Genomic DNA, 144,179 nt, shown 5'->3' on the forward strand with positions numbered 1-144,179 from the left:
CGATATGCTGTTAATTCTAAGAAGAGAAAGAGACTGCAGGGAGGATTGGGAAAAGGCGATACTGTAGAAAGTATGTGCACGTCCCCATGCTCTGCATACTACCACGCCAGATGAGATGATGACTTATCATAGTGCTGTAATCGAGTAGTAAGTGTGAGGTAAAAAGCACATAGCAAGAAATAGAAAGATGCCTAAGAGTAAAACCTGACAAACCGTAGATAGCACATGCAAAGATGTGTGCTGGAAGAGTCCAAGTAATGTTATCAGTTTTTATTAGGTATCATGCACCAGTCGGTATCCTATTCCATGCCCGTCCAGTTATTCGGGGCATCAATCCTTCCAGATACTGCTGTGGCTAGCGCAGGTCTTGCCGCATACCAATGCATGCCGCGAGAAATCCTAAGACCTGCTGCACAGCCTGAACCCTTGTGGTCAATGGTACTTATTTCCCGACTCCAGAGAATGCGGTTACACTCGCCAAGGAGAGGACCTCCTGGAGTGAGCAGACACATGGCGACAGACCACCTTCCTTTATTCCCGCGCCCGTGTCTCTATATACTGAGCAAGTACGATGGGAGGCCGGATGGCCCACCACGCAGGTGGCGCACATCTCTGCCTCCCGAGGTGCCACGTAGGCTGGGTGGTGGTGATCATCAGAACAGCGATTTCAGAGTACCTGGAGCCCAAAGCTACGCTGTTGGTATAACATGAACAGTCGAAACACTTCAGTAGCTCTAGAGGGATGCGTTTCGATCCCACATGACTGTCGCTTCCCGTCGAGGTCCTACCATGATTAGCTCCTCTTTCGACACCCATCCTGGGAGCAGTCCTGGGCTGTGGCCGGTGGAAACTCTACCTGCCTTCTACTTTCCGAGCGTGACGTCTGCTTCCTGTCGGCGGCACTTCTCGGCGGGGAAGGTCGCCTCATCCTGGCAGTGGCTCATACTGCAGAACTGGCTTTTCCTTCCTGCTGGATGCTGGTACGTTTGTATCTGCTCTGTCCTGTAGAGCACACACCGATGTGTGCATTATGGAGGAGGCACTAGTAGGTTGGGAGGCCTGGATGTGAGCCTTGGAACGCCAAAGTACGTCACTCCTCACTACCGTGTTCCCTTCCGCCGTCCTGAGCGCTGTCCTGGTTTGCTCCCGGATGATGGACCTGTCGTGGGTGGTCCACGCTGGAGGCTGTTGCCTTGGGAGTACGCATCCACTTTGAGAAACAGGGCAGGATGACTTGGTTTTCGCCACCGCGACGCTCAACATCAATCTCCACATCATTCCTAGCAGTCATGGGCTCCAATGCAGCCGGAGGAGGGGTGGCAGGGGGCACGAATACGTGCCCACCTACTTATGCCTCTTCCTCCTAGCTGTCTACTTGGCTACCGAGGACGTCGCTTTCTCCTGCTGAAGCATCAGGTTAGCTACCACCTGTCTGTCGCCGCCCCCTCGTCTGGTTCTCAGACCAGGCAGTCGGATGACCTGGAAGTACTGGGCCATATTTCTCTCGTAGAATTTAAACCATCTTTGGTTCTCTGGGCGTATGATGAGGGCCTGGTGAGAGGATTGCTTCCGCGCATTCCACAAGGTCCTGGGCACCAACATACGCGGTGATTTGAGGAGGTGGTTGAATATAATGGATGTTCCCTGACCCTGTCCGTACCCTCTCGGTGATACACCAGCAGGGCCGTAGCGCCGTGTTAGCGTCAGTAATGACAATTTCACCTTAGAGCTCACTCCTTTCTTACAGAATACAACTGCTAGATCCCTGAATTAGCCTTATTACACCCGACACAATATCATTTCCTAGACTACCATTCCACGATAACACATCCCAAGTTTTTGAAATGGTCCAGCTATTCCAGATTTTCAGACATTCGTTCCTCCTCTATTATTTCCCAATTGATATCACGCGTGGCTTGGCGATGGTTATTCCGTACCATATTTGATGCCATTCTCTTCAGTCTCCAAGGTAATGGAGTGCAGGCTCTCTGCGCAGTCTGCCGTTAAAACCAAGTCCTCCCGTAGGACAGTCTGCTATATTCCCAGCCATCTTAATACAGCTCTACCATTTGATACCTTTCAGTGAATAATTCTGGTAATCTATAAACAGTACGAATAAAACACCATGACATCATCCAACTCATACAAACATCTTGAACTGAGATCTCTGTCTACCTCGAAATACCACTATGGCCAAATTTCAACTCAAAGTTACACAGGCGAAGAAACATATCCAAACAAAAAGAAGGGATTGTGCAAGATTACCGAACGTTGGTATTCGGGTTTACACATCTGCAAGATGTTGATTCGAATTTTCGGCAAATCGCATTAGCGTGGCTCTAGTAGCGGCCCCATGATGTTGCACATCCGGTTTGTTTTAAATACGAGCCGTTGTGTGCGAGAGCGTAAGTTACCTATGAGATTGGATTGAGTGACTGTGATTGGGTCAGGAGTGCCTTTACGACGACACAGAGGCCAGCATCAACAGCTCACTGCGGTTGAACGAGGCCGTATAATAAGGCTACGTGAAGGTGGATTTTCCTTCGCCGCTATTGCAGAACGGCTTGGCAGGAATGTCTCCACTGTGCATGCGTGCTGGCAGCAGTGGTCACGAGAAGGTACGCTCGCAAGAAGACCTGGCTCTGGAAGTCCCCGTGGCACCACTGTGAGTGAGAACCGCCGTATTCAGCGTATGGCTGTGGCGCAGCGGACTGCGTCTGCAGCAGCCATTCGAGAGGCAGTTGGCACCACTGTGAAGCAACGAACTTTTCGAAATCGGTTATTTGGAGGACAGCTCCGAGGCAGACGCCCTGCGGCCTGCATTCCACTTATCCCAAACCACCGCCGTCTGCGACTTCAGTGGAGTCAAGCGAGAGCTCACCGGAGGATGGAGTGGAGGTCTGTTGTGTGAAAGTCGGTTCTGCCTTTATGCCAGTGATGGCTGTGTGTTGTTTAGAAGGAGGCCATGTGAGCGCCTGCATTCCACCTGCCTGCGGCGTAGACACACTGGACCTATACTAGGAGTTCTGGTCTGGGGAGCAATTTTCTACTACAACAGGATCACTCTCATGGTTATCCACGCACCGTGACTGCAGATGTGTATATCTGTCCGGTGATTCGACCTGTTGTGCTGCCATTCATGAACATCATTCCCGGGGGTGTCTTCCGACAGGGTAATGCACGCCTCCATGCCGCTGTTGTAACCGAATCTGCTCTACAGAGTGTCGACTTGTTGCCTTGGCCTGCTCGATCCCCCGATCTGTCACCAATCGAGAACGTATGGGACATCATTGGATGACAACTCCAGCGTCAACGACAACCGGCATTAACTGTCCCTCTATTGACCGACCATGTGCAACAGGCATAGAACACCTTCCCACTAGATGACATCCACCACCCGTACGACACGAAGCATGCATGACAGAATGCCTGTATTCAACAGTGAGGCGATTACACCGGTTATTAATGGACCAGCATGGCACATTTGCGATGGCATTTCTCGCGCGGACATTAACCTGTATTCTTGTAACTTTAATCAATTGAATATGTCATCTCGACAAATATATTACGGAAATTTCCATTTTCTACAGTCACTATTTCATGGTGTTTGGTGTGGTGTGGTTAAGTGTAAGAGAGGGCCTTGAGCCCTAACTTCGCCACCAATACAGGCATTATCTATCTATCTATCTATCTATCTATTCTTTCCGCACGTGTTTTATTATTATTATTATTATTACAGTATTATTGTAATCTTAAGTACCTTCAACGATCAGTCACGTGAACAGTGTTTATATACCTCCCCAAGTTATTTCGTCATGAACTGAATTTTACTGTGCATCTTCCTATGAAAGCTAACATGTATTCAAATATATGTCACGGTATTCTTAACTGAACTTCGGTGCCGCGTTGTATTCACTTTGATAATGTAGTCCATTTCTGTAGTTGTTAAAATCCCTGCTGAATGTTAAGAATATCTGGGAATTAACCAAAAACCAAACTTGTTTGTATTCCAGTAAACACAGGTGTATATGAATATGTTCTGTTCATAGATGCAACAGCTGTAGAGGTGTTACACATAAAATACGTAATGAATGAGAAATCAAATAAACATATCGGTTAATGTAAAAATCCATCAATAACAGCTGTACCATTCACAGAAGTTCAAAGTTCACTGCTGGAGTTACAATTTAAAACGAGTTTTTAAATGTTTATTGTGAATGGCAGTCCCGTATGTCATTTGAATTACCACCATGGAACACATGGAATTCATATCGGTTACGTTTCAAAGCGTCTACAATATTCTTCCCGTACATATCTGAACTAATTATACAATAGTATAAAACCCCAAACGTGAAATGTTAATTCGGAAGAAATAAAAATTAAAGTGTTATAGTGCACTTACACACTTGTTACGTAGACGGATAGAAAGCCGTATTTTAGATAGTAACGATTGTTGCCCTTTCTCGCCTTAGGTTTTCGAGGTAATTTCGCTATAGCGTCAGGCGACGTGAGTTGGTTTTAATGTCTTCGGTCGACTTAGCGTGAAATCATGAAAAATCGTATTTATCCCGTTATGGCAATCCACATCACATACGAGTGCTAAGCTATTGGCCCCAGTTAAGAATTGCTGGTAAATCTAAAACACTGAATGTAAGTTGAACATTGAAGCTTGAAATTTACTTCACCAAATGAAAACGAAAAATAATCCATGCAGTAAAGGGCAAGGTATTTCTGAGAAAAATATTTCTACGAGTTGGATCCTTGTATGAATTTTAATATATTGAACATCGTTTTTTGGAATGCCAGAATCTTGAAATGTTATGAAAATGGGCTTGTTAATTTACAGAACAGTCCTACATATACACTACAAGTTCACTCTGATTCTTTCATATTTATCAGATACATGTTTCGTTCTTCGTCGAGAACATCATCAGCTTAAAGCTCGAACATTGATGAAGTTGGAATCATTGTACATAAAACAAGACCCACAATGGTACAAGACTTACAACAACTTGATAGAGGAGAAGTAGCGTAATGCCGGCGAGGATATTTATTAAATTTAATATCATATATTACCAGTCCGACCTTACTTTGTGAATTAAAAAAGCCCCGCTTCAAGTATTATTCCATAATAGTTGGCATGTTGTCAGTCCTCAGGATTCATTCATTACATGATATAGGGCATGTTATATGAACTCTACTATTTTACTAAATGCCTGTACAAATTTTTTACTCACTTCATACTAAAAATTACATGATATATAACCTGTTCTTTGTTTAAATGAAACATTTCTAATCTTACAAAATGTTATTTTACCACGATAAAATCTGACGAATGTGTTTAATATTTCAATTTTTTTATATAGGCGTACTTTTAAACCATTTTTACTTTGTATTTAACTTACCTCTTTCTTCAGGCTAGCAACCCGTCGGAAGGACATTTGATTGCTTTCAAGTCTTTCAAAAAAATGCAAGAACGTAACCGGCCACATGGCCCAATACTTGGAAGGAAGATGATGATGATGATGATGATGATGATGATGATATATCTTACCTAAAATGAAATTTGATTCCAACTGTTTCAATGTTTGAGCTTTAAGCTGATGATGTTCTCTACAAAGAACGAAACGTACTTGTAACATATAAAATAAACATCGTGAAGTTGTATTTTATAGGTGGGACTTATCTGTAATTTAACATGCCTATTAAGTTTGACAATATGGAACAAGTATGAAGTTAATAACTTGTAATTTTGTTGTGGGAATCTAGAGAATTGGGAAATGGTAACAGATAAATGAAAGATAGGTATATTGGGCGTTTACTGAGGTACATTGCCAAAAAGAGTAATATTTTTATTCAGTCAACTACATTTCTTAGTGGCTGAATTTTTAACATCAAATCAAGTGGGGATAGTTCAAGAGATGGCTATAACTAATAAGGAAATTGTGTCGGTAAATCACCATAAATAGCATAGTTTTTGTTATGCTCGAACCCAACTCGATGCCCCACAATAATCGTCATGTCTACGTGCCTATTATTGAGTAGATTAGATGATGAAAATTTGAATAATATTGAATTCATATGGGCAAATAAGTAAACATAAACAATTATTATAAGTTAAAAGTGTTAATTATTTTAGGACCGTTGGTAGTAAAGGTTATTTTCTTTACGTCCCACGAACTACATTTACGGTTTCCGGAGTATTGGGCAGAATGATGTTCACTTAAGTAATAAGGTTGTTTATCAGCTGCTATGTTAATAATTTTCCTTGAATGTAAACTACAGTCAGGTATAGATATACACAGTTATTTTATTGTATATACATTTTATACAATGAATATACCATCAAGGTGGTGACCCGATGTGATTAAGGAAAGAAGAAAGAAAATATAGGCCTAAAGAACATGGATGCCGGAAAAGACCTCTCCAGATAAATCTGAAGTTGACAATGTCTTCTAGAAATTTAGATCTTAAAATACTATTAAAACCACCCCATGCTCTCTTTTTTATAAGAAATTTGGTATTTTTCATTTTTCCTTCGCAAACTATAAACTCTGTTACTTATACAACCATAATATTATCGCAAACAGGTTCTGTAATTGGTTTAAATTATTGTAATTTTTGTTCTCCACTTCCGCAATTAATGTCTCCAATATTTGTAATCATATTTGAATTACTTAAGCTTTCTGCAAGTAGCCATAATCCAAATCTATCATTGGTTGCTTTTGTTTTATTGCCTAATAACTCTGTAATAAAGTATTTATTTCCTGCGATAGAATTTCTGTTTTCTCCTTCCCTTTAATACAGATAAAGAACTGCAATATTTTTAGACATTTTTATTAACTTGTATTTGTTACAACTTTATAGCAAATCCAGGAAAAATAGAGGTAATTGAAATTGAGTAGTGGAAAGCAAAGCAACGTGCTGTTCGTACCTACATGGTAGCGACTAACCTTCTTTATAAATAGATTTCTGGGCTTTTTAGTCCTATTTCATTGTAAATGGGTACATTTCGGGTATTTTCCACTTTTCTATAACATTCACTCTTGGCAGTTTTACCAAAAGTGGGTAATTTTTGTGGGGACTGCCGACGGTAGAGTTTCGGAAAATGGCAAATACCCTGAACGTACCCATTTACTACTTTCCATTCATCGACTCAAACCAGAGTATTGTCTTCCCGATGACAGTACATTTGAGGTCCAGAAACCCTCAGAACAGCTGCTAATTAAGCATGAGACTAGGTATTACCAAGTGCACCATAAAACCACTAAGTGAGATTTCCAGCAATAATTATTTATTTTTTTTTTTTTGCTAGGGGCTTTACGTCGCACCGACACAGATAGGTCTTATGGCGACGAGCAATAATTATCATCATCATCAGTTTTCCACTGCAGTTGCCCGGGTGTGGTTTACGAGCACTCTCCACTTCTGTCTGTCCATGTACCACTCTTCTCTCAAGACGACATCCCAGCTGATTCCTCTTGTTCCTATGTCCTCTTTCACTTGGTCCAGCCACCTCTTCCTAGGTCTTCCTACCGGTCGTTTTCCGGCCACGACTGTGTGTAGCCATTGTTTTGCTGTCCTTCCATCGTCCATTCGTTTGACATGGCCAAACCATTTCAAACGGGCCCTTGTCAATTTTTCATTCAGGAATGGGTACACACCAGCTTACTCCCTTATTCTTTCATTCCTTACCCTGTCCCTTTTTGTCTTCTGAACCATAGTTCGTAGGAACTTCATTTCTGCGGCTTGTAGTTTGCTGTTCACTTGTTGGGTTGTTGTGCAGGTTTCTAGGCCATATGTTGTTATGGGGGTGAAGTATGATTGGAATAGAATCTGATTTGATCTTAAGGGAACTTGTTCGTTCCAGAGGAGGTTCCGAAATTGATGGTAAAACTGACCTGATTTTTGAATGCGGTTGTTAATCTCATGCTGTATTCTGTTATCACTTGAAATGATGCACCCAAGATATTTATATTGGTCTACTGTTTCCAGTTGTGTACCTTCCAGCATTATTTTTCCTTTCTTCTTCTGCCTGTTGACAGACATAGTAACAGTTTTCGATTTATTTATTGTTAATCCGTGTGCTTTCAAATGTTCATTCCAGGTGTTCAGCCTCTCTTGGAGTTCCTTCTCTGTATTTCCCCAAATTACTACATCATCTGCAAATGCAAATGCATTGATGTCCATATTGTTCTTCTGCTTAATTTCTTTCATGACTTCATCCATGACAGTGATAAAAAGTAATGGTGAAAGGGTACTGCCTCGTTGCACTCCTTTAGTGGTTTTTAACCAATCAGAATTACCGTTTCCTATCTGTACGCAACTGCAGAAGTCTTCGTAAAGCATTTTAACTTTCTGGATAAGCCCTTTGGGTACATTCTTCTTTCTTAAACATTCCCATATAGTCTTCCTTGGAACACTATCAAATGCTTTTTCGAGATCCAAAAACACTAGTGTTAAGTCTTTGCCCTTCTCCCAATGCTTTTCTAACAGTATTCTAAGTGCAAATATGAGATCGGTAGTTGATCGGTGTTCTCTGAATCCATATTGTTCTTCCTGTAGTTGTGCTTCTATTATTTTCCTTAGCCTTTTTTCAAGTATTTTCTCAAATATTTTCAAACCATGAGACAATAAAGTGATCCCTCTATAATTGCTACATTTCTTCCGGCTTCCTTTTTTGAAGAGAGGTATTATTATTCCCTTTTTCCAATCATCTGGGACTTTCCTATCCTTCCATATTGCATGAATTACTCTATGAAGCCACTGTATTCCTATTGAACCAGTTGCTTTGATCATATATGCACTGACTGCATCAAATCCTGTAGATCTCTCTTTGAGCATACTATTAAGGGCCGTCTCTACTTCCTTCCATGTTGGCGGACTCTCTTCGTCAGGCTCATCATTGCAGCTTAAACTGACCTGCGTGGTTACATCATTGGAGTCTTTCCCAGTACTGTTGTATAAATTATCAAAATAGGATTTCATGATCTTCCTTATTTCTGTTTCCTCCCTAACTACGTTACCATCTGGTTCCTCTATTGCTGTTATGTATTCATTGTCTCTTCTTATATTTCGTATTGTTCGGTAAAGTAGTTTAGAATTAGCTTTGCTGTCTTGCTCTAGTTTATCTGTGAAATCAGTCCAAGCTTTCTGTTTTTCTTCGGCCACAATTTTCTTTACTTGTAACTTCTGATCTCTGTATTTCTGCTGCAGTTCGTTTACTCTAGATTCATTCCTTTGACTTCCTTTTTGCATTTCTTTATCTCTGGCTTTCCTGGTTTCATTTTTCACTTTCACAGCAATCTTCACCCGATCGTTCCACCAAGGAGTTTCTTTTCCCTTCATTTTGCTATTAGTTTTACCACAAACTTCTAATGCAGCTCCGACAATGCTTTCTTTGAATCTAGTCCACTCGATGTTGCCTTCTTGTAATGCATCTGATGGTAATTTATTGGTTAATTTTTTTGTGTATTCAACTTGTTTCTCTGTCTTCTTTAGCTCCCATGTCTTAATTTTTGGTTTCCTGTATTTCTGAGGTCTATAAATTTCAATGTGCTTTATTGTTGCGAGGAGAAGTCTGTGGTCACTGTCCAGGCTTTCACTTGGTATAACTCTGACATCACATATGGCCTTTCCTGCTTCATTGTCAGATATAAAATGATCTATCAGAGTTTTAGTATCTCCATTCTAACTGTATCTTGTTAGTTTATGACTTAGCTGCTTCTGAAACCAACTGTTGTTTATTCTCAAGCCATTCCTTACACATAGATCTAGAAGACTTTCTCCTTCTGGGTTCCTGTCTCCATAACCATGTGGATCTAGTACATTTTCATATCCACGCCTGTCTGATCCAACTTGAGCATTTAGATCTCCCATTATTATGATATTTTCCTCTCATTCTATAGCTTCTTCTAAATCAGTTCGGAATTGTTCTTTTTCCTCTTCGTTACAGCCAGTCTGTGGGGCATACACCTGGACTACTGTCAGCACACTCTTGTTAAGAGAGATGTTCAACTTAATAATTCTTTCATTAACATATATTACCTCACTGATGACATCAATGTCCTCTCTTAATATAAAACCTACACCATTTTTGGCTTCTGTTTTATTTCCATTCCAATGTAGTTTGTATCCTTTTCTTAGCTTTTTTTGTTCCTCTTCCCTTCCACTTTGCCTCACTCAGGCCAAGAATACAGAGGTTCCTCCTTCCCATCATATCTATCAGCTCCTCGCTTCTGCCAGTCAGGGTCAGGATATTTAATGTTCCAATTCTGTGTTTAGGACTCTTTCTTTTGGGCTTCTTCTCAGAACATCGTACTTGAACATCAGCCTTACGGTCATCATACGTTGCAGATGTTTGAGAAGACGTGTCTATCCGGTATTTTCTTTGCGTTCCGAGGCTCGTTTTGTAGTTGAAAGCAATCGATATAACCCTTCAGTTGACTTGCTAAGCCTACATTATATATATACGTAAGTAAACAAAAACAGTGCGCAGAAGATCAGAAAGTAAATTACACAAGTCAATAAGGTTTGGGTAACTGGGAGTGGAAATGGTAGATTTTATTACGCATAAAATGCGGATTACATTGCTAAATACAGAAAGATTCTATCACGCCAGGAAGAAAAGTTATTGTAGTTTATGCTTTACTGCTGAACGCATAAATATTAGTTTTAAGGGGATGTGATTAGACCCATTTATCATATTTTAAGTGGATGATTGCTGCTGTAATTATAGAAAATTCTGCCTTTCAACATTTTCATTGACTAGTACCTCTGTTCAAAGCGTGGCGATAGGATCTAGCTTTTGCGTACAAATTTTAAATTATCGGGTTTTGCTGTGTTTTATGCTTGAACAAAGAAGAATCACAAAGTGGATATATTAATTCGCAGTTTTTTTCTGTTTTGTATGGAGAGAATTCACAATTCATGAACAAAGGAGACTTACTACAAAACTGATGAAATCTGTATAACGCCTGTATTTCGACTGTCCTCTCGGTATCCAACATAAAGCTTTCGCACCACTTGCAACTTGCGACAGGTGCTATGTAAAACCGACTCGCATGGATAAAATGAGAAAAACAACATTTGCCTTTAGGAATTACCGTGATATGGCTTGAACAGACAAATCATATATATGATTGTTGTTTCTACAAAATCAAAGTAACATGTTTATCTTTATTTTTAACGGAGAACCTCATACCTGAATTTGCGATCAGCTATCAGACCACAACCTCATGGCAATGAATTACCAATGCCATTAGCTCCTTCAAATTTGGAAGAACGTTCGGAACCAGAGGATAACGATTCAGACAACCGTGTAATGGCATCAACGTCAAGCGATTCATTTTACAGTCCTGGGGGAGAAAGAAACCCATATTTCCCTGCAATAAATGAACTAAATGACTTAGTACGTGACGTACACATGTCAAAGTAAAATGCTGAGCTCCTGGCTTTATGACTTCAAAAGTGGAATTTACTGGAAAGAGCAGTAAGTTACCTTTTCTTGAAATAGGAATAAAGACCTATTACCATATTTTAGGAAGGATGCTTCGCTCTACGCCTGTGACGTCAACGGATTGATATCAAAATGTACAATACGTTTTATTTATGGTTTCTTCGAAAATTATTTTGAAGTCTGTGCTACTTCACAGTGGTAAAGAACTGTAATCGGTTCCTGTGGCCATGCAGTTGGTACGAAAGAAATACATGGAAGTGTGTTACTGATTCTAGAAGCCATTGAATACAAAGAACGTACCTGGCGTATTCAAGCTGATTTTAAAGTTATTGGAATTCTCTTAGGATTACAGAGTGGATTCACAAAATTCTGTTGTTTCCTGTGCATGTGTGACATTGTAGCTACTGGAAAACACTACGTAGCGATAGAGTGGCCCTAGAGAAAGGAATTAGAACCTATGCCGGTGACTTGTCTTGATTGTTCTGAAAGCCCGAACTTTAATATATTACAGCGTGAAGAAAGTGCAACGGATATTATATGAAAACTGGCATTTTCAAGTCTGAACCGTAAGCCGTAAATGCATTCAATATCAGATGGGGAATGCACGACTGTAACAAGTGGATCATTTCAGGAATGGATATGTATTGTTTCAGCTTGGTTGAATAGTAAATGAAATTGAATCAAGATGCTGCAGGGCTAATGCATTGAGCACGCTGTTGCGGTCAACGGTATTCTGCAAGAAAGAAGTGTGCTCACGAACGTAAATATTGTTTTATCAGCCTGGTTTCAGACCGACTTCGCTGTATGGGAGTGAAAGATTGGTTAATTAAGGATATCATATTCATAATTTAGAAATGACTGACTTGAAATTAGTGAAAATTATTCCTCGTACAAGCAGGTAGGAACAATGGTAGGAGGGTATTCGGTACAAGTATATAAAGGCTAAATTAAGAATAAACTCAGTAAGTGAAGCTGTCGGCGTTAAATGGTTTTCGGTGGTGGAGGTATGTGAGATGACTGAAGAAGGATAAGTTTCCTAGGAAAATAATTGACTCGGCCGTGGAGGGAAAGAGAAGTAGAAGAAGAACACGATAGCGGTACTTGGATTTAATTTTTAATGATTTGTAAGAAGTGTGGTACTAAATGAAGCGAAAGAGCTATTTGCAAACATAAGATTGTTGAAGAGTTAAGTAAATTCGCTAGCGCTTGAAGACTGAACGCTGAAAGACGTAAGAGTATATCGATGGCCTAGATTGAATACCTCGTATCTCTCAAAGTTCTTCCTATCCATTATTTCCCTTAAGTCTGGCCACGCCTTCCTGCCACATTTTGGGTATGCAGTCTATCAGAATAATGTTCGTTGGGTTTATTTTCCTATGCTTACGAGTAAAGGAAAATGAACCCTATAAAAATTATACTCTTAGGAGTTAGTAAATACGTCATGCAAACATACTTTCCTATAGTACGGTACGGTAAGGTTCATTTTCCTTTACACATCGGCCTAGGAAAAAGAACACAACGAACATTGTTCTGATGGACTGCATATCCATGTGTGGCTGTGAGACGTAACCAGTCTTAAGGGAAATAATGGATAGGAAGAACTTTGTGAGATACGAGGTATTCCATCTAGGCCATCGATATAATGGAAATATATGTACGTATGTATGTTCTGTATGTATAGTCCCCGTATAACTTTGTGGATGTATGTATGTATGTATGTATGTATGTATGTATGTATGTATGTATGTATGTATGTATGTACGTATGTATGTATGTATGTATGTATGTATGTATGTATGTATGTATGTATGTATGTATGTATAGTCCCCGTATAACTTTGTGGACATGATCAGTGACGTCAAGTTTGAGCGAGTATTTTATCCACCTCCATAATTGCTTTGGATACGCGGTAGTGCCCTCTGATGGGAGTCAAACACGGCTACCACCTGATGTTACTTTTACAAAGAACCTGCCTGTGTACCATTTTGCAAGTGCAAACCCACATTCTCTTCTCTGACTGTGAAAAATAATTCATGTGCTTTTATATTTATCGGGGTTAATTTAGTGGATATAAACAGAAGATTCGACATGATTTCATAATCAACTAATCACGGTTTGATTGCATAGTAAGTCATTAGGGGATGAGTTAACTCTCCGTTCTCCGGAGAGCTAGGTTGAATATTCTCCTCGATAGACTGACTTCTACAATTGAACTCAGTGTGAGGACACAACTTAGACTTGTATATCAGTTACAGGTTGGAGAAAAGAATACTAAAGCAATTGCTCCTCCTTCGACGAAATGGCATTTCATCGAAGGATACTGGTGCTTCACAAGGATTTGGAACTGAACGTGCTGAACACCATATGGTTTTGAATATGGAGGTGGTGCCTAACGTCGATGAGAAATCTCCGGGAAGAGCAGTGACGCGCAATAAGGCGACCTCGAGGACGGAACAAAGTGCTAACTTTAAGTACTATTCTAAACTAGTTAATACCTCACCCTTTCTTTAATCTCTGTAGCGGCAGTAAATGTAATTAATTTATCGGATCTGTGGAATTCATTCCACTTGAAAAATTTCAGTAGGTTGATCACGGAGTTTTAATTTATATGTCCATGTGGATGACATGGTAGTCGTGTTATATGAGCGACGCTTTCATCGTAATCCTTTCTCTTAAGTCAACGTTGTGATAACTAAAGATCATGAGTAATAATGAGAACGCCTTACGATTAGTAAATTCATTTAAACCAACTGATGAGTTATATTTTTTTCGGATTTAATACAGTGTGATTTCGAGTCATCTAATGAGACGTAATGTGTCTAGAAGTTACCTAGACTCATTTGTGTCTAGTTTTGGAAGGGCAGGATATAGAGGAGTAATAATGACTGTTTAATTAAACATAAATTTATTTGTTGGTTGTAATAATAATCATGTCATTAACGAAGAATGGAGTGTTTGCATATACCTAGTTTTTATGGTGCTCAGATTGTAAATTTGTTCTGTGTTGGTGGACAACCCAGTTTGGTCATCGAGCCTTGAGTGTTGTACGGAATAAATTGTGTTGAATATATTTTACTCACCCCATTATTTAAGATAGGAGTAGTATAATGCCTGCCCAGATTTTCGAACATATATTGAACCCATAATTCTACGATGAGAAAAATATTTTTTATTTTCTCAATATTTATTTCAAATCAACAAGCTACTTTTATTTTTGAGGGCAGCCATGTTGCGCTCCTAAGAGCCTCGATGTCGCGTGGGAAGGATCTCACCCGCGGCAGGCTCGTGAAATACCGTGACACCTCGGTGGACTTCGAGTGCCCGATAATTCTTTAAATTCACGGAATTCTGCGTAACGAGGGATTTTGGCAATACAGTAAATAAAGAAATAAATAATATAAATTATTCTTAAACCCTACGTGAAGACAGAGCCCCCAGGGTAAATTATAAATGCAGTTAAGCCTAAGTACAAGTCAGCGTCAGATCAGTGAACTAGCTCCACGTGCCAAGGTCAAGGGATGAAGAAAACGCGCGAAACGTCCGGGCAGAGATAATTTATTTCACCTGTTGTGAGTGTGGTAAAATTATGAGATTAACATCAAAAATAATTACAAGTCTGTCCGGAATTCTGGGACAAGTCTCATAAAAATCGGTATATTGGACGCGAAATTAGCAGATTACGCAATCAAGCTTAGTAGTGTGTGTAGCGTCCCTCCTAAGACTATAAGAGGACCCCCCCCCATTGCATATTTTTCAGTGTCGATCTGGTTTTTGAAGCGGCGGTAGCTTACGCCCGTCGTCAGCAGAAAATTGTACCAGATTGATCTACAAACGACTTAGTACATGTTCGTGGCTGAGGTCCACCCAGTCGGTTAGAAAGGGAAGGTGACAGAAAATTTCTGAACTATTGCCGACAAATTGTGAAAGTATAAGCGTCTGTTAAAGTACACAGCAAATGTTACTGTATCACCTTATGTGCGCTTGAAAGTGGTAAGAGAATTGGGAAGCTAGTCAGAGTAGTTTTGATTTCGTTATCTGTTGAACACCTGGTGTGTTTGTGGGTGACAGAGAGAGACAACTCTGGGACGAAAGCAGACACTAGCAGTTGACTGCAGAACGAGGGAGGTTCGTGGTACACATTATAACGAGGAAAGTGCGTGATTTGTGTTGTAATTTAATATCGTGTGAAAAAGGCAGTGTTTGTAAGAGTGATATGTTGGAAATGATGATGTTATTTGTGCAAATGTACGGCTAAAGGCACGAGGTCATCTGGCGACAATGTAGCCAGAATACTGAGGATGGCGCCATTTTGCAGGTCTGTCTATATTTGTATTATGTTGTAGTTAGATTTTTTTGATCTGTCCCAACAATTTTTCAAGATGATTGTCGGGTTGATATTTGTAATTATCAGGCGAAAAGTGTTATAATTTTGGTCAGCGTGTGAAAGTTTTAGTTTGAAAATTTCACGTCAAGAAATTGTAAAAATGCGACGTTTAAATCTGGTGGTAATGTTCTATGAGATATTGTCCAAAGCGAGAAAATTTAGGAAAGCTATGATTGTAAAATAGTCGTGAAGAGTGTCTTAATTTCAAATATCAGTTGAATTCAGAAATGTTTGTCGATAATAATAATAATAATAATAATAATAATAATAATAATAATAATAATAACAATAATAATAATGTCTACCGCGGGATAAAGAAATTTGTCTGTTAAAAGTGCATTTAACCTGTATATTTTACAAGGGTCACAGGCACTTAGAATATTTCAGTGAAATTCGATAGAGTTATATTTATTCATGGGAAGTAAAAATTTTGGGACATCGTGTATATCAGTGATACGGAAAGTCGCGGTGTATTCTTGGATTCTCGAGGTCCGAAAGTCGTAGTAATAGTAAAATAAAGAGGTGTATTTCATAATGGTTGTTGTTTTCACTAGAGGATTGAAAAATGAAAGGGATCTTGGAAATATAAGAAAAATGGGTTGAGAGCGAAGAATTTATATATGTGGAGATGAGAGGGATAGGAATATTGAAGATGAAATGAAGCCTGGATTTTAAGTGATACCGCTGGGATAAGGCGAGGAGAATGAGTTTGAGACAGGCTATGTTTGCCGAGGAAGTATTTGTGAAACAGGCTGTATTGTGACAGGCTGTAGAGTATTCCGCTACCAATCCGAAATTTGAGACGACTACTGTGTGAGGCATCGTAGATTTCTAGTAAGATCCCAAGTGAAAACGACTCTAGTAAAAGGTTAAAAATCTTGGTAGTAAAAGTCAAGTGACTAGTTACGTAAAGCCCGTATGAATATTAAGATAATGCGACCTCAAGGATAAAAGAGCATTTCGAATACATGGTTGGTGTTGTATTGAATTTCGTTTCACTGGATATGTCATTGATATAAATATTTGGAATTGACGGTAGGCGATTTGAGAGTTTCTAAATGCGGTAGTGATGATAATTATTTTGAATACATCCACTAAATGGTAGACGTGTGTTGGGAGTTATCATTGCTTCCATAAAAACTTCATTGCACAGGCTGAGATTGTGTTTGAGTTGGAGAATTGTTCGTCACGTATATTTATTTTCGAGTTCACGTATTGTAACCAGATGGAGACTTACTGCATTTTTCGACTTGCATTCGTTTAATAGTAAGAGACGCGGTCCCATGTGTATTGAAATGTCAGAGTTGGTTTGAAATTGTTAGTTCGCCTGATATGGTAGGGGATACGTAGTACGATCCATTTTGACGCCCGTCAATAGATTTAGGACGTCACATGTTATCCTTGGAGTTACTGATGATGAGATGTCCTAGTTCACGCCCGACGATAGAATTTGGAAGGTATCGTGTACATAGAGATTAGTGTTAGGATGTACAGATTTTAAGTGAGCCCGACGATAGGTCTGGGATGTCAGCTGTACATACTCAAGTCTCAGATTAGATGTTTCTTTTGTTTTGCGAAGTGACTTGGGCGAAGGTAGCCTCTACAGTAAAATATGAAATATGAAGAGGGTTAGATCGACAATAATGAGGCCAACTAGTGCGTAGCTCCAACAGCTGAAGGGTGTTCCTTGAGATAACGGGGCCGCTATCGGTGAATGAGGGTTGCCCAAATATTGGATATCGACCTGATGGAGATTAAATATTTTTACTGTAATTCTCCATGCGTGTTGAGTTTTTATGACTTCGATATATTATTTTATTTTACGGACTTAATTGTTTTGTCGTTCTGACGTCCGTTTCGTTTTGATAGTGTGCATTTGACACTCAGTGTATTAGCGTGAGACTTGAGTTGCGAATGCGGTTTCGATTCGTCAGCCAGTAATATTATTTTATTTTCAATCTTTGTCGTACTTTCATTTTATTCGTAGTTGAATTCGATTAAGTAATCATTTTATAGGTAGTGTGTTGGGACAGACAATAAATAGACGGATCTGTAAAGGTAGTCATTGTTTTTTTAAAGGAAAGAATTCTTTAAAGTTGTAATATTTTTTCAATGTGGACTGGTAATTTCATTAAGTGTAACATAACCATTTCTAACCTGAAAATCGGTTTGGTAATAATACTTTTCAAGTGATTTACCACTTTTTAATTAACTTCAGTGTTTGGCATTTCTTCTAAATGCGTGATGAATAAGTGTTTCCTGCATTTCGCAGTTTTGTTCCATTAGAACGACGTAACGTAAGATCCTCTCGGATCATGTAGTTGTTGGTTCCTTCCGAACAGCTGTTTGGGTGATACACATTTAGCATCGGGATTACCTTATCACTTAAGGGTGTCATGAATGACGAATATATGGTGGAATTTTATTTCAATTGTGAATGATGCTGTTAACTTGTAGTGAACACCATGCTTTCCCATAATATTTCGCAACCTATCCAAAGCAACTGATAGTCAATTTGGTTCGATTAAGGGTCCATTCGGCGGGTGTTCCGTATCCGTAAAGGGTATTCGACTGGTGGATAACCTTAATTGAGAGGAAATCAGGCGTTCTACTTGTTGAAAGTCAAATTTTCCACGGATCGTGTGGATTAATTCTCAGTTCTCGTTTGGAGTAATAGGTGCCCGGTTTTCAGGTCTTTCCTTTCTCAGTTTTTCAGTTTCGCTGTCCACTAATGTACTAATTTCACCGAAGCAACTCTTCGATATTCTGAGAAATAAATCAACGCTATGCAATGTGACTGCGTTTGAAACATTCAATAATAAATAATTTATAATTTTTTTCTCTCAAGGATTTATATTAAAATAACAATGTTGTCGTGTCATTTCGATTTTAATAAAAGTTAGTAAGCACATATTTGCTCCTCATTTCACGTAGTTAGGCCCTCTTCTGAACCCCATCGTTTGGTTAAGATCGTGACCGAATTTATTCCCGCAACGACCAATGATTTAAGAGTTCTATATTGTTCTACTGTAGCAGCCGTGGCCGACCAACGATGGAATGGTAAGTTCAAGGGTTCAATATGTCCATATTTCTGGCATAGAGCGTAGAAATTAGACTCATGTGATGGTATCATGTATGATGAACTTTCCAATTGATATCTGCGGTTTTTATTTAATATGGGTTTTTCCGTCAGGGTTTCTAATGGAATTAGATCTTTAAAGTGACTAAAGTAAAGCTCCAGTCACATTTAATTATATTGGAACAATATCGTCGGTTATGGTTTTCGTCACATGAGACATTTATATTCGAGCGTATTTCCGTTTATTCCCTCTCACTTAAAATAAGAATGAAATAACAATAATGACTGATTAGGATATATTTTTTAAATAACGTGTACCATATTTTCTGTTTTGTGTTTAATATTTTGTACATTGTGTAGTTAGTATTTCTTTTGCAGCGCTACATTGATTATAAGTGAATTTTGATTTTTTGTGTTTTAGTAATTTTCTGCAACAGGGTCACTCTTCCAATTGTTTCCTATTAGATAGGCACCCGTGACTTCTGGAGCTAGTAAACGGATTGTGTTGTACGCTATACACAGGCAGTGGCACAACCGGCTAACATCAGCCAGTCGCATCTTGCATGAGAGTCGCTTTCTCCCACATCACATCCAACTTCACCAGGAGGTGTTGGGTCAATTTTTATGAATGTATACGGAGGCAATTATCAAATTGTGGGGTGTTAGTTTCGAAAGTATTGTTTTCGAACTAATCACGGCTTCACAATAATGGTACCGTGAAATGCCACAACATGCATGGCAGGTACGATGGGGAGGGGGGGGGGGTAAATGTTTGGTGTGGAATTTTGGGTAAACACCTGATTGGTCGACATTTCTTTGAGGACGATTTGACATGAGACCGATACTTAAATTTTCTCCGCTATAAATTAGAGAACATCCCTCTGGAACAGCGTGTAACCGTGTGGGTTCTGCATGACTGAGCTACGCCGCACAATTCAGCAGTCGTGCGCAACCATCACAGTACTTCTGTCAATGGACAGGAAGCGGAGGACCTGTCCCCGGCGCGCCAGATCACCAGATTTAACACTTTTTCTCCTTCTTAATCTGTTCACCCTCCATGGTCGGTTTTTCCCTCGGACTCAGCGAGGGATCGCACCACTACCGCCTCAAGGGCAGTGTGCTGGAGATTCAGACTCTGGGTCGGAGGATACAACTAGGGAGGATGACCAGTACCTTGCTCGGGTGGCCTCACCTTATATGCTGAATAGGGGCCTTGCGGGGGGATGGGAAGACTGGAAGGGATAGACAAGCAAGTGGGAAGGAAGCGGCCGTGACCTTAAGTTAGGTATCATCCCGGCATTTTCCTGGAGGAGAAGTGTGGAAACCAAGGAAGAACACTTCCCGGATGACTGAGGTGGGAATCGATTCCACCTCTACCCAGTTGACCTCCCGAGGCTGAGTGGACCCCGTTCCGGCCCTCGTACCACTTTTCAAATCTCGTGGCAGAGCCGGGAATCCGGGGGTGGCAGTTAACCACAGAAACCACTACACCACAGAGGCGGACCTCATCATCAAAGGGCCCTTTCCAGTGCCATATAAACATCCAGTCGCCGAAAATATGCCCCCCCCCCACCGAAGTACGGCGAGAAGCACTATGTCGGCAGACTTGAAGATAGTTTTTCGTGGCTACTCATGTTCACTTCAGGAAAATACTTCGACTGTGCCTTAATCAAGGCCACGGTCGATTCTTTCTCGCCCCGATAATTTTCCTGTCCCACTTTTGCTATAAAACCTATCTGTGTAGGTTCTGAGAAAAAACTGTAAAAAATAATAATGTGAAATAAAGTTAACAGCAGCGCACCTCCGGAGATTTGAACTAGCTCGCACTTTACTCGGCCGATTTTAAACTCACTGCTGGTTCCAACGGAGCTAACAAGAAACGTACGTATTTATCGCAAGGTTTCGCTTATCCGTTACGTTTGGCGTAGACCTAGTGCACTCTTCCGCGAGTACAATGATTTATTCGCTCTTGCGAATGGCAACTGAGTTCATTTAGAAGTGCTACTACTTCCATATCCATGGTGTATGGCCTTGAGGGTTCTACGGGGTGTTCTCACGCTAGTTGCTTTACGTCGCACCGACACAGATAGGTCTTATGGCGATGATGGGACTGTAAAGAGGCAGGAGTTGGAAGGAAGCGGCCGTGGCCTTACTTAAGGTACAGCCCCAGCATTTGCCTGGTGTGAAAATGGGAACCCACGGAATAAAGACGTGGAGGTACGTTCACTCGCGAAATGAGAGGAGAAACGTATCGTAAAATGATGGTGTTAGCCTTAGCCATGAATGTCCTTATATTGCTGATCTGGAAGAAAACGAAAAGCGATGACTCACGATGCCCCTAGCCCCTAAAACATATCAGCAATAATATTACACTGACTGACTATTTCTGTTATAGCTGTTATAGCTGTTGTAGCTAGACTCCGCTTCTTTAGATGACATTACTCCTTTAATTATAAACTTTGCTTACACTACGGATAATAACGTACGATTAATTATATGTTATGTATCACACCCATTGCTAAAATGATCTGTTTGTGGGATGGAAATATATTTTGTCAGTAAATTACGTCATTCAACGCCGATCAAAAGTAACATATTTGAGGAATATTGGACGACAAAAAATATTAAGTGGTCCCTTAGGGCAGGTATGTAAATACTGATCGTAATGAATAAAACAGGTAAGTGCAGTTAGTGAGGATAATTGTATTATTCTATCGGAAATCAATCTTAAATCAATTCTGGTCTTCCAAATATCAACGAAGTACTGGAAAAAATTAAAACGGCTATTAATCAAACTACTCTTATTTACATATAAGGCAGGGCATTTCAGGGAAATAACAAAATGTTAAATATTATAGACACCTCCATTGCCATTCTGGCATATGAAATTTTAACACTTTTTATGAATTAAGACATAGATGGTAATAGTATTAGCGGAGAAATGTGTGTAATTCTTTTTATATCTTCCTGAAACCTGCCAGTCCTGCTGCAATAAAAAATGATTTAAAGCAGAAGTTAAAATCTTCTTTTCTGTCAATGAAATGATGTGTTTCGTTAAGTAAAATTCTGCCGTTTTAGTGTACGTATAGTAACAGGCCAATAAACAAACGATGAATAACATAATTGAAATTATTTTGGGGGAAATCCGAGGCAGAAGGAACAATGCGACAATATCTACAATTTTACAGATAATTACATCTATGATAAAGTATTCACAGTATGAAAACATCGTCTTATGAAAGTCAAGTCGTTACATTTTAATGACAGTTGGTGGTAGATAAGGTTAGTCATATGTTTCACATATACTTCACATAATGATGTTTCATTGACTAAGTGCCGTGCTGAAATATTGGGAAATAAAATGGGAAAAATACCAGACCTCAATATTCTGACTGAATTATGACCCTTCTTGTTTCTGAAACAGGAATAAGCTAACGCCCTCTACGGTGAGAGCTATATAAGTCTTTAGTTGAGGGAATGCAAAACAATCTCATCCCTTACTGAAAAAGTTACCTGAACCTACTGTATTTAATCAAATTTTGAACACGGTTCAGTGAAAAGTTCGCATCCATAGCAGACCTGACTGACCGAGTCCTTAGACTACCGACTTGAATGTTAAACATTGAGACCGTGGAATACATAAGTCCGCAGCATGGAGATTAGCTGGAAAGTCTGCGCGTACAAGCTTATACAAGGTCTACATAATAACTATGCATCGAAAAGGCTTTCCTAGTAAAGTTTAATCAAAGGATCAGGAAGAGGATCAATATGCAGCATGAAGGGCAATTCTCGGCGTGCTAATCCCTGAATCTGAATATCCCCTAGGGCATGAAGCGGCGATGAGGGAAGCACGGTTTGCTTATATTACAACGCGTCATTCATAGGGCTTTAAATTAAGATAAAGACAATAAATAATAAAAATAATGATCCGTAACATTCATACGCACCTGAATCCTGAATAAATTGTTGAAATTCACTCATTGCTCTCATTTTTATCATCGTTTCTAAAGATACACTAAATTCTGTCTTTTGGAAGCAACTGAGAGCAAAATTCAAGCCTACTTCTATGTGAATCAATTGGAAATTACATAGACACGCATACATACATACATACATACATACATACATACATACATACATACATACATACATACATACATACATACATACATACATACATACATACATACATACATACATTGTCATTATGGACCAATTACGCATTTCAGTGTTTAGTCTGTAAGTTTCTGTGAAATTACTAAACGTCACCGCAATCCTCTCTTAGTAACTAGTTCTATCACCTCGTACAGTTTCATAGATCTTATTTTTAAATCATAAAATACCGAGTGTAACTATCGTCGTCCTGGTATCCGTCTACTTCTACCCACTATGACCAAGTCCATTACCCTCCTAGGTAATATATCCTCAGCCATTCGCCTTACATGACCCCACAACAGAAGCCATTTATTCTTACAGCTCCAACAATCGAGTTCATTCATAACTTAGCCGTTATCTCCTCATTCGTAGTACCCTCCTGATATTGTCTCCTCCCCTGTTTGTACCAGCGATCATTCTCGCTATTTCCATGTCTGATACTTCTAGCTTATGAATAAGATATTCCTAGTCCACTATTCCTTCACACGCATAAAGTAAATTTGGTATAGAAACAAACAAGTGTAAAAATAGTTTCGTCGAAGAGCTGACTTCTTTCTTAGAGAATACTGTTCTGTATACAACTTACTATGCAACCATCCCGGGAAAATACACATCGTAAATAATCTACCATTTCAGTTTTGTATTCCCAACCTGGCATTCAGATATCTTCGGTTATGTAAATTCGACGATGCTCCTATCTCCCTACACTATCCGTTCTTATTGCCGGTGCTGTTGCTTTTGTCGTTCCTGTACATTCTGTCCTTGTACGTTCTCAGTATAGTCCATCAGTATTATTTTTTCCACATCTTTCGTTACCTTCAAATCACGTAAGATATAAGTTAACAACAATAAATATCTACATATTCAGTGCATTGGAAAGAAGAACAAATTTAAATTTATGTCAAGAATCCAGCTGAATTCCCTAAGGGATCACCTGTAAAAAATTCTGAATACTGAACATAGGAAATAGCATTTGATAGAACAGCGAGTGTGTCTCCTGCGAGACAACAAATTTTAGATGAATAGATCCTTTGTTAATGTTATTTCGTGAATTAAATTTAGGGAACGAATTCTTAGTATTTTCGTAAAAATATTTATTGTCTGCACTATTTTTTTAATAAATGTTTGCCATTACACCCTGTTAAGAAACAACGAAGTATGCTGTGGCTAAGCACTTCACTACTGAAAATTACTGCTTTATGACTATTTGTTTCTTCGTAAATTTCAACACGTATTGATTGATAACAATTAGATGCACATAGGTAGGCACAAGTTTATCATTTTTACCAAATGTTTCCATAACTTCGTAGATGATGGGCGATTTAAGTCCTAACTGCATTGCCTAGCAAGTACATATATAAGCAGACGTTTAAATAAACAATTTCATTTTCGAAACGACTGCCCACGGGGCGTCTACTTCAGAGGGTTCCCGGATTAGAATTCCCGGCAGGGTCACAGATGTTAAACCCACCTGTTAATTTACCTTATTCGGCGATTGGGTGTTTGAGTTAGTCCCAACACCCTCATCATCATACAAAACCAGCATGTTATTATTAAGACTTTATTTTCATAGCTATGACCATCTATTCTGCCAAAATATGTCTTATAACAACACGGTGTACATAAATTTTTTCAATATCTTACACAAATACTACACAGATTACATACACACTATAATACCAAATTCTATGTTGTTATAAAGATACATTAAAGACAAAAATACTTAGAGAAGAGAACCCATAATGAATAAAATGTCCTTAATTTTCAATAAAAATTAATTTAGCACGAAACTTAGAAACACACGGATTGAAATAATAAACGCCGGACTGAGTGGCTCAGACGGCTGAGGCGCTGGCCTTCTGAACCCAACTTGGCAGGTTCGATCCTGGTCCTCTCCGGTGGTATTTCATGGTGCTCAAATACGTTGGCCTCACATTGGTAGATTTACTGGCACGTAACAGAGCTCCTGCATCTCAGCGCCTCCGAAAAACCTAAAAGTAATTAATGGGAGGTAAAGCCAATAACATTATTGTTATTGAAGTAACAAAACCAGGAAAACAGCGTGGACGTATTTAAACTCAAGTTAATCCGTCCAAGTACTGCTGCTAAAATTCATTTTTGGGTACGTATTCAGAAAGGGTTTACCTGAGATCACTGGGCAAAGAATTATATGTTCTAATTGTACTAACAACAACATAATTATTGTAGAGGGTGGTTCTGAATCGTTGAGAGCATCTGGAAAGATTCCGATAGAGAAGAGGTGTTTTGTTGTTACTTATTACGATCTCCCTATATACTCTACGTTTCCCTACCTTGCTTGGCGCTGCTTGCTTCAATTCTACGCTCGCCGCATGATGTACTCTGCTCACCTACTGTCAACTCGACTGATTACATCAGCTGTGCTACACTTTGCCGTGCTTGTGTACTGTGCACCACGTGACTTTATTCTTTCTAGAACTCGTTAGTGTGTATAGCCTTCGCTTCGTTTCTGGAAACTTCCTTTCCTCTTTAAATTGCTCTCTCCGCCCATCCATCTTTGAGTCAGGCTTTCGTGGCGGAGTGGTGGATTTACACACGCTAACAACTGTGTGCTGTGCTATTATGTCAACTTCAGCTGGACATTATCTGCTACAACTCGGTGAGCAAGGCTTATAACATATTTGTTTACATTTGGACTTTACCTTCATTCTGGCATTTGCTTCTTATAAATACTTTACTCAGTCGAGTGGCAATGCTTCGCTTTAAAAACGTTCACATAGACTCTTTCTACTTATGAACTGCGCTGCGGACTATTTGCAAAAAGAAAGCTTCTTCAGTTCTCATTTATGATCTATTGCTACTGCTAAACTATTCAATTACCCGGTGAAGAAGATCCTTTCTCATCCTAGTCCCCTTTCCCTTCCTATGCGTCCTTTTTCTTTTCAGGGTTCTGGTTTCGATGCATATTGTATACTTTTGTAAATGTGGCACATCTTTTTTTATATTTTTCTTCCATTTCCAAATTTTTATCTGATTGTAAACTTATGGTTGTTAAAATATATTTATATATTATTTTGCACTGTTATTCTGGTCATCTTCTTTTGGGCCTACTTCCTTCTTTACTGCGCGATTTTCCTCATCATAGCCTACTTCTTATTATATTTTATTAAGCCCGTTTGATCACCTAACGTTATCTTATCAATTATGGTACATTTTATTTCATTGTGGTATATCAAACTATCAATATTATCCTGTCGTCGCCCCGACATACTTCTTGGAGTGGAAGCAAGGTGTTTTATACTACATTACCAACCACCACAGAAACACGTAATACTAAATGCAACCCTCCACAGAGACTTAGCGTCAGGAAAGGCAATTAGCTGCAAAAACGGGCCGAGTTCACATGTGCAACACAGACCGCATCCACAACTCCATCAAGCTTTTGGAATGTATAAATAAATAGATAGATATATTGCATTAGGTATAGATGATGAAGATCTTAAAATGTAATGGGAAACTAAATTTGACATGGAACACAAAACAAAAGGACATGAGGTTGAGTTTCACAAATCTCAATATCTCCATTCACTGGCATTCAAAGAATGGTCACCTCAGGGACTTTACTTCAGTGATAGTTCAAGTGGCCTTCAGCAAACAATATGAAAAATTATCCATCTTGGATTTTCTTAGCAATGTGCTTGGTTATTCGGTAATAACATACTTTCATCAGTTAACTCCAGGATCTGAGGTTTTGACCATACATATCGGTCTAGGAAGCCAAGAATAACGTCCGAGAGTATTCGTCGTGCTGACCATGCGACACCGCATGATCTGCAGGCCTTCAGGCTGAGCAGTGGTCGCTTTGTAGGTCATGGCCCTTCGGGGATCTTGCGCCGTGGGATTTAGTTTGGTTGAGTCTACATAACAAGAATGGCTTCAATAGAGTTTAAACAGATGAATACAATTTTCTTTGTTTGTGTGTTTTGGTATTTGTTTGCTCTTTTATTTTTATTTTTTGATGATTGGTCTCTCTTATAATTTGCCTGGAAAACCAACATTTGTATTTATAATACATTTTCCTTATCTTTGGCGACAAGATACTTGTTTGACTGGTAGAACTGCGTAACGACTGAAGTGCATGAAGTTTTATGTGTGTCCTATTTTTAACTGAAAACAAGTGAGAAGAATTTACCGCAGGCTTGCTCTGTCTATCGGATTTTCTTTTCCTATTCAATATATTTCTGCAAACACATTCTCTTTCGCTCTTTCTTTCATTATTTTATTTCTCCTTATTGCTCTCTACTTAAGTAGGAAAGCTGTAGACGCATGAAAATAAAATTTAGATTCGTTTAACACGAAATGTTCCGGCCAGACATGGTTGCCGTTTAAATGTCATTCAGTTTTTCTTCTCCATTCTTCTTTCTTTTTTCTTGCTATTTCTTCTACGTCGCTCCGACCCAGCTAGCCTATTTATGTGGAGGGTGGCAGCACTAATATGGGGTCTTAGTTTTAAGGCGGAAACACACTACTGTCAATTCACGTGAACTCTCGCTGAGCTGAGTCAGCGTGGAGGGGAGGTTGATGATGTCACTGCGTGTGGCGTGAAGACACGAAACACACTGTCCTCACGTTCAGAGTTCACAGTATACTTCGTCCGACGGCAATCTAGGACAGTACATCCAGTTCATCGGATTTTGATGATCTTTTAATTGCCTGTCCTGTTCTGTTGCCATGAGTACTGTCTGTCGCAAATGGCAATGGGTACATGGAACTAAATTGCGGAGGGAAGAAAAGGATGAATACCACAAATTAGTAAAGGAGCTAAATGGGGATCCAGAAAGACTTCAGATGCAGATCCGCCTACCCCTTCCCCCCTCCACGTTCCCCAACGCCTCTTCCAAGTCGATACAAAACAAGAAATAGTGGTGTCAGACTGCTGAAACATTAAGACGCACCTGACTTGCATCCTAATGAGTGAGTACCCATATTAAGCATAGGTATTACGAGAGATTCTTATTTATCACATAAGCTACAAAGCCTTGTTTACATTTCGTTAAAGATAACTCACAATTCCTCACGTGATTTCATAACTCTGCAAGGGACATTGTACCTTCAAATTCGTCTTTAAGGTCAAGCTGATGATCTTTAAAATTTAGCAGCAGTTCAAAGCAATATCCGACCGTATAACTTCCACTTATGTCAACTAAAGCTCCATTTAGTTTACGACTTGTTGACAACACTAGCCGTAATACCTCACAGCACAACCACTCCTATTTTAAAATGATGTGTAAATACAACAGACATTGATCTTTCACTTCACAAGAGTGTTAGTTTGCTTGCGGATCGAATGTTCCCTCAGGTATTTTGAACTTCCGAGTACAGAAGGCCACATAAGTTTTTTATATATAAAATAACTTGTCGTGACTGACAAATTCGTCATCGCCGAGCCAACACTACTGGACATAAAGAAATTAAATTTTGGGGATGCATTCATATTAATATGTAGGTGTTCGCTAAGGGGTATTTTTGGATATTCCGTCGCTAAGGGGGGTGGAAAGGGGGTGAAGTTTTTAAAATGAGGATAGATATATCTCAAAAACTTAAAAGATTGCAGACGTAAAACTTGGTATTTGGAATCTCCTTTGAAAACAAAGAAAACTTTTTTTTTCAAAAAATCGCATTAAGGTGCGGGGGGGGGGGGGGGGGGGTGAAGAAAGTGGGAAAAATTGTTGAACACCTTTTATGAGGAGACTTATATCTCAAAACCTGAGGACGTTACAGACATGAAAATTGAAATTTGGAGTCTCCTTTGAAAATAAAGAAACATGTATTTTTGTGTTTTTGGATAATCCGATGAATAGGAGGTGGACAGGAGTGACAAACGGGGTGAATTATTAAAAAGACTGTATCCGAAAATTATCTCAGACATGTAACATATTACAGATTTGAAAACTGGTATTTGGAATTTCCTGTAAAGGTAAAGAAACATAAATATATTTTCCGGAAAATCCACTTAAGGGGAACTGAAAAAGGGAGTGAACCTTAAAAATTAACGTATCCACAGCATATCTCAAAACCTTTACATGTTGCAGACGTGAACATTGGTATTTGGAATCTCTTTTAAATATAAGGAAACACGTATTCTTTGATTTTCGGAAAAAACCCTTAACGGGGTTGGGGTGGGGGATGAAGGAATTGAAAAATTAGTTGAATTATTTGTATGCGAATGTACGTATATATATATATGTATATATTGTGACCTTTCACGAATCTCTCAGTTCAGGGTTCTTGATGTTAAAATTGCGCCTCGGCCGGTGTCACGCGGAGATACATGAGCCACCACTCAAGTGACGTGAAAGTTCACTGAGTTGGGTCACAGGATCGTATGTTGGATTTAAGTTGGTTCGACTGACGTGAGAAAACGATTGCTAATTACTATCCTAATCTAGGTTATCATCATGACGTTCCTTATACTATAAAAATCAGAACACCGAAAATATGACTTTCATTGAGGGATTTTCCGTTTAATGACTAGAAAATATTTTAAATAACAACCACAAGGTTAATAAAAATGAAAACAAAAATGGATATCAGAAGTGATTGAATGTTACGTTAATAAAAAAAAAGAAATACCTAACTTTCAACTCTTGTCAATATTTTCTTTTATACATCAATGGTAGTATTGCTTTAATTGGAAAATTGAAAGGAAAATCAATATCTCAATGCTGAAATCATAAAATTGAAATAAGTCTATCATTCTCCACATTTATCTTCAAACTGATGGTTAGAAATCGTTAATTCTTGTTGGCTCGGCACGCCTATTCTGTCTCAAATAAATGTCTCAACATCCCGTTATTATGCTTAAATCATAGCTTAATTTGTTGAAAATATATCTAACAACTTGAACGCACCGGTGACCCATGTTCATGATTATCATACCGGTCAAGAAAATGATCAAATAACATAAGACAACATCGTAATCCATCAATCAATAACACTGAGCAAATAAGAAATGAAATTGATCTCTTCTGAGCTCCACCGGCATCTGCGCCTAAATAATGGACATTTGAAAACATGATCATCACCAACTACAATGGTTTCAAAACTACGATGACTCTGCAGCTCTGGTGTCCTCCACGAAATCAACCCGTTAAACTACATCAGCTCTAAGCGTCAACTCAATGGTCTATAAAAGGAATTGAGCTAGCAAGAGGAATTAATTTACTCAACATATATAAATGAAGATCTCACACACCCCTTTGTGACATGGTTCTCAACTATGTAGTATTATTCATTCGTGAAGATCTTATGTCAATCCAATATTGTGCAAAACTATCTATTCTGTATTTAATTAATATAATTTATATGATCATACTGTCAGTGTTCTCGAAATACCTTGAAATATCATTGTAAATACCGCCTTATGCCCAAGTAATTACCCTTCATTATAGCAATATCGAATCCACACGCATGACTAATTCAATTCCTACCACAATAAATCTCATCAGGACCTCTACATCGCATCATTCTATAAATGCATGATCCCAATGACACATTCACGACAATTCATATAATATCAACCTTTTACATATTTCGACGATCCTATCATAATAAACATTTCATCACATCACATGTATGTCATGCACTAAGAATTCTCATTTCATTAGGAAAATATACTCAGGCACTTCATGTTACGAAGACTATTCATCTCATCACCACATTAACGCAATATTATCATAACAACATCACAATTATATTCCCGAACACTGTGCTCAACATAACAATATGATCGCTGATGACTCTAAATTACTCACATGATTATCGATTCCTTTTAATATATATTCGAACCATGAATTGGACTAAAATATCTTCATAATGACACTATCTTCACACGAATGTTATCCATGCCTAAATCTATCTGTATAACCTTGCTAGCGATCGCTTAGATTCACACGACATAGTGTACGATATATCACAATTCAGGATCATTTACGATACAATCTTACAACACTTTTATCCATCGTAAGGGAATGATTGACAAGAAGAACAAATTGACATAAAGAAAAACATACTACTCTAATTTAAAAAGCGGCTACTCAGCGGGATAATAAGACATTGACTTTGAGTACTCATCCTTCGTTGGCTTCGTGAAGAAGACACCTCTCACTCTCTAGTATTTATGCTTTAGCCATTGGTGTCCATCCCAGTTCTCGTCAGGTCTATCGAAACTCTATTGTAATTTAACTGGACATGCTGGGATTCATAAACATCTCATAATCGTATCCAATGGTCTCTGGCTTCATGTTACCTGAAACTTGTAATGATCTGTTAGCATACAGTTCCATGCATTAATATTATTTACAATATTCGTATACAACACTTGCCTCAATATTCTGAGAAAACAAGATACGTATCTTGTACAAAGGTTATTCTTATAACAATCTGTCAATATTTTGTTGTAATCTAGCTTTTCGTCTGATCTATTTCGCTACGTGTGCAACAACTCAAATTCTCTCTAAGTTTCCAACAGAACTGTAGTCTACTCTTATTCGAAAACAAAATCTAACACCAGATTACAATAATAACAGACGGTTATCTTTTAAAAGACTTCTCCATATTTCCTAACTTCCATATCCTTTTGACAATCAAACACCTGACTTCTTAATACGGAGCGCTCTTGTATGATCATTTACGTCGGCAAAGGAATTCGTTTAACAATCTGCCACATAATAGTTTGGTTATCAATCGACAATTTCATCACCAGTCTCTATCATCGAATCGTATCGGACGAGATAAGCAGGGTATGGCTATCATATACAGACTGAACTTAGCCCAATTAATTCATCTCATTCCATGGCCTCCGATACATTTCTATCATTGATATTCTCGCCATTTATTTATATTCAACAAACTTTATTTGAGGAAACTGCAATATTTGCTTGATTCTGTATTGTGTGCCACGACATCTTATTATTCACCGTAATTTAACGAGGTACCAAGGGGTTCAGGGCTTATCATTTTTGCCGCTACATTCAATCCGTTGCCTGTTGTTCATATAGTTGAGCGAGTTATTTGGGTTTCTGACACACCTGGGCGTATACTAATCGGACAAGCGATTTCATCGATGTTGATTTCACCATAAACTTCTAATGTCTTCACCAACTCCAATCTAACATTCATTGGAATGTTATAATATATATACCAAACAAATCTAAAGATGTTACAAACGTGAACACTGGTATTTGGAATCTCCTTTAAAAAGAAAGAAACACGCATTTAGTGGGGAATCAACTTGGTGGGGGGTGAATGAAAACGGATATGAGTTCCTTTTATGAGGATACATATATCTCAAAAAATGAAGATATTATAGTCGTAATAATTGGTATTTGGAAGCTCTTTTAAAGAAATGGGTAGTATTTTTTTTTTGGAAAATTCTCTTGAGTGGGGAGTGTGAAAGGAAGTATAAAAATTGAACTCTTTTTCTGGAGAAACTTATATCTCAAAACTGAAGGTTACAGACGTGGAAATTGGTATTCGGAATCTCATTTAAAAGTAAACATGCATTGTTTTGCTGGGAGAAAACCAACTTAACGGGCAGGGGTGGAGTGAGGAAAAGGAGTTGAATTATTTTTATGAGGATACTTATATCTCAAACCTGAAGATCTTACAGTCGTGATAATTGGCATTCGGAAGCTCCTTCATAAATAAACAAGTTTTTTTATATTTAGGAAAATTCACTTAATGGGGGAGGTTGAAAGGAAATGAAAGAAATAATTATATTTGTGGAGAAACGTATATCTCAAAAACTTAAGGTTACTCAAGTGAAAACTTGTATTGGAATCACCTTAAAAAATAAAGGAACACGCATTTTGGGAGGGGGGAATCAATTTAACGGGCTGAGGTGAAAAAGAAGTGGAATTATTTTTATGTGGATACTTATGTCTCAAAAACTGAAGATGTTGCAGACGTGAAAATTAGTATATGGAATCTCCTTTAGAAATGAAGGAACACGTATTTGTTTTTCCGGAAAATCCACGTAAGGGGTGTGGGGTTGAAAATAAGTAAATAAGGAGTTCAAATATGTTTATGTTGATATTTTATCTTAAAAACTGAAGCTGTTAAAGACGTGAAAGTTGGTATTTTGAATGTTCTTTCGAAATAAAGAAACACATATTTTAGGTTTTCGGAAAGTCCACTTAAGGAGTGAAAGGGTGGAAAGATGTGAAGAAGAAGAAGAAGTTGATTATTCTTATGAGTATACATTTAACTAAAAGACTGAAGGTGTTACAGACGTACAGGCACAAAAACTGGTATTTCGAATATCCTTTAAAAGTTAGGAAACACGTATTTTTTCGGAAAATCCAGTTAAGGGAGAAAATAATTGGAAAAGCGTGTGAATTTTTAAAATGAGTACGGTACCGGTATATCTACATTTTATGGCAGAAACTTAACATGTTAGAGACAAGAAACTTGGTATTTGGAAAAGTCCCTTAAAAATACAGGAACCTGTACCTTTTTGTTTTCGGAGAAGGCACTTAACAGCGTGTGAAAAGAAGAGAAAATTAGTTGAATTATTTTTATGAGAATACTCATATCTTCAAAACTGAAGATGTTATAGACGTACAAATTGGTATTTGGAATCTCTTTTACAAATAAAGGAACATGTATTTTTGTTTTCGGAAACTACACTTAGACGGGGGTGGGTTTGGGGGAAGGACTGATCAAGGGGAATGATTTTTTTTTTGTGGTGATACTTATGTATATCTCAAAAACTGAAGATGCAACAGATGTGGGAATAGATATTTGGAATCTCCTTTAAAAATAAAGAAACGTGCATTTATTTCTTCGTCTTGAGGGAAGACTGTTTCTCGCATGTACATTTCTATGTCGCATGGTCGTCTTAGCCCCTAAAAGTAATAACACAAACTTGGTATACAAAGAATTTCTGGGGTAAATGAAACTCAATTTTTAGGTGAGTTTTCATACTTTAGGTATTTTCAGACAATGTCTTAGTACAATGCCGAGGAACGATTACTTTGGTCAAATTACGAAATGCACGCGCGCGAAGCCGCGGGTAATTGCTAGCAGTATATAAAACGAAGCAAATCCATTTTAGTTTCAGACATGAATGTTTTTAAGACTGACTGAGTGATAATTTTAGATAGTTATTCATCAATAATATTAAACAAATTCAGTGCCTGTCTATGTTTCTAGATGTTATGTATTGCTATTTTTAAGATACCACAGTGTTACAGCTCTAACAGTCTAATATCACAATGTAATAATAGATAGGCCCCACAAGTAATTGTTTTAAGTCTGAGTCAGTCTGATGATGCCCATTAAACAAAGGGCGAAACATGTATCTTAGAACGCTGTAATACTATGTAAAAATCTAACTACATAAATAGTGGAAAATATTGAATAAGTGGTTTAATAAAAATTCCTGTAATATTATTGATATAAAGTCATTTTCAATACGAAACAATTATGAGAATAATACCTTGTAATAAGTTGTATTTTCCGAACTGCCGAGCTTGCGTGGAATGAGATTAGTAGATGAATAAGTTTGAGTGGTGTCTTTAAAAGTAGAATAGATCACAATACGAAGGTGAATTTGGAATTCAAGGGGACAAATTGGGGCAAATATTTGTCTATAGGAAGGGGATTTAGGGATTGTATAACTTACCAAGGGAAATGTTCAATAAATTTTCAATTTATTTGCAATCACTCAGAAAAGGCTAGGAAAACGACAGATAGGTAATCTGCCACCTGAGTGTCTGCCCTAAATGCGGATCAGTATGATTGATTGATTGATTGATTGATTGATTGATTGATTGATTGATTGATTGATTGATTGATTGATTGATTGATTGATTGATTGATTGATTGATTGTACTTCAGTCTGAACAACGGTGAATTCAACATCTTACACAACCTCATCAAGGATGAAATTGCATTTGCAACTGATGCGGAGGGATCGTACACATGAGACTTTTCAGATACGAGAAAATTTCAAAAATTAGTTCAACTCACCTGAAGGCTCCGTGCCATGGCAATTACCAATCGTTCGTTGTGGAAGAAGAAATTAAATAGAATAGGATTGTGCGACAGTGAATACATCAAACAATACACATTTATTCACCGATCCCTAATTCAACAGGATAATTTGTATTTGTTATTTGTGTAGTATTTAAATTATTATTATTATTATTATTATTATTATTATTATTATTATTATTATTATTATTATTATTATTATTATTACTATCATTATTGTTATTACTGCGATAATAATCATAAGTACAAGTACAAGTGAGGACTCTTTTCTACGACTGAATGGCTATTAAAACCAGTACATTTTAGTGCTCACCTGTGATCTTTAATTCCTTCCCTACGTCCCAAGATTCGTGCTGCATTTGCCAGTTTCTATAGTTAATCGAACCTATATCACACAGATTTTCATGCACCCGCAACATTTCAATTATCATTTCTTCCATATCGCTAAAGGAAACTGCTTTTATTCACACCTCACGTCGCAAGATATGTGCTAGAGCAGAAAATTGTGCTCCGCGTGAAGAGCTCTGTCACCAGATCTACGCCACAATGACGTCAGCCGACGTGAACAGCCGCGACATGAGTGCAGTGTGATCACTGTACATTTTGTACAGTGTGGCAAAGGCATAGCACATATTTCTTAACAGGTTCGATTGCATCATGATACGCGCAATCTCACTTCACGTGAACTCTCGCTGAGCTGAGTCAGCGTGGTGGGGAGGTAAATGATGTCACTACATGTGGCGTGAAGACAGGAAACACACTGTCATCACGTACACATTCAAGTGCCCATCGTCACGCCTACCCTATTAGGAGGGATATTAACGTGTGGAGTAACCCAGTTTCATATATCACCAGTACAGTTGCTCATTTTACTACGAGAAAGGGTTATTTCAAACACTTGCGATTTTGGAAAAATCATGTCCGAAGACTGTTGACCAGTAACGGAATGATTACAGGACCGTGAACATTTAACTCTCAAAGAGTTTTAAAATATAAATTTTACTAATATGCTAAGTCGTTTGGAACAAGAGTTTTGTGCTACTCTTTGTAAGTTATATATTACAAAAACGAGCCAAAACTAGCTCTTAGCGCAATAGCATATTAGGGCACTGGACCGCTGATACCACTGCAGCCCTACCAGATGATCTAACAATATACGAGTGCCAGGTGATCTTCGTAAAGATATTCTGAGATATATTGTTTAGCTGTTTTCACCGGGTCCGTTCTAATGGCTCTGAATTTTTCTTAGAATTCATCATCCACATTGGAAATAACACAAGAAAATAGGTAAAGAACTTCTCTTTCAGATGCACAGGCCAGCTCATTAATGACAATACACATAAGAGTTACGTGGTATGTTAAATATGAACACGAAATGAACTTTATTTCTTCTAAGATTTTATCTTAGAAACTTAAATGTATAGATTAAAAATAGAAAAATATAGTTTGCTTTCTTCGATGTATCCTCCGTAGGTATTAATGATTGCCTCACAAACTCTTGTAGGTTATTAGGATCTTCAGTATAAGGTACCATACATCCTTAGCACCGTTCCAGAGATGTCCCTTGCATGATAGAGTATATGAGCTTTCCGGTTACGCCCCTCCATTTCATCCCAGATTACTTTAAGGGGATTACTAACAGGGCTTTAAAACAGTTAGCCCATGTCTTTCAAAAAGTCCTGTTTTTCCTGTGAAACAATTTACTGTACTTCATACAATACACTGAACCATGTTCGGGGCTATTATCCTGTTTTAAGGTAAGCCCAATTGCTATTAGGCGCAATCCACATGCTTCTGCATGATACTGAATTATATGGTGGTATAACTTCTGGTGGATATACACTCGTATTTCCAGACTGTCTCCAAATCTACCTCCTGCAAAGCAACCCCAAACCGTAATAAAATCCCCGTCATATTTAACTGTAAATACAATGTGCTGCTCTACCAGGATTTTCGGCGTTAGATAGACAAACTGTTTACATATCAATCAATGGAGAAAAAAGATCCACAAGGGTCGACGCCCCGAACAAATAGCACTAAAAACATATCAATCAATCAATCAATCAATCAATCAATCAATCAATCAATCAATCAATCAATCAATCAATCAATCAATCAATCAATCAATCAATCAATCAATCAATCAATCAATCAATCAATCAATCAATCAATCAATCAATCAATCAATCAATCAATCAATCAATCAATCAATCAATCAATCAATCAATCAATCAATCAATCACTACTGATCTGCATTTAGGGCAGTCGCCCAGGTGGCAGATTCCCTATCTCTTGATTTCCAAGCCTTTTCTTAAATGATTGCGAAAAAATTGGAAATGTATTGAACATGTCCCGTGGTAAGTTATTCCAATCCCTAACTCCCCTTCTTGTAAAGGAATATTTGCCCCAATTTGTCGTCTTGAATTCCAACTTCATTTTTATATTGTGATCTTCCCTACTTTTAAAACACCACTCAAACTTATTCGTCTACTGATGTCATTCCACGCCATCTCTCCACTGACAGCTGGGAACATAACACTTAGTCGAGCAGCTCGTCTCCTTTCTCCCAATTCTTCCCAGGCCAAACTATGCAACATTTCTGTAACGCTACTCTTTTGTCGGAAATCACCCAGAATAAATCGAGCTGCATTTCTTTGGTTTTTTCCACAACGTTTGGTCAACTGAAATGGGAGTTTAAAAATAGAGCATAGAGAAGAATTGCTGTAAACCAATCTCTGGATTGGAGATTGCTGATGATGAACTGCCATAAGGTGAATATTTAGGTAAATGCATATTGAAAACTAAAATATTGTCCTCCGTCAAATAGAAAATCTGTCGTTACGGTACACCATGTCACTCAACAACAGTTTTGAGGTTTATTGGACTTCTATGGAGATGTACTGACAAACAGACGCAACTCCCTGTACAGTATAGCTAATCATCTGCATTTTCTGGATGGGCCACGTCCGAAAGTGCCATATGTCTTACTAAAATCTAGGAATTCTGAAGCGCATTTCACATCTTCCAAAGTTCGATTTTATCAAAGTAGTGATTTTGGAGATACGACAGTTTGGCTGTGAGAGTACAAACTATGGAATGTTGTAAATTGTGATCCGTGGTTCATTAATGTCTAAGATCCGGCGTACCGAAATCTGGTTTGAGTGCTTATCAGTCTTAAATATATTTATGTGTTCATGCTATAAAATTTTAGGGAATACTGGTAGGTTGTATGCTTTCAATCATCGTCATATTAGTAAAACAGGTTTTAAGTTTATTCTTCAATCACGGCTAACGTACAATGATAGGCGTTGTACATAACATCCCCCATGTTACACATATTATTACTAAACAGCCAATAAGTTAGATTCGAACGCGTATATCCGCTAGTTTTAACAAATCTTAGTCATACGTTGATGCGTATTAAATATTCACCTAAAAGATCTGCTTATAATTTCATGACATTTTTGGCAAGATTATTCTAAGAGATTATACTAGATTCAAAATGTTTCCGTAATAGTACCGCAATATGTACGTATTGATACATATCAATCAACAATCATGACATTGTTGCCGCTAAGTTCCCGCAACCATAGCGATTGTTGTTGTTGCATTAGGCCCGTGTATTCTCCTTTGTGCAAGTTCGTTCGTCGCAATTAATAGTGATGGCTGCAGTACAACGCTCAGATATCAAGTTTTGACTTTTGCACAAGTAATCTCCTTTAGAGATATTAAGATTGCTTGAAGAAGCTTATGGTGAAGAAGCCATGAAAAAGACTAAACTTTACTTGCGGCAAAAACTTTTTTTGATGGGAGCGCTAGCGTAAAAGGTGACGCACACAGATGCAACAAATGGAAACAAACGTTCAGCGTGTGAGTAATTCTGTGAGGAGCGATGGACGGAATAGTGTAGGAGAGATAGCAGCAGAGGTTGGAATTTAATTAGGAAGAGTCCACGAAATTCTTCACAAACATTTAAATATGCACCACGTTTCTCCGAAGTTGGACCCAAAAATGTTGTCTCCTGAACACAAAGAAGCAATAATGACTCTTGCTGGGGATCTGATCACCAAGTCTGATGATGATAATTAATTTTTGAACAAAATTATTGCTCAGGCTGAAGCTTGGTGTTATTTGCACCACACGGTGCCAAAACGACAGTCACATGAGTGGAAATCTAAAACATATTCTCGGAAACAAAGCTTTCCTAGGGATACTTGCAAATGCAAAGTTATGTTGGATGTTTTGTTTGTTTCTCAGTGTATCGTCCATTATGATTTTTTACCAATCGCTCTTACTGTAACGAAAGAACTGTACGTAGATATCATTCATCGCCTCATGGACGCAGTGAGAAGGAAACGTCCAGAAAACTGGGAGAAAACAGCTAGTTTCTTTTAAATGACAAAACAGTTATCCTAAAAGATTGTCTTGCCAGACATAGCATAACAGCTTTAGAGCACCCACCATACTCCCCTGATCTCACACCACTTGATTACTTTGTCTCCACGCCTGAAAAACATCTGCAGAGACAGAGATTCACGGATGTTGATGTGGTTACTGTCAACTCGTTTCACAAAATGGTTTCCAGGGCTGTTTCACTGAACTTTACATACGTTGGCAGAAGTATGTTGTTGCAGAAGGGATCTGTTCTCAAACGGATGCTGTGCAATAGTGTTCATATGTATATTGTTCTGTGTAATCAATACATTCTGAATTTTTTAACCGAGTTTGTATATCCTAGTCGATTATAAAGTTAATAAATGTATTATAATCTATTTGTAGGACAAGTTCGGGAATGTATACATAACATTATAATATGAAATATCTCTATATCGGAGAGGAAAAGAGAAACATGTACAACTTAACTGATTACGAATAATGAATCCCTCAAATCTCTTAATCACTGACGATTACATATTAACATATCTAATGGAGAAAGGAACCTACGATGCTCGTCGATTTAGTTCTTATAGAATCCATTTACTAGCAGCAGCATATTTCAAGATTTTGATGTGTGTTATGTTTAATGTGAAGAAAAATAACTCAATGTTCTTTATTTCTGGTACAATCATTTACTGCCTCAATCCTGTGATTGAAACACGTCTTTTCTGTAAGGCTTACTCTCAATATAGAAATCAAATACGTGTTACTGATTTGCATAGAAGTTCTACATGCTACTTCGAACTTGGAATGCATACGAGAAAGGATATATCCACGTGTTTTGGTATTGTGAGTATTGAAATTACTAAATAGGTATGAAGATCCTTAAGAAAGGTCATCTTGCACAAATTTAATAAGTTTTGTACCATTTAAAACTAATACAATACCGATCACAGAATTCCGAATTCAAGTGAAAGAAATCGTCTCGATATCCAGTTAAGTGGTACTCAATGAACGCAGAAGACTTTTCAGTGACAGATAGAGCAGGCACGGGTGATAATCTCCCTTCGCCCCACACTGAAAGGGAAACAGAGGCTGAACCCATTCTCTGTTATCACCGCACGATAAGCTATTATAATTGTGATAATGGACGACACAAGAAAGAGGGAGTCTCTCTCATCCAGGGCTTCCTATTCTTCTACCCGCACAACCCTTATAATAAATAAGGTTGATGCTATGTTAATACCTACCCCTCCAGTCACACACAAACTAAATCCCCAGCTAAGCTAACTCCCTATTCATTCGTATTACTGATAGAGACAGGACAGGGAACTACTAGCCAGTGATTCACAAAGAGGGGAGACACACAGGTTCGCAGAACAAAATTCAGTGCGTCCTATGAGTGGAGGAAATACACATCAGCCTTTTATGACAATGTAACCTGGCCAAAACACAGCAGGTTATATTGATAAATAAGTAAACTTCTGTGATATGCTCATAAACGACCAATATTTGGCAAAAGTAAATCACTTTGCATCTGTATATTTAAAACACTAAGCTGATATTCGTGACTGCCAGTTTGAGGGAATGGTTGAGCCGATTAACATCGCAAAGCATTCTGACGAAAGCTCCTGGTGTGTAGATTTGCAGAGTGTCTTTATGAGCATAAAAATGTCTCGCCGTATATATTTTAATTATTAACACTCCAGTGATCGCACGGATCACAATAGTGATCCAGCCGTTTAGTTTTTATTGCTCCTGTTTTTTTGGTATGACTGTTTACCTTGAGCATCTGTGTACCTTCCTCGCGCCTCAGGCCCTCTCTGATACGCAGTAGTCTGCAAACCTTGACTGATGGTTGTTGCGTTATAAAGCAATTTATTCCAGTGGATCACAACTGTGATCCGTGCAACCACTAGTGTGAGTTGTTTTGATTTTGTTTGTTTTCATATTACGGTGTCTAATCTCAGTTCTTGTGCATATATCTGTTCCGTTTTATGAGTTTATAATCATTATTGGCATACATGTACAAAATGGATGACTATGTTAATGTAAATCGATGGCTGAATGAACCAGACAGTGAGGTACTTCAAAAACATTATGGAGGGAGTAAGTGAGACAAATCACAATGTATTCTTTCTGATTATATTAGATATGTTTGCGAAATTAATAACTGGTTCGATAGAAGGCAGTTCGGTTCAGTTATTCCACTGAAGCTCAACTTGTAGGATTCCAGCAAGATATAGCAGATATCTTCGATTCAGGATGTCAAATGGACTGTATCACGACGGACCTGTCTAAAGAATTTGATAGGGTGGATCATGGGAGACTACTGGCAGAAATGAGTGCAATTGGACTAGACAAAAGAGTAACTGAATAGGTTGCTATAATTCTAGAATATAGATCTCAGAGAATTAGAGTATACGAAGCTTTATCTGACCCTGTAATAATTAAGAGGGGAATTCCTCAAGGCAGTATTGTTAGACCTTTATATGTTCTTATATAAATTTGCGACTGTCCTAAATGCAGATCAGTATTGATTGACTGATTGATTGATTTATTGATTCGTGAGGGGAGGTGGAAGGGGGCTAGCACGAATGCGCAGTCAGACGTCTTCGTCGTCAGCTGTTGCAGTCTGTGTTGTGTTGTTAAGAGTAGCTTAGCAGTCCTCAGAGTCCAGCGGTTTTCCTGCTAGATGTGGAGGGTTTTGATGTTAAGTTAACGGATGAAAATCAATGACAGTAGCCAGCTGGCACTAACTTATGAATAGCTGGTATCTAGCCGGAAATACCATTGCTATTAAATATGATTTTATTTATTACTATATTACTATCCCTAAATATATTTTACTGAGCGAGAATTTCTATTTTAATGCTAATAAAAAGGAAAAGGCTTCATAATAACGCATCATGACTCTATTTCTTATTTTATTGAAAATAGCTAATTGGTATCTTCCCGGTAAAATCGTCTGTTTTGCTCCTCGGGACTGTAAATCACGTGAAAGGGCAGCCGCTGTGTCTCAGTGATCTGTGGACAGGTAATGAGAGGACTTCCCTTCCGTCAGTGTACACTACTGTAGTTTACTGCATGGTATGTCACCGTACAATATGTTAAAGACACTGGAAGTGTGGAATGATTGCCGATCTAGCATTACCTTCTCCTCTTGTTCTAATCACCCACCATACACAGCAGTACATCTCAAATCAGAACTAATTCAAGTTTCTGTGAGAGCTGACAACCTACAAATCCTGCATCAGTTTCAGTGTAAGCATAGTAGAATATAGCGTACGTTATGTATGTATATATCTTTATATGTAGAGTAACATGTCCTGACTGACTGACCGATGGATTGAATACATTTTATGAGGATACTTAAATATCAAGAATTGAAAATGGTACTGTAATGAAAATTGGCATTTGGAATCTCCTTTAAAAATATAGAAACACGTATTTTTGGACAGTCTACATAAGAGGGGGTAGACAGCAGTGGAAAAGGCGGTGAATTTTTAAAATGAGTATATATATATATAATGACATGTCCTCACTGACTGACTGACTGACTGATTCATCTTCGCCGCACCAAAACTACTGGACATAAAGAAATGAAATTTTGCGGATAGATTTATATTACAATGTAGATGCTCACTAAAGGAGGATATTTGGATATTCCGTAGCTGAGGGGGTGAAAAGGGGAGTGAATTTTTAAAATGGGTGTATATATATATATATCTCAAAAACCTAACAGTTTATAGACGTGAAAATTGGTATTTGGATTCTTCTTTAAAAATAAGGAAACACGCATTTATTCGTTTTCGGAAAATCCTCCTAAGGGGGGACGAATAAACGTGAAAAATTTATTGAATACTTTTGATGAAAATACTTTAGTCTCAAAAAATGAAAATGATACAGTCCTGAAAATTGGAATGTGTAATCTCCATTAAAAATAAAGAAACATTAATTTTTTGTTTTTGGAAAATCTTGTTAAGAGGGGGTAAATAGCAGTGAAACCGGGGAAGAATTTTTAAAATGATATATACAGTACGTAAAATAACATGTCCTCACTGACTGAATGATTCATCATCGCCGAGCCAATACTACTGGACATAAAGAAATGAAATTTTGAGAGATCATTTATATGACAACGTAGGTACTCACTAAGGGAGGATATTTGGATATTCCGTCGCTGAGGGGGTGAATTTTTAGAATGGGTGTATCTATATTTCTAATAAAACAGCTAAGGCGTGTAAATTGGTATTTGGAATCTTCATTAAAGTAAGGAACACGTAATTGTTTTGGAAAATACTCTTTAGGGGGGTGAAAAAACGTGAAAATTGATTGAATGCCTTTTATGAGGACACCTACGTTTCAAAAATGGAAAATGTTACAGTCATGAAAATTGGCATTTTTAATCTCCTTTAAAAATAGAAAAGACTTATTATTTTTATTTGGAAAATCTACTTAAGAGGGGGCAAACAGGAGTGACAAAGGGGGGAATTTTTCAAATAACTCTATCTACAATATATCTCAAAAATATAACATGTTACGGAGGTGAAAAATGGCATTTATAATCTCCTGTAAAAGTAAACGAACACACATAATTTATTTTCCGAAAATCCACTTAAGTGGAAGTGTTAACGGGGGTGAATTTTTAAAATGAGCATATATACAGTATATCTAAAAAACTTAACATACTACACACGTGAAAATTAGCACTTTTAATCAATTTTAAAAATGAATTAAGACGTATTTTTTGTGTCGGGAAAACAATTAAGGGGGAAAATGACTGAGGATATGGGTTGAATTACTTTTATTAGGATACCGGTATCTCCTAAACGGAAGATATTACAGGCGTGAAAGTTGGTTATTGCAATCTCATTTAAAAATAAAGGAAATTAACTTAAGGGGGTTGTAAAAAGGACTGAAATTGGGGTTGGATTCCTTTCATGAGGGATATATATATAAAAAAGTGAAGATGTTACAGACATTAAAATATGTATTTGGAATAGTCTTTAAAAATAAAGAAACACGTATAATTTTGTTAATTTTTATTTTATTTTCGTGTGGCTATTTCTAGACGACTGCAGCCCTTGCAAGGCAGACCAGTCGATGAGAGTGGGAGGATAGTGTTATGTGTGTTGTGTGAGTTTCAGGGATGTTGAGGACAGCACAAACACAAAGTTCCCGGTCCAAGGGAATTAACCATATTAAGGTTAAAATCTCCCAGCCGGCAATCGAACCCGGGATTCTCTGGACCAAAAGCCAGCACGCTAACCATTCATCCATGGAGAACGTCTTCCACTTCGGTAGTTAGAAAATTGTGTCGAATCTCCGTGTCATAATTTACTGTCATGGAAACCCGAAGGATTGTACCTTCACTACTAGAAAACAGCTAATGTGCCAATTTTCATTTCCGATTTGGCCGACATTGTGATCATAGCAGACCAAGAGCTAAGTGGCACCATTCACTTGCCATTTTGTATCACGATCAATAAATCTGAAGGGGAAACAAAACAATGTGCAACTTTCAATTTACCTCGGCCAGTTTTCAATCATCGCATATCTTGCAATGTCAAGAGTGCGAGCGTTTGGCGTCCTTTAAGTTAAAATACCGCCAAAAAGTAATTGTACAAAGAGTGTCTCATATATGTAAATCCTTCAAATACCCCATTGACCGTCATATTTTGACGGGTTTTGTCATGTTATTTATTAAATTCACTAGAATTGTACAGTTTAAGAAATGAAATGGCGTATGGCTTTTGGTGCCGGGAATGTCCGAGGACATGTTCGGTTCGCTAGCTGCAGGTCTTCTGATTTGACGGCCGTAGGTGACCTGCGTGACGTGATGCGGATGAAGACGACACATACACCCAGCCCCGGTGCCAGCGGAATTAGCCAAAATTGTTAAAATTGCTGACCCTGCCAGGAATTTATCCCGGGACCCCTGTGACCAAAGGCTAGCACCTTTACCATTTATCAGTTGAGTTGTACTGTACATTTTATGAAAGACGATCATTAAATTCATAAAGTGTGGTTTTATATGCTGTTAGCATTCCGTATTAGTAATGAATGTAAGTAATTTCTAGTTATCGTACAAACTGTCCTGCAAGTCCATGGAGGTTCCTAACCAGCTGAGTGTGACCGAACGTAGTTAAAACGTACTTGGTAAATCCCCCGATAAATGTGAGAAATATTTACCGTATTCTACGCTAGTATGTAGTTAAATGTTCTCTTGTTAACGAGTGAAACAATGTGTAAGAAAGGAATGGCAATTATATTTTAACACGTAGAATCAAAGACACCTGACGTGATTTGTTAGATAAATTATCAATGTGAATAAAGGATGTAATCTGCACTGCCCGAAAAGAATTGAAGCACCCAGAAGGGGGGGGAGGAAATGAATGAAACTTCACGTTTTACGTGGGTATGCGATTTTATTCCAGTGATTAGTAAATGAATCAAATTGACGATGAACTTGGCTCTACGAGCCCACTTATCATTAAGACGTTGCACCCCCTCTGGTCTGGATGCATGCAATGATTCAGTCAGAAAGTGTATCATAAAAGCCATTGTATCCTCTCCTGAGGCGAGCCGGCCTATAACTGTTGTAACTAGTCCTAGATATCCTGGATACTGGCAATGGGATGGAGTTGACATCCGAGTTGGTACCACACATGTTCTATCGGGGACAGATCTGGAGATCTCGCTGGCCACAAGAGTACCTCATAATCACGCAGACAGTTCATATATACAGTACATGTGCCGTGTGTAGACGAGAATTGTCTCGTTAGAGATGGCACACGTTACTGTCGCATGAGTAGTAACACATGACGATGCAGGATGTCAGTGACGTAGTGTTGTGTCGTCAGAGTTCCCTTAATCACTTCCAGCCGTGACCTGAAGTCGTACCCGATGGCTCCCCACTCCATGATGCCCGGAGTAACACCTCTGTTGGCTCCAAACTACGAATTGTATGACTCTGGTCCAGCACTTGCCTATGATACAACATTGTCCTAAAGGTCAATAGAGCTGTCGCGATGCCGTCATCTGGGGCGGGAGTTCGAATTGTCTTGGGTGATGTTTAGTGATGAGACTAGATGGATAAAGCAAGCGACATTGCAAGTGCGCTTTTATAGCACACAAGTCCTATAACAGGTACTAAAGTGTTGGAAACAGTAAGTGGAACTTTTCTTGCAGAGGAAATTATAACCAGCGCTAGGCATGACTGGAACATTGTTCTACCAATTGTGCTAGCTTTTGTTCAAAAAATTACAACATACTAATTACTGCTTGAATATTTCCCGTGTTTCTCGGAAACATTCAAACCCGAAATCATCGTTGTTCAAAAAGATAAGATATGAGACGTGATGGGTGCACACCTGAAAAGTCCTGTCAGACCACTTAGAAGTATTGAAGGATTTCGTCAAAAGATGCATGTGTACTGTAGTTGAATAATGTTCCAGAATATGATGCTCACCATCTCAATTATCACACAAATCAAAAGAACGCAGGTTGAAGTTGATAACGACGGTGAGAACTCTGTACAGTATTCTAGTGTCAGACTGCTGCTGAGGTTCTACACGTCGATATATATGTGGATGATTTGAGCTGGCAGTTTTCTGTCATCCACGAACAGTACCTCTAATTGATACTACAATGAATATCAACACGTATTTCTCTGCAATTTGAACGTAACTGGTATTCATACAAATAAAGACTAAAATTAACAGCTTATTGTAACATTAATGTCGTAAAAAATTAGTTTCATCTGTTGGAATTATGAGACAAAAGGTATGGTCTTATGATAACAAAGGCCATCGCTGTTTTGATTTCGGTACCATTCTTCAAGACATAAGGAGTTTATTTTGTAACCATGGTTCGCATACTCATTCGCAGAAACTAAACTAACAACCTCCAAATGAAAGTGATAGGTCATTCGTAGGAGTAGATATTAAAGTGATAAAGAAATATCATTCTGATCATTCTGTTCGAGTTTTAATACACTGACTGACAGAGCAAATGCAATACCAAGAAGGAGTGGTCAGAACTTTATGCCAATTGCAGGGTAGACTGACGTCACTGAGGTATGCTCATGATGTGAAATGCGCCGCTGTGCTGCGCACGTAGCGAACGATAAATGGGACACGGCGTTGGCGAATGCCCACTTCGTACCGTGATTTCTCAGCCGACAGTCATTATAGAACGTGTTGTCGTGTGCCACAGGACACGTGTATAGCTAAGAATGCCAGGCCGCCGTCAACGGAGACATTTCCAGCAGACAGACGACTTTACGAGGGGTATGGTGATCGGGCTGAGAAGGGCAGGTTGGTCGCTTCGTCAAATCGCAGCCGATACCCATAGGGATGTGTCCACGGTGCAGCGCCTGTGGCGAAGATGGTTGGCGCAGGGACATGTGGCACGTGCGAGGGGTCCAGGCGCAGCCCGAGTGACGTCAGCACGCGAGGATCGGCGCATCCGCCGCCAAGCGGTGGCAGCCCCGCAAGCCACGTCAACCGCCATTCTTCAGCATGTGCAAGACACCCTGGCTGTTCCAATATCGACCAGAACAATTTCCCGTCGATTGGTTGAAGGAGGCCTGCACTCCCGGCGTCCGCTCAGAAGACTACCATTGACTCCACAGCATAGACGTGCACGCCTGGCATGGTGCCGGGCTAGAGCGACTTGGATGAGGGAATGGCGGAACGTCGTGTTCTCCGATGAGTCACGCTTCTGTTCTGTCAGTGATAGTCACCGCAGACGAGTGTGGCGTCGGCGTGGAGAAAGGTCAAATCCGGCAGTAACTGTGGAGCGCCCTACCCTCTAGACAACGCGGCATCATGGTTTGGGGCGCTATTGCGTATGATTCCACGTCACCTCTAGTGCGTATTCAAGGCACGTTAAATGCCCACCGCTACGTGCAGCATGTGCTGCGGCCGGTGGCACTCCCGTACCTTCAGGGGCTGCCCAATGCTCTGTTTCAGCAGGATAATGCCCGCCCACACACTGCTCGCATCTCCCAACAGGCTCTACGAGGTGTACAGATGCTTCCGTGGCCAGCGTACTCTCCGGATCTCTCACCAATCGAACACGTGTGGGATCTCATTGGACGCCGTTTGCAAACTCTGCCCCAGCCTCGTACGGACGACCAACTGTGGCAAATGGTTGACAGAGAATGGTGAACCATCCCTCAGGACACCATCTGCACTCTTATTGACTCTGTACCTCGACGTGTTTCTGCGTGCATCGCCGCTCGCGGTGGTCCTATATCCTACTGAGTCGATGCCGTGCGCATTGTGTAACCTGCATATCGGTTTAAAATAAACATCAATTATTCGTCCGTGCCGTCTCTGTTTTTTCCCCAACTTTCATCCCATTCGAACCACTCCTTCTTGGTGTTGCATTTGCTCTGTCAGTCAGTGTACATAATATTTCAGTGAATTGCGCTTAAAATTGAAATTATAAAGTCAATTGAAAGACGTGAAATCGTAACTCCTGTATTTCCCGATTATATTGTCATTTAATCCCAGTGGCAAATAATCCAGACAAGTTGCTGAATGGTATCGACCCAGACTTGTAGAAGGTTGCACCAAGTAAAATTGGCAGCGATGTGGAAATAAGGAAGGTGCGGGCTTCAAGACCGAAGGCTGACTACCAGTGACGAGCAAGGAGAGCCATAACGCAGTGAGCGAAAACCGAGTCGTTGTAATGCTGAACATTTATTACAATAATGAGTGCCCACAAGTGAAATCCGTATTAATTGGGGGACCTGCCCTCCAACAATTCAAATATTACAACTCTCAATTCTCAATTCTTAACAAACTCCTTTTAGTGACAACATGTTAAATTAAAAGAAACCAGATTAACTTTTACAGAAGCAAACCCTCTTACTATTTACTGAGGCTCTTAGCCTCTATTAACAAGAGAACAAACACGTTACATTCTCAATATAAGGCAACTCCCTCCCTAAGCCTAACGTTGGTTGGTAAGCTTTCCTACCTCCATGCTCGCGGCTAGATGACCAAGCTGCTTGCTCGCTCCAAGCGAACTGAACGAAGTTTTCTGCGAGCACCGTGCCATCCCTCGGCAGAGGCGAGGAGGGGCAAGGTGGAGAGAGAACACGACAAGTGCGCAGGTCGGAGGAAGGCTTGCCAACACAATTTGGAGGGTGCCACCAGGGCGGAAATAATTTCGCATTTCCCTGGGGCCATAAGGGAACGGGACAACATTTGTACTTTATTAAGATAGGAAGAAAAAACACACATGTTACAAGGATATAATATATGCAGATCGACCTGTATGAATTGTAAATTTAAAAGTACATGACGAAGGAGAGTTCCTCTTGGTACACCGCTACGTGCAGCATGTGCTGCGGCCGGTGGCACTCCCGTACCTTCAGGGGCTGCCCAATGCTCTGTTTCAGCAGGATAATGCCCGCCCACACACTGCTCGCATCTCCCAACAGGCTCTACGAGGTGTACAGATGCTTCCGTGGCCAGCGTACTCTCCGGATCTCTCACCAATCGAACACGTGTGGGATCTCATTGGACGCCGTTTGCAAACTCTGCCCCAGCCTCGTACGGACGACCAACTGTGGCAAATGGTTGACAGAGAATGGAGAACCATCCCTCAGGACACCATCTGCACTTTTATTGACTCTGTACCTCGACGTGTTTCTGCGTGCATCGCCGCTCGCGGTGGTCCTATATCCTACTGAGTCGATGCCGTGCGCATTGTGTAACCTGCATATCGGTTTAAAATAAACATCAATTATTCGTCCGTGCCGTCTCTGTTTTTCCCCAACTTTCATCCCATTCGAACCACTCCTTCTTGGTGTTGCATTTGCTCTGTCAGTCAGTGTACATAATATTTCAGTGAATTCCGCTTAAAATTGAAATTATTAAGACAATTGAAAGACGTGAAATCGTAACTCCTGTATTTCCCGATTATATTGTCATTTAATCCCAGTGGCAAATAATCCAGACAAGTTGCTGAATGGTATCGACCCAGACTTGTAGAAGGTCATGGTGAAAATAAATTAATATGAATGAAAAGTGATGGAGTGAAGAAGAATTAAGTCTGATGAAACGAAAAATATTAGCTTATGATGTGATATCTGAAAGTGAGTAGATTGAAAAGAAATGTTGGTGGTAGAATGATCAAACTGTGCTGAGGTAACGATGATATGAAATTTAGACTTATTTAAATAAATTACGATTTCCTTAAAGAAATAATTTTGATCGCCTCAAATATTGATGAACATGTTAGATCTTCGTACTTATGGACAGGAGAGATGGACAGTTACTGATGAACGTACAAGAAGAGTGGAAAGTTTTAAAATTTAGCTTTACCGAAGAACTTCGAAAGTCGGTTAGGTCGATGGGTATCTGGTTGAGGAGATACTAATTTATCCTTGTATGAAGGGTATAACTGGTTGGAATTTGGTCGGGAGTTACGATAAACTTATGAGACACATCATGATACACCCAGAACTTGTAAAACTGTTTATGGAGGGGCTTATGAGCGAAGTGAACTGTAGATTGAGACCATGGCATTATGATTATGACAAACAGGTTAGACAGTGCGCGCAATACAGCAGATACTTTGATATGAAATCACATGCGGAGATACATGAATACAATCTACCGAAGTTTGCTCCAAACAACAATATGTAAGTAAGGGAATTGCGTATCACATTACTTTCGATAGTTCTCCAATATACCGGGCGAGTTGGCCGTGCGGTTAGGAGCGCGCAGTCGTGAGCTCTCATCCCGGAGATAGTGGGTTTGAACCCCACTGTAGGCAGCCCTGAAGTTAGTTTTCCGTGGTTTCCTATTTTCATACCAGGCAAATGCTGGGGCTGTACCTTAATTAAAGCCACGGCCGTTTCCTTCGCACTCCTAGGCCTTTCCTATCCCATCGTCGCCATGAGACCTATCTATGTCGGTGCGACGTAAAACAAATTACAAATAAAGGAAAGTTACCTAATAAGTGCATTCACGTCACTTATCACCATACGTATAGAACTTCTAAAAGGATTTGAAAATGTGGATAGTTTCACATTAAAACTTATTTCCAACGAAGTCAGTGTACAACACCAAGATTCTGGCAATTGTATTTCCTAATAAACGAAGCTTTAACGGTAATAACCTTCAGTGTTCCATAGAAGTAGCCGGCCCCGCGGTGTAGGGGTAGCGTGCCTGCCTATTACCCGGAGGTCCCGCGTTCAATTCCCGGTTAGAGGTCCACTCCACCTACGTGATTGCAATTGGGGAGCTATCTGACAGTGATATAGCGGCCCCGGTCTGGAAAGGCAGGAAGGACGGCCTAGAGGACTCGTCATTCTGACCACATGACAACTCGTAATCTGTAGGCCACCGGGCTGAGCAGCGGTCGCTTGGTAGGCAAAAGCCCCTTGGGGATCTTGAGCCATAGGGGGTGGGATTCCAAAAAATTATCCAGCAGTTTTAAAAAAGATCTCTATTTTAATTCAAATTTAAAATTTACACAAGTTTCTATGTATAACAGCTAACCGTAGGTTAGGCACAAATACTAGCATTGAATTGAAAATCCTGATGCAACCATTCAAAAAATAAAAACAAGAATTTCTGGTTAATAAACAGCCATTTTCAGAATGGAAACAACGGATTAAAGTCCAGGTATATTTTCCATTTATCACATCAAGAAAGAAAGAAATAAAGAGAGAAAGAAAGAAAGAAAGAAAGGAATACTCTCAGTGAATCATCTGGATGTTGCAAGTGAAGGCCCATTAGCATATCAAACAAGTAGGTACATTTATTTATTTGCCGACCGTTGCTCTCCTTAGCTGAAATAGTACATAACACAGAAAGTATCCGGCTACTGTATTTCTTAAAAAACGACGCTTTTGAGCTAGCATTCTTCAATGTTACGTACAAATAGCAGACAATTAGAAACGTTGGTAGTTAGTGGTAACGTATTGTACGACAGTAGTCTCCCTCCTAGTAACGTTAGAATGGATAGTAGGTCCGTTATGCTAAACGGTGTGTGCCTTTTCCAGTTTTGAAATATATGTCGTGTTATGTAATCACACACTGAATTGCCTTGTCGAATCTGATAATATAATACTTTTTACTCTCAGGAATTCAGTACATACGTGAATAGGTTTAGATTAACCCTCATGAATGATTCAATTATTACTGAGAATATACTACTTACCACTACGTAGATTTATTTACCACCTTTACATTTTTTATAATAGTTCGTACACATCCTTTCAGATAATCTTACGTAACTTATATTCAGGACTCTGTTATCACCGTTGTACCTTTTTAGATACATACCTATATATTCATTCATCTGCTTGAAGAATATAAGTTAATATGTTCACTGAAATGTAACCACAGATTAATGTATTGATGAATAATAAAGTACTGACCAAGGGCTACGGTAAATATATGCCTCCAGTTGGTTGAATGTCTTCCTCACACTAATTCTCCTTAATAAAAATGGAAAGGATTTGTATTTTAATTGGGAGCACTTTAGCCGCGTGGATTTGTTACCGGATTTCCGGGAAGGCTGCCATTGTTCAAGTCCGGGCGATACCTGCTGGAATTTTGAAATGGAAAGTCACATTCCGGTGGTTCGGATTTCACGCATAAGTGGAAGTCTCGTTGCCATGATCTCCATATCGACAGTCATGTGATACTACGAGCTTGATTGCTTGCCTATCTGCTTGCTTGGATCACAACCCTGAAGTCCTTTGGTTGAAGGATGTGTGAAAAGTGAGTTGTATAAATCGTAAAACGTAAAAGTATCATGCTTAATAATGGCACTGAGTGTACACTGGTTTTTTGTGCTAGTAAGCGATTAGCTGTTGCGAATTTATTCTTCGAACATAAGACTATTCGCTCTTACACTTGGAAAGGTAGGGCCATAGGATCCATAAGTGTCTACACCGCAACTGATTAACGGAGTAGTAAAGTAAATATTGCTAGGCCTATCTCTGAAGACAAACTAAAGTAGAAAATATTCAGGACGAATAAATTAGAGAGTGCAAGGATTTGATCAGAGAACATTTTCAAGGAATAGGCAGTCAGAAGGTTCATGACATGGAAAGAGAAAGATTGACATACTGGGATCTGGCATCAGAAAGGGAAAGGAAATACCTAGGAAGAAATGAGCGTGAAGACAGGCAAGAGGGATGTTCTCGGTGGAGTAATGAAATTAGGGCGGTTAGCAAATACACCGTAACAAAAAAATTGCGTATAAAAAGTTGAAATTGGAAAGGCCACATCAAGCGACTGGGAAATCTTTGTGGACTATAATTCAGAGGAAGCTTTTTGGACTATAATAGAGAATTTGGGAAAGGTTGGAAAATGGAAAAAATTAATCTGATGATATCATTGTAGAGCCTATACATTCACTGGACAAATGGATCGAACGTTTTGAAAACCTTCTTGATTTTAAAAGGAATTCGTTGAATTGAATTTCCTAGGAGGAGGAGAGGAGAAGTCACTGGGAGGAGAACGTCACGACAACGAAATTACACTCGATGGAATTGGACCTATGGCAAATAAGCTACATTTCAGTAAAGCAGCAGGAATGGCAGAAATTAGATTGAAAATCGTGATATTTTATGGGAAGCAAGGGATAAAAGGTTTCTTAGAATGATAGGATTTACGCGGAATGTGAGTAAGGTACCTTCTCAATGTTAGAAAGCAATAAGTGCAACTATCTATAAGCAAGGGAATACTATCGAGTTATTTCAGAACACCAGGCAACGTACTCACAAGCAATTTGGAAAGGCGTGTGGATCAATGGTGGAGAGTAAATTGGATGGATACCAGCGTGGTTGGAGACCACGCAGGGTCTGTCACGTCCAATTTTCAGTATGCGTCAATTCAAAAATACTTAAAGAGGAAAATACAGTCATGTTCATGGTTTGTAGTCTTAAATAAGGTATTCAGGTGACATTAGTTATTCTGAGGATTTATGGGATTAAGAGTAGGTTAAAACAGGCAAGCAAACCCCTTTATATAGACAATCATGCCGCAGTCAGAATTGGTGGTAAAATGAGTTCAGGTTTCGAAGTAGCTGGAGAGGATGGAAAAGGCTGTAGTATTTCACATTTGTTTTTCGTACAAAATACAAATGAATCCTTTGCTGAATGATGTAAAGTTTCAGGATGGGAATCCATTGCATGGAAATGTAGCAAGCTGTTTGCATTGTAACGGACATTTGTATTTAATGGCAGACTGTGCTCAAAGCCTGAAATCTAATGCCGTCACACTTAATGAAGTGTACTACGAGTATAACATGAAAATTAGCAGGTACATGTCTAAATTAATGTCGGTAGGGAAGAAACCAAAGAGGGCTGAATGTCAGCTCGTGAATAAAAAACTGGAGCAAGTGGATAATTTGAAGTAATTATGGTGTGTATTATTGCAAAATGGTAGTACAATGATAAGTGAAACTGAATCATGATACCGCAGTACTGAAGCAATGTGCTTGCATTTCTGATCAACGGTATTCCCTAAAGAAGAAGTCAGATTACGGACGAAAATCTCTTTACATGTCGCAGACAGACTTTGTCGGTATTGAAGTGAAGGCTGGTTGAGCTCAGAGTAGCTAATTCAAAACCTGGAAGTTACCGATGTGAATGCAAAAAGATTGGGTGATGAAGCAAGCAGGTGGGAACAAAGACAGGATGAAAGTCGCAACGAGTAGATAAAAGCTAATTATGAATAAAGTCGCTATGTGAAGCTGTACTAATTAACAAACTTCGATAGTGGGATCATTTAAGGTGACTAAAGAGGGACAGTATTACTTAGGATAATAATCGATTCGGCTTTCAAGAGTAAGAGTAGAGGGACATAAAGTCGACAATGGTTAGACTCAGTTATTATGGATTTAAAGATAAGGAATGTGGAACTGAACGATGCCGCAGTGCTTGTTGAAAATAAAATATTTTAGTGGCCCTTGGCAAATACACTGAATTTATTACAGACTGAACGCTGCACCGTCCCCGCGTCCAGGTGAGGATACATGAGTTCCAGACTAGCTCTTAATAAACCATTCTATTTGATTAATGTTGCTGGGTTGTGGGTTCCGCTTGAGAAAGTACGCCGATGGCCTATGGTAAATCTCAACCTACGCAGAAGGACGTCTCCAACATGCTATCTCTCTTTGCCAACATCAAGTGCGACAAATCTACATGCTCTGGCGACCAACGGTTCTTGACCTCGGTGTCTCTCTCTTAAATTGCCACGCGTATGGGCGACAAAACTACTTGCACCATTCCCGCGTCCAGGTGAGGATACATGAGTTCCAGACTAGCTCATAATAAACGATTCTATTTGATTAATGTTGCCGGGTTGTGGGTTCCGCTTGAGAAAGTACGCCGATGGCCTATGGTAAATCTCAACCTACGCAGAAGGACGTCTCCAACATGCTATCAGTCGAATACCATACTCGCATGTCGCTGTAATTTATCGCAAATTCCAGGTTACTACGATATTTCAAGAGATTCGTACGTGTTACTAACGAAATCGCAGTCAGAAAATTAGTCATTACATCCGTATATCTAGCTCTTACACTAAGTAGGCATTAAAAGAATTTTATAGTTTCACTACTCAGCTTTTATTGGCAATTCAGTCTAAGTATCATTTCAATGTTATGTAAAATATCGTTAAAAAGTTGCCTCGTATAACGTAGACAGTCTCCTAATGCTATAAGCATCTCTATCCATTGCAATAACGTTGCAATAAAGAAAAACAGATTTGGAAAAACCCTTAACAAGTAATTGAAAACCAGGCCTTAACCATCGACTCATTAACTCTTGCCTGTCGAAATACTATGTTGTAGTTAGGTAATGTTCGTAGAAATCAAATGAAAAAGAAAAATTAAAATACATAAATCAGATGAAATATATTAAATGTAATTGAAATAATTAGATGCATCCAATTGGTTAAAATGAAAAGAAAATTATACTCCCTACTATATACAAAATTTCAAATTATAGTTTCAAATTAGAATGTAAAACGCAGTGAAAATAACCCAATAAATAATTCATTAATTAATTAATTAAGATCTGGAATCTTTTGTTAGTGAGCTGGATTGCTCCTCAAAGTTACCAAAAATTCTATCATTTAATAGTTAATTCACATATGACTAGTGAAATGAATGTTACTTTGCTGAAAACTTAACATCCGTGTCCATACACAGTAGAAAATCGTGTGAGAAAGCAATGTTTGTTTTCTTAGGACTTCAATTAATTCATAAGTTTGAAAATTTCCATGTTTGTTTCATATTTCACAGTGTCTGATCTCCATATAAGCAAATTCAGGTCCACTCTAAGTCGTAATTGATCTTAAATCAATATTATCATAAGGCTTATGTGGCTATTTCACTCAATTATTATCTTAATCCATAGTTGAAATTCAATTTAAGTGCGTATCTGGCTGAATGTAGCATTGCCAAGTGTATTTAATTAGCTTTCTAACAAACTATACCATAAGTGGAAAAATTGGCATGTTAGAAGACTCTACCTTCATCTAAAAATCCATACATCAATGACTGAGTCACCAGTGATGTGTCAAACTGCTCTCATAAAATCATAAATTAGGTTTCCGTGTGTGAGAGTACTTAAAAATGGTCATGAATAACTCAGTGAAGGCCTAATTATTAACGTTATTAGCCTCTCGGCTCATCTGATGATCTTACATACTCAAATAACTAGGTATTGATGGCCCTGAGATCGTATCCTAACCTATCTTGTTTATCTGGGAATAAAAACAGCAATTGAAAACAGTACGTTTCAATATATACCTTAGCATGCGCAATTTACACATACTATCATCTCTCAGAAGAATACTATGACCAACCTTTCAAATAACAATAACTATCACCATCACAACTTAACATCAACTTATACACTGACTTTCAGAGCAAATGCAACACCAAGAAGGAGTGGTCAGACCTTTATGCCAATTGCAGGGTAGACTGACGTCACTGAGGTGTGCTCATGATGTGAAATGCGCCACTGTGCTGCCCACGTAGCGAAAGATAAATGGGACACGGCGTTGGTGAATGGCCCACTTCGTACCGTGATTTCTCAGCCGACAGTCATTGTAGAACGTGTTGTCGTGTGCCACAGGACACGTGTATAGCTAAGAACGCCAGGCCGCCGTCAACGCAGGCATTTCCAGCAGACAGACGACTTTACGAGGGGTATGGTGATCGGGCTGAGAAAGGCAGGTTGGTCGCTTCGTCAAATCGCAGCCGATACCCATAGGGATGTGTCCACGGTGCAGCGCCTGTGGCGAAGATGGTTGGCGCAGGGACATGTGGCACGTGCGAGGGGTCCAGGCGCAGCCCGAGTGACGTCAGCACGCGAGGATCGGCGCATCCGCCGCCAAGCGGTGGCAGCCCCGCACGCCACGTCAACCGCCATTCTTCAGCATGTGCAAGACACCCTGGCTGTTCCAATATCGACCGGAACAATTTCCCGTCGATTGGTTGAAGGAGGCCTGCACTCCCGGCGTCCGCTCAGAAGACTACCATTGACTCCACAGCATAGACGTGCACGCCTGGCATGGTGCCGGGCTAGAGCGACTTGGATGAGGGAATGGCGGAACGTCGTGTTCTCCGATGAGTCACGCTTCTGTTCTGTCAGTGATAGTCACCGCAGACGAGTGTGGCGTCGGCGTGGAGAAAGGTCAAATCCGGCAGTAACTGTGGAGCGCCCTACCGCTAGACAACGCGGCATCATGGTTTGGGGCGCTATTGCGTATGATTCCACGTCACCTCTAGTGCGTATTCAAGGCACGTTAAATGCCCACCGCTACGTGCAGCATGTGCTGCGGCCGGTGGCACTCCCGTACCTTCAGGGGCTGCCCAATGCTCTGTTTCAGCAGGATAATGCCCGCCCACACACTGCTCGCATCTCCCAACAGGCTCTACGAGGTGTACAGATGCTTCCGTGGCCAGCGTACTCTCCGGATCTCTCACCAATCGAACACGTGTGGGATCTCATTGGACGCCGTTTGCAAACTCTGCCCCAGCCTCGTACGGACAACCAACTGTGGCAAATGGTTGACAGAGAATGGAGAACCATCCCTCAGGACACCATCCGCACTCTTATTGACTCTATACCTCGACGTGTTTCTGTGTGCATCGCCGCTCGCGGTGGTCCTACATCCTACTGAGTCGATGCCGTGCGCATTGTGTAACCTGCATATCGGTTTGAAATAAACATCAATTATTCTTCCGTGCCGACTCTGTTTTTTCCCCAACTTTCATCCCTTTCGAACCACTCCTCCTTGGTGTTGCATTTGCTCTGTCAGTCAGTGTATTATTACTTCATTCACCATTTATCACTTCAAATATCATGTAGCATTCATATTAGTGCATCTCAGGCACTCATCTCATTTAATACACTGCATATGAGCCATAACCTACACATAAAAACATTATCCTTACCGTCATAGTATCAAAGAAAAGTGTATCACAATACTAAGCTGTATTACTATACTTTGTCGTAAACATTCCCTAAATACGATCTCCAAGCTTGTTATTCTGTTAAAGCCATCACATAAGTATATTAACCTTCATATAATACTCTAACACTTCACTGACAACGATTTAAAAATATCTATCACTTTCTCTCACACCACATTGATAAATTTGCGAACGGCTTTCACTGATATTTTACGCCTATATATGGGATTAACAGTAACTTCAGATGAATACCTACTTCCATGTAACTACACTTGAATATTATCTACGCACGCACAATGTCACAAATCATATCACACATAGCCAAAAATAAAGGTTTCTACTTACGAAAAACGACTCATAGGGGACTTAACTTGCTTATTGGGTCGTGACTGCCATCTCGCTGTTGTTCATCGGGGATGGTAGGCCTCGCTCCATGGTTCTGCTTAGGTAATCGGGTACATCTCGTCCTCTCAGCTGATTACCAACCCTCCTGGGTCATCAATCTCGTGAAGCGCCACCATAGTCGGAGTAGTCTCTGCCTTGGTCTTCTAGAACATCATAGTGGTCTCTAGTACGTCAGGAACAGAATAATACAATGCATTAGTTGATATTGACATGCTGCAATTCCTTTCGTACTGCCAATGATATAGGAATATATGTGCTCTGGGCCGACTAGTTCAGCTATAACAGCTCTAAATGTGCTATTATTTGTCAATTCTCTTGCTTGTTGGACGAATGTAATTTTTCCGTGCTTTTTAGAATTGTACTTTAAAGCTGGTTGAATTCCGCTCTCTACGGTGTGCAGTATCGGACAAAATATAATGCTTCCAAGTCCAACCGTGACGTAATAGCTGAACAAGACTTGACGATTCCTTATCGCTGGTCTTAAATTTCGCGTATATATGTCAATCTATGCAGTTACGTTGAATGGGCTGTCGCGGATTTAATTCTTCTTCAATAATTGATTTTAGAATCAGATAAGCTGCCTGTTTCTTTACTCGATTCCGTCTTATTTGCTGCAGTGCTGAATTGAGTCTAGTATTCTAATGGGAGTCTCTTTATTTTAATAATCAGTTTAAATAATCCGCTTCTGTCATTCTTTTCTCACAGCCTTCTAAGAATGGTTCTTTCCGTGACTACCGGTTGAAAGGATTATTTTTTTCGGCTCGTACCGATGTTAACTGCTTTCATATTGATCTTTTAATGGCTGGAACGCCATTTTTGTTCCTAATGCTGCAATTATAGAACGCTGAAATGGCACAACGCTGAAGGCATAGCAGTCAGTAATGATAATGTACGTATATTATTTACTGGCTCCAAACTATCGTGTAAAATATTGTGTGTATTGTTCAATATCATATTTTAAACTGTCGATAGTTACAATCATTCAGTTATTTGTTCATATGAAGTACTTAATTACCGCAAAATGGCTGCGTGTAAATGTTTACTTGTTTCAATAGTAATCGTATTGCAGACTACTCTCTCGATTGTTCTATTTACATTCTTGCGAAAACGGGACATACAGCAGCATTCGTTGGTACATACTGAACCAGCTTCTTACCCATGAAGTCTACGGCGATTAATGAACGGGGTCGTTAACTGGGTATAAATCAAGTGGGCGTGTTAAATATACATAAAATAACTTAGCGGTATGAATGCTAGGAGAAAACGGGTGTCATATAACTCTTATCGAATGAGAACAATATCTAAAAATTTTAAAGTCAAATGGTTTTTTATACTCCCTATGATGATGATGAAAAATGACTCAAATATACCATATTGAATGTACAAAAATAAGTACAAGTTTCACAGCTACATGTTGAAGATTGTTTTAATTTTTTTTCAGGACGAGACTAGTACCATAAAACCATATTTTATCATGACCTCGCATATACGGTATATTGAATAAATAAATCACTCAAACTATCCCAGTTAGCACTTGGGTAGATTTACATAAATTACAACAAGTCTGAGTGAAGCCTATCCTAGAACCGACTTGATAAACACAATCATAAACGCATTTAAAAGAATACGTACTAAACACACAGGAATATTTCAACACGAAATGCGCTGGTCGGAATCGAACCAAGCATACACACACTCAACTCCAGGATTGGAATCTGTGTTGACATATCAAAATAAACGGCACTCACCAGATGAAACAAAACATAATACAATAGATAAAAATCAACACTGATCTTCACTGTGTGAAGTTCGAACAAGTGATCAGTGGACTTCGCAAATGGGTACTGGAAACCCTAACTATCAAATTCATGAAAACAAAAATGGCTGCATTACACTAGCTAACTGAGTCTATTTCTGACCAAAGTATTTAAAAAAAGGGACAATCTTAATGAGTCACCTAACACACAAATCATATGTCTTGGAAACGGGACCCAGCTGTCTAAGATCCTGGCTATATTCCGCCTCACAAAAAATATTTGTAGCTGCGGGATGGGTCCGCTTCATAGCTTCTACGTCGACTGCTTTGATAACCAGGTCCGAATTGGAACACCTAGGATGAAACTCCATAATCCCTGGCACTGGAATGTATGACGCAGAGTTAGGCCCGTTACGTACGTATGCTTCAAATGCGCATTTTACGGCCCAATTTTCGATCCAAGGTCCCGGGATCAAAATACACATACAGGGTTATTAATTAAACGCTCACATTTATTTTAGTAGTGATATCTTAGTGTCCAGCCCTGTACCTCTGCTCACTATAACTGTTAATATAAGGGTTTCCGTCATCCCTTCCTTGTTTCGAGTGATGAAGGTATCGATGATAATAATAATAATATTTCGAGTTCGTGTTCTTAATTATGACCGATAAGCCGAACGCGCACTCTAATATATCTCCGATATCACTTCTTCTCATACACCAATTGTTAAAGATATTAACTATTCTTCTTTAAATAAAATCTGAATACATAGGACTCTGTTACTCGTCACGGTCACACGTCTGTTTCTCACTAGACAAAAACACAAACTGCCCAGGGATGACGCTCCCCAAACCTTGTATTAGCCGAGACGTTTCCCCTCTCAAATTTCCTTTACACCCTATCTCGGTGTATTAGAGGCGCAATAGTGCGATAATCAGGAAACCAGTGATCTTAGAATATGGTTAAAACTCACCCGGACGGAATCTGATCACAGAATACCCTGTGATGAATAAATGTCTTCAATTTACAGCTAGATCACAGGACTCCCCCTGTCAAGTGGGCGTCAAGATAATTAACAGAGTGCTCTGTAATTTTTCCACTGTTATGTCATCTCATATTCCTTCTTTTAACAGAAGGTTATCACCATAAAGGACGTCACACACTCTAAATAAATTCTCAAATCACGATCAGCTCTTTTGAATCGGTGTACAATGCAGTAGTATTAAACTCGTTAATTCCTTTAATGTAGAAAACGAAGCTGGTTATGATGTTTTAAAGATGGCTCCCGGATTACAACATGTGGTGGGGATAACTATTCCCTTTCCCATCCAGGTATCCCTAGCTCTGCTTGTGGAGGAAAAACATTTTAGCCACGCCTTTGGTGTTACAAGCTTCTAGATCCGGCGTGTTCCCTCTCAGACAAAGAAATGCGCGTCCATTTGATCACTAGTCCTTAGTTCATGTCCCTGCCGGGTACAATACGTACATCAAAACAGAAAGATTTCCCACTAGACATTACACGGCATGGTATAATGTGTCGGAAGATAAACTGATAAGATTGAATTTCCTATGGAATCAATATACATGCAAGCCGATTTTTGAACACTTATCTTTAATTCATTTCTTCTCAAGGCAATATTTGCCTAGGAAATATTTCATTTAACGGTAGAGATATAGCTGACGATTATTAGAGAATGAACACGTGGTTCCATTTGAATGCTTGCAATGTTTGTAGAACATGTTTTATTGTGACAATAATGACCTAAACATACTGCCTGGATTGCAAGTAGGCGGCTTGTTTTCCGCCGTGTAGCACGCAATTCAGTAACACCATCCGACAGGCTAACGAGTGACAGACAAAAGAGCAGCGTCAAGCGTGAGGGGACTTCAAGTGTGGGTGGAGGGCTAATTGAATTACCCCATTCGTCTGACTTTGGTTTTATATTCCCCTCTGGCCACACTCATGCTTTCCAAACGGCTTTAAACCAATGAGTCAAGGTGAATATGGTGTGATTGTGGGGTGACGCTTTGGGAATGTTGAAACAAGGGAAAAATGCAATTTATATTATTATGAACTTCATTATATTTGTGAAATTACCATCTACATATTTTACATGTTTTATGCTTGGAATTTTACGAATGTTTAGTCAAAGAAGTAAACCAACTAATGGAGGGCTAGTATAAAGTTGAACATATCTGATGACACTGGGTGTTTTTAATCCATGAGAATTAAAACTTTATATTTACATTGAGCATTTTTGGTGCGTTCTGGTGCTCGAGGAGAAATTACATAACGTTCTAGAACTGTAGATTCAGTCAGCGTTGAAATGGGTGTCATAGTCCTCCATCATCTGTCCTATGGACTGAAGATTACTTGCGTTATTATCTGTTTTCTATACGTGTAAACGTCTTTGTCTCCTCCTATCTCCGTTTCGTTGTCTTATCTGGCAGTGTGAAGATATGGTGATTTTCTGAGTAACATACGGATATCAGTTTTATAAATATACACTGACTGACAGAGCATATGCAACACCAAAGAGGAGTGGTTCGAAAGGGATGAAAGTTGGGGAAAAAACAGAGTCGGCACGGAAGAATAATTGATGGTTATTTCAAACCGATATGCAGGTTACACAATGCGCCCGGCATCGACTCAGTAGGATGTAGGACCACCGCGAGTGGCGATGCACGCAGGAACACGTCGAGGTACAGAGTCCATAAGAGTGCGGATGGTGTCCTGAGGGATGGTTCTCCATTCTCTGTCAACCATTTGCCACAATTGGTCGTCCGTACGAGGCTGGGGCAGAGTTTGCAAACGGCGTCCAATGAGATCCCACACGTGTTCGATTGATGAGAGATCCGGAGAGTACGCTGGCCACGGAAGCATCTGTACACCTCGTAGAGCCTGTTGGGAGATGCGAGCAGTGTGTGGGCGGGCATTATCCTGCAGAAACAGAGCATTGGGCAGCCCCTGAAGGTACGGGAGTGCCACCGGCCGCAGCACATGCTGCACGTATCGGTGGGCATTTAACGTGCCTTGAATACGCACTAGAGGTGACGTGGAATCATACGCAATAGCGCCCCAAACCATGATGCCGCATTGTCTAGCGGTAGGGCGCTCCACAGTTACTGCCGGATTTGACCTTTCTCCACGCCGACGCCACACTCGTCTGCGGTGACTATCACTGACAGAACAGAAGCGTGACTCATCGGAGAACACGACGTTCTGCCATTCCCTCATCCAAGTCGCTCTAGCCCGGCACCATGCCAGGCGTGCACGTTTATGCTGTGGAGTCAATGGTAGTCTTCTGAGCGGACGCCGGGAGTGCAGGCCTCCTTCAACCAATCGACGGGAAATTGTTCTGGTCGATATTGGAACAACCAGGGTGTCTTGGTGTCTTGCACATGCTGAAGAATGGCGGTTGACGTGGCGTGCGGGGCTGCCACCGCTTGGCGGCGGATGCGCCGATCCTCGCGTGCTGACGTAACTCGGGCTGCGCCTGGACCCCTCGCACGTGCCACATGTCCCTGCGCCAACCATCTTCGCCACAGGCGCTGCACCGTGGACACATCCCTATGGGTATCGGCTGCGATTTGACGAAGCGACCAACCTGCCCTTCTCAGCCCGATCACCATACCCCTCGTAAAGTCGTCTGTCTGCTGGAAATGCCTCCGTTGACGGCGGCCTGGCATTCTTAGCTATATACGTGTCCTGTGGCACACGACAACACGTTCTACAATGATGGTCGGCTGAGAAATCACGGTACGAAGTGGGCCATTCACCAACGCCGTGTCCCATTTATCTTTCGCTACGTGCGCAGCACAGCGGCGCATTTCACATCATGAGCATACCTCAGTGACGTCAGTCTACCCTGCAATTGGCATAAAGTTCTGACCACTCCTTCTTGGTGTTGCATTTGCTCTGTCAGTCAGTGTATTATTATTATTATTATTATTATTATTATTATGATTATTATTATTATTATTATTATTATATATAATTCGCTAGGAGCATCAAGGACCACGAAAAGTCTTGTTGCATTTGACACTGAACTTGGTCTTCTTTAGAGCCCAAATTTCCCTCATTCTTTGTGAGTGGGCCTGCTTACGCTCCTCTGTCCAAGGGGCGGTTGCTCGTCACGGTTTAGCCCGTTCGTCAATATTTTCATGCGGAAGAGATCTCTGTTAAGGGCGTCTCCGGCTGAGATATGTAGCATTTGAAGGTCTTCTTTGGTATTTCTAAACCAGGGAATTGTGGTTTGGGGGTTTGAATCAATAAAGGGAAATATTTCTTTAGTTAACTTTCTTCCGTCCATTCTTTTCAGATGACCGTAAAATCGTGCTCGTCTTTTTCTGACTGTGTCGGCAATTTTCTCTATTTTGCTGTAGACTTCCTTGTTGGATCGCTTTTGATGGACTCCATTTCTTTACTTTGATCCCAAGATTCCTCTCACAATTTTACGTTCTCTTTTCTCCAGTTCTTCAAGGAGTCCCTTGTTGGCATTTAGAGACAGGGTTTCGGCTGCATATAGAACTACTGGCTTCAGAACTGTTTCATAGTGACGTATCTTTGTGTTTTGGGAAAGGCATTTTTTGTTGTAGATTGTGCGGGATGTTTGGTAGGCTATTTCCAGTTTGCGTACTCGGTCCTGAAGTGCTTCTTTGTCCAGTCTATTTTTCATGATGACCTCACCCAGGTATTTGAATTTGTCTACTGGGGTGATGTCCCCGTATTTTGTATGGAGTTTTGGTGGAGCCTCTTTGATGTTAGTCATTACTTCTGTTTTCTCAAACGATATCTGCAAACCAGTTTGTTCGGCAATTTCCTTTAAAATTTCAACTTGAGCTCTAGCGGTTTCTATGTCGTTTGAGAGAACAGCAATATCATCGGCAAATGCTAAGCAGTCCGTTGCGATCCCCTTAGATTTGGTTCTTATTCTCAATGGACTGTAGTTGGTTTCCTGTAATCTCACCCGCCAGGTTCTGATGATCTTTTCAAGAACACAGTTGAAGAGTATCGGGGATAGACCATCACCTTGTCGGACTCCTGTTTTGATGTCAAAGGAATGCGAGAGACATCCGTGGAACTTCACCTTGGATTTTGTATCGGTCAGGGTGGCTCTAATTAATGCCAGCAGTTTCAAATCAACTCCAAATTCATTTAAGATGTTTAGCAGGACTTCCCGGTCAATGGAGTCGTACGCTTTCTTAAAGTCCACAAAGACAGACCCATACTGCTTGGACCTTAGTGTACAATATCTGATGATCGTTTTGAGATTTTGGATCTGTTCAGCTGTTGAGCGACCTTTTCTGAATCCTCCTTGGTATTCACCTATTTGATGTTCGACTTGTGCTTCCAAACGCTCCAGGATGGCAAGTGATAACATTTTGTAAGTCACGGGTAGCAAAGATATTGCTCTGTAGTTGTTGATGTTCTTCATGCTGCCTTTTTTGTGTAATGGATGGATCAAAGCTATTTTCCAATCTTCGGGTAGTGTCTCCTTGTTCCAAATGTCTTCTATTTGCTTTTGCAAGATATCAAGTGATTCCTCTGGGGCATATTTCCATAGTTCTGCTACTAATGAGTCTTCCCCCGGCGCTTTGTTATTTTTGAGACGGGCAATGTGGCGCTTGATTTCATCTCTGTCGGGTGGTTTGGTATTTGGGTACCTAAGTAAGGGTTCCTTGGTTTCAATGGGGCTTTGCGGTTTAGAGCAATTAAGTAAATTCTTGAAGTAGTCTGCCAGAATGCTGCAATTTTCTTCATTTGACGTCGCCAGTGAGCGTCCTTTAGCTCAAAGCATAGAGATGGTGGTTTATAGCCACTGAGTTTGCGTTTGAAGGCTCTGTAGTACTCTCTGCTTTCATTCTTCCTAAAGTTTTGTTCTATCTTTTCAATGAGAGATTTTTCGTATTTACGTTTCTCAGTTCTGAACACCCTAGCTGCATGGGCACGTTGGGTTTTGTAGGTTTCCCGATCATTTTCTTATTTCGTAGAGTAGTACTGTTTCCACGCATTGAGTCTTTCTTGGAGGACTGATTCGCAGGTACCATTCCACCAGGCATGCTTTTTGCTTCTCTTGATTTCTGCAACGTCTTTGGCAGCCTCAACAAGGAGACTTTTGGCGTTGTTAAAGTCACAGTCATTTGGTCTAGCCTTCTCCTGGAACTCCTCGACCCTTTGCCGAAGTTTATCATTGTCGAAGCGTGTGATCTGTTTAGTTGTCTTCCTTGTGTTTGCGGGAATTGGTTTGAACTTGATAAGAGACATATAATGATCTGAGGCCACATTGATGCCTTTCTTTACTTTGACATTCATAATCTCAGGGCTGTTTCTCCTGGAGATTGCAACATGATCAATTTGGAACTCTCCGAGAGCTTGGACGGGAGAACGCCAAGTCATTTGCTTTCTGGGTAGATGGCGAAAGTGGGTCGACATGACCTGCAGATTGTGATTTTCGCAAATGGACACCAGTCTTTTGCCGTTGGGATTGGTTCTTTTGTGAGCAGGGTAATTTCCTATAACTTTCTTGTACTTCTGTTCACGACCTAGTTGTGCATTGAAGTCACCCAAAAGAAGCTTGACATGGTGTTTGGGGATTTTGTTTAATTTTCCATCCAGTAGGTCCCAGAAATTATCAACTTCGTCTGGATCAGACTTGTTCTTATCGTTTGTAGGAGCATGTGCGTTAACTAGGGCGTAGGTTTTGTTCGCGCATTTAATTGTGAGTATAGACAATCTGTCATTCACAGGTTCGAAATTTGCAACCGATTTAAGGATCTTGGTTCTAACAGCAAACGCGGTTCCAAGCATCACAGCTCCATTGAGGATTCCTATTTGCGCTTTGCTCTTGAAAAATCGGTAGCCTTCGGATTCAAAAATCTCTTCATCTGGGTACCTTGTTTCCTGTAGGGCCATTATGGATATCTGATTTTCGTGAAGAGCTTTGGTGAGGGTTTTCAGCTTGCCAGTTTGTGTAAGTGAATTTATGTTGAAAGTTGCTAGAAAGGTTTTAGATTTTGGCCTGAGTTTTTGACTCTTCGGGGTACACCGAGACGCTCCGACTCGTCTCTTGCATGATGTCGAGTCTCCCCCAGAATCCGAACGAGACTCGTGCGCCATGGCGTTCACGACGAGGGATTTATCCGAAGATTTAACCCCTGGGGTATGTTTCTTGAAATGTTGTGCCATCATGCTTTTTGACTTGACTTTGATTTGGACGGGTACCCATCCTTTTACAACTAGGGTTGTTAGCCCTAGAGGTTGCCTCAAGATGTTTTCTGGCTTCTGGTCATTTACCAGTCTTCGCCGTAACCCTGGCAAGGGACCAGTTTTTTTTCACGCTGGTATTTTATTTCCCTACTACCCTCTGACTCTGCTGGTGGCAGAGCCAGGGAGCTTCCCCAATTCCAATGGGACGCGCCCGATGGAGGAAACCGGTAAATCCCCACACGGGTATTATTATTATTATTATTATTATTATTATTATTATTATTATTATTATTATTATTATTATTATTATTTCACGTATAACACGGCGTCTATTTACAATTCAGGGATCAGATACATTTCAGTTATTTAATCAATGTACAGGTAATACAGACATTTATGTTTGTGTAGGGTAAAGTTTATTGTCCTGATACGTTATATACACTACTTCTCTTGCCGTGGCACCCGTCAGTTCATCCTCATCCTCGCTGCCCTCAATATGTTTCTTTTGGGCATTCCTCAACAGTGAGAGACATGGTCCGTCCCTAGATTCCACGTTCACACCTAGGGGAGTCGGTTATTCACCCTTTGGGCAGTGTTACCTAAGTCTGGGCAAGATCAGTCCTCAACCGGTTCAGTAGGCATCAAGTTCCTCTGGGTAACTCGATTCCTGATAGATGTGTGGAATTGTCATAGAATTGATGGTTGAATTTTAGGATACTCTTGTGTGTTGCCTTCCATGCATTGTCCCTCATGCTTGCTAATGATCCAGACTGATCTTGACTTAAGACGAAGTGCTTCATGATTGATCACTGCTTCTAGGTTGGGTAGATGATACGGTAAATTCTGGTTACTGCACTTCTCGCATGCGTAAATCACTGATTGACGGTGCCTCAGCTGTGGAGGAGGAATGTTTGCTATGGCGTGAAGATGAGGTTTTGAATGTATGCCTAAGGACCTGTCTTGCTACGGTGAACATAGACTCTACTAACGTATGTACGATTATATCACACTTGTGCGCAGTATTCTGCAGCAGAATGTACAAGTACCAGAGTAGCAGTGCCTGAGTTTATGCTTATGTTCTCCGAGTTGTCTCTCCTAGGTTATCGGATGATGTTATTCCTAGTTTTCAGCCTTGCTCCAACCACATTAAGATGTGTCTTGTACGTTAGAGAACGGTTGAAAATTACTTCCAAATACTCGGAGTGGGAATTGCAGCATATGTAACTCTTACACCATGAACAGTTCCATTCAGTGCTTATTAAAATGGAAGTCTGTGACTTCAGCCTTCCATGGATTTTATCATGATAACATAATCTCCACTACACATAAAAGCAATCGAGTTTGTCCATTCCCTGTGTCAGAACCTGTACCCTTTCCTAAAGTTCCATGCTTGAAATGCTATGTCAGTATCATCGAAATAGCAGAACTTCTTCGACTTTGTTTTCCGGCACGCCTCTAATATACAGATCGAATAGCCGTGGAACTAAGTCTGAGCACTGAACGTGAACATTCACGATTGAAATACCTGTTCTTAGAAGTATCCGAGATTAGTTTTCTACAGCGAATGTATGTATGTATGTTTGTTTAGTTATCAGCCCGAAGGCTGGTTGGATCCTCAACAGCTCCGCCATCAGCTGTCATAGGTGGTCTAGGCATCACTGAAGAGGCGTACTAGGGAATGAGGAGTGAGGTAGTTTCCCGTTGCTCTCCTCACTGAGCCAGAAGTTGCTAATACATATCAGTCTTCCAAGCCCAGTAAAATGCATGCACCAGCTGACCCTATGAGCAATAGTTTCACACCATTCATAGCAGGGACTGGCTGCATAAGGAATGGCATTACTAGCATCGCTCATACCTCAGTCACTTTCATATTGTCAAAGCCAAGTATAAGACTGAGACAGATCAATGAAAATAACAAAATTGCTCTAGCCTATACCAGAAGACATAGTGCACTGTAAACACTAGGTCCCGCAAGCAAAGGCACAAATCTTTCGTAATTTCAGATGCAGTCAGTCCAGACAAGTAGTAGAATAAACCCGGTGGTCATTTCTGGTCCAGGAAAACCGGACCTCAGGGCCATGTGCTCTCAAGAAATGGAAAATTCGTTCCTAAATTGTGTCGGCTTCCTTAGAGGAATTCGAACCTAAGTCATTTCTGGTGAATCGAGTAAGCCTATATCCTAACTATGAAAGTCGACATGAGAAATAATTCATAAATTCTCACATTGCAATGCAAGGACCAGTAGTAGTTGAGAATAGCATAAGGCAACGTGGCCTTTTCCGGAATGAGGATGCAGAGAAGGAGTGGTGAAAAGGGAGATTAAAACGGATAGGAACTATTTTATTCACGATATTGCTATATCTGGATAGGAAAACTTGTTATAGATGATGGTCGTAAAATTGTTAACCGAAAACAGGGGGGAAAATTAGCGTTCCCATCTGCAGGTACATGTTTTCTCACATATTCTGTTACACTGGAAGTACCCTCTATTTTCAAGTAGATATTTGGACCTTTTTATATCTTTGTTTTTCAACTAGCTGTAAGATAAACATGATAAATGTTGTACTATTTGGGCTAGTCTTGTATTACACGAGGAACATATTTATTGCTTCTTTGATTTGGAAGACATTCTCTATTGTCAAATACACAGTGCTAAATTAAATATTTTTTAAATTATTTCTTGAAGATGAGTGTACTTGATACCATTTGAGGAATCATCTATGTACATCGGCTTCCTTTTATGATTTCAAAACCTTCTCACCCCCAGTGGAAGGACTAAATTGTGCTATGCTGTCGTCATCAGAAGTTCACCAGCATATTTCTTAAGTTTACGTACTAAGAATATAATCTTTGACAATTTCTTACCAAGCAGTAGCATTCAGTCAAACCAGTTCATTTAAGGGCTTCAAAAATACCCTAACAGTTTTACTGAAATGTTGCTATATGCCTCCATTAATTGATTATTAGGGCGGAAATTAAGGTTTGCCTTTCACTTCTATGCATGAAATATCTGTTCTCTAGTAATAATTTTTTTCAAAAAAAGAACTATTTGTGTCGTACATGTTTCGCGACGCAGTTGTTTTAAACGTAATGCGGTTAGCGGAAATATTTAATTGGGCAAGTTTCCTAACCCTTGGACTACACCACTTGTTTTATACTGGCTAAACGACATTAATAAAGACAACTGAATAGGTGTGGAAATACTCCTAGTCAGATGTAAGGAAGACAGTTCTAAGACGGTATGGGATATGCACTCTTCTTATATCTCACAACACCAATATTGTTAATAAACAAACCCAATTCGAATCAAGTGGACTCCACGAATAACTTACGAAATTATATGGGCTTTTGAACTCATGCCGTGTCAGGAAAACAAGGTGAAACTCTTTGCGTTTCGCAGCGAAATTTTCTCCGCGCCTTCACAAGAAAATATCGACTGTTCACGAGGAAGACTTGTATAATAATGAGGGCTTGATTTAAGAATCCTTTACCCTTGGGGCTGTGGTGTCACGCTCATTCCTCTACGCATTAACTTTGTTGATAATGTTAGAGCAGTTCGTACAAATTTTATAAACTTGCAATTTTCATTGCTCTTTCTGCTTAGTAATAACATATTGTAATTAGGATAGGTCCGAACGTAGCTTAAAATTAATATATGTTATCGTGGTTTATTATTAGAAATTAGCATGCTCATTCTATTATTGCAAAATACTTGTGTAGTATAATAGAACTGCAGAGACCCTCTTACTAGAATTATCTTGTAGTAATTTGTATAGGCTTGTCTGCTGTTTAATTATTTTGTATTCCTTTCGATATTCGGTAATTAACGACAGTTTTATTCTGTTAGAGTGTTGTAGGATACAAACATACTACGACTAAGTAGTATTGTAGTGTAGCAGTATATTAATTACCTTATTGTCGTGTGATACTTATGTACTATCCTAGACAATATTTCTATCCTCTTATTTTTTGGCACAGAATAGTATTTTATTTTTCCTTTTCTTTTCATATTTCCGTTCAAAATGGCTAACGAGTGCAAGTGTAGGAAATATGTGTGTGGCCAGGCATTAACGAGTATGAGGAAGAAGATGGAAAGTCCGAAGGTGATAATTAGTATTCTCTCAGTAGAGAGGAAGAAATGTAGGCCTTCCCCAAACAATGTACAGGATTCATTAGGAGTACTTTTTTACAACTGGCTTTACGACGCACCGACGCAGATAGGTCTTATGGCGACGATGGGATAGGAAGGGCCTAGGACGGGGAAGGAATCGTCCGTGGCCTTAATTAAGGTACATTAGCAGCATTTGCTTGTGTGAACATGGGAAACCACAGAAAACCACCTCCTGGATGCAAGCTCACAGCAGCGTGTAAAAGAGGGATGGGACGGGAAGGGGGAATTATTGAAGACATTTGGTCTAATGTTTTAAGGGGAAGGAGATTGCACGCTAAGCCGGCCCCGTGGTCTAGAGGTAGCGTTCATGCCTCTTTCCCGGAGGCTCCGTGTTCGATTACCGACCAGGTCAGGGATTTTTACCTGGACCTGAGGGCTACTTCGAGGTCCACTCAGCCTACATGATTAGAAATGAGGAGCTATTTGAAGGTGAGCTAGCGGCTCCGGTCTAGAAAGCCAAGAATAACGGCCGAGAGGATTTGTCGTGCTGACCACACGAAACCTCGTAGTGTGCAGTCCTTCGGGATGAGCAGCGGTTGCTTGGTAGGCCAAGGCCCTTCAAGGATTGCACGCTAAGGGCTGTATTCAGGATCATAATTCAGGACATGTGTATGTCAGAAGTCGGTACAAGTCACTGCAGGTAGAACAACAGAGGCAGGATGTGGAGCAGGAATCTGTTGCTTTGAAGTGTGGAAGAAGAATGAAGGAAAAATGGAGTAAAGGGAAATGTGGAGTAGAGGATAGGAACAGAGAGGTGGAGCAGGGTCATGGGAGGGAGAAAAGGGAGGAGGAAATATCTCTTGCAGCTGTCAGGAAAGATAGGGCTCGCCAGGAGAGGAGGGTATCATATGAGGTGCGTAGGGCTGAGGCTTTGGTCATGGGGGATTCCATTGTTAGACATGTTGGGAAAGTGTGTGGAGGAAAGGGAACCAGAGTAGAGTGTCATCCAGGAATTAGGTTGAGGCAGATGTTAAGGAAAGTAGAAGAGAAAGAGGAGGGAAATGAGAAGGTGGTAGTGTTTCACAACGGTACCAAAAACGTAAGGAAAGCAGGTAAAGTACCAACATATTTGGGGATGTTTGGGATCTGGTAAATTCAGCGCGGGTAAAGTTGAAGGAAGCGGAGATTTTTATCAGTGGAATACTGTGTAGGAGTGATACTGACCAGAAGATAATTGGGGATTCAAATGAGACTAGGGAGTGGGTATGTGGGAAACTGGGAGTGATATTTCTAGATCCTAATGGGTGGGTAGGAGACAGGGATATGCGCTCAGATGGCCCTCCTTTAAACCACAATGGTACGCGTAACTTAGGCAATTTGTTTAGAAGGGTTATAGGGAGGTTCATTCAGGGAAACGGAGTGGTTTAGGTAGCGCTGATAAGGTTACAGGGTTCTCGAAGTCAAGTAGGGATAACATAAAAATGTAAGTGTTGAATTGTAGAAATATTGTAAAGAAAGAATAGCATTAAGTAATTTAATAAAAATCTCCAGGACGAGAACATTAGACGGAAGTACATGGATATGATTAGTGAGAAGTTTCGAACAGTAGACAGTAAGCAGGTTCAGGATATAGAAAGAGAATGGGTGGCATACAGGGATGCTGTAGTAGAAACAGCAAGGGAATGCCTAGGAACAACTGTGTGTAAAGATGGGAAAAGGCGAACATCTTGGTGGAATGATGAAGTGAGAGCAGCTTGTAAACGTAAAAAGAAGGCTTATCAGAAATGGCTCCAAACAAGGGCCGAGGCAGACAGGGAGTTGTACGTGGATGAAAGAAACAGAGCGAAACAAATAGTTATTGAATCCAAAAAGAAGTCCTGGGAAAATTTTGGTAACAACCTGGAAAGGCTAGGTCAAGCAGCAGGAAAACCTTTCTGGACAGTAATGAAGAATCTTAGGAAGGGAGGGAAAAAGGAAATGAACAGTGTTTTGAGTAATTCAGGTGAACTCATAATAGATCCCAGGGAATCACACGAGAGGTGGAGGGAATATTTTGAACATCTTCTCAATGTAAAAGGAAATCATCCTGGTGGTGTTGTGAACAGCCAAGCTCATGGGGAGGAGGAAAATGATGTTGGTGAAATTATGCTTGAGGAAGTGGAAAGGGTGGTAAATAAACTCCATTGTCATAAGGCAGCAGGAATAGATGAAATTAGACCTGAAATGGTGAAGTATAGTGGGAAGGCATGGATGAAATGGCTTCATAGAGTAGTAAAATTAGCATGGAGTGTTGGTAAGGTACCTTCAGATTGGGCAAAAGCAGTAATTGCACCTATCTATAAGCAAGGGAACAGGAAGGATTGCAACAACTATCGAGGTATCTCATTGATTAGTATACCAGGCAAAGTATTCACTGGCATCTTGGAAAGGAGGGTGCGATCAGTCGTTGAGAGGAAGTTGGATGAAAACCAGTGTGGTTTCAGACCACAGAGAGGCTGTCAGGATCAGATTTTCAGTATGCGCCAGGTAATTGAAAAATGCTACGAGAGGAATAGGCAGTTGTGTTTATGTTTTGTAGATCTATAGAAAGAATATGACAGGGTACCGAGGGAAAAGATGTTCGCCATACTGGGGGACTATGGAATTAAAGGCATATTATTAAAAACAATCAAAGGCATTTATGTTGACAATTGGGCTTCAGTGAGAATTGATGGTAGAATGAGTTCTTGGTTCAGGGTACTTGGAGTGGTTAGAGAAGTCTGTAATCTTTCACCTTTGCTGTTCGTAGTTTACATGGATCATCTGCTGAAAGGTACAAAATGGCAGGGAGGGATTCAGTTAGGTGGAAATGTAGTAAGCAGTCTGGCCTATGCTGATGATTTGGTCTTAATTGCAGATTGTGCCGAAAGCCTACAGTCTAATATCTTGGAACTTGAAAATAGGTGCAATGAGTATGGTATGAAAATTAGCCTCTCGAAGACTAATTTGATGTCAGTAGGTAAGAAATTCAACAGAATTGAATGTCAGATCGGTGACACAAAGCTAGAACAGGTCGACAATTTCAAGTATTTAGGTTGTGTGTTCTCCCAGGATGGTAATATAGTAAGTGAGATTGAATCAAGGTGTCGTAAAGCTAGTGCAGTGAGCTCGCAGTTGCGATCAACAGTATTCTGTAAGAAGGAAGTGAGCTCCCAGACGAAACTATCTTTACATCGGTCTGTTTTCAGACCAACTTTGCTTTACGGGAGCGAAAGCTGGGTGGACTCAGGATACCTTATTCATAAGTTAGAAGTAACAGACATGAAAGTAGCAAGAATGATTGCTTTGACAAACAGGTGGGGACAATGGCAGGAGGGTACTCGGAATGAGGAGATAAAGCCTAATTTAGGAATGAACTCGATGGATGAAGCTGTACGCATAAACCGGCTTCGGTGGTGGGGTCATGTGAGGCGAATGGAGGAGGATAGGTTACCTAGGAGAATAATGGGCTCTGCTATGGAGGGTAAAAGAAGTAGAGGTAGACCAAGACGACGATGGTTAGACTCGTTTTCTAACGATTTAAAGATAACAGGTACAGAACTAAATGAGGCCACAACACTAGTTGCTAATCGAGGATTGTGGCGACGTTTAGTATATTCACAGAGGCTTGCAGACCGAACGCTGAAAGGCATAACAGTCTATAATGATAATGTATGTATGTATGTATGTATGTATGTATGTATGTATGTATGTATGTATGTATGTATTGAAACCGTACAGTGTCCTGTACAGCTCCATGGGAATGATATGGGCCTTTATACTCCATTAAAATTACTCCTAAAGGTCGCGTCATAGGTAGCAGTATGGGCGAAGGGGATCGAGCGGCGTCCTGCCAGAATGGAACCCGCGAAAAGAGCGCCTGCGAACAAAGGGAAGACAAAGCAACAGCCAAGCCCTCGCGGAAATACGCTCTCAACGTGCAGAGAGAGATAGAAGGGGACGCGATGCTGGAATAGTCAGATACGCCCCGAGGTGGAGCCTAGCCTCCCCGAGTTCCAAACGAACATAAGGAACTTCCGGTTTTTTATGCACGTGTCACGGGTGCCAACGTCGGATTTTGGCGCGTAAACAATAGAATGATATTTTAATCCAGACATAGGAAAATTATGCGAGACACACCATTGAATAGAGCGGAATTTTCTGCGTTCTCCAGACTAAAAATATGTAATAACTTATGCAGGGGAAGAAATGAGGTCACCAGCTGTCAAGATGTAACATATCGCTAACACATGTGGATACAGCGGCGTCACCCACGCCAAGAATCGCGCTTAGGAGATAGCTCCACCCCCCAGAGGACGCTATGAATTAATCAAAGGCGGGAAGCAAATTACATAAAAACTGCTGATCGTCGGTCCAGCACGCCAGGCTCAAATGAAAGAGGAGACAGAGGGCTACAAGATGCACTATTCAAATATCGTCAATTCTTGGTACGAAAGGAGCTCTTGTTCTTAATGAACCGTGAACGTTGACGCCCCCGAGCTTCCGGCGGGTAAGATAATATAAGCCGGGCAGGCCATTGTAGAGACAGTTGTTCTTTTACGGGTCGGTGAGGAGGACACTATATCCCGCGGTGCCCCAGTTTAAGTCAGAAACCCTTGACCGTGTATTGAAAGCGCCATTGTGTCCAGCACGCTTTGTGAAGTGAACGGGAGGCCAAACGAGCCTAGGTATTGTTCCTGTGCTGCGTGTCAAACTAGTAAAAACCCGCGAGCATAATTTGCAAACAAGTATTGGAATTCGGCTGAGACAGTGCCGGCTTTAATGATTCAGTCAAATTCATAATTTGGTATCACCCAACGTGTTACTGTGAATCAGGGGCTCGAATCTCGTGAGCCACCCGATTCTTACTGTGAACGCGGGTGTAAACTCTGAAATAGAGGACGTGTGACGAGTGTAAAAGTGTTACCCACTTGGATTACTGTAAGATTTCAGCTGTGACGAGTTCCCCATGATGTCGGACTTGTATGGACCAGGGATGAAGGACTGCACGCCCGCCACCTACCGAGTGGTCATGGAGTACTAAGAACTTCACCATGGGTCTCCCGTGGCGGAAGAAACAACGGCCACCAAACAGATGAGTGATGTCCAAATTTAATTTCTAAGCATGACATAACCCGGGGATAGGATTAGCGTTCTTTTGTAAATATCAAGATGTTGTAAGTTAATGCATGTCCTATATGGAAATTTTATTGATTTTATAATGTTGAAGTAAAATTTAAGGGAGCTGAATTCCCGGACGACTCATATTTCTTTCTTAATGGTTAGCTTATCGTGAGGGTTATATTTTTAATGTAGAATGTCCTAGCAAATATGGGAACAAGGTTAGGAGAATATTTGAGTTTCCCGTAGGGGCGGTTGGAAACATAGTGCTGGCAAGCAGGGAAATAGGTCGAAATGTTGGTAGTCACTGTCCCACGTGGCTGTCGGATATGCCAGGGAAACTCATGGGTCAGTCAGATAATGCATGCCTAGCTTACAGATATAATCCGTGCATGTACATCAAGAATGAAGAAAATCCCGACCGGGAGAGGTACATACTGTGTGATCTAGATAGGTGTGAGGGACCATGTGCAAGTCTCCCGTGATTTTTGATTAATGGGCCATAATGGTTTGGAGTGTATTTTTTTTATCTATAGCCGGGGTAAGACCCAGGGGCATGAGTCCCTAATCTTTGGCCAGAAGGTTTAAATATAAGTGTAGTCATGTGGTATGGACGAGGAGCCATGAGAGCCATAGGCCCAAGGGAAGAAGATACGCGGTATGAGGCGTAGTGGAAGGGCCGAATAGGAACTTACGATGAGATGATTGAGAAGTGATCGTGCCCACAGTCTCAGTGATAATAATGAGAAGGGAGTGAATAAAAAGAGTATTTCATGGGAATTCCATAATGATATGAATAAACAAATGAAGCGGGCTGTGGATATGTGTGTCCCCGAGATGAGAGGGTAGACGTGTGAGCGAGAGAAGAATCAGAACGGCCGTGCGAAGTGAATGGCCGGCCTTCCTTCTGTTGTGAATGACTGGCTCTCGCCCTCGCGACAGAGGGATCCCTTTAAACCATTGTGTTAAGACTAACTTGGAGCCCTGGGTCAACCTCGCGCTCCCCTCGGTTGGTTTAAATGGCTCAGCTAAGAATACTTGTATAATGATAATATCACGGTAACTTCTTTTAAAAGGGTATTTAATAAATGAGTAGGGATTCCCCCAGATATCCGGCGAGATGAGATTGTAGCTATTCTCGGTATCTACAGAAACCCACAGTACCTCTCGGTCGGGAGTCTGCCAGTTCGACGCCGGATGATGACGGCGCCCTTGAGCGAGCTGCTTCCAAGCTTGCGCTTTGGGCCGGAGACTGTGATAACCATGCTGTTTTCTTTTCTAGGAAGGGTTCTCCGGTGTGCATGAAGTGTATATATCCATATGTTTTGTGTATGTTTCGTAATGATGTGCACATATTTTTGAGTTCAAACAGAACCTATGTGCACGACGTGTGGTCTTGGTGACAGATGAGAAGTCCGGGGTTTAGCAAAAATGGTATTTGTGTTTGTCTGTGCATTATGCAAATGTGTCTTTTAATATGATATTATGTAGTGTAGGCCCCGGTTATGTTCGTGCTTAGAACAGCTAGTAATATTTGTGAATAAGAACATCAGGTCATCCCACGGTGTGATAGACAGAATAATGTACAAAATTTCATGAACGGTATGAATTAATGAGGACAAATGAACGATAGCAAGTCGCAAAACCTCAATCATGCCGTTATGCAGGCGACGCCCATGGGCGATTCGTATTTTTAAAGTGATTATTATTTTCTTTTCCTCCCATATGTGGAGAGTCATTGTATAGAGCTGTGTCGACTTCTTTAAATTGTCATATTTTGAATAAATTTGCATTCGTAACCCCTATTTTATGGTTCTTGTCATTGGTAGCAGTGGTAAGCAGTATCCAGTAGGCATTCGAACCCAGAGATCCTACTTTCATATTATAGACATAAGGCTCCATCTTAAGGATTTGTTGTTTTTGTTTTTCTTTGAACGTACCACTTCCCCAAGTGCTCAGGCTGCCGGGCCGGCACAGAAAGTAGGAAGGGGAGCGGTTCGAAGCTCGTTAAGCAATTCGACCCGCTCTTCAATCCAATCTCATCCGTGGGTGTTTACCCCGTTACGTGGAGGCATTCTTATGCGTGGGTCATCCATTCGACGCCCGGTAGGGTGTATACTTGGCGCCCTTCGTGGATGGGCATTGTTTATAGTTTACGCTGGAGCATTTTTAGTAATAGATAGGCCGCCCACAGGGAGGATAGTGTGCTATGATGGAGTCAAATTGCCAGGTTCGTGCCACAATCTGATTACATTTGGTATCGAACGGGTTGGCAATTATTTGGAATGGAGTACCCGCCACGTAACCGAACGGATGGAGACGTTAAGCACATGTCCGAAGTGCTAAGATTCATAATTATAGATTGGATACTGCAAGGGTTGTTCAGATTGTGTGATACTCAGCAGGACTGTAATGGTCATCGTACGGGCGTGCGTAAGTCACGACTCGTGATGATAACTCACACAAGATCAGCCATGAAAGGGAGCGACGTGAATAATAAATAGGATAGGAAAATGACAAGAACAGAAAAATCATGTGTCCAGTTTAAGTGGAAATCCGCATGAGTGTCGCTCATAAAAGTAAAATGGATACCCGGGACAGACTATGAAGCTGTCAGTTCTTTGGGAGACAACGTTATGGTTCTCTCAGGGTGAGGTTAAAACGGCCGGCAAAATTCTTCAAATTTCGCCAGTTACGGGTATCGGCCAAAGATTGTGCGCTGAAGTAACAACATTTGGCAGATATAAATATTTTTTCGAGAGGGCTTTAGACGCCGCGAAGAGAGCAGGGTACCTCAACCCAGGCTCTAATTTTTGCGCAGTGACGGATGCGATGTTGCCAGTTTGAGACGGGTAATTGTCTGCTAACGTCATCTTACCAATCTCAAGGTGATAACATTCATTTGTGACTGGGGTATGCCATGTTTCCGGCATACGTAAAATCGAGCCCACGGTAGGCCGCGCGCGTGACCGGAAAACTTATTCCAGGATAAAAGGGCTAACGTAGAATCAGCATTATTATTGTTATTATTATTGTCAAATGATATGACGAAATTTCCTATACAATGAATTATGACATTAATATGGTAGGGGGCGTGACACAAGCCGTTTGTAGGCCCAGTTTGGATTGATTTGTTGGAATTTCGAGTAAAGTTAGGTCACGCTGAAATTTGTATTAAATATTAGAATGTATCTATGCTTTCTGTCGATCACCGGTGGTCATTTTCTGCCCACGGGAGATCCGCTTTCTCCAAAATTGATTTTTAATATGGACATGGAGGTCATGAGGGAAATGATGTGCCAATTACTGGCAGAACAAAAGGAACATTTCGAAGAACAATTAGGCAAGCAGGCAGTGGACTTTAAGGCCCAGTTCGAGAAGCAGGGAGAAATTTTAAAGAAACATTTCGAAGAACAATTAGGCAAACAGGCAGCAGGCTTTAAGGCGCAGTTTGACACGCAAGCAGAGCTTTGCCAGGCTCAGGCGGCTACGAATAAGGCTTCGTTAGACGAGCTCGCAGAGGATATGAGACTAGGTCGTGAACGTAGCGACGAGAACGCCGCGAGGCTGGAGGCAAAGATGACCGAGGCGTTAGAGGGGAAGTTGGAGGACGTCATCCAGCAATTAAAGCAAGTGGAGATCAGGGTGACGAATAGGATCGACGTGACGGACACTAGGGTGAGCGCGTGCGAGGAAGAGATGGAGAAGGTGAGCACCCGCGTAGAGGATGTTGCAAGAGACGTGAAGGATACCAAAGCGGAAGTCCGAGAACTAAGGACGCAGATGACGGAGTCCCTCAACAAAGTGGCAGATGAACTCAGGGACAGCATAGCCCAAGTGCAGGATACTGCGACAACCAAATTCAAGGAGGTCCAGACGCAGATGTACGATGAGGTCGAGAAGCTACGGAAGGAGATGACCGAAGAAATGGGAGTAGGAAGAATCTGTAAAGCTTCAACAGAACAGATATTGAAAGGAGATAGGAACAACGGAGCAGAGAAGGTGGCTACTAAAAGGGATACCGAAATAGACGCATCCGAAACCCAGGGTGACGCCGAGATAGATGAAACTGACATACGGCGACCATCAGGCTTGGAGATGAGTGACATGGATGGCGGAGTGTACTCAAGAGTGGAAGAAATAGTGGAGATAATAGATGACGTCGTGGTAAGCCATCGGGAGGCGAGAGAAGAAGTAGAAACTGAATTGGTAGGAGCAGGAACAGCGAGAATGGCTGAGGACATAGAAGCGTCAGTTGGAGATACTAGGGAGTCGAACTCAGGACTAGAAGATATGGAGTCACGCGTACATCAGGCAGGGATCGAACCCAAACCAGAAGACTTAGTGGAAAGAGATGCGACCCCAGATGTCGAAAGGAAGTGCGAGATGGAAAGGTCAAAGAATGAAGCCAGGGAGTGTGGCTCGCTAATGGACATAGCAGTAGCCATGGAACAGAGGGACACGAACTGCTGGGAGCAGGTAGTGAACTCCAGAGAAGAAAGGAAGACATTGGGTCATCGGGGAGCAGAGCTGAAAGAAGGGTGCGAGCTATACTTAAGTACCCAGGCCATTGTGAGTGGACAAGAGGCGACAGGTGTATCCCTAGCTTATAATGAAAGAAAGGTCGCTAATGTAAATGTAATGGGAGAAGTAAGTACGAGCGCTAATTCTCGTACGGAGCTAAGTGAACAGGTGATGGAGAACAAACAGTTTCAACCAGCTGGAGAATCGAACTGGGTATCTCAGCCCAGAAGAAGGAAGAAGAATGTATTAGGTCGACGTAAAAGACGATACCGCTACAAGTACGGATGGTTCACTAGACGGAGGAAATTGCTGTCAGGAAGAGAGGAGCGACGCTACGGAAGGACCATGAGATCGCGACCCGTGCAGCGTACCTTACGTAATAATAGATCTCGGAAGAAGGAGGACCGGTGCAGCTACGGGAGCGTTAGCGCAGGAAAGAAGAAAGAAAGGAAGAGTTGTGAACCTCATCCTAAGAAATGCAGAGGCAGGGGCATCCAATTAGACCCCCACGTCTCAGAGTACGATCCCGGAGGGCGAAGAGAGGATCTACAAGATTGATAGCGAATTGTGGTCGCATGTGGAACTGTACATTATGTAAATAAATTTCACCATAGGTGTGAGCAAAAATTTTTTTTTTCTCTCGCCACATATTTTTAAGGGGGCACGAATATATTATTAATTATGCATCATATGAGACCAAGGTGGAATCAGCGGGAGCCCAGGAAGAGTAAAACTGAACTTGTGTGAAGACAACGGTGCAAGATGTCCAGGCATAAGCCGAGAAGAGTCTGACAGTGAGGAATTATTACCATAGTTTACAGAACTCTACATCGGAACCTAGAGAATAATGCCTACAAAGTACAGTCAATGGACGGAAGAACAGAGACCACATACGACGCTGCGGATAACCAAATTTTACCATTCCCCAGGACAACACCCTGAAGAAGGTCCGGAGGAAGAAGAACCAGGAGAAGCCGAGGATGACGAGGACAACCCGGATCCAATGGAAGAAATGGAAGCCGATGAAGAAGATGATGCCGTGAATCACATTGTTTTGGAAGAAGGGAGCGAGTTCGAGGCATCAGCCTGTGAAGATTGTCCAGAATGTTCTGAGAGGACCGGTCTTAGGAACGCTTTAATTAATCTATGCTACCAGATACAACTGGAGAACACAGAGTTGACCGAGAAGGTCCACCAGTTACGCGACCATCACCAATGACTACTTTCCGAGCCAGTTAAAAGGGAAAGAAAAATCCCGAGTTCGTGATTTTTCTTTGATGAAGTAGGAGGAGAATGAAACCGTACAGTGTCCTGTACAGCTCCATGGGAATGATATGGGCCTTTATACTCCATTAAAATTACTCCTAAAGGTCGCGTCATAGGTAGCAGTATGGGCGAAGGGGATCGAGCGGCGTCCTGCCAGAATGGAACCCGCGAAAAGAGCGCCTGCGAACAAAGGGAAGACAAAGCAACAGCCAAGCCCTCGCGGAAATACGCTCTCAACGTGCAGAGAGAGATAGAAGGGGACGCGATGCTGGAATAGTCAGATACGCCCCGAGGTGGAGCCTAGCCTCCCCGAGTTCCAAACGAACATAAGGAACTTCCGGTTTTTTATGCACGTGTCACGGGTGCCAACGTCGGATTTTGGCGCGTAAACAATAGAATGATATTTTAATCCAGACATAGGAAAATTATGCGAGACACACCATTGAATAGAGCGGAATTTTCTGCGTTCTCCAGACTAAAAATATGTAATAACTTATGCAGGGGAAGAAATGAGGTCACCAGCTGTCAAGATGTAACATATCGCTAACACATGTGGATACAGCGGCGTCACCCACGCCAAGAATCGCGCTTAGGAGATAGCTCCACCCCCCAGAGGACGCTATGAATTAATCAAAGGCGGGAAGCAAATTACATAAAAACTGCTGATCGTCGGTCCAGCACGCCAGGCTCAAATGAAAGAGGAGACAGAGGGCTACAAGATGCACTATTCAAATATCGTCAATTCTTGGTACGAAAGGAGCTCTTGTTCTTAATGAACCGTGAACGTTGACGCCCCCGAGCTTCCGGCGGGTAAGATAATATAAGCCGGGCAGGCCATTGTAGAGACAGTTGTTCTTTTACGGGTCGGTGAGGAGGACACTATATCCCGCGGTGCCCCAGTTTAAGTCAGAAACCCTTGACCGTGTATTGAAAGCGCCATTGTGTCCAGCACGCTTTGTGAAGTGAACGGGAGGCCAAACGAGCCTAGGTATTGTTCCTGTGCTGCGTGTCAAACTAGTAAAAACCCGCGAGCATAATTTGCAAACAAGTATTGGAATTCGGCTGAGACAGTGCCGGCTTTAATGATTCAGTCAAATTCATAATTTGGTATCACCCAACGTGTTACTGTGAATCAGGGGCTCGAATCTCGTGAGCCACCCGATTCTTACTGTGAACGCGGGTGTAAACTCTGAAATAGAGGACGTGTGACGAGTGTAAAAGTGTTACCCACTTGGATTACTGTAAGATTTCAGCTGTGACGAGTTCCCCATGATGTCGGACTTGTATGGACCAGGGATGAAGGACTGCACGCCCGCCACCTACCGAGTGGTCATGGAGTACTAAGAACTTCACCATGGGTCTCCCGTGGCGGAAGAAACAACGGCCACCAAACAGATGAGTGATGTCCAAATTTAATTTCTAAGCATGACATAACCCGGGGATAGGATTAGCGTTCTTTTGTAAATATCAAGATGTTGTAAGTTAATGCATGTCCTATATGGAAATTTTATTGATTTTATAATGTTGAAGTAAAATTTAAGGGAGCTGAATTCCCGGACGACTCATATTTCTTTCTTAATGGTTAGCTTATCGTGAGGGTTATATTTTTAATGTAGAATGTCCTAGCAAATATGGGAACAAGGTTAGGAGAATATTTGAGTTTCCCGTAGGGGCGGTTGGAAACATAGTGCTGGCAAGCAGGGAAATAGGTCGAAATGTTGGTAGTCACTGTCCCACGTGGCTGTCGGATATGCCAGGGAAACTCATGGGTCAGTCAGATAATGCATGCCTAGCTTACAGATATAATCCGTGCATGTACATCAAGAATGAAGAAAATCCCGACCGGGAGAGGTACATACTGTGTGATCTAGATAGGTGTGAGGGACCATGTGCAAGTCTCCCGTGATTTTTGATTAATGGGCCATAATGGTTTGGAGTGTATTTTTTTTATCTATAGCCGGGGTAAGACCCAGGGGCATGAGTCCCTAATCTTTGGCCAGAAGGTTTAAATATAAGTGTAGTCATGTGGTATGGACGAGGAGCCATGAGAGCCATAGGCCCAAGGGAAGAAGATACGCGGTATGAGGCGTAGTGGAAGGGCCGAATAGGAACTTACGATGAGATGATTGAGAAGTGATCGTGCCCACAGTCTCAGTGATAATAATGAGAAGGGAGTGAATAAAAAGAGTATTTCATGGGAATTCCATAATGATATGAATAAACAAATGAAGCGGGCTGTGGATATGTGTGTCCCCGAGATGAGAGGGTAGACGTGTGAGCGAGAGAAGAATCAGAACGGCCGTGCGAAGTGAATGGCCGGCCTTCCTTCTGTTGTGAATGACTGGCTCTCGCCCTCGCGACAGAGGGATCCCTTTAAACCATTGTGTTAAGACTAACTTGGAGCCCTGGGTCAACCTCGCGCTCCCCTCGGTTGGTTTAAATGGCTCAGCTAAGAATACTTGTATAATGATAATATCACGGTAACTTCTTTTAAAAGGGTATTTAATAAATGAGTAGGGATTCCCCCAGATATCCGGCGAGATGAGATTGTAGCTATTCTCGGTATCTACAGAAACCCACAGTACCTCTCGGTCGGGAGTCTGCCAGTTCGACGCCGGATGATGACGGCGCCCTTGAGCGAGCTGCTTCCAAGCTTGCGCTTTGGGCCGGAGACTGTGATAACCATGCTGTTTTCTTTTCTAGGAAGGGTTCTCCGGTGTGCATGAAGTGTATATATCCATATGTTTTGTGTATGTTTCGTAATGATGTGCACATATTTTTGAGTTCAAACAGAACCTATGTGCACGACGTGTGGTCTTGGTGACAGATGAGAAGTCCGGGGTTTAGCAAAAATGGTATTTGTGTTTGTCTGTGCATTATGCAAATGTGTCTTTTAATATGATATTATGTAGTGTAGGCCCCGGTTATGTTCGTGCTTAGAACAGCTAGTAATATTTGTGAATAAGGACATCAGGTCATCCCACGGTGTGATAGACAGAATAATGTACAAAATTTCATGAACGGTATGAATTAATGAGGACAAATGAACGATAGCAAGTCGCAAAACCTCAATCATGCCGTTATGCAGGCGACGCCCATGGGCGATTCGTATTTTTAAAGTGATTATTATTTTCTTTTCCTCCCATATGTGGAGAGTCATTGTATAGAGCTGTGTCGACTTCTTTAAATTGTCATATTTTGAATAAATTTGCATTCGTAACCCCTATTTTATGGTTCTTGTCATTGGTAGCAGTGGTAAGCAGTATCCAGTAGGCATTCGAACCCAGAGATCCTACTTTCATATTATAGACATAAGGCTCCATCTTAAGGATTTGTTGTTTTTGTTTTTCTTTGAACGTACCACTTCCCCAAGTGCTCAGGCTGCCGGGCCGGCACAGAAAGTAGGAAGGGGAGCGGTTCGAAGCTCGTTAAGCAATTCGACCCGCTCTTCAATCCAATCTCATCCGTGGGTGTTTACCCCGTTACGTGGAGGCATTCTTATGCGTGGGTCATCCATTCGACGCCCGGTAGGGTGTAGTATGTATGTATGTATGTATGTATGTATGTATGTATGTATACTTAACAGATATTGCAATGGGAGTTGAATCATGGCTGAGAAATGATATAATGGATGCAGAAATTGTCTCACAGAACTGGAGTGTGTATCGTAGGGATGGGATAGGAATTGTATGAGGTATGGTATATATTCATTCTGGTGAAAGAAGAATTTGTAAGATACAAAAATGTTAAAAACGGAAAACGTGAAATTCTAGGTTTATGGCTCATTTCTAAAGATAATAGGCAACCTGATGTCTTATTTGATAAGATAATTAGCTATGTGAGAAACGCTATGGAAAGGAAGGTGTTTGTAGCGGGAGATCTCAACTTACCAAATGTCAATTGGGAGGTAATGCTGACGACAGGAAGCAAAACCAACAAATGGTAAATCAGTTAAGATGTGAAAGACAGCTGATTCAGGAAGCGATGGGAACCATTTAGACGGAAGAGTATTCTGGACGTGGTGCTGGTAAAACCGGATGAGTTCTATAGAGAAACCGGAGAAATAGATGGTATTAGTGATCACAAAGCTGTTTCTGTCGTAGTTAAAAATAAATGTGATAGAAAGGAAAAGTAGGACTATACCGGCTGATGAACCAGGCATGAGTGAGTGTTTAAAAAGTAACTATGATCGGTAGTAAACGGTAAATAGAAATATAACCAGACTCTGGGATGGTTTATGGCAATTGTTTTGGAATGTGATAACGGTTTTGTACTTTTAAAGGAGGTAAGGAAAGAAAAAGACCCACTGTATTAAAACAGAGAAATAAAGAGACTAAGAAGGAGGTGCACATTGGAAAGAAATAGACTTAGAAATGGCTGTAAGTAAGGAGCAATTAAAGGAACTAACTAGGAATTAAATATAGTAAAGAAGTCAGCTAAGGATAACATGATGACAAGCATAATTGTCAGTCATACACATCTTAGTGAAAAATGGAGGGGTATGCATAAGTACTTTAATGCAGAAACAGGGTCCAAGAAGACCATTCCATGAAATATTAATGAACAAGGGCAGTTTGAATGCTGGGATCTTCAAAACTCAGAAGTATTCAGTCGGTAGTATGTGAAGTTTGTTGATTACAGGTGTAATGTCCAGTTAGTGGAGGTGACTAATACTAAAGATGTATTACAATTTACCCATGATAAAAGGTGAAAACTAGAATAGCTTTTGGAATTGATAAGATTTCGGGGGATACTGAAGACAATGGGTTGGTTTATAGCACCATATCCGAAGTACATATTTGATTATTGTTTGCATGAAGGGGTTACAGAAAATGAATGGAGAGTTGATATAGTAGTCTCTGTTTAGAAAGGAAATGGTGATCGACATAAAGCTGAAAATTACAGGCCAGTCAGTTTGACATTCATTGCATGTAAGCTTTGGGAAAACATTCTTTCTGATTATATCAGACATGTTTGCGAAATTAATAATTGGTTGGATAGAAGGCAGTTCGAGTTTATCATATTCCACTGAAGCTCAACTTGTAGGATTCCAGCAAAATATGTCAGATATCTTGGTTTCAGGAGGTCAAATGGATTGTAGCTTATCGCGATTGACCTATCTAGTGAATGTGATAGGATAGATAATGGGAGAATACTGCCAAAAATTAGTGCAATTTTACTAGAACGAAAGAGTTACTGATAGTTGACAGAAGTCGGAGAATGAGTCCAGGCGAAGCTTTATCTGACCCTGTAGTAATTATGAGGGGAATTACTGAAGCCTGTATTATGGGACCTTTATTTTTTCTTATATATGTATAAATGGTGTGAGTAAAGAAGTGGAATCAGAGATATGAGTATTTGCCGGTAATTTTACTCTGTATAAATAAGTTACAAGATTGTGAGCACCTGCAAAATTATCTCGATAATGTTGTGAGACGAACAGTAGGTAATGGTATGATTATAAACGTCGTTTAAAGTCAGGTTGAGATTTTCACCAATAGGAAACGACCTCCCAGTTTTAATTACTTGCGTTGATGGGATGAATGTTCCTTTTGAGGATCATTGGGTGTACCTAGGTGTTAATATAAGGAAAGATCTTTGTTGGGGAAAACACAAAATGATATTGTATATAAAGGGAACAGAACTCTGCAAATGGTTATGAGGGTGGAGTAAAGGATGTAAAGGAGAGGGCATATAAGTCTCTGGTAAAACTCCATGTAGAGACTATGCTTCCAGTGTATGGTACCCTCACCAGGATTACTTGGTTAAAGAATTAGAAAAATCCAAAGAAAAGCAGCTCGACTTGTTCTGGGTGATTTTTGACCAAAGGGTAGCGTTACAAGAATGTTGCAATCGTTGGGCTTGGAAAACTTGGGAAAAAGGAGACGAGCTGCTCGAATAGGTGGTATGTTCCGCGCTGTCAGTGGAGAGATGGCGTGAAACGACATTAGTATACGAATAAGTTTAAGTGATGTTTTTAAAGTAAGAAAGATCAAAATATGAAGATAAATTTGGAACTCAAGAGGACTAATTGGGGAAAATATTCGTTCATATTAAGGGTATTTACCAAGGGAGGTGTTCAATAAATTTCCAATTTCTTTGTAACCATTTGAGAAAAGTTAGTAAATCAACAGATATGGAATCCGCCACCTCGGCTGCTGCCCTAAATGCCGATCAGTAGTGATTGATTGATCCATGGTAATGCAGACTTAAGCTATTTATTAATTGTAATTAGGACATGTTTCACCATAAAACACAGTTTCCCCGGTGATTTATTTCAGGAATTTTGAACGTTAAATAATTTGTCATCACACACAATGTGTTTGATTGACCTCGACATCTGGAGAATTTACTTTCTCCGAAGAAATTGTGCTCTTGTGTTAATCGTTGGAACTAATTATAATTATATTTTTGAAGTGAACCGAAACGTGCAATTACTTATCACGTAATATTAATTACAGATAGAATTAAATTTCTTCGTTCATACGTCCAAAATTCTCAAACGATTGTCTACAAATCACTTTTGCTAACATCGCTGCCTCTTAGGGACTAAACGTTCAGTACTTTCAATTCTAATTGGTCATCGATGAATTACTGTATCATAGATGTAAAGTTGACTGAAATATGTACAAATATGTCATGATACCGAACGCAAGAATCTTAATTATATTCTCATGGGTATCCTTAAGGGCTATTGATCTATAATGCTACATAAACGTATTTACTGCACAGCTGCTTAAACAATTTTTAGGGAAGCTTGCAGGTCTTATGAATTCCTATTCATCATCAGCGATTGTTTTGACTTTCCTATAACAACCATATAAATATTTCTTTCCTCCCTTTTGTCAGTCCAAAAAGTGCAGGGGAGGTGCTTGTTATGAGATAGTATAAGAATAAAATAAGCTCTCTGTGCGAGTAGCATTATACGTTTTGAACACAGAGTAAAACTAGGTTAGCCTCTCTGGATTTATTTCACAGGATTAAGGAGATAAATAAATGAAATGGAAAGCCTTTTATGTTTAAATGTTTTCCTCAAAATTTTGTAATAAACATATGCCGTGTAATCCACCCGATAGATGGCATTGACAGTCGAACTGTATGCAAGAGGTACAATTACTGCGTAAAGTTACATTATGACTTGATATATTAACAGATAACAACGAATATTTCTCAATAGCAAGCTGTTAACACCTCAATATATGAGTGGAGAATACAGGTGCACCAGTACTTAGAGATAAACAATAGAAAAGAGATTTAAATCCAGCATTAATCCGGAACTAATGATGTAGCCTCCCGCGGTGTGCCCTTCTTTAATCCGGTTGAAGTGAAATAATTGGAATCCCAAAATGTGATTTATTAATGTATTTAAAAATTGAAGTGGATTATATTAGATTGGGTGTAAATCATGCAAGATTTGAGAATGGTAATGAAGGGTTAATAAAGAGTGGGATATATATTTGCTATATGTAGTAATGCATTGTTTTCAGAAAAGAGTATTCAGGATTTCTCTTGCGTCTCATTGAAACAGAGAGAGAGGTTCCCTTCGAGCTGAGAATTACGTCAGTTTTGTTTCAATTCTTCAGTACATAATAAGCTAAATGTATACGAGAGCTAGGGATGATTCAGTAGTGAGTAAATTTATCAAGCAGTTTCGTCTATGTCGATGATTGGTCTTAATACAATCAATCTATACTGAAAGCTTACAGTAAAATATCTTGGAGCTTGAAAAACTGAGCAGCGAGGGTATTATGAAAATTAGTGTTTTACTTGGGAAGAAGACTATGGAGATGGTATTCCACACGCAAAATACAAAAAAAAAAGGAACGGGTGGAACATTACTAGTGCATTGGATGTGAATTCTACCAAGATGGTAATACGGCAGGTGAATTCGAATCAAGGTGTAGGAAAGCTAATATCGCGAGCTTGCACTTGCAGCAAACAGCATTCTCAAAGGAACAAGTCACCTTTCTCAAGATATAATGTTTACAATGAGCTGTACTTATATCGGCTTTGCTATACGGAAGTGAAAGTACGAATAGAGCACATGAATTAAGATGGAATGATGGTTAGCACAAACAGATGAAAGCAGTACCAGAAAGGTATTCAGAATAATGAGATAATGTTGACGTTAAGAACGAACTTGATGGATGAAATGGATGAAAGTGTACATATGTATTAGGTTAGAAGGGTAGGTAAAGCAAGGAGAACCGAGCTCGATAGCTGCAGTCGCTTAAGTGCGGCCAGTATCCAGTATTCGGGAGATAGTAGGTTCGAACCCCACTGTCGGCAGCCCTGAAAATGGTTTTCCGTGGTTTCCCATTTTCACACCAGGCAAATGCTGGGGTTGTACCTTAATTAAGGCCACGGCCGCTTCCTTCCCACTCCTAGCCCTTTCCTTTCCCATCGTCGCCGTAAGACCTATCTGTGTCGGTGGGACGTAAAACAACTAGCAAAAAAAAAAGCAAGGAGAATGGAGGAGAATAGTTACGTAGGAGGATAATGGACTAAAATACGGACAGTGATAGGAACAATGGGTGACGAAAGGGACGCTGCATGGACTCAGTTTCCGTGGAGGTGCACCGTCATTTCACAGGGGCTTGCGAACTCAGTGCCGGAAGACACAAGTCATAGGATGAACCTAAGGGGAGACGATGGCAAAGTTTTCTGAGAAACTGCATTTTTACATATCTCTATAAGAAATGCCTATGTTTTAGAACGTATTCCCAGAATGAAATCGATATATAAAAGTAAAATTTCCTTTCTGCATGTATTTTAAAAAACTGTTAACCTAATACTTGGTTTATATATCGAACAGGACAAATAGGTCATATGATTAGTTCATTTTAATTTCTGTCTGTCAGTTCCTTTATCTGTTTGTCTGTTATTACATCATTGGAGAACGGATAGAGAAATTAGCCTTAGCAGCTTCCCGGTCTGACAGAATAATCCCTAGAATCTCTCTCACTTTGTCTGCTATCTCTTCGGCAATCTCCTTCTGTCCTTCTGTCCTTCCACCTCCTTCATCTTCTCTTGGGTTTCCCGTTGCTTTTTCTCCATCTCGCCTTGTAAATTTTCCTCTGTCTGCTGTTGAGCAGATTCAAGACACTGTAATGTTTACTTTTTCCAAATCATGCTTTGATCCCTAGGTTAATGTTTATTTGTTGGCACCTAGTATTCAGATTGTTTTTCGATGTCTGGAAAACATTTCTTGCGAAGATAGTGACGTAAAAATCATTCCACTAAATTAGTTTGTAAGTTAGGTAGTTCAGGACTACAATGCTTTGTAGAGTTTTGAAGAATGTAGAGAAGTTACAATGTTCAAAATAGTAGGTTTGTCATTGCTGAGTGTAGAAATTAGGCCAGCTTGCCAGTTCGAAGTCTGAGGGGTTGGGAATTTGAATACACTGACTGAGCAAATGTAATGGGATAGCGGAGCACTGATGGGCAGGTGTGGTTGTCTGCAAACCACACGCCTTCTGTTCCAGCGACAGTTTTATAGGAGACCTTGTGAGCAGTGGCTGTGCACGTGACAGGTGTAACATGGAACGTCGTCGGGAGCTGACACCGTTCGAACGGGGTATGGTGGTCGGTGCCCGACGGATGGTGAGTGCGATTTCGGAAGTGGGGCGGGAATTCAGCTTCACACGATCAACCGTGTCCAGGGTGTATCGTGAATGGTTGAATGCGAGTGCCACCGTCCACAACAGACAAACGACCGGCCGTCCAGCCAGCCTCGATGACCGTGACCGGCGACATCTGAGCCGGATTGTCAATAGTGACAGACGGGCAAGCGTGCAACAAATCACGACTCAGTTCAACATAGGCCGTGCTAGACACGTCTCCCAGTGGACAATCCGTAGGAATATGGGTTCTATGGGTTATGGGAGCCGGCGCCGCACACGGGTGCCACTGTTAACCCAACGTCATCAGGCACAACGACGCGCATTTGTCCCAAGGTACCAGGAATGGACACTGGAACAATGGCGTTACGTGGTATGGTCGGACGAATCACGATTTCAACTGCACCATGCCGATGGGAGGCACCGTGTATGGCGCAGACCACATGAAGCGATGGATCCCGCCTGCCTCGAAGGTGTGGTCCAGGGCGCTGGTGTCTCTGTTATGGTCTGGGGTGCGTTTTCCTGGTATGGAATGGGCCCCTTATTTGTTCTCAAAGAGACTTTGAATGGTACACGTTATCCTGAGCTGCTCGGAGACTATCTCCACCCCTTTTTGGCCTTCCAGCGTCCAGACGGTTCTGCGGTGTTTCAAGATGATAATGCGCCGCCACATCGCTCCCACGTCGCCCGGGATTGATTCCAGGAACATGCAGCTGAGGTCCAACGACTGCCATGGCCAACCAGGAGCCCCGATATGGACCCTATCGAGCATATCTGGGATGTCCTGGAACGCAGACTCCGTGCCATGGATCCTGCACCCACGAACAGACCAGCATTGGTGGCCGCTCTGCAAACGATTTGCTGTCAGCTGCATCCAGAGGACTACCAGGGACTTGTCGACTCACTTCCACGGCGTCTCACTGCAATTCGTAGGAACCGAGGAGGCCCCACACGCTATTAGGTGACTATCCCATGACATTTGCTAAGTCAGTGTATATCCAATAACTGTATTCTCCATTACCTTCACGATTCTCTGCATTTCTCTCTTTCGATCTTCTCTTCTTTTTCTTCAAAGTTTTACCATTTTTATAGCGTAAGAGCACCTTCTTGTACTAATATTCATCGGATTGTAATAAAACCGGATATTTTTTTACTGGGTTAGAGAATATAAATTACACTGGAAGCTTTCTTTGATATATGCATTTCATCAATAACTGGAGTCTCGCGAAATGTTACCTTCAAGGCAAAAACTGAGCAGTAGGTTTAAAAATTGCCTAATTTCATAATCATTGAATATTTGAAGCCACTTAAAACCAAAAATATATGTTTCGTGTCTCTCTTTAGCCTGATCTCAACGTCTCAAATTATCGTAAAGCTGGATAAGACGAGAATAACCTTATATTACATGTAAGTGGAACAGACCTAACTAACACATTATTCTCTAACAAGATATTCCCTACAAAGCTAGAAACATTGAGATAACACATGCAAAGGTCCCAAACCTTTTAACAATTACAAAACAATGAAAACTGCCATAAGGCAAAACTATGATTAATATTTACAAAAGTTCGAAACCTAACTCTTCGTAACTCATGTTAGAAATTGTGTTCAAAACTTATCTATCATGATGAATTCCTCGCTCATTCTTCCGGGCCACCTGGGATGCTTATCTGGAAATTGCCACACTAGCGAAATCCGTCATCACAAGTCCTCCGGTCGACTCAATGCAGGGGTCCATGGTTGTTGCCTGCTGCTTGCTGGACTCTTTCTGTTGGAGGATCATTTATCGTAGGAAGATCAACTTGAATATGGCGGTCTACTGGTCGTGAAATTGTACTAACGATTACCGGAATCAGTGCAGATTGACAATTTAATGAATAACTTCCAATACTGAAACATATGAGTTGAAAATGCTGTTATGTTTCAGTGAAGCTAGTTGCAGCTCAGCCATCTATATGAACACTTAGTCACTCCGAAACCTGATTACGACTTATTGTAGCCTGAAGCTCCCTGATTGAATTCGGTCACTCACTTATTATATATTCGACCAAAATAGTCTACCTAACATTATTACATCCACTTGCCTCATAGTTTGAAGCAAGACGAGCTTAATAAATTCTGCCTATACTATCTACGGGCACTTCTCCTATATGTTCCGACGATACGCATAGTAACACATGCAGAGTCCAACAGTGCCCCCCTTCACATTTCTCACCACTTTTGTAAGTTCCAAGAGGGACGCTTTACGAGGGAGATTTCTAACAAATATTCCCTTCTCTTTGTGCCAAGTAAGCTTCAGTTCCCACGCTCAATAAAAATGTGAATATTGATTATTCAGAGCACCAATATGAGATATTTGCAGCTAAAGAAACTTGGAAACTTACATAACAACACTTCTCTGTTTTACACACGCAAACAACAGTTGACTGGCGTAATTTGCACAACCAAACATTCATAAGATCTCCTGCTCTTCTACTGGCTGGACTGAGTAAGGTAATTCCCCTAACATCTGTCTCTGTGAGAAGCTTCGCTTCTTTCTCATACGAAAACTACATCTGTGCGCGTCGTGGGTGGCCAACTACCTAATATTGCTATTCTGAGCGTTCACAGCCTTTTCCAGTTTCCATACTCGGTGTCGGTAAATAATATTAATTCAGCGTTAAATATTGGCCCTGTCACATAATAAAGTATGGTTCATCACTGTTCCCGAATAAGGTCCCTAGTTTGTCCCCCCTGACACGCCTCTCTGACTATGTCTTTGATCTTCTCCATCTCTTCCCAGCGAAATGATTCCAGAGGGCAGGGCCTAGGATTAATCTTGATACCCCCAATATCAAGTTCGCAGTGATAATAATCAAGGGCTTCTAAAAAGAAGCAGCAATCCAGAAAGGAGTGAGGCAAGGCTACAGTTTTCCCCTCTCCCTCTCAATATTTATATAGAACAGACAGTAAAGGTTAATCAAAGAGGAATTTGGAAAGGGAATCACAATCCAAGGGGAGGAAATCAAAACCCTGAGATTTGCCGATGATATTGTTATTTTGTCTGAGTTTGCAGAACATCTAGAGAAATTAATGAATGGTATGGACGGAGTCTTGGATAAAAAGTTCAAGATGAAAATAAATAAGTCCAAAACAAATGTAATGGATTGCAGTCGAACGAAATTAGGTGATACATTAGGAAATTAAGTCTTTAAGGTAGTAGTTGAATAATGTTTTCTGGGTAATAAAATAACTAACGATGGCAGAAATAGGAAGGATGTAAAATGCAGGCTAGTACAAGCAAGGAAGGCCTTTCGTAAAAAAACAGAAATTTGCTAACTTCGAACATTGACAGGAATTAGAAAAATATTTTTGAAGATTTTAATAATAATAATGTTATTTGTTTTACGTCCCACTAACTACTTTGTAAGGTCTTCGGAGACGCCGAGGTGCCGGAATTTAGTCCCGCAGGAGTTCTTTTACGCGCCAGTAAATATACCGACACGAAGCTGTCGTATTTGAGCACCTTCAAGTACCACCGGACTGAGCCAGGATCGAACCTGCCAATTTTGAAGATTTTCTTCTGGAGCGTGGCATTGTGTAAAAGTGAAACATGGACGAAAAGTAGCCCAGAAAGAAATAGAATATAACATTTTGAAATATGGTGTTACAGAAAAATACCGAAAGTGATATGGAGAGATCGAATCATGAATAAAGAGATACTGAACTGAATTGGTGAGAGGAGATCGATTTGGCTAAATTTGACGAGAAGAAGAGATAGAATGATAGGACATATCTTAAGACTCCTAGGACTTGTTCAGTTGGTTTTGGGGGAAAGTGTAGGCGGTAAGAACGGTGGGGGTTGATAAGGTATTAATATGACAAGCATTTTAGAGCAGGTGTAAGGTGCATCCGTTAAGTAGGAATGAATGGTTTATCACAGGTTAGGGTGGTATCGAAAGATGAATCAATCCAGTCTATGGACTGATGACCCAAAGAACAAAGAACTACAAGAACAGATGAGTTAGAGATTTGAATCTTGACAACCGAGGCACTATGTACATTATTGAATACACAAAGCATTTTTATGAAAGTGTATATTATAGGGGGGGGGCGGAGTTAGGATATATTTTATAGGATAATAATGCAAAATCAAAAAGCTTATCGTCGTTGCGCCCAGGAAAACCGCTATGTGATAATATTTCAGCTTAGAACTCTGATCAGAGTGGTTTTGTCATCTATGGTTATCGCATGAACTATATCAACGCATATTCGTTCTTAGTGATACATGTGCTGCAGGCCAATATTTCTCTCCTCAACATTATCACTTAACAGAATTTCGAGGACCGAGGACCAACGATGGTACACAAATTATAAGTTTTCAACTTTGAAAAATAGGTGAAAATTATTGTTTTGTACACTTAAAAGTGGTACTGAAAAATATGTGTGAGAAAATTTATTTTCGTGCATGTCTTTAGATTCCTCAATAAAGGAATATGAAGTTGCAAAAATTACCATGGTCGGGATATGCTATGTCGAACAGCCTAATCTGATTTTGTTGCAGCCAGTTCCACGTATCAAGAAATGTAGAATGTTTTTCAGACCTTAATGGTATTGGGATCAATTTTCGCAAGTCATCAAAACGATCTCATGAACAGAATGAATTTACAGCCAAGAAGGTGCTTAGAAATGCCCCAGCACGGTGGAGGATTTCTTCTCATATAGTTCACACAGTGAAAGAACAACGCACTTCACTCCTGGAATTCTTTCAGAGTGTATTGGATGAAAGCTGAAAGTGGGACAGTGAAGCATTTGTAGCAGCACAAGTTCCCCTGAAATTTCTAACAAGCATTGAAACTTCCTTTTTGTTACTGATTTTCAGCATCGGTTTTACCTACACTGAAATCCTATGCAGTATACTTCAATCCAAGCCTTTATAGTTACTATGTTAGTCCCAGAAATTTCAGACCGAGCTCGATAGCTGCAGTCGCTTAAGTGCGGCCAGTATCCAGTATTCGGGAGATAGTGGGTTCGAACCCCACTGTCGGCAGCCCTGCAGATGGTTTTCCGTGGTTTCCCATTTTCACACCAGGCAAATGCTGGGGCTGTACCTTAATTAAGGCCACGGCCGCTTCCTTCCCATTCCTAACCCTTTCCTCTCCTATCGTTGCCATAAGACCTATCTGTGTCGGTGCGACGTAAAGCAACTTGCAAAAAAAAAAGAAAAAAAATTCAGAAAATCAAAGCGGAGATTCTAAACCTCAGAAATAAGTGCGACATAACTTGGGCTGAGACTGGGACTTATCATGGTGTCAAGGACTCTCGAGCAAAAAACGGCAGTGTAGTACGAAGATTCAATAATTTCACGAAAATGTATTAACCACTCTATTCTTGACAACATTACTGTACAATTAATTGATCCAACGTTTTGATACATTAAACCGATTACAGATTGACAACCTTGTTGGATCCTCTGAATACCGGGCAAGTTGGCCGTGCGCGTAGAGGCGTGCGGCTGTGAGCTTGCATCCGGGAGATAGTAGGTTCGAATCCCACTATCGGCAGCCCTGAAGATGGTTTTCCGTGGTTTCCCATTTTCACACCAGGCAAATGCTGGGGCTGTACCTTAATTAAGGCCACGGCCGCTTCCTTCCAACTCCTAGGCCTTTCCTATCCCATCGTCGCCATAAGACCTATCTGTGTCGGTGCGACGTAAAGCCCCCTAGTAGGATCCTGTGAAGTATGAAGCATACAAAGTTACTTTTCCACATTCTGCTTTACAAAATCTTAAATTAACCTACGAGGACTTGTTTGATTTTATGCGATTGAAGAATGAACCCACTGTGTTGTATTAATTTGAAGAATGTTGTATTATGGTCAACACTCTCATCAACCAGATTTGTTGTCTTTAAAGAAAACAGTTAGATACAGCCCTGCGTGAAGAGTAGAAGATGGATTTACTTACAATAACTGTTCCAAGCACAACAGCGTCAGTTAAGCTATCAGGTGGATTATAACGTATCAAAGGCCAACACAGAATCAAGGGTGCCTTTCAGATTGGGAAGTTCTGTGCATAGAAAAGAAAATTTTGTATATCTTTAGAGGAACGTAATACTTAGTGTTGAAAGTAGTGTTGCATGCAGTGGACAATAAAACAACTTCTGGCAACATCATGTAAAACGGATTATCAGTTATAAGATAAGTACACAATTTACTTTGCATGAAGTTGTTGCTTCAGTGCAAGAAGTATTTCATTGTCGTCTTCTAAGCTGAAGTAGGAAAAGTGTTGGTCTAAAAGGGCAGTTTTCTGATGCGTACGTAACATATAAAGGAGTATTGTAGTAGAATAGTGACTGGTGATTAGGTGAATTAGACGTCATTTCTGCCTATCTGTGCATATTGATGCGGAAAACTGAATAACAACCTATAAAAATCACGACGTTCACGCAAAAACGCAACATATCCCACTTATCCGTTTATTTAAGGATTATTCCTCGTCATTGGCAATAAATAAAGAAACTACTGTATTTGCATACATTTCAGTGAGGTAACTGCAACTTAACAGTATTTCTATTATTTCCTCTACAGGTGAGATTTCACTCTCTATTTCATGCGAATATGTTGTGAAATGCCATGTGTTTGACATGGTAGGTTCTGAATAGAAGTCCTCAAATCTTTACGATATTACGCTTAAGAGAAGCCGTAAAGGTCCGAACCAATTGGATTTGCACTGGCGTATAAACCTGGTTAAATTTTTCACGCAGTTTAAAATTTGTTTTGCAAAATAGTATAAAATATTCTAAGTATTCTTCTATTCTTGCTTTTCTTTAATAGGCTTATACAGACATATTTGATGACCATAAATGCACTGAGAAATTCTAACATTTTTAAGATATGTTCCGAAGTAAGTAATTTAAGTTGACGTTTGATATTTGCAGACGTATGAAATGAGAGAATAACTCGGCGCCAGAGTGGGATAAACGAAATAAGTGGAAGCGGTAGATACCGTAAGGTCCGGTCGACTGAATCCTACAGAAGCGTCGAAGTCCTATAATATTCCACGGACTACGGTACGTAGACAACAGGCTGCACCCCTTGTCTTTTATACCAGCAAAAGGATTACACTCAGAAGTCCTGTCGCGATGATGGCTAGAAAGGAACTTCTCTAAAACATACTATATGAAGGAGAAAGCAAAATTAAACACCGTCCGAAAAGAGTAACATGCATTGTGGTATAATGATTCTGTGCGTGTGAAATTTCCTTAAGGAAGAATTTTTATTGTCGGCGATGTTACAAAACTGTGCTGTAAACCAGCCTATTGTATCCTGTCATACAGGTACTGTATTACAAAAAAAGGGAAATTTGACCCTCAATGAGCTGACATATTTATCTTTGCTCTTCAGTTGCGTGGATGTGTTCGCTTCTATATAGGTTTGATTTCTGGCCAATGAGATAATGTGTAAGCCGGTACTGGACATTCTGAGGGCTGTATAGATTTCCTTGACTGAAATGAATATTTATGGCCACTAGATACAAATGATCGTAAGTGCACCAGAAAATGCATCTAAATTGCATCTATTGCCAAATTTATTTAGTTTTGTCCTTAGCAAGCCAGCGGTTGCGCGGTTTGAGTCACGTATGCATTCAGAAGATAGTGGGGTCGAACCCCACTCTCAGCTGCCCTGAAAACGATTTTCAGTATTTTCCCATTTTAACACCTGACTGTACCCTAATTAAGATCACAGTTGCATCCTTCCCACTGTTAACATTTCCTTTCCCATTGTCGCCATAAGACCTATCTGTGTCTGTACGTCGTTCATCAAATTAAAAATATAAAATAAATTTTACGCTTGAGTTTCGTTCTGTTTTCTGGTAAATTGCTCCTTTGAAATTTACTACACTTAAGCAACAGATGTAAAATAATTTGCGAAATCATTTTTATTATTAAATGGGGTAACTCTGATTATCCACCTGCCCAGAACATATAGTCATGCCATTTTTTTTAAATCGTCAGACATATTAAATTTAGCGTAAAGTTCATTATTCACTTTATAAGTACACTGTCAAAGATATTTCCTATTCACTGGTTACATTTTATTTCCATGACCTCTGTGGACGGGTTCCAAATAAATAGTGTTTTTCTAGTGTATTCGTAATGAAAGAGTGTCTTTAATTATTTGATTTTGTAACCGCTAGTGCGTCTATGAATGAATTCGTTGCATTCGGCCGTCGCAAGCCACGAGTTTCGTTGCAGCGAGAATATTAACGTTGTGCAAAATATGCCCCTAAGTACCTGATAGAGCTCACTAATTGCTACATAGCGTATACATTTCCAAATTCTCTGAACGCATTTCGGAAAAGACTGAGTGAACAATTGATAGTGAATCTGCCACCTGGGGGACATGTCTAATTGCAGACCAGTGCTGACTGATGAGGAGGTTTCGTAGGAGATTAAGAAAAATGTATTCTAATAAAATACTATAAACATGATGTTATGTATATGAAAAGGTAACTCGTTTATAAAACTCTCATTTGATATGATTCCAAGGTTTGTTTGGAATAATTTAATTTCTCCCTCAGTCTACTTGTTCCTTTCTTAGGTTGACTTCCAATAACCAAGTACTTCAATGTTCTATTCGCTTGCGAACATCACTAATAAGTATTTGTGGGAGACCTGGTTCATTATTCTGTTCTCGCGATTCCTCAGTCTAAGAAATGTAACTTGAACATTCAGACCAATTGTGGGACAGAAACTGTTAACTGTAATGTTTGATACACTTACTCTAAGTGCATTAGGCGATTAGGATAACTAATATGTGATGTTATATTTAACATGATAACATAATTAACATACGTTCGTAATATCTGTAAATATTGCGTCAACATGGAATTATGCGTTTATAGTTACGAATTCTTCTGGTCCAACTAATAATTTTCACACTTTTGAACATATTCGGGTTGTAGATACTGTCTGGTATAATAATAATAATAATAATAATAATAATAATAATAATAATAATAATAATAATAATAATAATAATAATAATAATAATATGGTTATTTTTATTTTTGTGCGTAATATCAAAACATTTTATTTGTCTATATACGATTGTTTTCTGACCTGAGGACAAATCAAAGGATTTTTAATTGTGTAAATGATTGTATTACTTCTTTAATTTATTTTACAATTCATTTGCCTTTGAAACAAGCAAATTATTGTTTACGATGTGCTTTACGTCGCACCGACATAGATAGTCCTTACGGCGCCGATCAAATTATTTTTAATATATTAACGTTGTTTAATTAAGTGTAGTTCTTACGGGGAGTGAGAGCTATGAGTACGTTAAATGAATATAAGAAAATGAAAATATTCCGGTAGAAAAAGGATCCGCTTTCAATTATTCCTCAGTTAGGAGTGTTGAATCAAAAGATCGCACAGTGCTAGTTGCAAACGAAGGGCCGTTGGGACGCTTATTTCATTTAAAAAGTTTTAAGACTGAAGAATGAAGGAGCTAGCCGTCCAAACTGAAAATGTGAAGGTGAAGTTATTGTTAGTATAATTATTAGTTTCCAATTAAATGCTAAATTACTGACTTCGATTTACCTAATTAAAGATTCCAATATCATCTTCCTTCTGGAATACTAGGCTGATAAAGATTTATTTATGAAACAATGTTACTAAATATTTCGTTTCTTAAATGTTATCCATACAGTGTCCCTGGATAGACAATACTGTCATTGATTTTATGTCCCACTAACTATTTTGATGGTTTTAGGAGACGTCATTGATGGAGTAATACATTCAGACCAGCATAATACCATCAGTAGAAGAATAAAACTTGAAAATCAGACCTCCGAGCTGACATCGTCGTGCCAAACTAATTACGCTACGGTTGCATTGGCTGAAATCAACGGTGTGTTTATGTTTCTTGCTTATTTCTCAGAATGGATCTTAAGCCACTCGTAAGCTACGTACAGATTTAGCTACAGTGCTGCGCAAACCCCATTCTAATTCAGCTGCGAAGCGACGTGATTGGCTAAATTCAGCAGCTGATAAAATGACAACTTTGTGAGATATAGAATTATTCCTTCCAAATTATTTTTCAGCATGACCAAGGTTCTGACGCTAATGTATCCGATTCGCGTTGTACCCGATCATCCTTGATTCTAAGTCCACAAATGCTATTCAACTTACATTACATACATGAATATTTGTCCCAGTTCACACGATCCTTTGCGCTGTAGAAATTGTTGACTGGCGTGCTTATCTCATCCGAGATCGAAGAGCGCATTTTTCATATGCCTTTTATATCTCGTCTCCCACGTCCATTCAAATTCTTAACGTCTTTTTATCTTCATAACTGGGAAGAGTTACAGATCAGACGTCTGCAATTCAAGTGTTAATACTTACAGAAACTAACTAGAATTTCTCATTCTTCAATTATTTGTCCATTTAGTCTAAGTAGGAGCTGAAATAATACATTATTTGTGTCTGAGATATATGCAACAGTTCTGCATTTAAAGAAGTGTAGTTTAACATTTTAACACGATCCAACACCAATATTCAAATAATCTGACACCAACTATATGTACAAGCTCATGCGGCAGGTTTATGGAAATGATTTCAGTTGTCACAAATATGCTACCAGTATGATGCTACCTTTCAATATAATACAATATTATTGATTGCGTATCTACTTATATACTTAAGCTAATTTTCATTGTTAGTGGATACATTATTTACGTTGTAATATTAGTGAGATATGTCCCATTAATCTGTGATGTATACGAACATATGTAACAAGCGAATAATGAAAATTACTAATCGATTTTAAATGGTATAAACATTTGCAATAAATATATGCAATATAAAAACAATCACTAATTTCACAATGTAGAATTAATTAAACTTTATGCTGCTCTCAAATAAATGATGCAAGCAGAAATAAATGATGAAAACTGAATTACCAGGCTACACATTGTATACTAAATGCAAAATGTCCACATCAATTATAAGAATGACAGTGATTAGTGTGTTCTGTGTTTAATCAGGAGAATATGAGTTAGTTTCTCTTTGTCGAAAGCATGTACTACTTATATATAAATACAGTATTATATATATATGACGATTATCTGATAGTACACACCTGAATATCTGTTCCACTTGACACGATATTTGTTGTTGCCTCGCATATCTGATCGATATTTATAAGACCTTGCTAATAATTCTTCAGGGTTTTTTTACTGATTTTTTATCCCATGAGTAGATGCATTGAAATTCCTTGAAATTACTGTAAATTATTTTCTACGATGGAAAACTGAAACTAAAACCCACGGTGCAGCAGACTCGAAGGACCCCGTCTTACCAATCTGCTCATCCCAAAGGCCTGCAAATTAGGAGCTGTCGTGCGGTCAGCACGACGAATCCTCTCGGCCGTTATTCTTGGCCTTCTAGACCGGGGCCGCTATCTCACCGTCAGATAGCTTGTCATTTTTAACACGTTGAGTGTCAAGCCGATTTTAGCGCACTATTCCTCTGGTGCCAGGCATGAATTTCAATAGTATTCCGCTGGTGCCACAGCAATTATACGTCTTGTAGGCTGTGTATAAAATCTTGGGATATATTAATATGATGTACTAAGTAAACTTTATCTCATCATACCAAGGTCATTTGTGACGCCATATGGTGTCACGTCAATTTTTACTAAGCATAAAATATAGCGTGACGCCATGTGGTGTCACAGAATTTTTGATGTTTGATATGGAATGTACAACACAAATTTCAAATATCAGATTTGTATGATAATTCAAACTAACACAATATTTACGAAAACCTGCTGAAATGCAAAACATGTCCTTATATTACGTTACATATTGTTATCCCCTGTGGGTGGGGGACGCAGATGAGGAATACACCCCCGGTATACCCTGCCTGTCGTAAGAGGTGACGGAAAAGGGGCGACGTAGGCGCGGACATGGATTGTGGTTTGGTACGATGTGTTGGACCATCTCTGGATGGGAAGGGTTGAGAACATCCACACGTAATTCCTGTAGAAGGAGACTAAAAGGGTCATGTGGCCATAGGTCTGCTCTTTATTCTTTTTGAGGGTTAGCTGTAGACCGATTCAAAAATCTTGCTCCTGTGGCTGAAGAAGTATCAATTTGAAGATTTAGATGCTCCTGTCTTGTAAATGGAATATCTTTCTGTGTCCCTACACAAGGACCTCCGTCATCATTGTTCACACCATTTGCACCAGCATCGTCCCTACCTATAATGTCACTATCAGTATCGCCACTGTCTTCCACATCACTCGATACATTCATCATGCTGTCAGGGCATTCATCGTCACTAGCGTTATATTAACTCTCATCAAGACATCTTTCTCTCCTTCAAAATCCATAAGTAATTCACAAATATCCAATTCACTAATTCTCGTCTTGGTAAGTCACCATTTCTACCAATAATATAACCAAAATCTTCCATTTCTTTATATTTTTGCACAGCTATACAAACCGAATGATAATTCGCACGTAAACGAGGAAAAAACAATGCCTGGGGCGCTTTCACTTGTAAGAGTGATCACGGTCCAGTCAGTGGTTTTGGAAGAATACTGTGGCGCCATATGGTGGTACATAGTAGCAATACATAGCTGGAATAGACCCTGTAGTTCGCACTTCACGTAGTACCAATTTTACGCGCATAGATGTCACAGCTGATTTTCTACAGCGCATCGCCCAAAACTCTGCTGTGCCGCCGTATGGCGTCACGCCAACTCTGATTTCAAGACCTGTGTGCCGCCATATGGCGTCACGCCATCTCAAATTTGAAGACAAGCGTGACACCATATGGCGTCACGTGGCACCCAACGTGTTAATCACGTGGGCGGAGTGGACCTCGAACCACCCTCAGAACCAGGTAAAATTCCCCAATATGGCCGGGAATCGAAGCCGGATAGAGGACACGGTTGGGCCGGCAAAATAGAAACTAACCCAATCGTAAATATCATATTAAGTTTGTTTTTCGAACTTGACCTTCACTCCGAACACTTACGAAACTGAATCTCAAAATTAATACTGAAAACGGAGCTGAAATACCCAAAAATGCAAATTTTAACCCAATCATCTTCATCATAATTATGTTTTTATAATTATTGTTTCTCTCATTATTATATCAGTTAAATCTATCAAATCACCAAAATTTATACTTTATTTTTATTTGAATTTCTTTTTAAGTCCTTTTTTCATTCAATCTACTTGTCAAGGTACCTGAGCGTCATAATAAAAGTTTCGATTAACTGAAAATCGCTAGTAATTGAAATTCAGAAAATGTGGTTTGTTCATGTCCGAAGATATATGTTCCAGTTCACGAGATCCTTTGCGCTTTAGAAGTTGTTGCCTAACATGAAAATCTGATCCGAGATCGAGGCTCACATTTTTCATATCTGGGATTCAAATTGTCTACACCACACACCAATTTGCTCCGAGTTGAAGATGACATAGCAGTCAATTTCCTTCAGAATGCTATATACAGTATTTGAGGTGAACTTGTTGTAGGGCATGATGAAGAGATAATAAATAGAACGTTGATTTAGAAGTCACTACTGAAAAACTTACCATATGTTACGACTTCATGTACAGTGACGTGCAGAAGACCGAGCGAGATGGAAGCGTGATAGTAGTGAGCGTACATTAGGAAAATTTTGGGTTCGAATCCCACCGTCGGCAGCCGTGATGATGGTTTTCGGTAGTCTCCCGTTTTCACATAAGCCAAACCTTTCAGTCCCAGCCCTTTCTCAGCCTTCGACTTGTTAGTGCGATGGTAAACTACTAGCACCAAAAAAAGGCGGGCGGGGTTGAAGGGGATAACATTTCTTAAATGAGTAAGGTTTGTGTTACGTGAATGAAATGACCAGTAAGGGGATAAATGAAAAGCATTAACGCAGAATATAATGCAGCACATACCTCTAATACATTAGAGATTCCTTCCTGTCTCATTCTTCAGTTTTATCCTCCCAGTTTGGAAACTAAACTCATCAAAGGTACCGATTCCAGAAGTGGTGTATGACCTGCTTAATATTATAAGCACGCAAGCAAGCAGGAAGTTTCTTGACTGTGTAAACAAAGTAGAGCTCCTTTGCACCAGGGTCTTAAAAGTATTTTTAATGAAATGTTTCCTGAAGAAAGAATGGAAGCTGCCTTTCCTTCTCCTTTGTTGTGAGAAGAAAGGAAAAATACCGTGATGAAAGTTAATAGCGGATGTTCACGTGCATCAATCAATGTGAAAATGTATAAGCCTGCCAACCCAAAGTGAAGGAGAAGAAATATCGTCGGTATTCCACTTTGGAGAGGCAAGTGACCTGCTAAACTTACCTCATGCCTGTTAACTTTATTATTCTCGAACTACCATGAAGATATCCTCACCGGAGGAAATAATCACGGAAAAAGATAACTAGCGTATAGAACATAATCCATCGAGCTTGATAGCTGCAGTAGCTTAAGTGCGGCCAGTATCCAGTAATCGGGAGATAGTGGGTTCGAACCCCAGTGTCGGCAGCCCTGAAGATGGTTTTCTGTGGTTTCCCATTTTCATACCAGGCAAATGCTGGGGCTGTACCTTAATTAAGGCCACGGCCGCTTCCTTCCCATTCCTAGGCCTTTCCCATCCCATCGTCGCCATAAGACCTATCTGTGTCGGTGCGACGTAAAGCAAATAGCAAAAAAGAACATAATCCTCGAAAACTACGCAATGTGAATTTATAAATATGTCGTTTGAATTTCATGACAAACCTCATTTTATTTTATTTTGGACTCAGTACTCACAAGATATTTTAGAAAATTATAATGTTCTTATGAAAGAACATTATTACGTCAATTTTCAATGTTTTAATTTTTTCTTACAATCCACTTCATAGCACGTAATAGTCGGGTTTCATTTTAAGTATTTATTGAACTCTGTCGTGTAGTGATGTCCCTGAATGATATACTTAAGTCCAATATAATATTCTGGCGGCATGTATATCGCCAAGTGATTGCTTGTACATTTTACAGTCCAGCACACTTCTGATGGCACATTTGACACTGACAAGAAAGTTCGCGCGCAAGTTACGATCGCTATTACAGGAAAGTTGTGGCTCGTGTGAAAATGCACTATGTCTAGGTAACAAATATACAATACGTATGTACCACCGCCAGTTACATTATCAGTTACAAACATTTATTATTATATTAATAAGGGACGGCACCTAATATATTATCACAATAGCTGCAGTCTGCTTAGTCAATTAAACTTCTCATCGTGAGCTACTTCAGAATATAATTTAGACAAGTCTTTTGTAGTATAAATTGTTAACATCCAAAGTCACGTGAAAAAACTACCGGAGTGCCATCTATTTGTACCTGTACCAATACTATATACTGTGGATGTTGTGTATGAGTTTCACAAGCAGTAGATTCTCTGATCGTGACGAATGAACTAGGACAGCAACACAGTCATTCTGTATGTTTTGTAAAATATCGTCTGTGAACTCTCACTAATGGACTCACTTGCTGTGAATCCTGAAACTACAGTGAGCTTAATATTGTTAGTCATTAAAATACAAAAGAGCCTTCGTGGCACAGGCGGCACCACGCCGGCCTCTCACCACTCGGTTCCGTGGTTCAAATCGCGGACACTCCTTGTTAGATTTGTGCTGGACAACGTGGACGGGGGACAGGTTCGTCTCTAGGTGCTTCGGTTATGTCTGTAATCTTTAATCCCAGCATCGCTCTCCAATATCATTTCATTTCATCTGTCAGTCATTGATTATTGCTCCAGAGGAGTGCGACAGACTTGGAAGCCGCCACAATTCCTATCCTCACTGTTACATGGGGCCTTCATTCATTCCATTCATGACCCGGTCGAATGGCTGAAAACAGTCTGCGGATTTTCATTACAAATAGAAAAGGAAATCTCCAGAAATTACAGCACTGGAAGTAAAAAGAACTGAATTCATAATCAACGTGACTGAAGACACGATTACAACAGATGACGTAACATATGTAACGAACATACGAATAAACTACATGAAATTAATATTAATGTGATTACGCAAAAGAAGATGTGCCAGAAGGGACTGTTTGCAATCCGAGGGCAGATCCAGATACTGGCTAATAGATGTTAGTAAGTGATTGAACCCAGCCTTCCGATTTTCTGCAAAGTACACAGACGAAGAAGAAAATAGGATGGTATTCTACGTGAAACAGCAAAGGAGATCGTTGTATTTCCGCATTATGAGGAAACGAAACGATTGATCTTTCAATACAGATCAAAAAAACTATCGCACAGTGCAAGACATATGGAATGTCGACGTCACCTGGTAGACAAAGGAGAATCGAACGAGTTAGCCACGCTGTTAGTCTCGCGTAGAGATGAGATTGCTTTCCGGAGATGGTGGGTTCGAATCCCACTATCGTTAACCCTAAAGGTGATTTTCCATAGTTTCCAGTTTTCACACGGGGCAAATGCTGGGGCTGTATCTTAATTAAGACCACGGCCAGTACCCTCCCAATCCGAGCCCTTTCCATCGTTGCGTCGCCAAATCCTTCGATGTGTTAGTGCGACGTTAAACCACTTGCAATATAAAGAGAGAAAGGAAAGGAGTACTTGTGTTTGATACTTCGCAAAATTGATTATTATGTGACTGAAAAATGCAAGTTCGTGAGATTTACGTTTAGTACAAATCTTCACAACAACTTGGGGCCCGAAAATACTCAAGACATTGGACTCACCATTTTCACTGCAGTTATCCGTGGATTGGTGGCAAGATTCAAAGAGTAGCACAAACTTAGCACATGAGCGATATCAAAATGTGTAACAAGAAAAGTGACGTGACTAAACGTGCAATGACTTTCGTAATTAAATGATACCCTTAAAGGACGCCATGCATTGTAAGGAGATTTATAATAACGATAAAAGTTGTATAAGAAAAGAGCTTCACCGATCGCGAAGTATGCATTTCAATCGAGCGAATTTGGTAAGAATATCGGTGTGGAGTGAGCATGCAACCACTCATTCGTACTCCAAAAGTAAACTGTTACTGCAGTTCATGGATACACGTTTCCAAAGATGTTCGTGATTTATACAGAACTAAAAGTTCAGTTTGGAGAGCAAGTATCACATCACTTGCTGAAATAACAATATCAGGTTCGCAAAATATAACGCAGTTCTTTCAAGACGTCTTCTTCCCACACACACTACGGAAGCCCCTTATCTTGTTGACTCGCTCGGCACATATCGTGACAGAACCCATATACTGTAGATGTACACCTAAGGACATAGTGTGTACGTCCATGGTAAACCCTTCTGATGCACACCTACATTCAGCCGCAGTTCAGAGAGGTGCTGAAGTGGATTGGAGATCTCATTATGCTGAACAATCTTCAGTCCACACCATCGAATAGGTATTCAGTTTCGTTGATGATGTGCATTATACACCTATTCTCACGTCCTTTCAGACATTGTTAAACACTCGTTGACAACATCTGGGTATGATGACGTAGGACCAGAGAGATTTTAAATACCGCCAAAACCGATTTTTGACGTTGAAATACAATGTGTACCATAAGAGTGCAAGGAGTAGGCGTTCATGAAGTGCTCATGTTGAAATGAGCAACTCCGTTTCCAGTATTTTGTAGTCTATTGTCACGATCATCCTCATAATCATTTACCAAGAGCCACCAACAACCCATTTTGTAAACTCTGTATGTTAAGATGTATAAGGCCAAGAAGCGCAGTGTAAATGACGATGACCGCGTGATTAGGGTTGCGTAGCAGCGAGCTTGCATGCGGGAGATGGTGGGTTCTAATTCCACTACCTGTGGCCCCAAAGATGCATTTACGTTGTTTCCCATGTCACACCAGGCAAATGCTGGGGTTGTACCAATAAAATTAACATATATAAAATATTTACATGTCAGACTGTAAGTTTTTTTTTTTTTTTTGCTAGGGGCTTTACGTCGCACCAACACAGATAGGTCTTATGGCGACGATGGGATAGGAAAGGCCTAGGAGTTGGAAGGAAGCGGCCGTGGCCTTAATTAAGGTACAGCCCCAGCATTTGCCTGGTGTGAAAATGGGAAACCACGGAAAACCATTTTCAGGGCTGCCGATAGTGGGATTCGAACCTACTATCTCCCGGATGCAAGCTCACAGCCGCGCGCCTCTACGCGCACGGCCAACTCGCCCGGTCAGACTGTAAGTAATATTCGGTTTGTTAAAATACAATGTCCAGTGTACGCAACCAGGCCACTATTTCTTCAGGAATGCCAGGATGGTACCTAACTTAAGGCCACGGCCACTTCCTTCCCTCTTTCTTCCCCATTCCTTCCAATCTTCCAATCCCCCTACAAGGCCCCTGTTCAGCATAGAAGGTAAAGCCGCCTGGGCGACGTAATGGTCCTCCTCACCAACTGTATCCCCCAGACCCAATGTCTCAAGCACCAGGACACTGCCCCACAGGCGGTAGAGGTGGGATCCCTCGTTGAGTCCAAGGGAAAACCATCCCTAGAGGGTAAAAAGATAAGGAAGAAGAAGGAGAAAATGAAGATGCGTTGGTGCGACGTAAAAACCACTAGCAATAATTGACGATGGTTTATGTTTTGCATATTTGTTATCTACAACTCACACATTCACATGAGCCACAACCTTCCTGCAGTCGGAATCACAACTAGCGGGAACTTCTTTGTGAGATGCTGTGTCTCTTACGAATTTGAACATGCATAACTCACATGTCCCTAACTTTTATTTGCGTTTTTCGTTTGTTGGTATCGTAAAATCTAATGACGACTCGGTCATTCCTAATATGATTTTATCTCGGTATCTCAGTCGTCCAATCTCCTATTCATAGGTTTTCGTCAGGACTGCCTCTGTCTCCGGAATGCAAGCACAAAGCTGCGCGCCTCTAAACGCATGGTCAAGCAGGGCTTGGATAGTTATTATTATTATTATTATTATTATTATTATTTTTATTATAATTATTATTACAGAAAACTCATGTACACCGAGATCGATAGCTGCAGTCGCTTAAGTGCGACCAATATCCAGTATTCGGGAGATAGTGGGTTCGAACCCCACTGTCGGCAGCCCTGAAGATGGTTTTCCGTGGTATCCCATTTTGACACCAGGGCTGTTCCTTAATTTAGGCCACGGCCGCTTCCTTCCCAGTCCTAGCCCTTTTCTCTCCCTCCATCGCCATAAGACGTATCTGTGTCGGTGCGACGTAAAGCCAATAGCAAAACATAAAAAAATCTCATGTACAAGTTGGAGATAACTACTACCCAAAGCACTGATAAAGACAACAACACTTCCGACTAAAAGGTGCTCGTCCCATACATATTTCCGCTCTCATGAATTATTTTTACAACTTTCTATATAGCTAATATTAACGGAGAAAATGTGATATTTCCTATTTTAGCACCCTTATTTTTCCCACGCCGCCGTATACTATTCAGGCATTATATAGCCTAGAGCAGTTGGAATTAAAATCGGGTATCAAGAGATTCTGTTGACCTGTTTCCCATGACATCTTTACAAACAATGAGACAGACAAGCAAAACTCAAGTAAATCTTCTTTTGACCTTTGAGATATAATCAATGTGTGAGTCGAAATTTTAAGTGTAGTGTCAAAATTACGATACTATTTATAGGCTGTATATATATCAGCGTAAAATAAAACAGATACTGTAACATTTCCGAAGTTGAAAACAAACGGTACTTTTATACGATACTTATAATTGCTTTTTCCGAGAAATCAGATTCTACAGAATATTTCTGGACCAGCTTCCACATGACCAGTGTACGTCGTACCCGTTCACTCGTAAAATGACGTCTTAGTGAATAAATGCATTACCGGAAGAATCAAAGATCGCCGATTATAATGCTGGAAGAGTTCCAAATTCCTACCTTCCCATGTACTGCTTCGATCATAAATATAATGATTATATTTTAAAACCTAATGAGGTCTAGGCCAAGAGTTTGAACCGAAACTACCTATTCTATTCTACTGGCATATTCAACAGTGGCGTATGCTGGAATCAAAACGTTGGCTACCACTGGACTTAGGTTACCCATTTTCGATAGTTGGTTTAGTGAACGTCAAGAGCGTTTTGAGCTGCAGCCGACAGCCAACGGAGTAGCCTGCTGTGTTGTCAAGGCTGCTTCACAAGCTACTGCCCTGGCCTCTGCCACTGCCAATACTCAACACCTGATCAGTCGAGATGGTAGCCTAAGGTTTAGCAAATTGAAGGCCAGCTTTGTGACTAAATGGATATAATGCTTGCCTTTGGTCCGACGGCGATGAACTAGTGCTCAACGTGTGCAAAGCAGTAGGTGCAGATGTGAGACTTAATGACATCGATAGGTGTCACAGAGTAGGACCTCGATCTCCAAGAAAAACACGACCTATTCTAATGAAATTTGTGTCTTATCGCTCACGGCAGGACGTCTTCACGAAGAAAAGGAAACTGAAAGGATCATCTACAACAATCCGTGAAGATCTTACGGCTATCAGAATGTCCATCTTGAAGACAGCAATCCAGCGTTTTGGACTCACAAACACTTGGACTGATTCAGGAGACATCATAATCAAGAAGGCGGATGGGATGAAATTAAGAGTTTGCCAGTTAAAGGAACTTCCTATGGCATAAGGTTCTGTTGCAGTACTGCTTTATCACTTGACAATGTGAGTCTACTCCCATCCTTTACCGTAAGTCACAGCCGAGAAGCTATCTTTCTATTTAGTTTAAGAAACTCTATCTATCTATCTATCTATCTATCTATCTATCTATCTATCTATCTATCTATCTATCTATCTATCTATCTATTTATATATCTATCTATCTATCTATCTGTCTATCTATCCATTTACCGTATTAATTGATCTAAATATCTATTAGCTTTTCTGCCTTCTTATCCTACCATCTGTCGATTGACTTACTGTCTAATCATTTTCCTAACTGGATCTAATTTAAGTCAGGCCCCCGTATTTACGTCTACATAGATCTAACATCAACACTACATAGAATAAGCTCCTACTCGAGTTATTCTGTACGCCTAATCTGCTGCTGCACGTTATTATTATTATTATTATTATTATTATTATTATTATTATTATTATTATTATTATTATTATTATTATTATTATTATTATTATTATTATTATTATTATTATTATAGAAAATTTAGCTATCTAAAATACGTAAACTTCTGATTATTCATTGAATGTATTCGTATGCTGTGCTCTACTTCTAGTTAGTTTTCATTTTAGCAATTGTCAATGCATACCACTGACAGCAGTAATCCCTCTGACCATAGCAATACTTTTCCTTGTCACACTTCCCCTTCCCCACCCATCCCTTCAACCTGTCTACCTGCTAATCCATTGACCCGAACCCCACCCCTTGAAGCTACAACACACATTCTCCAGTCAGTCCTAAATAGACATAAAAGCGCACTTCACATATGTCACCTTAATGCCCAGAGTTTAGTTTCTCAAACTCGTATAGATGAACTAAAAGCGATTTTCATTCCACTGACCTTTGATATAATCTTATACAGTGAAAGTTGGTTGAAAGTCACACACCAGGCTAAGAATCTGGAATTACCTGGCTACTGCCTTCTGAGAAATGACAGACTTGTCAAAGGGGGAGGTGGGGTCTGTGCTTTTGTCTCTTCGCGCTTGAAACCTCAAATTATCTGTCAGTCGCCTCAACAGTACGAGCGTAAACCTGAGTACATGTTCATAGAGATACAGGTCGCTACTATGAAATGCTTGGTAGGTGTTGTTTACAAACTGCCTAAAGCTCTCCGTCTGAATGACTTAGAGACGGATATTAACAGACTGCTTCGTATGTACGAACATTTTATAATGATGGGAGATTTCAATACAAACCTTCTAGATCCAGATTCTTCCGAAGGCACCCATCTATTGAATACGTTTCAGGCATGCAGCATGGCGGTCCTCCCACTTTCGTCCACTCACCACACTAAAACTTCACACACACTACTGGACCTAATAGTAACGAACAACCCTGACAGAGTATTACATCACGGCCAGACATCTGCTCCCGGACTGTCAGCCCATGACATTATCTTTATATCTTACGCACTGCAATGTCCCAAACATAAACTTAAGTACGTGACTTACCGAGACTATAGCCGTATTAACAACGAAAAATTATTGGAAGACGCTTTTTCGATGCCGTGGCAGCAGATAACTCATAAAACTAATATTGACGACATGGTTACCACTTTCAATAACATGATACTACATATTTTTGACAAACATGCCCCTATATGAACAGCACGGGTCTGTAAAAGACTCTCCCCGTGGCTAAATGATGATATTAGAGCAATGATGGCTAAGCGGGATGCAGCTCATAGGAAATATAAACATTACCCGACAGAGGAAAACTTTATCTATTACAAACGACTACGTAATAAAACGACTCAGATAGTAAGAAACGTTCGACTACGGCACGCCCATGATCTTATAAAATCTGACGTAAGATCCGCTACTTTATGGAAGCCAATCCGCCATTTTGGACTAGATAAATCGGACAAGGTAGGCGATTTGGAAGTTTCTCTTGATTAACTGAATAATCACTTCTTATCCTCCCATGTACAATTAAACGAAGAAGCAAAAGGAAATCTTTTGTGTGCAAATTACAACACACTACCCGTAGGCAGAGACAAATTTTATTTTAGTTATGTCTCACCCCTTCAAGTGAAAGCGGCTATCGTGCGAATTAAAACTAAATCCACAGGGGTGGACAATATATGTATTATAATGCTAAAGAAAATTATCGACGCTATTATTCCAGTATTGACATTCATATAAAATTTCTCCCTTCAAAATAGTGTATTTCCAACTGTCTGGAAAATGTCCCTGGTGCATCCTTTACCGAAGACAAAATCTCTTAGACTAAACAGTGACTACAGACCTATAAATATACTGTCAATAGTAGCCAAGGGACTCGAACACATTGTGCATAATCAAATCACCAACTATCTCAACGACCACGACATATTAGACCCACACCAGTCAGGTTTCCGACGCAATCACAATACATGTACTGCCTTACTAAACGTGACTGACGATATAAGACAGGCTATTGATGAGCAAAAACTGACTATCCTAGTATTATTGGACTTCAGCAAAGCATTTGACTCTGCAGACCACGAGTTGCTCCTATCCAAACTTTATCACCTAGGGTTCTCCTACAGTACTCTGAGATGGTTGGGAGCTTATTTACACGAATGTCAACAACGTGTCATCAATCAAGGTACATTTTCTTCGTGGCAATATGTGAAAAGAGGTGTCCCACAAGGGTCAACCCTTGTTCCTTTGCTATTTTCTGTCTATATCAACGACCTAGCTAAACAGCTGACACATTGTAAACGTCACATCTATGCTGACGACGTACAATTGTACATCCATGCAAAACCAACAGACGTTTCGACAGCAATCGAGCAAATTAACATGGATCTAGAGGGCACAAGTAAATGGTCTTCCCAGCATGGACTTATTTTGAAACCAAAAAGTCTCAAACTATAGTAATTGCCCACCCAAGACTTATTTCCGACAATTTCCGCATGTCCATCCCTGACGTACAACTTCAAAATCAAGCTTTGCCCTTTTGCAAGAGCGTAAAAAATCTCGGAGTAACCATTGACCAGCACCTCTCGTGGACGGATCAGATAATATATGTGAGTAGACGAGATTTTGCTACGTTGCACACATTAAACAATTTCAAATTTACTTTTCAGTTCAGTTTAAAGAAGAAACTAGTTGAAACCCTCGTTCTTCCAATATTCGATTATTGTGACATAGTTTATAAAGATGTGAATACCGAGCTTCGAGATAAACTACAACGTTTACAGAATGCCTGTGTAAGATTTATATGTAATCTGAAATTTTCAGATCATGTTACCCGGTCTTACGTCGACCTCGGATGGCTACGCCTTGAAGACAGACGCAAGCTGCATACCCTGACTTCATTGCACCGAATCCTTACCTTAAAATCCCCATCTTACCTTTATGAACGATTTCATAGCCTTTCTGAACACCATGATAAAAACACCAGAGCGCTGAGCTCGACATTGCTCGCTATTCCTAAGCATAAATCCTCACCCTACAACAATTCCTTCATTGTTGTGGCCAGCCGTGAATGGAACTTCCTTCCGCAGGAGGTGAGAGGGATATCAAACCACGGAAGATTTAAAATTGTGTGTTCAAAATATCTCTATGAAACGAGCTCGTAGTGCGACAGTCTTCTTCTTCTTCTTCTTCTTCTTCTTCTTCTTCTTCTTCGTTTTCTTCTCCTCCTCCTCACGGTCCTCCTTCTTCCTCTTCTTCTTCTTCGTATTCTTCTCCTCATGGTTCCTCTCCTTATTATTATTATTATTATTAGACTATAATTGTTATTGTTATTATTATTACTATTCATCAATAGGGTTAGAAAGTACTCACCTGTGGTTTCCTGCTTAGTTATCCTTATCCCCATTTTGCAATGCTTTTCACCCACAGTAAACACACGAAAACTGTAACATTCGTCAATGTGATATATTTCTGGAATTGGACAAATTAATTGTAAATATTAGTAGGTTTATCTATATTATTATTATTATTATTATTATTATTATTATTATTATTATTATTATTATTATTATTATTATTATTATTATTATTATTACCGTATTATTATTATTATTATTATTATTATTATTATTATTATTATTATTATTATTATTATTATTATTATTATTATTATTATTCAATAGTGTTAGAAAGTACTCAACTGTGGTTTCCTGCATAGTTATCCTTATCCCTATCCCCATTTTGCAATGTTTTTCACCCACAGTAAACACACGAAAACTGTAACATTCGTCAATGTGATATATTTCTGGAATTGGACAAATTAATTGTAAATATTAGTAGGTTCATCTATATTATTATTATTATTATTATTATTATTATTATTATTATTATTATTATTATTATTATTATTATTATTATTATTATTATTGAAACTGTAATTCGTTGTATGTTGTATGTTAATTTCTTCGTAGGAAGCAAAATGTTAATTTATATTGTGTATTATAATAGTTATTTTTATCTACAGCAGGATAGCATAGTACCATAGTAATTTGTTTCAGTCTCTTTATTCATTTATTCAGTATTTTATATATTTTCATGTTATTTATGTATTTCACCGGTTAAGTGTAAGACAGGGACACGTGTCCCTAACTTTGCCAGTTAAAATAAACCATATCTATCTATCTATCTATCTATCTATCTATTAGTGCCACTTTCCAATCCTCTGGGATCTTTTCTGTTTCCCAAATTTTTCAAAGACTATTTGTAGATCTTCTATAATGTTTTTTACAGCCCATTTTAAAAGTTCAGATGTTATGGAGTCTTCCCCACTGGCTTTGTTATTTTTAGCATTTTTTAAAGCTTCCTTAGTTTCTTCCGCTGTTGGAGGCGAATCAGCCTTTACATTTTCGTGAATTTCTGAAGATTTTAATTTATGATTTGGCTCGGGGCAGTTCAGCAGGTGTTCGAAATATTTTGCCAGAATCTCACAATTCTCGGCATTGTTAAGGCCAATTTTACCCTTTGCACCTCTGAAACAAATACTCGGGGGTTGATAACATTTCAGGTTATTCTTAAAGGTCTGATAGCGGCTGTGAGCTTGCATCCGGGAGATAGTAGGTTCGAATCCCACTATCGGCAGCCCTGAAGATGGTTTTCCGTGGTTTCCCATTTTCACACCAGGCAAATGCTGGGGCTGTACCTTAATTAAGGCCACGGCCGCTTCCTTCCAACTCCTAGGCCTTTCCTATCCCATCGTCGCCATAAGACCTATCTGTGTCGGTGCGACGTAAAGCCCCTAGCAAAAAAAAAAAAAGGTCTGATAGAAATTTCGGGAGTTATTTCTTACAAAATTATTCTCAATTTCTACTAGCTGCGATTTTTCAAAAGATCTTGTAACCTGCCTTGTTGTTTCTTTTCTTTGTAGTTTAAATACATCATAGTTTTCATTCTTTCCGGAACATTTCCATTTTTCCACTTTTCCGTTCTTTTGATTAGTGCTTCCTCACATACGTTATTCCACCATACTTTCTTTTTAGTGTTAACTGATCCAAATACTTTCTTTGCTGAACTATTAATCTGTTTTGATCATTCTGGCCATTTGCCATGCTGAGTTATTTTAATTTCTTCCTGAAAGTTTTCTATAGTTGCCTATGTAAAGTTGAGCCTATCTATGTTGTATTTCATTAATTTTCTCGGCCTTCTTTGATTCCTGTGAGGTAGAAGCTTTAGCTTAATTTTAGAGAGGTAGTGAATGGAGTATAACTCCCCACTTCTTATTACTTTAAAATTCATAATTTCCTTAATGCTTTTTTGAGTAATAGCTACATGGTCCAATTGAAACTCACCTAACGTCGGGTTTGGGGACACCCCTGTTTTAGCCTTTCTTGGGAGTTTCTTAAAGAAGGTCGACATTAATTTTAGGTGAAAGGATTTACCGAGATTAATTAGTCTCATGTCATTTTTGTTTGTTCTTTGTGTGCCGGATATGCCCCTACTGTTTTGCTGAAAACTTTTTCTTTGCCTATCTGTGCATTAAAATCACTTAGTAGAATAATAACATTTGATTTTGGAATTTTTGATATTTCATCATCTAGAAGACTCCAGAATTCTTCAGTTTTACTTGGGTTTTTCCTATTATCTTCATTTATTGGTGCATGATATTTAAAAATATATACTTTTTGTTCTTGCATTTAGGATTTCAATTCCATAACATATCAACTATTGCTTTATGACATAAAAGTCGGTACCTAGTAGTGGCATTCCTTTCATAATTTTGATTGCTGGTTTAACTTTAAAGATCTATAATCTTTGGTTTCTGTTACATTCTCATCCATAAACCGTGTCTCCTGAGCTGATAAGATCTGGATTTCATATCTATCTAAGAAAATTTCCAGTTCTTTCTGTTTGCCGGTTTTTTGCAAGGAATTTACATTGAGAGTGCCTGCAAATAATTCCCTGTTAAATTTAAGTCTGAAAGGGTACCAAGAATGCTCCGACTCACCCTTATTGCAGATGTTGGGACTAGAACCCTAGGTCCCGATGCATTGCATAACGCAATGGTGGCTCTCTCTTTCAAGCTACGACCTGGGGTAGTGCTTTCATTCGCGGACCTTTCCATTCTGCTTTTGAAATTGTACATTGTACAAGGTAGGAAATTAATTCCAAGATAAAATCGGATTGTTAGATTTGACTATTTGACTATGTACGGTACTATTTTAACCACAATTTCTTTCTCAATCTGCTTGCCTTCCAGGGTTGGTTTTCCCCTCGGACTCAGCGAGGGATCCCACCTTTACCGCCTTTTAACCACACACCAGCCGTAAATCTCAGGCAGTACCACTGGCAATCTGAGGACGGCAGCTAATAATGCTAATCATTAGTCTATAGTCCGACTCGTTGGCTGAACGGTCTGCGTATTGGCCTTCGGTTCAGAGGGTCCCGGGTTTGATTCCCGGCCGGGTCGGGGATTTTAACCTTAATTGGTTAATTCCAATGGCACGGGGGCTGGGTGTATGTGTTGTCTTCATCATCATTTCATCCTCATCACGACGCGCAGGTCGCCTGCGGGAGTCAAATAGAAAGACCTGCACCTGGCGAGCCGAATCCGTTCTGGGATATCCCGGCACTAAAAGCCATACGACATTTCATTTCGTTAGTTTGTGAAGACAGGTTGACTATTAGATAAATTAATTGCAAAGAAAAACAGTGTCCGCCTCTGTGGTGTAGTAGTTAGTGTGATTAGCTGCCACTCCCGGAGGCCCGGGTTCGATTCCGGGCTCTGCCACGAAATTTGAAAAGTGATACGGGGACTGGAACGGGGTACACTCAGCCTTGGGAGGCCAACTGAGTAGAGGTGGGTTCGATTCCCACCTCAGACATCCTAGAAATGGTTTTCCGTGGATTCCCACTTCCACTACAGGCAAGTGCTGGGATGGTACCTAACTTAAGGCCACGGCCGCTTCCTTCCCTCTTCCTTGTCTATCCCTCCCAATCTTCCCATTTACCGAGCTCGATAGCTGTAGTCGCTTAAGTGCGGCCAGTATCCAGTATTCGGGAGATAGTAGGTTCGAACCCCACTGTCGGCAGCCCTGAAAATGGTTTTCCGTGGTTTCCCATTTTCACACCAGGCAAATGCTGGGGCTGTACCTTGATTAAGGCCACGGCCACTTCCTTTCCACTCCTAGTCCTTCCCTGTCCCATCGTCGCCATAAGACATATCTGTGTCGGAGCGACGTAAAGCAACTAGCAAAAAAAAAAAAAAAATCTTCCCATCCCCCCGCAAAGCCCCTGTTCAGCATAGCAGGTGAGGCCACCTTGGCGAGGTACTTGTCATTCTCCGCAGTTGTATCCCCCGACCCAATGTCTCACGCTCCAGGACACTGCCCTTGAGGCGGTAGAGGTGGGATCCCTCGCTGAGTCCGAGGGAAGAACCAACCCTGGAGGGTATGCAGATTAAGAAAGAAGAAAGAAGAAAAACAGTTTAGAAATGTTCCGTAGGTATATCCATGTGGAACTGCTAGAAACTGGTACCAACATCAAGTACACTAATGATCCATGTATATTAAGTTATCAAGTTATCAAATTAGGATCTGTAGCTCAAGCTTCATTTTATAATAAACAGAATGAACCGAAATTCGCTCGCTCGTGCGTCGCAGCGAGACTCCTACCATGCCAGCAATAAAAAAAAAATCTCACACAAAAGTTCGTCCTGCGAGTATATTATCATCATCATCATCTGTTTACCCTCCAGGGTCGGTTTTTCCCTCGGACTTAGCGAGGGATCCCACCTCTACCGCCTCAAGGGCAGTGTCCTGGGGCTTCAGACTCTTGGTGGGGGATACAACTGGGGAGAATGACCAGTACCTCGCCCAGGCGGCCTCACCTGCTATGCTGAACAGGGGCCTTGTGGAGGGATGGGAAGATTGGAAGGGATAGGCAAGGAAGGGGGAAGGAAGCGGCCGTGGCCTTAAGTTAGGTACCATCCCGGCATTCGCCTGGAGGGGAAGTGGGAAACCACGGAAAACCACTTCCAGGATGGCTGAGGTGGGAATCGAACCCACCTCTACTCAGTTGACCTCCCGAGGCTGAGTGGACCCCGTTCCAGCCCTCGTACCACTTTTCAAATTTCGTGGCAGAGCCGGGAATCGAACCTGGGCCTCCGGGGGTGGCAGCTAATCACGCTAACCACTTCACCACAGAGCCTGCGAGTATATCCGGCAGATAACGGACGTTGATGAGTGGCAATCTGGCAACACTGTAACCACATGTAGGGGAACTATCTCTGTCAGCAGGTTTTGGAAGTGCTGTACAGTTGGTGCAGTGGTTGGAGTTTTGGGTTAGCATGCAGGAGGTCAAGGGGTCGATCCTGGGTTGAGGCGTATATTTTTTATTCCGTAAATGTAGTCCAGGTCCGCCTCTGTGGTGTAGTGGTTAGCGTGATTAGCTGCCACCCCCGGAGGCCCGGGTTCGATTCCCGGCTCTGCCACGAAATTTGAAAAGTGGTACGAGGACTGGAACGGGGTCCACTCAGCCTCGGGAGGTCAACTGAGTAGAGGTGGGTTCGATTCCCACCTCAGCCATCCTGGAAGTGGTTTTCCGTGGTTTCCCACTTCTCCTCCAGGCGAATGCCGGGATGGTTCCTAACTTAAGGCCACGGCCGCTTCCTTCCCTCTTCCTTGCCTATCCCTTCCAATCTTCCCATCCCTCCTCAAGGCCCCTGTTCAGCATAGCAGGTGAGGCCGCCTGGGCGAGGTACTGGTCATACTCCCCAGTTGTATCCCCGACCAAGAGTCTGAAGCTCCAGGACACTGCCCTTGAGGCGGTAGAGGTGGGATCCCTCGCTAAGTCCGAGGGAAAACCGAACCTGGAGGGTAAACAGATGATGATGATGATGATGATGATGATGAAATGTAGTCCAGGTGGTATGGTACCTGGCATCTTAATCGTCAACAGCGAATAAATTCACGCCCACGACGTGGAAAAAGCGTCTTTCGAAACTGACCAATGAAAACTATTGTTCGTCTATTTCTAGGATCGTAGTATGTAACTGCAAATGGTTTCTAGCGGACCCGCTGCAATCGCTGTTGACGATTAAGATGCCAGATACCATACCACCTGGACTACATTTACGAAATATAAAACGTACGCCTTTACTCAGTATCGACCCCTCGACCTCCTGCATGATAGCCCAGAGCTCTATCCACTGCACCAACTGTACAGCAAGTCTAGCATCTGCTGACTGAGGTAGTTACCCTACATGTGGTTACAGTTTTGCCAGATTGTCACTCATCAACGTCCTTTTTCTGCCGGATATACTCGCAGTTCGAACTTTTGTGAGATACATTTTTTATTGCTGGCATGTGAGGAGTCGCGCTGCGACGCCCGAGTGTGCGAATTTCGGTTCACCTGTATTGTGGTATAAGTAACTGGAACCATAAAAATCCTGAATTGATATCTAAGCTCTTGTCCTGTAGCAGACTGTGCTTAATGCAAGTACTTGTATTGACAGGACTGGCAGTTTTAACTTGAAATAGTTTACGCTGACATTTATGATCGGAATGCTCGCTCTATATAATATTTCGGCAGATGGTGATTTTATTTGCATTCACAATTATGTAATTAACACCCCGTAATTATCAACGGAATATTATTGGAGGCTACAGTGGACAAACAAGTGGAATATTTCCCACTGTTTATTTGTGATAAACCTTCAAATCAAAACATTGCCACTTGTATGAATTCCAGCCAATAATGAATGTGATAACTGAAGCTCGTACGGACGAGGGCTGATGCTGTGACTCAAACTTGCCAACCAGCTTGCATGGTAATGATGTGTTTGGACTCCCGAGGCAAAGCGTGTTCTCTAATACAATCCAAACATACATTCCGTGTTTACGAACAACGGCACGACGAGATAGAGTGAGAAGCACAAGAACGACCCTTCGGAACATTGGATATATGCAAACCTCGACGTGTGCACTAACAGATAAGAAACAGTATAAATACCGCTTGTTGTATCGAAGTAAGAAGATCCATCTTCCCTTTAACTGTATCATTTGAAACGAAAATAGTTTCAGTAAGGAATGTTCACATCTTTCAACTTCAGTTCATGAAATTGAATCTCGATAGGCTATATTGAATATGAACGAGTTCCAAAGGATGATAGTGGTTGTCTCAATAAGGAAAACGTCTTGCCTTAAAATCTTAGTGCGATATCACCTGTGGAAATCTGTGGCAATACTGGAGTCTATGACAACTCTCTTATCGTGATAATAATGGCGTGTGCCTTCCAGAGAGGCCTGGTGCAGGTCTCTTGAGCTGACAACGTACAGGCGACTTGCACGCCTATGAGGAGAGGGGCTTATCCGTCATGAATTCTAACGGATATCACGATAAAGGAGCTATAGAAATATGAACTATGATCTTTCTTATTTCCGAATAAATGCCAAATTCAAATTGGGGTATCTAAGAGAGAAACAAGTACACTGATGAAATTACTCAATAAACCTTTTTTACCATATGAGTTCTCGATTGAAATTTATGATTTACAATTATTCAAACTGATTCTTTCCTTTTCGTGAGCGCCTGTATTTCTCTATTGTGAGTAAAAATAATTGCCGTTGAGATAAAAAGTACTTATTCCCTAAGAATCCTTATGTGACCATGCGCGTTTCCCTCTCACCTTCCTTCAATGCATTCGATTATAATTTACTTCCCGTATAAGACCTCGTGACAAATCTACAAACGCGAGTTCTAAATTAACCTTTAATGCCACCCTTGTTGTAATTGTTTCGTTGAGTTAAGAATTGTCATTAAGAGCAATGAGTTCCTCAAAGTAGATAGTTGTAATACAATGAGAATTTCTTCTTATTAATTTCTCTACTATTTAACCACAGCCCAGACGTAAATGCTACTTCGCCTTCGCTATTGGCTCTATTACGGTACATATTTGATATAACACGTGAACTGACAATCCTGGTGAGTTGGAAGTCGCGTCAATCCATGACCCCAACTGTAGACTAACAGCTGAGTAATCAATGTCAACCTCAGTTTACAATGTTAATACAGAGAGCTAGATATCATTGTTAACTAAACTAAACTGTAGATCAGAACATATTCCTGTTTTTCTCTCACGCCTCACATATCTGATTGTGTCAATATATTAATCATCATGGAATATAACCAAAAATACAATTAAACTATATTTAATCGCCGATGAACGAAGTAACGAAACGACTCTCTTATTGGTACCAATTAGAGGAGAATATAACGTCATCATGAACGAAGTTGGGTAAACACCGTGACGTTATTCTCGTTCGATTTTTATTATAATGGATCTTTCCGTACTCAGGTCACACATACAATGAATTTGTGATTTAATTATTCTCCCAGGCTTCATAAAGAAGAGAGAGAGAGAGAGGGAGAGAGAAGAACTGTACAACGTGTTACAATTTCTAAACAAATATAATTTGACATAAAGTGTAGAGATATAAAGTGTGATTCCTGAGTAACGTACCTGGAGATATTCTACATTATATTTCGTTCATAATCTGTTTACCCTCCAGGGTCGGTTCTTCCCTCGGACTCAGCGAGGGATCCCACCTCTACCGCCTCAAGGGCAGTGTCCTGGATATTCAGACTTTGGGTCGGGGATACAACTGGGGAGAATGACCAGTACCTCGCCCGGGCGGCCTCACCTACTATGCTGAACAGGGGCCTTGTGGAGGAGTAGTATAATTGGATGGTTCGGCCGCCTCCTCCTCCTCCGGCTCTCGGAAGAGGCCTCCTCCTCAGCCAGTGGCCTCCTCCTCCTCCTCAGCCAGTGGCCTCCCAATGGCCACCTCCTCCTCCTCCTCAGCCAGTGGCCTCCCAGTGGCCACCTCCTCCTCCTCCTCAGCCAGTGGCCTCCCAGTGGCCTCCTCCACCTCAGCCAGAGGCCTCTTCCAGTGCTGCCAACTTAACCTAACTAGCGCGAGATAAACAAAGCCACGTGCTTTTTGACAGACAACAACGCACCGCTAACCTCAGTACTGCCATCTTGACGGGCCTAAACCTCAGTAGTGCCAACTTAACCTCACAAGCGCGAGGTAAACAAAGCCACGTGCTTTTTGACAGCCACGTGCTTTTTGACAGATTTGTAAACAAAGCCACGTGCTTTTTGACAGCTGTCATCGACAACAACGCATCGCAAACCTCAGTACTACCATCTTGACGGGCCTAAACCCCAGTAGTGCTAACTTAACCTAACTAGCATGAGGTAAACAAAGCCACGTGTTTTTTGACAGCCACGTGCTTTTTGACCGATTTGTAAACAAAGCCACGTGCTTTTTGACAGACAACAACGCATCGCAAACCTCAGTACTGCCATCTTGACGGGAATAAACCTTAGTGGTACCAACTTAACCTCACTAGCTCGAGATAAACAAATCCACGTGCTTTTTTGATAGCTGTCATCTGCCATCTTTGAGCACAGTGCTGCCCTCTTTAGCTACTTACCTTTGAAATGTGGTGGCGGATAATTTGAAAAAATGCTTTTCGACATGCAGCCATCTTTAATCCAGAGAGAACAGTGCTGCCCTCTATGTGGTGGCGGCAAATTCCACGTGCTCTTGTTTGAAAACATACTCACGTGCTTTTTTGACAGCTGTCATCCGCCATCTTTAATCCAGAGAGAACAGTGCTGCACTCTATGTGGTGGCGGTAAATTCCATGTGCTTTACAAACCTATGTGCTTTTCTGACAGCTGTCATCCGCCATCTTTAATCTAGAGAGAACAGTGCTGCACTCTATGTGGTGGCGGCAAATTCCACGTGCTTTACAAACCTATGCGCTTTTCTGTCATCCACCATCTTTAATCTAGAGAGAACAGTGCTGCACTCTATGCGGTGGCGGCAAATTCTACGTGCTTTACAAACCTATGCGCTTTTCTGTCATCCACCATCTTTAATCTAGAGAGAACAGTGCTGCACTCTATGTGGTGGCGGCAAATTCTACGTGCTCTTATTTGGAAACAAATTCTACTCGCTCTTCAGCTGTCATCTACCATCTTTAATCAAGAGAGCACCGTGCTGCCCTCTTTGTGGTGGCGGATAATTTGAAAAAATTCTTTTCGACAAGCAGCCATCTTTAATCCAGAGAGAACAGTGCTGCCCTCTTTAGCTACTTACCTTTGAGGCGGTTAATTTGAAAAATTCTTTTCGACAAGCTGCCATCTTTAATCCAGAGAGAACAGTGCTGCCCTCTTTAGCTACTTACCTTTGAGGCGGTTAATTTGAAAAATTCTAGCTGCCATCTTTAATGAAAAGGGCATCGTGGTGCTATCTTGCGGGTAATATTTTACGTCACAGCTGTCATCCACCATCTTGCATTGCTAACCTTAGTGCTGCCCTCTTTAGCTACTTACCTTTGACAAGCTGTCACCCGCCATATTGCATCGCAAACCTCAGTGCTGCACTCTATGTGGTGGCGGATAACTTGAAAAAATCTTTTTGACAAGCAGCCATCTTTAATCAACAGAGCACCGTGCTACCATCTTTAGCTACCACCATCTTACATCGCTCACCTCGCTGCTGCACTCTATGTGATGGCGGTTAATTCGAACAAGTTTAATCACGCATCGGGTAAGCTAGAGTAAGCACGTGCTGCAGTGATGACGTTATCATGCATGTTTAAACCCGTTCGTTGACTAAAAGCTTTAGTCTTCGGGAAACAGTGATAGAGTGTGGAGTGCAAACATGACGAAAACATTAATAGTTGATGTGCAAGGCTTTAAAGTAAACGGAAACAAGTTTGTGTTTAAAGAGGTGGCTGTGTTAGATTGCTGTGTGTTGTGGGCACCAAAACTTGTTAGTTTAGTATTTAGTCCACCGTTCCCTTACTGTTTGCAAACAGATGAAGATAAAAAGCAGACTCAGTGGATTGAAAACAATTTAGGTTTGAAGTGGGAAGAAAAAGGAATACCTTATCGTTTTCTACCTTTAATGATGAATGCACATTTGTCAAGAGCAGATCTTGTTCTTTTAAAGGGTTGTGAAAAGAAAGAATGGTTGCGTGATTTTCTACCATCATCATGTGAAGTTATCGACATGCATGAATTGGGGTGCCCATCATTTAAAACTCTTCCGAAAGAGCATAGTAGAGAAACAACTAAACAGTCTTTACAACATGTATGCATGCTCTTTGATTGGTTGTGTCGCAGTGCATGTCGGGAAGTGAACAACATATGTAAAGTGCAGTGTCGAAATAACCTTAGTGTAAAAGAAACATTTGTAGAGTAAAGACATCATGTCATTTCTAACAGATACTAAGTGTAACGCAGTTGAAAAGGCGATCGTAAAGTTTTATGCATGCAAAAAGAAACTAAACACTTTTACTGAAGAAGAGTTAAATGCATTACCAAAGGCATTTTTGGTCAATGTAGCTGCGAATGCTGTAAAGAAGATTTGGGATAAGGTGCCTCGTGAGTGGACTCAAGATCCTGTTTTGTCAGAGCTTCAAACGTGTAGTTTACATCATGAACACGTGAGTTTAGCTAGAAGACCTTCTGTGAGACAGTGCCGTACATGTCAACTAATTAAACTGTATCACGGACCTAAAACTAACGAGTTGTCTTCGCTTATAAACACTTATCATGGCTGTGGAGAGAGTAAACAAGGAAAAGGTGAAGAAACGTGCTGGGAGAAAGATGAGGAAGCATGTTGGGCGTGGACTCATCAATAGAGTGATTGATCTTCTTTTCTTCGTGCTTCATCTCCCCTGCGGCCCTAGAACACGTTCGCCTGATACGTAGTTACATGCTGCCTGCATAGAGTGTAGCTGTTAAAATCTGCTTCGTAAAGTTATGCTGTGTATGTGTGTGTATGTGTTATTACCTAGTGCTTTAGCTGCTCAGAAGAATATAGCAGCACTTGTCGTTGTTGGTGCAATAAAACGAAAAACTGAGTGACAAAGACCGTAACATGAACAAAGGATAAAAATGTATGTATATAGTCTAAAATAAATATGAATTGTCAAAACATATTACAGGTGTTGTTTAATCCTACAGCATGTCCTAGTGACTTAGAAGAAAGGAAACGTAGAGGATTAAAAGAAAACACACATAAGATTTAAAGTACATCCTCTTTATTAATCCATGAATTAAAGCTGTTATTAAAACCAAGCCATTTAACATACAGTTTATTACCACGACGTCGAATAACACGTTCAACTAAATAGTGATCAGGATATTTTGTTTTCTGCAGTTCTTCGATGTAGAATCCTCCTTCAATAGGCTGTCCTCTGAGATCGCGAAGTAAATACGTAACTGGATTAGTAAGCTTAACACTTCTGATTTGAAAAATTTCAGTGCTCCAGTTAGGTGTGTATCCTTTTGCAAAGATAGACTTGTGTTTGCTGATGCGAACGAAATCACCTTCTTTAAAGCGATAGCGACGTGGATCAGCTGTTTTGATTACAAGATGAATAGCATCTAGACGAGGTGTATTCTTTGTAACAAGACGTGGCTTTGTTCCGATAGTGCGATGAGGTGTATCGTTGTAGGTAGATAAAAGTCTAGGTAGCAGATCAATCCAACGATATGAACCTTGCGCTGTAAATTCTCGCCACATCATTGTTTTGAGTGTACGATTAAAGCGTTCTACAACACTTGCCTTGAGATTACTGAACGTAGAGTAGTGTTGAATGCCAAGTAACTTGAGGTAAGAAGAAAAATCCTTGTTGTAAAACTCTTTACCTTGATCAGTTTGAAGAAGCCTTGGGCAGCGTTTCGATTCTTCAACAATATGTTTAAATGCTTCTTTAACTTGAGCTGCTGTTTTAGAACGCACGGGTTGTGCAAAAGCAAACTTTGAGTACACATCGATAACAGTAAGTAGATACTTATAGCCCTTATTACTAGAAGCATATGGAATCATTTCTACTAAGTCTGCTTGCCAGAGATCATCTTTTCCTCGTGTAATAACGCGTCTGCGACAGTAGGTGCGACGTGCTGGTTTATGTAACTCATGTGCGATGTTTACCTTTACAGGTGAGATCTTCTCTTGACGAGCCATTATAAAATAATACCGGCATAACGTAGTTCTCTTTCTATTTCTAGAATTTCTGATCCGTGACCAGTGTGACCAGCCTCTTGCGATGCTCTTAAAAGTTGTAATCGTTCAACGAGTAAGTTTGGGTCATTCCAGTATCTTACATCCACATACGGCAACAAAGGCTTGTAGATAACGTCTAGACTACGTGCAGTCGGAAACAGCTTAGAAATAAACTCACGATACTTGTAACTCTTATTCGCATTAACAGCTTCTGTTCTCTTGTAATTACGTCGTGTTGCATCGGTAGCAAAAAGTATTGCTTTATACTTTTTAAGATCATCTTGTAAAATTATATCCTTGTCAGGTATTCGTGAGAAAAGAAGTTCTAAGAGTCCTTTCGTAGGTTTATAGGTAACACCTTTTACAATGAGTTTGTTGCTATTAATCTTAACATTTGAATTTCCTATCCGGAAACAGTCATCTTCGTAGCGAATACCATAGGTAGTGTCAGTTTGTCCTGTAAAAAGTTTTTCTATATAAGGTGCAAAGAGAGATCCATAGGTATCTTGAATAAAAGTTCTAAACTGATTGCGATATTCTGGTGTAATCATAACCTCAGACAAAGATGGTAGATTTTGCGTCGATGTAGTAGGTGTTTCTGCAATAACATCTGTAGTTAAAAACTCAACACGCTTAGATGGTGATGCATCATTAAGTTCTTCTTCTTCTTCTTCCTTATCTTCCTCTTCTTGATCTACATCCTGCTTCTTCTCTTCCGTATCTTCTTCATGCTTTTCTTCTTCATGCTTCTCTTTATGATATGATGTTTGCATAGAAGCAAAACTTGAAGTAGACTGCGGTAATGAAGTAGAATTAAAAATTTCTTTGAGTGGTGTACTTAGTTGTGTTTTTAAAAATAAATCCGTGTCTGCTTGAATACGTTTAAGCTCTTTAAATTTCCGTCGAATATTGTTTCGAGCTTGGATGATATGTTTTGTGATCTCCTTGCTAGATGTTAACATGATGGTGGTTTTTAATCAAGTAGTTACTGTAATTCTGTGTTAATGCATATAAAATGATCGAAACCCATGCGATATCGTCCATGCTGTACATCACTTTCTTTATCAATAACTAAAAAGCTGTAACGGTGTAATGACCAACATTTAGCACACATACGTTTAAAGTCATCGAATGTCATATCAGTGTTAACATGATCGTTATACACATGTCGCATGTTGCGCTCATCTTGCCGAAAAAGCACAATAACATTTGCGTTGTCGCGTATCAACTGCTTGGGCACACGAGAATAGGTTTGGCACAAATAGATGCAATCAACATATTTATGTCGACCCATACTAAAGAATGCACGAATAACGTTTTGCTGTTCTGTTGCGACATCATCAAAGATCATTAGAGAATTAGGAAGCACATCGTCTGGTGATGGTACTTGCTCATGTGAATTAAATTTAAAATATCTTATTCCATCTTTAACTAGATCGTGCATTACAGTTTGTAGAATAGTATATAGCGGCTGATAGAGTGACTTTGCGAAAACGTAAATATTCTCGAAGCGTATACCATTTACAGAAGTAATAAGTGTGAGTAAAAGATTTGTTTTACCGCATCCCGACGGACCTGATATAATACATCGCACAGTAAAAGGAAACAACGTTCCATGACGTTTTCTTGTAGTTGTACTAGAACTAGGTAAGAGATGTGGTACAATGTCGGTAACAGGTAGCGTGTCTTGCTGCTTTATAATCTTCATGATAACTGAATCATAAAGTACGTAATAGTAATATATATATTAAACGAAACAAGAGGCAACGGTTAGTTTATGATTTGCTCTTGACTAGTAAAGTCGTGTCCAGCATGGTGAAACAACGATATCCAAACGACATGAAGAAGAAGAAGAAAGTAAAAACTGTTGGATGGAAAGATGTTATAAAGGCTGCGCAAAAAGCTATTCGAGGGGAATACAATCCTCGTGTAGCTATTACTAAGGCGTTACGCGCAGCAAGAGCGAGAATTTCTCCAAAGTGCAGAGCAATATTTAGTAAACGTGCGCGAATTATTCCTGTACCAAAACGAGGAGGATTTCTTCCTGCGCTGTTTGCTGGCTTAGCAGCTTTAGGGTCATTGCTAGGTGGTGCTAGTGCTGTAGCGAGAACTGTCAAAGCTGTAGAAGAAGCGAAACAACAGTTGAAAGAGAGTGAACGTCATAACAAGACGATGGAGGCAATTGCGTTACGAGGCAAAGGTGTGAACATGAAGCTAGCGCCATACAAGAAAGGGCTTGGTATCTACATTTCTCCAAAAAACGTCTACTGAATGCACTGCCATATCGAGCTCTAACGCATGATGAAGTTTTTACGTTTGCTAAACAACTAGGAATTCATTATTTTCGAGGAGTGTATATGCGTGATCAACTACCAGCACGTCCACGTGAACGTGAAAGTGCCGTAATTAACTTGGACGACAGTCGTGGACCTGGAACTCATTACGTTGCTAATGTAAAACGTAAATCTAAAGTATGGTATTTTGATAGCTATGGAGATTTACCTCCTCCTTTTGAGCTCATACGTTATTTCGGAAGCAGTGCAGACATTGTTTACAATAAAAACCGTGTGCAAAACTTTAAGACACGCATGTGCGGACGATTATGTCTTATGTTCTTATATCAAACCCAGACAGTAGAGAAAGTGCATTAGTGTATGCGTGATGACGAACAGTGAAAGAACGTTTGCTGTACGTGGAGAAGGACCTGAAACAACCGTCTATTTTAATCCACCAATCGAACTTGGTTATCAGCCGCATAGTCTTGGACTAGTATCGTTTGAAAGCTACAATAAAATCTATAATGTGCGTGATGGTTTAAACAAGTTCTATTACGATGAGTATGTGCTAACACTACCCTCAGGTAGTTATACAGTAGATGATATTCACGACTATATTGAAAGTACGTTAATTGATCAGTTTGGGGAAGATAGTTTTAGTAATCATAATTACAAGTTCTCAATCACTATAAGCAACATTACGCACAAATGTGTTATTGAATCATCATTTAAGATTGACTTCAAATCACAACCTGATTCGATTGGACCACTGCTTGGATTTTCATCGAGGGAGCTCCTACCGAACGTACGTTACGAGTCTGATCAACCTATAAAACTCTTCGATGATTATAATGTGAACATTACTTGTAATATTATTACAGACTTGAATAGTAATCTACAACCTTCGCACGTCCTGCACGACTTTATTGTTACAGAGGAACGTGGATATACTATTTGTGAGAAACCAGCAGTAGTTCTTTATCATCCTGTGTCTGTAAAACACATTAGCAACATTACTCTTAGACTTGTAAATAAACATAATCAGCTTATTCATTTAGATCAGCACGCGTACGTAGCTTACAAACTACATCTTAAACCAGTATGAAAACCATCTATAAAACACGGTGTACATTCCGAAGGCATACTACATGTGTGCAGAGACTCATCGAGTTAACAGATACCCATAAGCAGATACTCCAAGATTTAGGATATACACTACTACAACAGAATGGAAGAAATGCTAGACATTACGAATACAGTAGAAAGTCGTGAAGGTGTAGTACGAAGTGAGCTTCATTCTTATCAACCTTTTACGTTTGGATTAAATAACAATGATGAAATTCATTTTATTATTAATCAACAAGATGTTTACACCTTACCACACGAAAGCTACCTCTATATTGAAGGACGATTAGAAAAGTCTGATGGAAGTGGACCAAGCACTTCACAACTAAACAACCATGCTCTAGCTTTTCTCTTTTCTGAAGCGCGATATGAAGTAAATAATGTTGAAATAGATCGAACGAAGAATGTTGGTATTACAAGCGCAATGAAACTCTACCCTTCTTTCTGTGATGAAGAAAGTAATCTTTTGCGGATGGCTGGATGGTGTCCAAAATCTACTAACAACTGGATGATTAATGAGGATGGAACTTTTACGGGTATGTTATCACTGAAACATATTTTTGGATTCGCAGAAGACTTTACACGTATTATAATCAACGTAAAACAAGAGCTTATTCTAATCCGTGATCGAAGTGATTACAATTCTCTTAAAGCAGTAGAAACACCTGTAGAATCGAAAATAACACTGCATCGTATACTGTGGCGGATCCCACATGTAACCTTATCTGATCGTGAAAAACTTCGATTGCTCAAGATTGTAGAAAATGATACACCATTACCTATACGTTTTAGAAGTTGGGAGCTGCATGAATATCCTGTGTTACCACCTACAAACAAGCATAGCTGGGCAGTTAAAACATCACGTTTTACTGAGAAGCCCTTGTACATTATTTTTGGATTTCAAACTAATCGTAAATTCAATCACGAAAAAGATAGCTCACTGTTTGATCACTGCAAATTAAGACACGTTAGACTATATCTCAATGGAATTACGTATCCCTACGAAAACATCGACATTAACTTTGAGAAAAATAAGTTTGGGATGCTCTATGACATGTTTTGTAAATTTCAATCATCGTATTATCAGAAAGAAGATCGTCCGCTATTTACACCTCAAGAATTTAAAAATAAAGCACCGATTGTAGTTATAGACTGCTCTTATCATGAAGAATCTATAAAAGAATCTCCAGTTGATATTCGTTTAGAATTTGAAACATCTGAAAACATTCCTGCTAACACAGCAGCCTATTGTCTTATTATTCATATGAGTGATGTTACTTACCATCCGCTAACGAATATTGTTACGAGACTATAAATAAGAATAGATCTTTATCATTTTCATTAGTGTGTGCTTCGACATCGTACGCTATGGAACAAAACTGTAAATGTGCATGCTGTTTGCATGCTCATACGCAACATCTTATTTATGTTTCACGAGTGAGTGAGGCTATTAAGATGTTCTATAAACGTAGATCATCGATGCCGAAACATCTTATTCAATACTTACCACCAGGATTTTTATATACGTACGCTGCCTCTTACGTACATAATTTTTGGGACATCCTTCCTCTACACAGTAAGATGTCAATCGAAGTAGCTTTATGCAGAACTTGTGAGCGACATTACAAGCATCGAGGAGAAAATGGTGATGATGATTGGGATGGACCAAATCCGAGGATTGAACACTGTACACAGTGTATGAATGAACTTTCTCTAGTACTTCATGATGATGATGATGATTCCGAAAAGGAATAACAGCAAGGTAAGAAGTACATGATCTTCTCTGTAAAGCATAACATACTTAGTATAATATATTTCTAAATGCTTTGTTTAATTTGAATGTTGCAGGAGGCATTTCGGAAGCATACGTTGTTAAGAAGCACACCAACCTTGTCAGCAGCAAAAACGAACACTGTTGTAGTACATTTGTAAATAAATATTTGATCGCATTCAAAAAATGTTGTACTTATTGCATTGCTTTACACCGACTTACTCTTAAGAAAAACGATCAGGTCTAAACATGCACAATGACGTCATCACAACAGCACTTGCTTACTCTAGCTTTCCCGATGCATGTTTAAACTCGTTCGAATTTACCGCTACCACATTCCTTTACATCGACTTACTCTTAAGAAAACGGACAAGTCTAAACATGTATGATGATGTCATCACAACAGCACGTGCTTACTCTAGCTTACCCGATGCGTGATTAAACTTGTTCGAATTAACCGCCATCACATAGAGTGCAGCAGCGAGGTAAGCGATGTAAGATGGTGGTAGCTAAAGATGGCAGCACGGTGCTCTGTTGATTAAAGATGGCTGCTTGTCAAAAAGATTTTTTCAAGTTATCCGCCACCACATAGAGTGCAGCACTGAGGTTTGCGATGCAATATGGCGGGTGACAGCTTGTCAAAGGTAAGTAGCTAAAGAGGGCAGCACTAAGGTTAGCAATGCAAGATGGTGGATGACAGCTGTGACGTAAAATATTACCCGCAAGATAGCACCACGATGCCCTTTTCATTAAAGATGGCAGCTAGAATTTTTCAAATTAACCGCCTCAAAGGTAAGTAGCTAAAGAGGGCAGCACTGTTCTCTCTGGATTAAAGATGGCAGCTTGTCGAAAAGAATTTTTCAAATTAACCGCCTCAAAGGTAAGTAGCTAAAGAGGGCAGCACTGTTCTCTCTGGATTAAAGATGGCTGCTTGTCGAAAAGAATTTTTTCAAATTATCCGCCACCACAAAGAGGGCAGCACGGTGCTCTCTTGATTAAAGATGGTAGATGACAGCTGAAGAGCGAGTAGAATTTGTTTCCAAATAAGAGCACGTAGAATTTGCCGCCACCACATAGAGTGCAGCACTGTTCTCTCTAGATTAAAGATGGTGGATGACAGAAAAGCGCATAGGTTTGTAAAGCACGTAGAATTTGCCGCCACCGCATAGAGTGCAGCACTGTTCTCTCTAGATTAAAGATGGTGGATGACAGAAAAGCGCATAGGTTTGTAAAGCACGTGGAATTTGCCGCCACCACATAGAGTGCAGCACTGTTCTCTCTAGATTAAAGATGGCGGATGACAGCTGTCAGAAAAGCACATAGGTTTGTAAAGCACATGGAATTTACCGCCACCACATAGAGTGCAGCACTGTTCTCTCTGGATTAAAGATGGCGGATGACAGCTGTCAAAAAAGCACGTGAGTATGTTTTCAAACAAGAGCACGTGGAATTTTTCAATTTGCCGCCACCACATAGAGGGCAGCACTGTTCTCTCTGGATTAAAGATGGCGGATGACAGCTGTCAAAAAAGCACGTGAGTATGTTTTCAAACAAGAGCACGTGGAATTTTTCAATTTGCCGCCACCACATAGAGGGCAGCACTGTTCTCTCTGGATTAAAGATGGCGGATGACAGCTAACGAAATTGCCCGCATGATAGCAGCACAGTGCTCTATTGATTAAAGATGGCGGATGACAGCTGTCAGAAAAAGCAAGTAGCTTTGTTCCCCAACGAGAGCACATAGAATTTTTCAAATTGCCGCCACCACATTTCAAAGGTATCTAGCTAAAGAGTACAGCACTGTGCTCTGTTGATTAAAGATGGTGGATGGTAGCTGTCAAAAAAGCACGTGAGTTTGTTTCCAAACAAGAGCACGTGGAATTTTTCAATTTGCCGCCACCACATAGAGGGCAGCACGGTGCTCTCTTGAATAAAGATGGCTGCTGTCACGTGGAATTGTCTGCTACCACAGGTATCTAGCTAAAGAGGGCAGCACTGAGGTTTGCGATGCAATATGGCTGCTGTCAAAAAGCATTTTTCAAATTATCCACCACCACATTTCAAAGGTAAGTAGCTAAAGAGGGCAGCACTGTGCTCAAAGATGGCGGATGACGGCTGCACGTGGCTTTGTTTACCTCGCGCTAGTTAGGTTAAGTTGGTAGCACTAAGGTTTAGACCCGTCAAGATGGCAGCACTGCCGATGACAGGTGACGAAAGAGGGCAGCACGGTGCTCAAAGATGGCGGATGGCAGCTGTCAAAAAGCATGTGGCTGTCAAAAAGCACGTGGCTTTGTTTACCTCTCGCTAGTTAGGTTAAGTTGGTACCACTAAGGTTTAGGTCCGTCAAGATGGCAGTACTGAGGTTAGCGATGCGTTGTTGTCTGTCAAAAAGCACGTGGCTTTGTTTACAAATCTGTCAAAAAGCACGTGGCTGTCAAAAAACACGTGGCTTTGTTTACCTCATGCTAGTTAGGTTAAGTTGGCACTACTGAGGTTTAGGCCCGTCAAGATGGCAGTACTGAGGTTTGCGATGCGTTGTTGTCTGTCAAAAAGCACGTGGCTTTGTTTACAAATCTGTCAAAAAGCACGTGGCTGTCAAAAAGCACGTGGCTTTGTTTACCTCGCGCTTGTGAGGTTAAGTTGGCACTACTGAGGTTTAGGCCCGTCAAGATGGCAGTACTGAGGTTAGCGGTGCGTTGTTGTCTGTCAAAAAGCACGTGGCTTTGTTTATCTCGCGCTAGTTAGGTTAAGTTGGCAGCACTGGAAGAGGCCTCTGGCTGAGGTGGAGGAGGCCACTGGGAGGCCACTGGCTGAGGAGGAGGAGGAGGTGGCCACTGGGAGGCCACTGGCTGAGGAGGAGGAGGAGGCCACTGGCTGAGGAGGAGGCCTCTTCCGAGAGCCGGAGGAGGAGGAGGCCGCCGAACCATCCAATTATACTACTTGGAGGGATGGGAAGATTGGATGGGACAGGTAAGGAAGAGGGAAGGAAGCGGCCGTGGCCTTAAGTTAGGTACCATCCCGGCATTTGCTTGGAGGAGAAGTGGGAAACCACGGAAAACCACTTCTAGGATGGCTGAGGTGGAAATCGAACCCATCTCTACTCAGTTGACCTCCCGAGGTTGAGTGGACCCCGTTCCAGGCCTCGTACCACTTTTCAAATTTCGTGGCAGAGCCAGGAATCGAACCCGGACCTCCGGGTGTGGCAGCTAATCACGCTAACCACTACACCACAGAGGCGGACTACATTATATTTACCCTTCTAAATTTAACTTTATTTTATATCCAGATAATATTTCGCTGGTATGTCAACTTAAATAATATATAATTAATACAATAATATTTGGCCGAAACTAAAGAAAATTACACAGGAATATGTACTTCCGGTATTAGGTCTGCTATTATGCCTATGTAACTCAAATTTTAGCCAACTTCAGTTCACTTGGAAACTGAAAATGAACCAATAATTTGGAAATTTGATGGTTTTGTTTGACATAATAGAATTCAGTTGCACTTACATAATATATAACAGTGACGACTGTTAACATTCATGCTGCATTTGCTACAGGGAATTTCAAAGCTTTCATAAATACATGTTATTTCCTTATTGACAGACTACGTCAAACTTTGTATTTCAGGCATGGATCGGTGTTAGATTGACTGTCTCCAAATCCCAATATCGCGGATTCAGACCTAGGTGTTGTAGTTGGATTCTTCAGGGGGGTAAAAAATTCCTTTCGGCACTCCATGTCATATAAGCTAATGTTGCCATGTAAAATATTTCTGGTGACACATTCGGTGTTCACCCGACAAAATTAATTAACATTAAGCCATAAATGCCCCAACAGAGATCTGGCTTACTCTGCGGTCTGATGGAGTAAAACGGACCGTAGAAAATGACGAGCAGACCGCCTGAATGGAATCATCATCATCATCATCATCATCATCATCATCATCATCATCTGTTTACCCTCCAGGGTCGGTTTTTCCCTCGGACACAGCGAGGGATCCCACCTCTACCGCCTCAAGGGCAGTGTCCTGGAGCTTCAGACTCTTGGTCGGGGATACAACTGGGGAGTATGACCAGTACCTCGCCCAGGCGGCCTCACCTGCTATGCTGAACAGGGGCCTTGAGGAGGGATGGGAAGATTGGAAGGGATAGGCAAGGAAGAGGGAAGGAAGCGGCCGTGGCCTTAACTTAGGTACCATCCCGGCATTCGCCTGGAGGAGAAGTGGGAAACCACGGAAAACCACTTCCAGGATGGCTGAGGTGGGAATCGAACCCACCTCTACTCAGTTGACCTCCCGAGGCTGAGTGGACCCCGTTCCAGGCCTCATACCACTTTTCAAATTTAGTGGCAGAGCCGGGAATCGAACCCGGGCCTCCGGGGGTGGCAGCTAATCACGCTAACCACTACACCACAGAGGCGGACCTGAATGGAATCAACATTTAAAATCACTGCACACGTTCGCCGAGTAGTTTCCAAGGAATTCCTCGCCTGTCAAATGGGAGTGGGACTCCGTTACTCCTATAGGTCCGAGGATTGCTTAAAATGTTCTGAGCTCGGTAAATTCATGAAGCAGAATGCTACCCTACTTACACATATTCCAAGTGAGGATCACTCCTCTAACGGGTTAGGAACTACTGGTGGATTGTATAGCCCTAGCCGCCTGGGCACAAGGAGAGCCATGACTCGGAATATGTCCGAGATGCCCACTCCCATTCCATAGCAACTGGTATACCGACTCTCAGGACCACTCACTAGGCCACTCAGCCGTTTCCCATGGTTCACGGACTAGGACGTGACTACAGTAACCCACACAATGAACAATGTCAATTACCAAGATTTAAAGAAATGAATCACTGCAATTTTGAAGTGGAGATCCCTTCATTTGTAACTGTCAACACAAAATGTAAGTTAATTTCTACAACATAGTTGAATTTTTAAAGTTAAAATACTGTACATCAAAGGAAGGAGTACATAATTTACGGTTAGCAAAGATCACCAGTTTTCTTCTCTTTCCTGCAGTTTGGGTGCGGGGATCGTCGCGCGATCTGTTTCGCGCGTGTGGATTTAACACTATGTCACGACTAGCAGCACTTCCTTACGCCAACTGTCTTACGTGCTTCTGTGTTATGCAGTGGTAAGCATTGTGTGTATATAAAGAAGTCTATATAGCGACAAATAACATCAGCCTGTCCCTGAGTAAAAGGAATTAAGCAAACGAGGTAAAATATTTTCACCCGCTCGGGAATAAAAGCCAGGATCCTCTGAACCGAAGGTCTCATCGCGGACCTTTCAGCCAAGAAGCAGTAGGATAGCACAATGTAGGAATGTTTTTTTTTAATACTCGCCAGTATCATATTAAACTTTCAGTGTTCCTTAGTGGTGCAAGTGGAATGCAGATGAATACCTTTTCCCTTCCTTCACGATAATTAATGTACTAGTAAAAAACGTATGCTTTTATTTCTAATTATTAGAGAAATAATCTTCCAGTTATCGATTATTTCTGGAAATTAGTTTAAAACTTCACTGCGCAGTGATGAAATTTGACTTTCCTTTATTAAATTCCCTTGCAAATAAAAAATTAATAAAAATTATATTTGGAAACATCCTCTAATAAACGTCACTACTTTCGTCCACCTTCAGCTTCGTATGAGCCTGCACCAACGTTACTGTTATATGTGAAATACAAAATAATTTGGTCTGGGAGCTAATGCAGGATTTCGGTGCTGAAGTTATTGGATGGTCTGGTAACGTGTGCCCGTGTTGTAAATATGTGAAGGATTTGTTTTCTTGCCTACTCAATTGGGGTTTATTGCGTCAATGAGTGTCGTGAATGTACACGTAGACCTACTCTGAGGAAGAAAAGTTTCAGGAGTTTTTGGCAATCGAATTCGTTCTTTAGTGTTGTTATACGAAGCAACATCAGCGATGGTCCCATATTTTCGAGATTAAATAATTTGTCTATCAATTAATTAATGAACTAAGAAATGTATATTATGAACACCATGATTGGATCAAGATGTCCTGTTAACAACAACTGAGAATACCCATGCACACAATTTGTAGTTAACTTCCATAACTCACTTATTAAGATTACATCCTTGAAAATTCCTAGAATATACTGAAATTCAATTCTATGAAACTATATTTCTCATGTTTCAGTTCACAATTACGCTGAGTATTTAAGGAAATATTATTCAGAGTGAGCATTATTGTACTAGTGAAACATGCAACATCATTCGGTCTGAATACAATAAAATGAGATAAGTTCAGCAGTACGTTTCCTTATTTCGAGCAAATACATTTCATATATATATAGAAAGGAGCGTGATTAAATCAGTAGCTTAGTTGATGGTTTCCTGCTTGGATGGCGGATGCTTGAATCCCGATCGATCCTGGAGTTTTCATCTCAAAAATCATGCGACAGGAAAGACCTGGGTTAAGATGAGGAATATTTGCCTTTCATATATTGTACCCTTTAATAGTTACTTCGAGGTCCTTGCATGAAAAATATGGGTTATTGGTTCTTGCCTCGGCGCACGCTGAAATACTTACAAAGGTCCTCCTCTCCAAGAGCGCAGACCGTGCGCACGTCGTTATAGGTACATGAAGGCATCTAACAACCTCTAGGTAACGCATTAAAATGGGCTATTTTAATTTAAATGTTTATTTTATCAAAGGAAACAGAGTAAATTAATGAAAATTTTTAAAAGAATATTAAATAAAATTTTAAGAACTTTCAAAATAATAAGTAGAAATAATTAACTGAATAAATTTGCATTAATTATGGCAAGTGAAAATTAACACAAAAGTGAACTGAGTTGAATTTTAATTTTACTGACTTTCATTACATGAAAACCAATTTGGAATGTTAATAACGTTGAATTATTTTACAATAGACTGAGTTGAATTTAAGCAAAGTTTTTAAAGACGTCATCAATGAATTATAAACTTGATAATTGGCATGGAATTAATATTATACTGAATTGAATTTACCTTTACGAATGAATCACTAAAGAATAAAATGTGGTATGTTTGTGCAATAGTAAGAAATATTCGCGAGGTTCATGACGGATTTACATATATTTTCATATAATTTAACTGAACTTACGAATGTATTCCTCTACAATTATATGCATATGTATCACTGTATTACCCCAAGCTTGAACCTAGAACTTTTGAATAATTAACCAATTATGAACTCTGTTACTCTGAAACTGTCACAACGCACGACTAAAAATCTCTCATTTTCATTAACAACCACTGATTTAATTGTTGGTTAACAATAATGATTATTAATTATTACGATCCAAAGATTGTTTTGTGTCCTCAATTCTAAAGCTCTAAAGTGATAGTTGCCCATGAGTCAGGAAATTTTATGGAGCCTTTGACTCGTATCATAACCTTTAATAAAATCTGTTTTAGTCGACTGTACAGGTATTTAATTATGAAAATACCATTATGAACAATTAACCATAATTGTTAGTTACACCTCGTTCTGAACAAATTAAACCACCGAAACATTTAAGCTTTGAACACACTTCCACATAGAAACACATTATCACTTCAGCGGCCTTTCCGTTTTTGGTACCATTACCCTTTGAACATTGCCTATGTTAAATATCCTGTGTTAGCTATCAGTCAAAACCTGTAATCCTACTAAAACACAGGAAACTGATCTTCACGGGTAGATTATTTGCATGTAAGTAGCACGTTGGTTCAACAGGAACGACAAAGGCAACACAAGAGGAAAACAAAATTACTGACTCAAATCCGTACTTAAAACACTCAGGGATAAAACCTAAAACAAGACGTATTCTACCCTCGAAGACCGGAAAGGAAAATAAATAAAAACCACACTTTTACGTTACTAGGAGAAATTTCAGGTTCCTCGTTATTAATTGTTTCATCATTATCCCTGATTACGAATTATACTATTTTAGCATGGATTTTCAGTGTTCAGCGGGTGGCATGCACAATCTAAGTTCTTATTCATTTTGCTAGTGGCTTTTACGTCTCACCGACACAGATACGTCTTGTGGCGACGATGGGATAGGAAAGAGCTAGGAGTTGGAAGGAAGTAGCCGTGGCCTTAATTAAGGTACAGCTCCAGCATTTGCCCGGTGTGAAAATGGAAAACCACGGAAAAACATCTTCAGGGCTGCCGACAGTGGGATTCGACCACTATCTCCCGGATGCGAGCTCACAGCTGCGCTCACCTAACCGCACGGCCAACTCGCCCGGTAGGTTCTTACTCTAAACACTATTTCACGCGATTGTATGGCACACATTGGTGACCAACTTATTCATTTCACCGTAGGCGGCCATAGATCATGGACACAGTAAATTATAACTCACGGTTAATATTAAAAAGCTCCCTGATAAACTTGATGTTGATATAACCTTCTGGCAGGTCAGCAATAAATGTGCTTCAGGAGTTAAAATTATCTTTTATACATAGTGGCGCACGAGTAAACGGCCAGTGTACAGGTTGATGCTGCCTTATTGTTATTGTTATCATCATTGTCACATGCCTATTATCACCTATTGTTGCGAATGTATTGCGACTATATGCACTTTACAATTTTCAGTTCGAAAGCCGTGAAGACTTGGTTTAGACGCATGATTTGCTCACGGAGGTGTATTCTCTTCAACAAACAATCGCAATAGTAGAGGCGTATGTGCCTACCGGTTCACTTAAGAAAACAAATAAAAATATAAAAAAATCCTGGCGTTTCCATACCAGCAAAGAGCTCTACGAAATATTTTTGAAAAAGTGGCGTATTACAGGGCCAGTTGCAAACGC

Source organism: Anabrus simplex, chromosome 2 (genome assembly GCF_040414725.1).
Source record: "Anabrus simplex isolate iqAnaSimp1 chromosome 2, ASM4041472v1, whole genome shotgun sequence".
NCBI lineage: Eukaryota > Metazoa > Arthropoda > Insecta > Orthoptera > Tettigoniidae > Anabrus > Anabrus simplex.